The sequence below is a fragment of the Phocoena phocoena genome, chromosome 11 (genome assembly GCF_963924675.1).
Source record: "Phocoena phocoena chromosome 11, mPhoPho1.1, whole genome shotgun sequence".
NCBI classification, from domain to species: domain Eukaryota; kingdom Metazoa; phylum Chordata; class Mammalia; order Artiodactyla; family Phocoenidae; genus Phocoena; species Phocoena phocoena.
This window is the reverse complement of record NC_089229.1, coordinates 85,574,310-85,702,235: the sequence shown is the minus strand read 5'-3', so window position 1 is coordinate 85,702,235 and position 127,926 is coordinate 85,574,310. Positions and strand designations below refer to the sequence as shown.

The 127,926-nt window shown below is 37.4% G+C and overlaps 1 protein-coding gene and 2 pseudogenes across 3 annotated transcripts; 2 read left to right on the top strand and 1 right to left on the bottom strand.

The window, feature by feature from the left end:
* Positions 1 to 14,952: 14,952 nt before the first annotated feature.
* SLCO1A2 (solute carrier organic anion transporter family member 1A2) lies at positions 14,953 to 119,152 on the bottom strand. Of its 3 annotated transcripts, XM_065887742.1 has the most exons (15): positions 118,977 to 119,152; positions 61,873 to 61,989; positions 56,899 to 57,040; positions 54,774 to 54,906; positions 50,473 to 50,579; positions 47,391 to 47,537; positions 44,662 to 44,760; positions 43,877 to 44,095; positions 41,204 to 41,368; positions 39,473 to 39,668; positions 35,069 to 35,234; positions 27,586 to 27,758; positions 21,885 to 21,949; positions 21,217 to 21,334; positions 14,953 to 15,235 (listed from the first exon to the last, which is right to left on the bottom strand). In XM_065887742.1, the coding sequence occupies exons 2-15, from the start codon at positions 61,930 to 61,932 to the stop codon at positions 15,019 to 15,021; spliced, it is 2,007 nt and encodes a 668-aa protein (XP_065743814.1). In that variant the 5' UTR covers positions 61,933 to 61,989; positions 118,977 to 119,152; the 3' UTR covers positions 14,953 to 15,018. The 3 variants fall into 3 exon arrangements, with proteins under 3 accessions (XP_065743814.1, XP_065743815.1, XP_065743816.1); XM_065887743.1 differs by lacking the exons at positions 21,217 to 21,334; positions 21,885 to 21,949; positions 61,873 to 61,989; positions 118,977 to 119,152; XM_065887744.1 differs by lacking the exons at positions 50,473 to 50,579; positions 54,774 to 54,906; positions 61,873 to 61,989; positions 118,977 to 119,152.
* Positions 94,199 to 94,415, top strand: LOC136131298 (SNRPN upstream reading frame protein-like; annotated as a pseudogene).
* On the top strand, positions 94,625 to 102,274 carry LOC136131439 (small nuclear ribonucleoprotein-associated protein N pseudogene; annotated as a pseudogene).
* Positions 119,153 to 127,926: the final 8,774 nt, after the last annotated feature.

The following is a 127,926-nucleotide window of genomic DNA, read 5'->3' as shown; positions in this document are numbered from 1 at the left end:
TGTGCGGGAATCTCTCCGCTTTGCCCTCCGCACCCCTGTTGCTGTGCTCTCCTCCGCGGCCCCGAAGCTTCCCCCTCCACTACCCACAGTCTCCGCCCGCGAAGGGGCTTCCTAGTGTGTAGAAACCGTTCCTCCTTCACAGCTCCCTCCCACTGGTGCAGGTACCGTCCCTATCCTTTTGTCTCTGTTTATTCTTTTTTCTTTTGCCCTACCCAGGTACGTGGGGGGGTTTCTTACCTTATGGGAGGTCTGAGGTCATCTGCCAGCGTTCAGTAGGTGTTCTGTAGGAGTTGTTCCACATGTAGATGTATTTCTGATGTATTTGTGGAGAGGAAGGTGAGCTCAGCGTCTTACTTTTCCGCCATCTTGAAGCTCCTCCCCGTTTGTAGATTTTTCGATGATGGCCGTTCTGACCGGTGTGAGATGATATTTCATTGTAGTTTTGATTTGCATTTCTCTAATGATTAATGATGTTCAGCATTCTTTCATGTGTTTGTTGGCAATCTGTATGTGTTCTTTGGAGAAATGTCTATTTAGGTCTTATGCCGATTTTTGATTTGGGTTGTTTCTTTGGTATTGAGCTGCATAAGCTGCTTGTATATTTTGGAGATTAATCCTTTGTCAGTTGCTTCATTTGCAAATATTTTCTCCCATTCTGAGGGTTGTCTTTTTTCTTGTGTATGGTTTCCTTTGCTGTGCTAAAGCTTGTAAGTTTCATTATGTCCCATTTGTTTATTTTTGGTTTTATTTCCATTCCTCTAGGAGGTGGGTCAAAAAGGATCTTGCTGTGATTTATGTCATAGAGTGTTCTGCCTATGTTTTCCTCTAAGAATTTGATAGTGTCTGGCCTTATATTTAGGTCTTTAATCCATTTTGAGTTTATTCTTGTGTATGGTGTTAGGGAGTGTTCTAATTTCATTCTTTTACATGTACCTGTCCAGTTATCCCAGCACCACTTACTGAAGAGGCTTTTCTCCACTGTATATTCTTGCCTCCTTTATCAAAGATAAGGTGACCATATGTGTGTGGGTTTATCATCTCTGGGCTTTCTATCCTGTTCCATTGATCTATATTTCTGTTTTTGTGCCAGTACCATACTCTCTTGATTACTGTAGCTTTGTAGTATAGTCTGAAGTGAGGGAGCCTGATTCCTCCAGCTCCCTTTTTCTTTCTCACAATTGCTTTGGCTATTCGGGGCCTTTTGTGTTTCCATACAAATTGTGAAATTTTTTGTTCTAGTTCTGTGAAAAATGCCAGTGGTAGTTTGATAGGGATTGCATTGAATCTGGAGATTGCTTTGGGTAGTATAGTCATTTTCACAATGTTGATTCTTCCAATCCAAGAACATGGTATATCTCTCCATCTATTTGTATCATCTTTAATTTCTTTCCCCAGTGTCTTATAATTCTCTGCATACAGGTCTCTTGTCTCCTTAGGTAGGTTTATTCCCAGATACTTTTTCTTTTCATTGCAATGGTAAATGGGAGTGTTTTCTTAATTTCACTTTCAGATTTTTCATCATTAGTGTATAGGAATGCAAGAGATTTCTGTGCATTAATTTTGTATCCTGCTACTGTACCAAATTCATTGATTAGCTCTAGTAGTTTTCTGGTAGCATGTTTAAGATTCTCTACGTATAGTATCATGTCATCTGCAAACAGTGACAGCTTTACTTCTCCTTTTCTGGTTTGGATTCCTTTTATTTCTTTTTCTTCTCTGGTTGCTGTGGCTAAAACTTCCAAAGCTATGTTGAATAACAGTGGTGAGAGTGGCAACCTTGTCTTGTTCTTGATCTTAGTGGAAATGGTTTCAGTTTTTCACAATTGAGGACGATGTTGGCTGTGGGTTTGTCATATATGGCCTTTATTATGTTGAGGAAAGTTCCCTCTATGCCTACTTTCTGGAGGGTTTTTATCATAAATGGGTGTTGACTTTTGTTGAAAGCTTTCTCTGTATCGATTGAGATGATCATATGGTTTTTCTCCTTCAGTTTGTTAATATGGTGTATCACATTGATTGATTTGCATATATTGAAGAATCCTTGCATTCCTGGGATAAACCCCACTTGGTCATGGTATGTGATCCTTTTAATGTGCTGTTGGATTCTGTTTGCTAGTATTTTGTTGAGGATTTTTGCATCTATGTTCATCAGTGATATTGGCCTGTAGTTTTCTTTCTTTGTGACATCTTTGTCTGGTTTTGGTATCAGGGTGATGGTGGCCTCGTAGAATGAGTTTGGGAGTGTTCCTCCCTCTGCTATGTTTTGGAAGAGTTTGAGAAGGATAGGTGTTAACTCTTCTCTAAATGTTTGATAGAATTTGCCTGTGAAGCCATCTGGTCCTGGGCTTTTGTTTGTTGGAAGAATTTTAATCACAGTTTCAATTTCAGTGCTTGTGATTGGTCTGTTCATATTTCCAGTTCTTCGTGGTTCAGTCTCGGAAGGTTGTGCATTTCTAAGAATTTGTCCATTTCTTCCAGGTTGTCTATTTTATTGGCATAGAGTTGCTTGTAGTAATCTCTCATGATCCTTTGTATCTGCAGTGTCAGTTGTTATTTCTCCTTTTTCGTTTCTAATTCTATTGATTTGAGTCTTCTCCCTTTTTTTTTCTTGATGAGCTTACACTTTAAAGGGGAAGAAGAACATTAAGAAGATTAAAGAATAAAATGTTATAAAGTTCTATAAATTAAAAGAATAAATTTATATTTATATGTGATATGTGCAGTGAAGGAAAGGAACATTAACACATATACAGTAGATTATTTGATCTACTTCAGAACCCAGGAATCCAAAATAAATATTAATATTTAATTCAATGGCATTTATTAAACATGAATACAGATCCTAGGGGAAAAAATTCAACAGAGGTAAGAATATGATAAGTAAAATTTTCAAGGAAGCAAAATAATGCAAGATGTAGTTAAAATATGCATTGGATAAAATTGAAAGAAGACAATGGCCAAAACCCCACATCCATGATAAAGAAGATACATTTGAAAAATCTGTGAAAATATGGAAGAAAAAGGTAAAGAAACAATTTGTAAAAGAAAGGTAGGTGACTTAGAGGACAAACTAAAGCACCAACCTAAGAAATCTATTTTTGAGGAAGAAATCAGAGTTGGAAAAGAAGCATTAATCAGAGATGTAGTGGAAGAATGCCTTCCTTCTCTGAAGAAAGACTTGAGTATCCAGACTGAGGTCTCCTTATTTACACCATGTCTTCACACTCCCTTCCATTTTCATGCAATGGGGTCTTTGATCATGACATTTCTCTCTCCTGAAATACTCTTTTTTACCATGTAACTGCTTCTCAGAATTCAGATCTAAGCTTAATCACCATTCCTTCAATGTCTCAGAATTCTTAATTGGTGAGAAATTTTCCAGTATATTTGTAGTAATGCAGCACTTATCAAAATGGTAATTTTACATTTATTATGATTATTTAATACCTGTCTGTCTCCCCCACTAGTCATCAGCTCTAGGAAATTAGGAAGTGAACTCATTTTACCTACTTATTTTATTCCCAAGATCTAGCTTGGTGCCAGACAAATAGGTGCTTTATCAATTATTTTTGAAAGAATGAATGAGTAAATGAACTCCAAAAATGCCAGTCACATGAATGTTATAAATAAGAACTAAAAATGTGCAAAAATAAAAATAGTTGTATTAAGTCATTGGATAGGGAGTGATGATTTCTGATGTTTTGAAGATTTTCTTTAATATCTTTCAACAAAAAAAATTTTTTTTAATGTCAAAAAAGTGGTTTTTGACTGCCATCTACATGCTAAGCATGAGATAAAAACATTTATGAAATAGAATCTTGGCCCTTTGGGAGCCCACAAATGAGGTGGAGAATAGGCATATAAATGTAGGATAATATACACTGTAATCAATACTATAATAGAATAAAAAAGTGTTCATGTGTCTCATTCATAGGGACCATACTAGTCTCTCTGTTGCAATTTCAACATATATATTTCTGGAGATTTTACCCCCTCCAAAAAAAGTATTGAGAGTTTATCACAACAAATTTGGCAGTGGCCATTGTCACTCTCCTCTTGCATGCCTTCTACCCTTCCTAAGTAGACTTGCTCACCACCTGGAAACCAAGAAGATGATTAGACAAGCAGTGTGATTTCCCCAACACCAACTCCAAACCTGACTGTCATAGTTTATAAGACTAAAACGTTTTGTAAAGGGAGTGTTGGTAGAAGTAGTTGAAAGGTAGAAATTTAAAAATTATCACTAAAAAACAACAACAAAAACCCACAGACACACCTCTGACTCCCAACCAGTCTCCATTGTTAAACTCGAGGCTGTTTCAAGTTCTATCCTTAGAAGCTTATACCTTTGAATTGAGACTTTGTTTAGATTGGAAGAGATCATATATTTATCAGGTACTTCACAGTAGAAGTGAGATTCTAATCATTTTAAAGCAATAGGTTTTTAAAAGGAGTGGAAATGGAAAACAATGAAGATATTCAGAAAGCAAGAGCAAAGGTAACAGAAAAGTGAGATGATTAGCACCAAAAATCTTTTGTCTATTCCCCATTTTGTTTAAGACTGATCTTACCAATAATGATTCTATACATTTAAACCCTCTGTAAAAATGTTCCTTTGAGTCACATTCATCTTTAAAAACCCTTCATTTGTTTAATGATTCTAATAATATGTCTGTACTCTGTTTTATATCTGAGTTTGGTTTGGATGATTGCTTTGCCTATTCAGACTGTGTTTTTTATTACCTTTTTATGTCATAATTTTTTGTTGAAGGTCATAAATGTAGTATAGGACAGTTGATACAGAGGTAAATATTTTTCCTACTTGGAGATGAGCACATCTTTCCTTCTACTAGGCCTGTAGCATGGGGTTTCTATCAGGAGTGGGGCTGGGTTTGAAGTCTGTTGTTGCTATGGTTACCCTCAGTGCATCAAGGGCTTCAAATTCCTCTAGGGAAACCTTGTATTTAGGGTCTACTCCCCATGTGGATTTGGTTCTCCCTTTGCCCTGTTACCCACAAACAATCTGTCTCTTGCTGCTGTCCCCAATATATCCCACTTTTATTTTTACTGTATGCTTGGGTTTATATATATATATATATATATAATTTATTTATTTAGTTTTGGCTGTGTTGGGTCTTCGTTGCTGCTCGCGGGCTTTCTCTAGTCGTGTGCTACTCTTCATTGCGGTGCGCCGGCTTCTCACTGCGGTGCTTCTCGTTGCAGAGCAGGGTTCCAGGCGCGTGGGCTTCAGTAGTTGCTGTGCGTGGGCTCAGTAGTTGTGGCGCACAGGCTTAGTTGCTCCGCGGCATGTGGGACCTTCCCGGACCAGGGCTCAAACCCGTGTCCCCTGCATTGGCAGGCGGATTCTTAACCACTGTGCCACCAGGGAAGTCTCTGTATGCTTGTTACCATGGGTGGACATGGATATGGAGGAGGGAGACAGGCAGACTGGGTAAACCAGCGTTTGCGGGTGATGTGCCCCTCTCCCAGGAGTGGAGCTTTTCTTCCTGCTTTCCTTCCCAGCTGCAGGAGTTTTCACCAGCACCCTCAAGCTACAGTTTTTGTTGACCATCCCCACTGAAGAGAAAAGCTTCCATTCCTTAGAGGAGAAAAGGGAGACTGGTCTGAGCAGAATGGGAAAAGGAGCTGCTGTTCTGCCCCAGCTGGCACCCCTGGTGTCCTCTCTAACCTCCCCCGAATGGCTGGTGGAGGTTCTGAGGAATCAGCTGCAAGAGGTGTGAACCCCCTTCTGTTGGCCACCTTCAGGGGCTTCACTTTCTCATGCCAACCCACACTTGGTCTTTAGCAACTCATTAAAAATTTCCATCTGAATCTTGTACTGACTTACTTGGTATTAAGTGGTTTCTGCCCCAAGTCAGTAAATGTTCAAATCCTGCTTCTCCCTGCGGGATCCTGACTCTAGCTATCCAGTTAGCTGTTTATCCACTAACCTCAGCTCACTGATGGGTTCAAGAAAAGTTGTAATTTACATTTTTTCCAGCTTTTTCTTATTATAAGAGTATGGATGCAATACTGTTTCCTGCTCTCTGAATGTCTGAGCTGAAACCAGAAGTCTCACTTTTATTCCCTTGATGTAAAGGAAAGTGTGTTTCAGTTAACTTTAGGAATTTTCAAGACCTATTTGAATTATATGAGAGTACCTCTCTTCCTTTCCCTCACCTGATGCTAGTCAATATATTCTCCAATAACTAGGAAATTATCTATTTGGTAAACAATTCTAAGTACAGCTATCATTCTGAAATAGACCTTTCCTAAACTCACTCATTCCACAGGGCCAAGTCATCAGGCAAGAAGGCTTTTATTTTGTTTCTATTGAGTTCCTTCTATCTTCTCAGTTGAATTTGTTTAAGACTGACTGGAAATTTTTTTAAAACAGTGAGTCTGGTTTTGTTATGCTGGATTTTTTAACCCAAAGATTTATCCCTAGTACCTGTGCATAAAGAGTTCTAGTGATGTTCACCCAGCAATATCTCCCATATTCTTATGATCTGTTCATTAATATAAAGTCTCTAGACAACTGATAAGAAAATAAAAAATAATGCCATTAAGAATAAAGGTGGAAGAAAAGGTGTAATCTTGCAAATACATCTGATGTTTGGGATGACTACAAGAATATTTCCGATGTGGCGAAGTTGCTAGACGTTATTAGGTGTGTACTATGCTGGGTCTGCAAGGGATTTTTCTCCCAGGTCTTAAGGAAACATGCAGAGCTATGAAAAGAATGAGGTTTTCCACACATATTAAAGCCACTTAAATATGTCTTCCCCCATACTAACCATTCTAAGAAACTCAGCATAGTATATCTTTACTTTGGGAAGAATCTCTCTCTCTCTTCCCCTCCCTTCATAATTTCTATTGCCATCATTTCATTTAGTTATCAAAAATGATACTGGTGAAGGATGTATATTTTTGTTGAAGTATAGTTGACTTACAATATTATATTACTTTCACGTGAACAACATAGTGATTTGATATTTTTATAGATTACATACCATACAAAGTTATTATAAAATATTTATTATATTCCCTGTGCTCTACATCCCCGTGACCTATTTATTTTATAACTGACAGTTTGTATCTCTTAATCCCCTTCCTCTATTTTCCTCCTCCCCCCGCCTCTCTCTCCTGTGGTAACCACCAGTTTGTTCTCTGTATCTGTGAGGCTGTTTCTGTTTTGTTATATTCATTCACTTGTTTTATTCTTAGATTCCTCACATAAGGAAAAACATACAATATTTATCTCTCTCTAACTGATTTATTTCACTAAGCATAATATACCTTCCAGGCCCATCCATGTTGTCACAAATGGCAAGATTTCATTCTCTTTTTATGGTCGAAAAATATTCCCTTGTCTATATGTGTGTGTGTGTGTGTATCTATATATACCAACTCTTCTTTATTCATTCATTCATAAACACTTAGGTTGTTTCCATATTCTGGCTATTGTGAATAATGCTGCTCTGGATGTTGGGGTGCATGTATCTTTCTGAATTCGTGAAGGATGTCTTTTGAATCTATCAAGCTTGATATTTCATTAGGATATGTTATTATTTTATTTAGAAATTGACTTCAACAGTGTTGGAGGATGGAAGGAATGAAAAATGCCCACTGAACTGAGAAGCCATCTTGAAACCGAGAAACAAGGCAGGCAGCTCGATATAATTAATGGATCAGTTTATTATAGGGTAACATTCACACGATAGGACTGGGCAGACAACGATCCAGAAGGGTTCACAGCTGCACTCACACTGCCAAGGGGCCACTGGGACGATTTTAGTTGACCTAGGGAAAGGGGTAGTTGCTTGGAAAGAGGACGGGCATTCCTAACTCAAGATTTATGAATGGGTAACTAGTCTTGTGGATGCTGAGAATACGTCAGGGAAGGTTTTCATCACTGGGGACTAAAGGCTACCTGTTCCTAGTGATTAGTAAACAGTATCTATTAACCATGAATCCCCTCATGACAGAGAAGTGATTTACTGTACAGTACAGTCCTGTGTAGAGTCAGCAGAAGGACAGGAGAAACTGTTAGTGCTCAAGATGGTATCAGTTATGCTAATAGCCATACACATAGGAATTACAGACATCTGAGGGCTTGAAGAGTCTTGTGATTTCCTTTTTATTTCATTCCATTTTATTTTAAAGTAACATTTGCTTGAATTTTTCTTAGGGCTGATTGCAAGAAAAGTTTCATATTTTGTTTTTATCACACACCAGGCTTTACTTCAGTAGCTTTATTTATAATAAAGCTCTGAGTACTACTTGGGCCATTTCTATAATTTGTGCCCTGTATGAGTCACATATATAAGTCATATACATATATAACAGGCTATAAATTTGAGAACAGTTAAAAGGAAAGTAAGTGCCTTGTTTAAAAACATGAAAATAATCTCAGGCAGTTGTTTGTTGGATCCACAAATCTCTCGAGTAATAAATTTAAAAATTAGATACATGGTTCATAAATTTTAAAAAATCACTTCCAAGATTTCTTATGCCTACTATGTGGTTGAATAAATGTTAAAGCATTTTAAATATACAATCAATAAAAGAAGCTCTTTGTTTCTATTCATCCTAGAGCAGGAGGCAATAGGAAATCAACATAAATTTCAAGGCTACAATGTTGTGTAATAGCACTTATTAATCTCGACCTAGACATAAGTGAACTTAGTGTAAAATACACTTAGCAATATGCATCTACTCTCTGGATACATAACATCCAACATAATATTCACTTTCTAAAATTTATCAAATATTCAATTGTTTTCTTCCCCTCCTTCCTTTCCTGGTCTTCTCTTTTCTTTCCCTTTCTTTGTCTTGTCCTTTTCCTTCCAGAATAATTCAATCCTGAGCCATTAGATGGGGCCAAGAAAGTAGGTATGTAGGTAGGTGCAGGTGGAGGAAAGCTGTTTAAGGGGAACTACAGGAACCTGAGTGGGTGTAAAAGCCCAGGAGTCCAAGCAGTGTTAGGAGAGTGTCCATAAGAGGGATAGTCTAGCATAGGTGTCAGAATCCAAGGAAGGGTCTATTAGTCGGGTTTTCCAGAGAAACAAAACCAAGAGGAGATAGATGATAGATAGATAGATAGATAGATAGATAGATAGATAGATAGATAGATATAGATAGATAGATAGATATAGATAGATAGATAGATATAGATAGATAGATAGATAGATAGATAGGTAGTAGGGGGGTAGCCTAGAGACCCAGGGAAGGGTTGGTGTTGCAGTTTTAGTCCAGAGGCAGTCTGCTGGGAGAATTTCTTCTTCCTTAGGGGAAGCCCATCTTTTTTTATTAAGGCTTTTGACTGATTGGGTGAGGCCCACCCACACTACGGAAGGTAATCTGCTTTACTCAAAGTCTACTGATTTAAATGTTAATTTCATCTAAAAAAGTCCTTCACAGAAATATCTAGAATAATGTTTGACCAAATATCTGGATATTATGTCCCAGCCAAGTTGACACATAGCACCAACCATCACAGGAGTATAAGGGGGACATCACACATGGGGCACCCTGCCATGGGTGTCAGACCTGAATACGGTGAAGAAGACATCACTGTTGGGGAGAGCGGAGTGAAGGCCGGATGTGAGGTGTTGGAACCTGAAAAGGGTAAGAAGGGTTTCCGGGTAGGAAAAGAGCAGCCCAGCACCACATGGTGTTGGACTCTGCATGGGGTGAAGAAGGTCTCTGCAAGGAAGAGAGTGGCACCAGGGATGGGAGACTATTGTCAATATCACACTGGCTTAATTCCTTTAGCTTTATAGGTCTTAATATCTGGTTGTGGGCTTCTCCAACTTTACCCTTCAAGATTGCTTTGGTTTCTTCTTGGCCCTTTACATTTCCATGTAAAGGCCAAATTAATCTTGTCAATATCCACATTTCAAAAACTACTGGGATTTTGTTTGAGATTTCACTGAACTTATAGATAAAATTTGGGAGAACCGACATCCTTAAAATATTAAATCTTTCAAGAAATGAACATGATGTAGGTCTTAATTTCTCTGAATACTGCTTTGCAGTATTGGGGGATAGAGGTCTTAGACACCTGTTATAAGATTTATTGCTAGGATTTCAATGTAGTTTTATTTTTTGTTTTTTGTGTTTTTTTGATGCTACACTAAATAATATGCTTTACTAATATCATTTCCTAATTGCTATTGATATATGAACAGCTGCATTTGATTTTGTGGATTGCCCTCGTAACCAGTGAACTTTGTTAAAATTCACTTAATCATGTTGATAGCTCATCTATAGTAACTTGTGGATTTTCTGCAATACAAACATGTCACTGATAGTTTTATTTTTTGTTTCTTTTCTTATCCTTACAAATTTTAATTCTTTTTCTTCCCATTTCTGTGGCTAGGACATAATGTTGAATAGAAATGGCAATAGTAGCAGGAAAGCTTTATTAAAATTAAATATCCCATTTAACTCTAATGTTTGCAGTAGTGCTTTTTTAAAAAAAGAAATCATGATCATGTCTGAAAGCATATCACATGGAACTTGTGAATTTTTTTTCTCATTCTAAGTAAATTACCACTTTTAATTTTATTTTGTATTCATCATTTTGAAATTTTTTATAGGCCTTCCTCTCACATTTGGTAAACTTAAAAGCCCACAAAACTCAGCCCTGCCACTGCTGGTGGCCGGGCTCTCCCTGTCTTCCTGCTACACCGTGTTTCATCATCTTTCATCCCTATGCTTTTGCCTCTTGGTGGCAAGATGGCTTCTTGCTCCTCCTTGAGGCCTAATATCTTCACTTCCAGAAGGAAGAAGGAAAAAGGGCAAGGTGTCTTCCTAGAAAGCTTTGTCTTCTTCTTTTGGAAAGAAATCCCTTACCAATTAGCATGCTTCCGCAATGTTTCCCAAAAACAGAATGGGAAGTTTTTGCAAAAAACTCTGATTACTTAGTGACTCACCATATGTCCACAGGGTTTGAAGTTACCGTGTGCTGTTATTTGTCGTTCTGTCATTGTCTTCTGTGTATGTTTATTCATCCTAATAAAATGACACCCGCTTGAATTTTACAGCCTACAACTTAGTTCATCACCACTTTCCTTACATATACACACCAAGACACATATCCTCTAGAACCAAGGACAGAAACGAGAAAAAAATTGCTCAATAAACATCCATTGGACGAAGTGAGAGAGTGACATGGACATATATACACTACCAAATGTAAAATAGATAGCTAGTGGGAAGCAGCCGCATAGCACAGGGAGATCAGCTCTGTGCTTTGTGACCATATAGAGGGGTGGGATAGGGAGGGCGGGAGGGAGACTCAAGAGGGAGGAGATATGGGGATATATGTATATGTATAGCTGATTCACTTTGTGATACAGCAGCAACTGACACAATATTGTAAAGCAATTATACTCCAATAAAGATGTTAAAAAATAATAAACTAAAAATATAAGTAAATAAATACGCACCCATTGGAGAACCTTTGAAAATCTCACAACTGGAGGACTCAGTTCTTCCCTTTCTGTAAAATGCCCTATTTTATTTCTTTTATTATTATTGTTTTTGCTGATGTGTATTCTTTATGAAATTTTTTTTCATTTTATTTTACATGCACAAGAGAAAAGAAATCAGAGTACAAAAGGGACAAAAATGAAAGGCAAATGCATTGTTCTTTGCTTTTCTTCCTGCTTCCAGTGCTACAGAGACAATCACTTCTCAGCAATTCTGATAAGATGTGTTTGCTAATTTTATCTGAATTTATTAAGCTTAAAATATATTTTAACTCCATGCTATAAAATATGAAGCATTCCTCTCCTTCCCTTTATGTTTTTTCCCAATTTTTGTGGTTTTTCTATGTACTTATTTTTAAAGTTCCCATAAATATCAGTTATATTGAGAATTATAAATAATATATTAAACCGTTTCTAATTCCATAAACTTAGACTCCTCACAGTATTAAATAAGACAATGAACGATCCTAGACTTCCCACTACCAGTTTTCCTGCTGTTTCTCTCCTCTACTTCCGTCTGCTGTGCCTTTACTTCTACCCTATCCTGAGGGAGGACAAATGCTCAGAATAATAACTGACTTCCCCCGGCCTCATGGACTTGAACAACAGAGGTCAGGAGAGGTCAGAGAGCACTCCAATACTCACTTTCCTCTGATTTTCTTTCCTCCACCAAGAAGTGTCAAAAGAGAACTCTAGAGTAAAATGCCATCATTCCCAGCAGGGGATAAAAGTGAGCCCAAGACACTGGGTCCAAAATCATGTCTCTCTGGGCCTACCCTGCTCCATTGAGGGTATTCAAGTGGGTGAACTGTGCACAGAGTTAAGACTCAGCTTTCTCTGATCAACTTAAACCCATCAATAGAAGTCAAGAAAGAGCCACAGGTACTCAATTAAGATTTTGATTCTCCAGTTTGCCTCCATGACAAGGGGTCATGAGGAAGCCCAGTCATGACCCCTCCTAATTTTGACACTCACAGTGTCGCCAACACTATCTGCCTTGAAATCTATCAGGACTAACCTCATTATGTCAGTTACCTAAAAAGTCCCAGAATTCCAGATGGCTCTCATTCCCCTTCTTCTAATTTTCATTCTCTAATTTCCATATACCTCTAATTATCAACTTTTTCTCTCAGACTCCAATTTTGAAATCTGCCCCCTTTCAGTTTGTCCCCTGGAACTCAGAGTCCCTCATCTCCAAAACTGTCCATATTCTCAAACTCATAAACCAGCATTCTCTTCACGGCTGCAGCCTCACCAAAATCTGGGTTTGTCCTGAGGACAATGCTTCCCCCAAAAGCAACTCATGTGGTAACTGTTGACTTTTTCTCACAACTCTCTGGATATAGGGTGAGTCCTTGCTCCTCTTTTAGCTTCCAGAGCATTCTCCCCATTTCCTCCCTTCCCAAATAAAGCAGCTCCAAGTTTCATGTCATCTGACCCTAACACACAACTGTCCCTCATCTGCCACACGTCCCCTGAGTTGGAACTCCTCACTTCCAATGGTTTTAGCTCCTCTCTCCAGTGTCAACACTGTTCCTGTCTTGAATCACAGTCTTGATGAAGTCTCAGACTTCGTGAGCAGAGAACTGAACTCTTAAATCTTCCCCTCAAACCTGTCCTACCCAGTCCTCTCTGTTGCTTTCTCCTTAAATGATGCATCCAATTCTCAAGAAATCATAATGGTCTGCAAAGTATACGTAGACAGTCCTTCAGTTAACTGGCCTATTTCCTGTCTAGCTTGTGGTCTATTTTCTGTCTAACTTGTATTCTTTGAACTTTCAATTCAGAGGTTCCTACCTACATTCCAGGCTCCTTCTAAGTGCATCCTGAATGACAGCTCCTGCCACCCTGTTCTATCCCTGGAGACACTCCCATTCCCTTTATATGACACATAAATAATCAGAGTATATTGATCACCCACTTCTCCAATCCTCCCTCTCCACATCTTCCTCACCCTTAAGGGAGTTGTATCATTGCATCTATATTGACTGTCCTTTCAGTGGGAGGGAGAATAAGAAGTAGATAAACATGGCTGTTCATTCTACTCTCTTGAACCAGAAACTCCATATCATCCATAAGTCCTCCTGTGTCTCTAAAATCCTTTCATACTTTTATTGTATCCCTAAGCCACAAAATAATAATAAGGCTAGATTTAGTTTTAAATGTACATCTTGAATTTTATTAACCTCAGTTCCATAACAGAAGCTACTTTTTAAACACTTCATTCTCTAAGAGGACGTAAAGAAAACTCGTGTTTGTGTTCTAACTTAGGACACCTTGGGTGACATAAACATTAGACTAAGGAGGCCTCCTGAATCTGGGAAACTGATTTTTTGGATAACATCTGGCAATACAAACAGCCTTTAAGGACTAGTGTCTTTCGGGACTTCCCTGGTGGCACAGTGGTTAAGAATCTGCCTGCCAATGCAAGGGATACGGGTTCGAGCCCTGATCTGGGAAGATCTCACATGCCACGGAGCAACTAAGCCCATGCACCACAATTACTGAGCCTGCACTTTAGAGCCCGTCAGCCATAGCTACTGAGCCCACGTGCCACTATTACTGAAGCCCACGCACCTAGAGCCCATGCTCTGCAGCAAGAGAAGCCACCGCAATGAGAAGCCGGCGCACCGCAACCAAGAGTAGCCCTTGCTCCACACAACTAGACAAATCCCATGCACGGCAACGAAGGCCCAACACAACCAAAAATAAATAAATTAATTAAAAAATACTGAAAAAAAAAGGACTAGTGTTTTTCTAATATTGACCTTTCACACTTTGACTTAGACATTTGTTTTTAAGAGAGAGTTCAGTTGCCAGGTTTGAATTGCTGAAAAAAAAATCCAACAATCTTTGCTACATGATTTTTAATTACCTGATTAAGTTTGTCTGAACAAAATGAGCAAATATATGACATGAGTCAAAAAGCAGGGAATGAATTGAAATCAAGTGATGGCATATTAGTGAGTAATCTATTTTAAAAGAATCATGTCTGGAATGAATAGGAAGAGGTAAAGAACAATTCCAAAATAGATTTAAAAGATTTACTCCTCTTTCACATGAAGTGATAAATTTGAATAAAATACTTAAATATTCACATAAGAAGATAAGAATTTCAGTCTCGAAATAATCCTGATATCAAAGCAGAAATTCAATGGAATTAAATAGATTTTCATAATGGGAAATTTTTAGAATCACTTGGAAAAGATGTGGGAAATATGCCCTTATTTTGCATGAGTGAAAAGAGAAATTGCTGTTTTAACAATTTAACATAAAAATAAAGCTGGTTCTAATATCCTACTTTGAAGGTTGTTTATAAATGTCCCTCTGAGGAAAATCTCAAATGCCATTGTTCCTTCAGAAATACCATCAGTGAACATTTTTTTACCTTGAGTAAAGAAAAATGTTGAGGTTCTTAAAGACAAGGAAATATTACCTGCAGTAAGTACCTCTATTGATTTTAAAAACAATTAAGTTGTAGTGTGTTCTCCAATTCTGCGAAGCATGATATAAAAGAGCATTATAGTTTAGTTTTCAATTCATCATCATTCAAAACTTTGGAATTTTGGTCCGTCTCTTTGCCCTCATTTTCCTTCCCCGTAAACTTGGCCTCAAGCATAGTTTCTGAAGAGGCATTTTCCTCTGGTAGACGATGCTTCCTCAAAATAATGAGGATTAAAAAGGCTGGAATATAGCTTGATCCTCTTAGCGCTGCTGGCAATCCAAGGTAGATGTATCTATCAAAAAAAGTTAAAACATATTAACACTTATAAAGATAGTTTTGCATATTGTTAATTATTAATATTTTACTCTCATAAGGAGAGCAGCAGCTAATTGTTTTGCACGTCAACCTTATGAATTAACCTCATGAACTCACTTATGAATTCTAATGTTTGTTAAAATGAGTTTTGGGATTTTTTATCCAGACGATCGAAATTTATTTCTCTCTTTGCTAATCTTTTGTTACTGTTTTTATTTTATCTTTTTACATTGAATAGACTCCTCAACTTAAATTTAATACTGACAGGGATAGCAGTTTTATTCAATATTTAATAAGAATGCTTCCAAAAATCACCACTAATTATAATATTTACTCCTGTGTTTTCTTAGATGATCTTAATCAGGTTAAGGAAGTTTCTTTCTCCTCTTTTGAGTTTGCTCAGAGTTTTAGCTGTGAATTTGTAAAATATCACTAAATCATTTTTCTGTACGTAATTAGCAGAATATCCAAGATTATTATTATAATTCTATAACAAACTCTATTTGTTAGTTTTTATATCTTATTGGATTCAATTTGATAATTTTTTGCATGTATATTTACAAGTAAAATCAGCTTATGCTTTTTTCCTTATACTGAACTTGTCTAATGTCAATATCAAGGTTGCACTAGCGTTGTAAAATGAATTGGGAAATTTTCCCTCTTTTTCCGTTTCTAGGAATAACTTGTATAATGCAGGAATCATCAGTTCATTGAAGGTTTGTAATACTTGCCTTAAAAGCTTCTGGACTTGATGTCTTTGGAAGATGAGAATTTTTGACTAATTCAAAATTTTTAAATGGCTATGAAAATATTCATGTTTTCTATATATTTATAGTAAAATTTGATAATACATATTAATCTAGAAAACTATTTAACATGTTTCCAAATTATTATGTATAAAATTCCTAAGTATCTGTACTTACATTTCCTTTTTAGTTCCTAATAGTGTTTATTTATGCCTCTTCTCTTTCTTTATTTGCCTTTCCAGATTATTGTTATTATTATATTTCAATCTTTTAGAAAACACAGGTTTTTTGGGGTTACCTCTATGGTGTGTAGTCTATTTATTAATTTCTGCTTCTTATATTCATGTTCTACTTCTAAAATTTTCTTTTATTAGGAAACATTTCAAGAATGCAGGAAAAAAAGAGTTAAGCATACTTGTACTCACCTTCCAGGTTTTTTAAATGATTACATTTTGCCATTTTGGTTTCAGACCAGGTTAAAAGAAAATATTTAATTCCTGTGATCCTACTACATTCTAACCCATCCCAGGTGTAACACTATGTTGAATTTTATGGATTTTGTTCCTAGTTTATTTTTATAGCTTTACAAAGTATGCATCTATCCATTCGTAATTTATACAATTACTGTATATATTTTTACATTTTAAATAATTGGCATAATCCTACATTTTTATTTTGAAAGTTCTTCTATCGGCCCACCATTTTAAAACTAGGCCCATACATGTAGTTCTACATCATTTATTTTTAACTGTTGAACAACATTGTGATGTATGAACATGAAAGCAACTCTTCTGCCCTTTTCCTGTTTACCCATTTCTGTCGCCCCTAACTTTAAAACCCTAATTATAGGAATGAAATCACTAAACAATTGAAACTAACTCCTGACTTAAGGCTTTCTTTAACGCACACCATGCTGTGCCTAGCCTGTTGATTCTTTTCCTAGTTAAAAAGAAGTAAGAGTGAAGAATTAAATAGATAAAGAATGGTTAGCTCTCTGCTCCCAACAGCTCGCTTAGCAATCCTGCAGGCAGATCATTCAGGCAAGATAACATCCGAACACAGAGTCAGCCAGTCTGCACTCGGTGGGAATGATGCAGAACAATCTCCTGCCTCCATGATTCACTGAGATTCTTCCCACCCTCCCACCCCACCCCCACCAACACTTTTTCCTTTAAAAACTGTCATGGCTAAGCAGAATCTTCGGAGTTGGTCTCTGGACACGAGTCCACCTTCTCCCCAGATTGGCAGCTTTTCTGACTAAAGCACCTTTCCTTTCTACTGACACTGCCTCTCAGTGTATTGGCTTTTGAGTGGCTAGCAGCTGAACCTGAGTTCGGTAGCAAACACACCACGGCTTATTATCCATTTTCCTGTGGGACGCTTTTGTTCAAATGTTTTTAAATATCAACAAAACTGCAACAAACCTTTGTTGCCAAGTCTCCTTGTGCATGTGAGGAAGAGTTTCTCGAAAATATGTGTAAGCATCTTAGAGGATGCGGCTTAGTAAATATTGCCCAAAGGTTCTTTTCAATAGTTTTTATTCACCGCCAGCAGTGTATGAGAGTTCCAGATGCTTCCAGTTTGTGTTCTAACATTCTTCACTGTCTATGGTGTTTTCTGTTGCAAACATTTAAAAAAATTTTATATGTAGTCACATTTGATAATTTCTTGCTCTCTGGTTTGTGTTTTTGTTTCAACCCAAACCCAAAGCAATAAGGATCATAAAGATATTAGGATCTATGGTTGTTGACGACCTATCTGCTATTGGTCTAATTGTTATTTCTTTATAAGCCACATGTTTATTTCTCTGGGTAGTGTTTATGTTTTTTCTTTATCTTGAGCATTTGTAATTTCACTCTGATATGTCTATTTAATTTATTCCATTAGGCATTTGAAGTGCACTTTTGATCTGAAAATGTATGACTCTATTACATTCTAACGAATTCTAAGCCATTAGTTCTTTATCTCTGCCATTTCCTCTATTCTCTGTTCTAGAAAATTTCTGAGATATATCCGTTAATTGCTAATTGGTCTTTAACATTACTTATGTAGTTCATTTTTGTTGAATCAGTTCAAATCATTGATTTACATTCTAGATAAATTCTTTTGTACTCTCTTCCATTTCACCAATTCTTATGTTGACTCGAAATTTATTATGTATTTAGGATTCTTTTTATTTCACTGCTATCCATTTAATCTCTAATATTTCCAAGAGTTCTTTTTGATATTCTTATTTCTGCTAGAATTTTTTCATAATTTCTTATTAATTTTTTAATGGGTATTATGCCATCAATTTATTATTTTTAAACCTATCGAGCTGGTTAAACATACTTATTTTGAAGTCTTTGTCAGATTCTTATCTTAGATTAAATTTAATCTGGAATCAAGTCATGTTTCAATTGGTAGTTTATGTGCTTGTCTTTCTTACTGTTGGATTTATTCATGTATTTTAACATTTCAGTTTACAAGCTCTTCTTGAGTATTTTGTTGTTGTTCTTTGTTTATTTTGGTTTTCTTTGCTGTTCTATTTCTCTGTATTTACTCCTCCAAATTTGATCATTCTCCCTTTGCTTTTCCCTGTCCCCCAGGTTCTTAGGCCTTTCCTAGTTCTTTTCATAGTGATACTGGGAATAATCACAGAGGGAGTAGATCACTCGGTCTAGTTCTTGGGTGTATCTGTATCTTATTCCCTCCTTAGAATCACAGCAATAACGTGCAAAAGGGTTTCTTTTTAAATCTCTTTTACAATGAGGTTTGCATTGTTTTCCCATGATTGCTGTTAGTTGGGTTAAAAAAAATCACGATAGGGCTTCCCTGGTGGCGCAGTGGTTGAGAGTCCACCTGCTGATGCAGGAGACACGGGTTCGTGCCCCGATCCGGGAAGATCCCACATGCCGTGGAGCGGCTGGGCCCGTGAGCCATGGCCGCTGAGCCGGCGCGTCCGGAGCCTGTGCTCCGCAGCGGGAGAGGCCACAACAGTGAGAGGCCCACGTACCACAAAAAAAAAAAAAAAAAAAAAAAAAAAAATCACGATATATCTACCAATAGATAATTTTTGCGCGATTGGATGGTTCAATCTTCTATATTCTCACTAATTTTTCATCTGTATTTTATATTCACTTGTTGTAGAAGTGTGTTGAAATTTTCCTAATTGTAGATTTCTTCTTGTAATTTTGTGAATTTTTGTTTTATATATTTGAGTTTATGTTGACAGATTTATATGGATTCATGATTGCTATATATTTTTGGTGAAGTGCTTTTTTTATTATTAAGTAATACCCTTCTTTAATTCTATTAATTCTTTTCACTTTAAATTCTACTTTGTCTTACAGTCATTAATATAACCACAGAAGCTTGATTTAATATTTGTCTGGTATACATTTTCTGACCTTTATCTTCAACCTTTCTTTGCATTATATTTTTAGGCTCTCTCTTGTAAACAACATGTAGCTGGAATTTGGAAAACTTCAATATGAAAGGCATTATCTTTTAAGAAGCGAGTTCAATTGGTTTACACTTATTGTGAAACCTGGTATATTTAGGCTTTATTTTCAATTATTTTGTGTGTTTTTATTTTCCTATGCCTTACTTCCATCAAATTTTCCTTAATCCTTTCCCCACTTTTCATTAGATAGTAATAAATGTAAGTGATCATCCTTACATTTTTGGCCAATTTTTAAGTTAATCAGTATTTTGTTCTCAAGAATTGTAAAAGAGTCCTAGATCTTACCTGGATTTTAAGCTAACAAGTTAGCCTGCCATAGCTGCATGGAAACTGGCAGAAGATACAAGTCTCCTTGGTCAGAGACAAAGGACTTTTTTACAGTAATCAGCACAAGCTTCATGTTCAGGTTAGTTTTCATTCCCCAAGTCCCGAAGTGGTGGATGTTGTGCACACACTGTGTTCGGGTCACAGCTAAGCAATCCTGAGTTTAGGAAATCCCTATCATTTAAATGGGTTGCAAGCAAATCTGCCAACATTTGCCCCAGAGGGGGATGTTACCTTTATCATCCTGGACAGAAAACTCTGCTCCAGAGGAAAAGACCATTTTTATCTTCCAAGGTCACTTACTGTTCAAACATCTTTGAAAAGATAGTTCAGAACAAAAGCTTCTGCTGACAAGATATGCCAAAATTCAAGGAACCCATGAAGAATTGTCCATCAACATGTAACTCTTGTTTCTACATTGTATTAGTTTCTGATGAATTTTCTCATGAGTACACTTCATTGGTCACTCTAATTCACCTGACTGACAGAGGATGGTACCAAATATAATAATTTTGTCTGAAATATCATTTAACCAAAGCTACTATAAACAGGAATCAAAGCAGCAGGATGAGGCCAACCTACACTAGGGATCCTTGGCTTTCCTCAATTGTGATGCAAACCCATTGCATGCACAGTATGTATCTGTGCCCACCTCCATATTACCCCTGTGGAACTTTAGGGGAAAGGGGAACTGATGAAAACATGAATCACATTCTGTCTGCTCTCTTCACAGTTCTTGACATATATCCTTTTACTGATCAAGAGAAGACCTTAGACTATTTTAAATAATGCTAAATCATTTTTAGAAAATGAGTTTTCTTACTGCCCCATAAGGAGAAATTAATATAAATTTAAACAAAATCCAGGTCTCCAAATGGAAAAGAATGTGAAAATAAAAAGAGAAAATTGGAAGAGTTTTGTTAAAAAACAGGTTAATATTATCATATGAGGTTTGTTCAAAATCAGGTCTGTTATTAAAAAAATAATAAAGCTTTAAGAGACATGAAGAATATTGTGTCAGTGAAATTTAATAAGGGAGAAAAAATACCATTTTAGAGATCAGAAATGGATAGTGAAAGGAAGTAAGGATTTAACCTAGTAAGATGTTGAAATAATGTAGGATTAAATGGGGATACTTGCGAGTAATATAATTTAGATAGGTAGCTTTTGTACAGCCATGACCTTCAACAATATATTGATTGCAACCAATTTAAGGAACAAGCTTTTGAAAGCCACCCATGCTTATATTTATCAAGTACTTTGAAAATATTGAGGAAATAAAATTCTAGTATATAAATGAGAATTGGAGATACAGTACCACTATCTATTCTGGAAACAAAGGCAAAAGTAATCTAGTCCCTTGACAAAGAAAATGTTAGATATGAATGGTACCGTTTTACACACTGCCTATGCTTAGAAAGCAATTTAAAAAATTATCTTTACCTGAAGTTGGTGGAATCATATATCCTACATGCCCCTGACTCACCACATTTCAAAGTACCCCAATGCAAACATGTGGAGTCCACTAAAGCTCCAAAATATATAGGTGCGGGAATTCCAGCTACAATTAAAAGGGAGAAAGAATCCATTAGCAAGGTAAGAAGATATATTTTGTTTGGAAACATTTTAACTTTATTTGTAGAACAAATAAAGTTTAACAAAATATACATCTATTGCTTTAAATTTTACTTTTAGAAACTGGAAGTTACTTTTACTGTAAAGTTTTTAGATTATAAAAAATAAGTAATCTGAAGGATAAATGCAAAATAAAAATCATCAGTAGAGAAAAACACAGAATTAATGATTCTTTACATTTTTTTCTGCAATGTTTTGGGCCAATCACATGCACATTATACTTTAACAAAGCATTTCCTGTTCCTTTGCTTTTCAAATTGCATTGATGAAAAGTAGAATTAAGGTCAGACAGGTCTTTTTCAAATAAAAAAGAGAAGTTCTCTATTTCTTTTTGTTCTTCATTCTCACACTAATTACAAAGTGCTGTTTACAAGCAGAAGGGATATTTGCTAGACTGCTACTCCGAGGGAGTGATTTCATCTACTTAGTATTTAATAGTGATCTGATGTGATGTTGGGAAAAATAACTATTTTTACCTAATACCCTTGTGCAAAATGCATGTAATCCCACACCAAGAGACTTCTCTTCAGGCTTGATACACCTAAAAAATAAATGAATTCATAAATTTAAAAAGTAGACATTTAAAATCTACCACAGTTTCTTAAAAGAACTCTTTGTGTGCTAGTAACACACTGAGCCTTAGAAAATTTTCCTGCCTGCTCAGGTCTTGGTTATTCAAGGCCTGATTATCCAGTTCATAACCTTCACAGGAGCCCCACCTCTGGTCCTTGGCATTTTATCCATCACTTTTTGCTCATTCATTTCTATCATAAAGTTATCAAGGAAGAAAATGTTTCATATCAGTTGATTTCTACCCCAGTATCCTCTTCTTGAATAGTATTTCCTGATTCTGATGGTTAAAACTTTAGCCTAAAACAAGAACAGTACAACCCTAGGTGTATTTAAATTATTTCTATTAACAAAATACAGAAAAGCCAAGAATTTAAAAACATAAATGTAAGGAGAAAAGAAAGCCAGAATAAAAATTTTCAAAGGAAAGTGATGAAAACAATCCAAAGCAAACATATTTTAAGTGACTTGGTATCTTTTCAAGAGTGGCACAGATTCCTCCATTCTCTCCAGAAATTCCCTGATGTTTTCACTGTTGCCTGAAATTCCTATGAGTAGAAATGAAGACTGTAATTCCCCAATGGCACTTTTTGTGCTCCACTCACTTCATCAGCAGCATGGCTACCTGCTCCAAGAATTCACTTTGAGAGTTCCTCTGTATTCCCTTCCCTTCTTTGATTAACTCAAAGCTGAGAAAATGAAAGCAGCTTTCTTCACAAAAGGACGTAGTACATTTTTAGCAAAAACATCATATTATTGGCATTTTCTTGGCATAAGTATTTTACCAATTCAAATAACTCTTCAGCTGAGATACAGTTGATCTGGTCATTATCTATCTAACATGTAGGTTATTTAGACAGCATCAAGGATTTTACTGAGAAGGAAGTAAGAAAGGCCAGGAGACCTAGCATGACCCTCTTGCTCCCATAGTTACCATTTAATACAGAAAATAGGGCATTTAAATTTCACTGAAGAATTTTTCTTTCTCCTCTATTTCTAATATACCACCTTATAATCTCACAAAAGTATGAAATCCTTATAGCTAAGAAATTGTAAACAGTTTAAACTGTTCTCCAAATGCTGTCACTAGTTGACATTGATAACAACATTAATTCTAGAATCCAGAAATAAGAAAGAAAAATTAAAATGCAAATTATGGGAAAATGCTGAGAGAAATTAAAATAGTTCTTAAAAACTGGCAGAGTAGCATAGATGTTGCATCCCTCTACCATCATGGTAGGAGATCCATGAAGATTCCACAAAAATAGAGAAAAGCATAAGTATATCCATAAAAATTCAGGGGTTAAATCCAACAATGTGATCTTGGCAAGAGCTGGAGGAAGAGAGTAAAGATATGAAGAGATATGAGAGCATGATTAAGTATTCATCTTAATAGAAAGTAGATATTATTACTGAAAAGTTTTGAAATTGATAAGTAAAACAGAAATGTAGCTAAGAATTTCAATAATCAGGCTAGCCATTGGAAAGATATGACTTTTAAAGCAGCAGAAGAAAATCCAATAAATACAATGGAAAGCAAAAACAGAAGCAAAAAGTCAAATAAATAGAATATATGAAATAAAGTGGCAAAAGAGCCCTATCACATTAATTACAATAAATATAAGTGGGTTAAACTCACCAATCTGAAATTACAAAATCAGATCCAGCATATTGTCTATAAAGTGAAATAGAAGATTGAAGATTGAAAAGAAAGGGAAGGAAAAAGGTGTAACAGGAAGCAGTGAACCAAAAGAAAGCCAGTACTGCAATTTTAATAAGAGACAAAATAGAATTGCCTGAAAGAAATGACTAAAAGATAAAGAAGAAAATTAAGTGCTGCTAATAATAGAAGTATAATGATAAAAACACATTTACATCCTACAATATAGCCTCCAAATATATAAATTAAAAAACTGACAGAATTATAGGAAGAAATACATCAGCAATTTTAAAAGATTTTAACATCCATCTTCAAAAAACTGTTGAATTAAGCAGACCAAAAACAAGCATAGATCTACAAAATTTAGATAACACAGTGATTAACTTCAATCAAAGAAATATTGAAACTGTATATCCAAAATGCAGAAGTTACACTTTCTTTTCAGAAACACATGAAACACTCAAAAATTGAACATGCATTATGCCCCAAAGAAAGCCTCAATATTTCCCCCCAAACCCCACATCTGTCAGATTATATTCTCTGAACGTGAAAATGAAATAACAATAATAAAGGATACCTATAGAAATTTCTCATAGATATGGAAATTATATAACACATAAATAAATTTTTGTGTGGTGGAGCAAACATAAAAGATATTACAAAAGAGTTAGAAGTAAACTTCATGGAAAATACTAGTTCAGATATAACTAAAGCAATACTTGCAAGGAAATGTATGATTTTATTTACATTAATCAAAATGAGCAAATTATCTAAGTGTTAAACTCAAATAGTTGAATAAAGAAAAACAGAGCAAGCCCAAAAGGAAAAAAAATTTTAAATAAATAAAGAGCAGAAATAGATGAAATAAAGATTATCAAAGCCAAAAACTGGTTCTTTAAAAAAGAAATATATATATATATATATTCTCTGATATATATATATATATCAGAGAATATCAGAATGATAAAAGAATATTATAAACACCATACACTAACAAGTATACAACTGGTGTAAGCAGATATGGAAAATGTGAATAGACACTAACATTAAATAAATGAAAATAATAACCAAGTATCACTGACCAAATAAGCCCAAAGTACAAACAGTTTTACAAGTGAATTCATAAAACTTTCAACAAACAGATATTTAATGCAAGTTGTTCCAGAAGTTTAAAAACAGAAAATTTATTAATTTATTTTGTGGGCCTAGAAAGATTCCAAAAAAAAAACCAAAAAAGAATAGAAAATAAAAGGTACGTTTTACTTATCAACATAGATATAATAATTTTAAATAAATTATTATTTAAATCAAATCATATATAAAAATATATTGTGATTAAGTATGGTTTTTCTTAGATATGCAAGCAGTTCAATGTAGAAAAAAACTATCACTTTTTTCCACTACACTAAAAGTACTGAGTTGGAAGATTATATGTAAATTTTTTCCTAGATGAAGAAAAATATATTGATAGTTGAATACTGATTCTATTATTAAAAACTCAGAAACTAGATGAAAACTCATACTAAAAATCTATAGCAAGCATCATATTTAATGGAAAAATTTTACATGGTTTCCATTAAAATTAGAAAAGAATAAGAATACTCACTATCACCAAATAGTTTAACACAGTTTTGGAGGTCCAAGCTGATGCTGTAAGAAAATTTTTAAAACCTAAGATGTGTAAGGTTTGGAAGTGAAGAGATAAAACTCTCCATATGTGCACATATTTCTACATAGAAAACCTAACAAAATCAACAAGTTATTAGAAAAATAAGAAAAGTTGCTGGATAAAAAGTAAACTTTAAAAAATCAACAGCATTCCTCTAAACCAACAATAACCAACTAGAAAATATAAAAGAAAATAACACCATGTTAAATTACAAATAAGTACATGTCCATATAGGTATGTTTGGATATATATGGGTACATATATATTTGCAATTGTACATGGTAACATTTTGTGTGTGTATATACATACTATATGTGTGTGTGTGTGTGTGTAGTATCTATAAAGGAAATTTTAAATAAATGGAAAAATTTTCCATGTTCACAAATATTTGATGTCAGAGTTTCTCCAATTAATATATAGAATCCGTACAATCAAATTCATATGTGAGTATAAAGATCCATATATTGATAGCTAAATCAATTTAGGAAGAAAAGAATAAGGAAGAGTGAAGGTGAAAGTGTTGGGTGGGTGAGGAAGAGCTACTGTATGAGACATTAACATATGCAATGTCACTGGTATGAGAACAAATAAACCGTGGAACAGAATAAGAATGAAAATGGCCCATGTTATATAAAAACTTTAAATACGATAAAGATGGCACCACAAATCAATGGAATAAAGACCTCTCATTTGTGCTATGATGCTGGGAAAGCTTCTTTATTTTTTGGAGAAAAATAACACTGAATATCTCTCTCTCTTGAGCCACACATAAAGATAGACTTGTGATGACTTAAAGAACTGGGTAAAGCTGTATAGCTGGTAGGATAAAATTTAGAGGAATACTTTTATAAATTAGGGATATGGGAACCCTTTTGAAATGTGACTCCCCAATACACAAACCCTAAGGCAAGAAAATTGTTAGATTTCACTACAACAAAATTTAGGATTTAATTTCATAAAAAATACTATGAAAAACTTCAAAGGAAAGATGAGAGACCAGGAAAAGATAATTGTAGCAAGTAAACAATATTACATTAATGTCTATAATTCACCAAGAAAAGTATAGGAATTATAATGAAAATGGGCAAAAATAATGAATAAGCATCTTGAAGCAGAAGCATTAATAACTAGAAAAAAGTTTGAAGAAATTCTTAAACTCATTGAATTAGGAAATCACATATTAAAACATCAGTGAGCTACCATTTTACACCCATTGGAAGAGTCAAAGTCAGAAAGTTCAATAATTCTAAGTGTTGGTGAGGCTATAAGGAAGTAGAAATTCCCATGCATTGATGGTACGAGAATAACTCATAAGTACTAGCAGTACTTGGTGAATTTATGTATCCATGTACCTTTTGAACCAAAACAAATTTATGGCACAACACTAGTTGTGTGAATATAAAACACAATACACAAAAAACTTAATATTTTACAAAGGAAAATATGTATTTAAGAACATATGTCTATCATATTAATATAGATGTCGGTGGTAATAGGAAGTGGGGAATGGAATGAAAAAAATTAAAATAAAGTGAAATAAAACAAGAGGGAAACCTTACCTCACCTAGGATAAACTATGAACTGAGAATTATGATCAACTTAACTCTGCTTCAAGATGAAGAAAAGAGAAAACAATGCACTTTGCTTACTAGGCATGTTTAGAATTGTTTACAAGGCATGAAGCTGCTGTAATTGGAAAAATACATGTAATAAACCTAAGTCTGAATCCTAGCTCTGCAATTTCCTATTTTCAGTAAGCCCTTCAATGTTTGTGTCTCACAGTAGCCTTATAAGACAGAAGATTTTTTAATTAAAGATAAAAGGAGTTCACAAAGATCAATTAACCTGCCTTTTGCCCTGTGGGTAGTAATTGGTGAAACTGAGACTTCCGACAGCTTTAAACTCTGCTGTCCTATAGGTTGAACTATAAGAAATGACAGCTAGGCAACCACTCTGTACCTAGGAAAATGATCATTTCATATGGTTTACCCTAAAATATAAATGTGTCTCTTCTTGTGTTAAACAATGAGAGGTTCACTAATTTAACTCTAAGAAATAAGGTAGGAAAGATAGGGAGGGAAATACCAACAGATAAACATTTTTATTGCTAACTTTAAAATTTGGTAAAATTCAACAATGCTTAACGGGAAAATCTTAATAACTGGTATATATAGAGCACCAGGTTCTTAGATACTGTGGACTTAAGTGGATTTCTTAGAAAAAGCTCCCTTATTAAATAACCAGAAATAAATCTAAATAAAGAAAACAATTCTTGTACCTCAGGAGAACCATATATCCAGGGATGGCAGATAAAGAATAGATGAAACTGCTGACCACCGACAAGATTAAAAAGTACTGGAGCATCATGGAACAGTCCTGTCCCTTGTCACATAGCCCAAGAACTGCAGATGAATTTCCTGGTGTTTGAATGCAGCTACAATTTTGGAACACCTGTCAAAAATAATATATTATCCTATTTAAGGAACGAAAGTTTTGAATACAAATCTCAAATATTTTCTGCATGCCCAATTAGGTCAAGATAGACAGTTTATTCCCTTTATTCTCATATCCTTTATTGTGTCTCAGGATTATCTCGTGAAACAAAACATAGAAGGTGGTTTCCGAAAAACAGTATTTCTTTCTAAATCTGAGTACATTTGCAATAGCTCTGTTGCCTAAAAGTCATGCTTTTTAGAAAAACATGCTGTTTTGCCACATGCTAAATATGACAAATAAAATTTGTTTCAGAATGCTCAGTTGAAATGTTTACTTACCAATAAACAAAATTTTATTTCAAAAAATATAGTTTATTTCACAAACAGAACAAAGTCAACCGTTTTTGAATTCTTATGTTCCCAGGTTTCAGTAAGAATCAAATTTGGAAGGTGGAGCTTCAAGATGGCAGAAGAGTAAGAAGTGGAGATCACCTTCCTCCCCATAAATACATCAGAAATACATCTACATGTGGAACAGCTCCTACAGAACACCTACTGAACGCCGGCAGAAGACCTCAGACCTCCCAAAAGGCAAGTAACTCCCCCACATAGCTGGGTAGGGCAAAAGCAAAAACAGAGACAAAAGAATAGGGATGGGACCTGCACCAGTGGGAGAGAGCTGTGAAGGAGGAAAGGTTTCCACACACTAGAAGCCCCTTCGCGGGCAGAGACTGCAGGTGACAGAGGGGGAAAGCTTCAGAGCCGCGGAGAAGAGCACAGCAACAGGGGTGCGGAGGGCAAAGTGGAGAGGTTCCGGCACAGAGGATCGGTGCCGACCGGCACTCACCAGCCCAAGAGGCTTGTCTGCTCACCCGCCGGGGCGGGCGGGGCTGGGAGCTGAGGCTCGGGCTGCAGAGGCCGGATCCCAGGGAGAGGACTGGGGTTGGCCGTGTGAACACAGCCTGAAGGGGGTTAGTGCAACACGGCTAGCCGGGAGGGAGTCTGGGAAAAGTCTGGACCTGCCGAAGAGACAAGAGACTTTTTCTTCGCTCTTTGTTTCCTGGTGCGCGAGGAGAGGGGATTAAGAGCGCTGCTCAAAGGAGCTCCATAGACGGGCGCGAACCGCAGCTAAAAGCGCGGACCCCAGAGACGGGCGTGAGACACTAAGGCTGCTGCTGCCGCCAGCAAGAAGCCTGTGTGCAAGCACAGGTCACTCTCCACACCTCCCCTTCTGAAAGCCTATGCAGCTCGCCACTGCCAGGGTCCCGGGATCCAGGGACAACTTCCCCGGGAGAACGCACGGTGCGCCTCAGGCTGTTTCAACGTCACACCGGCCTCTGCCGCCTCAGGCATCCGTACCCCGCCCTCCCACCGGCCTGAGTGAGCCAGAGCCCCCGAGTCAGCGGCTCCTTTAACCCCGTCCTGTCTGAGCAAAGAACAGACGCCCTCAGGCGACCTACACGCAAACGTGGGGCCAAATCCAAAGCTGAGCTCCGGAGCTGTGTGAACAAAGAAGAGAAAGGGAAATCTCTCCCAGCAGCCTCAGATACAGCGGATTAAAGCTCCACAATCAACTTGATGTACCCTGCATCTGTGGAATACATGAATAGACAACGAATCATCCCAAATTGAGGAGGTGGACTTTGGGAGCAACGATATATATATATATATATAATTATATTACGATATATATCGTTATATATATATAATAATAATATATTATATATATAACATATATAATATATATTACAACATTGTAATATATATATATATTACAACGATAAATATATATATATATTTAACACTTTTTTCTTTTGTGAGTGTGTATGTGTATGCTTCTGTGTGTGATTTTGTCTCTATAGCTTTGATTTTACCATTTGTCCTATGGTTCTGTCTGTCCGTTTTTTGTTTTTTTTTTTTAAGTATGGTTTTTAGCACTTGTTATCATTGGTGTATTTGGTTTTTGGTTTGGTTGCTCTCTTCTTTCTTTCTTTTTTTTTTTTTTACTTTTTATGACTTAAAAACTTTTTTTTAATAAGTATTTTTTATTTAAATAACTTTATTTTATTTTATGTTACTTTATTTTTTTTTATCTTCTACTTTCTTTCTTTCTATTTTTTTCTCCCATTTATTCTGAGCTGTGTTGATGACAGGATCCTGGTGCTCCAGCCAGGTGTCAGGGCTGTGCCTCTGAGGTAGGAGTGCCAAATTCAGGACACTGGTCCACAAGAGAGCTCCCAGCTCTAAGAAATATCAAACGGTGAAAATCTCCAGGAGATCTCCATGTCAATGCCAAGACCCAGCTTCACTGAACGACCAGCAAGCTACGGTGCTGTACACCCTATGCCAAACAACTAGCAGGATAGGAACACAACCCCATCCATTAGCAGAGAGGCTGCCTAAAATCATAATAAGGCCACAGACACCCCAAAACACACCACCAGACGTGGACCTGCCCATCAGAAAGAAAAGATCCAGCCTCATCCACCAGAACACAGGCACTATTCCCCTCCACCAGGAACCCTACGCAACCCACTGAACAAACCTTAGCCGCTGGCGACAGGCACAAAAGACCTACAATAACAAACCCAAAACAATTAAGAAAATGGGAATAGGAACATATATATCGATAATTAACTTAAATGTAAATGGATTAAATGCTCCAACCAAAGACACGGACTGGCTGAATGGATACAAAAACAAGACCTGTATATATGCTGTCTACGAGAGACCTACTTCAGACTTAGGGACACATACAGACTGAAAGTAAGGGGATGGAAAAAGATATTCCATGCAAATGGAAATCAAAAGAAAGCTGGAGTAGCAATTCTCATATCAGACAAAATAGACGTTAAAATAAACACTATTACAAGAGACAAAGAAGGACACTACATAATGATCAAGGGATCGATCCAAGAAGAAGATATAACAATTGTAAATATTTATGCACCCAACATAGGAGCACCTCAATACGTAAGGCAAATGCTAACAGCCATAAAAGGGGAAATTGACAGTAACACAATCATAGTAGGGGACTTTAACACCCCATTTGCACCAATGGACAGATCATATAAAATGAAAATGAATAAGGAAACACAAGGTTTAAATGATACATTAAGCAAGATGGAGATAATTGATATTTATAGGAAATTCCATCCAAAAACAGCAGAATACACTCTCTTCTCAAGTGTGCACAGAACATTCTCCAGGATAGATCATATCTTGGGTCACAAATCAAGCCTTGGTAAATTTAAGACAATTGAAATCGTATCAAGTATCTTTTCTGACCACAACACTATGAGACTAGATAGCAATTACAGGAAAAAAATCTGTAAAAAATACAAACACATGGAGGCTAAACAATACACTACTTAATAATCAAGAGATCACTGAAGAAATCAACAAGGAAATCAAAAAATACCGAGAAACAAATGACAATGAAAACACAATGACCCAAAACCTATGGGATGCAGCAAAAGCAGTTCTAAGAGGGAAGTTTATAGCAATACAATCCTACCTTAAGAAACATCTCAAATAAACAACCTAACCTTACACCTAAAGCAATTAGAGAAAGAAGAACAAAAAATACCCAAAGTTAGAAGAAGGAAAGAAATCATAAAGATCAGATCAGAAATAAATGAAAAAGAAATGAAGGAATTGATAGCAAAGATCAATAAAACTAAAAGCTGGTTCTTTGAGAAGATAAACAAAATTGATAAAGCATTAGCGAGACTCATCATGAAAAAAAAGAAGACTCAATAGAATTAGAAATGAAAGAGAAGTAACAACTGACACTGCAGAAATGCAAAGGATCATGAGAGATTACTACAAGCAACTATATGCCAATAAAATGGATAACCTGGAAGAAATGGACTAATTCTTAGAAATGAACAACCTTCCGAGACTGAACCAGGAAGAAATAGAAAATATGAACAGACCAATCACAAGTACTGAAATTGAAACTGTGATTAAAAATCTTCCAACAAACAAAAGCCCAGGACCAGATGGCTTCACAGATGAATTCTATCAAACATTTAGAGAAGAGCTAACACCTATCCTTCTCAAACTCTTCCAAAATATAGCAGAGGGAGGAACACTCCCAAACTCATTCTACGAGGCCACCATCACCCTGATACCAAAACCAGACAAAGATGTCACAAAGAAAGAAAACTACAGGCCAATATCACTGGTGAACATAGATGCAAAAATCCTCAGCAAAATACTAGCAAACAGAATCCAGCAGCACATTAAAAGGATCACACACCATGACCAAGTGGGGTTTATCCCAGGAATGTAAGGATTCTTCAATATATGAAAACCAATCAATGTGATACACCACATTAACAAACTGAAGGAGAAAAACCATATGATCATCTCAATCGATGCAGAGAAAGCTTTCAACAAAAGTCAACACCCATTTATGATAAAAACCCTCCAGAAAGTAAGCATAGAGGGAACTTTCCTCAACATAATAAAGGCCATATATGACAAACCCACAGCCAACATCGTCCTCAATGGTGAAAAACTGAAACCATTTCCACTAAGATCAGGAACAAGACAAGGTTGCCACTCTCACCACTATTATTCAACAAAGTTTTGGAAGTTTTAGCCACAGCAATCAGAGAAGAGAAAGAAATAAAAGGAATCCAAATCAGAAAAGGAGAAGCAAAGCTGTCACTGTTTGCAGATGACATGATACTATTCATAGAGATTCCTAAAGATGCTACCAGCATCTTTGGTAAAGTAGCAGGACACAAAATTAATGCACAGAAATCTCTTGCATTCCTATACACTAATGATGAAAAATATGAAAGTGAAATTAAGAAAACACTCCCATTTACCATTGCAACGAAAAGAATAAAATATCTAGGAATAAACCTACCTAAGGAGACAAAAGACCTGTATGAAGAAAATTATAAGACACTGATGAAAGAAATTAAAGATGATACAAATAGATGGAGCAATATACCATGTTCTTGGATTGGAAGAATCAACATTGTGAAAATGACTATACTACCCAAAGCAATCTCCAGATTCAATGCAATCCCTATGAAACTACCACTGGCATTTTTCACAGAACAAAACATTTCACAATTTGTTTGGAAACACAAAAATCTCCGAATAAACAAAGCAATCTTGAGAAAGAAAAAAGGAGCTGGAGGAATCAGGCTCCCTGACTTCAGACTATACTACAAAGCTACAATAATCAAGACAATATTGTAGTGGCACAAAAACAGAAATATAGATCAGTGGAACAGGATAGAAAGCCCAAAGATAAACCCACGCACATATGGTCACCTTATCTTTGATAAAGGAGGCAAGAATATACAGTGGAGAAAATACAGCCTCTTCAATAAGTGGTGCTGGGATAACTGGACAGCTACATGTAAAAGAATGGAATTAGAACACTCCCTAACACCATACACAATAATAAACTCAAAATGGATTAAAGACCTAAATATAAGGCCAGACATTATCAAATCTTAGAGGAAAGCATAGGCAGAACACTCTATGACATAAATCACAGCAAGATCCTTTTTGACCCACCTCATAGAGAAATGGAAATAAAAACAAAAATAAACAAATGGGACATAATGAAACTTACAAGCTTTAGCACAGCAAAGGAAACCATACACAAGACGAAAAGACAACCCTCAGAATGGGAGAAAATATTTGCAAATGAAGCAACTGACAAAGGATTAATCTCCAAAATATACAAGCAGCTCACACAGCTCAATATCAAAGAAACAAACAACCCAAATCAAAAATCGGCAGAAGATCTAAATAGACATTTCTCCAAAGAAGATATACAGATTGCCACAAAGACATGAAAGAATGCTGAACATCATTAATCATTAGAGAAATGCAAATCAAAACTACAATGAGATATCATCTCACACCAGTCAGAATGGCCATCATCAAAAAATCTACAAACAATAAATGATGGAGAGGGTGTGGAGGAAATGGAACCCTCTTGCACTGTTGGTGGGAATGTAAATTGATACAGCCACCATGGAGTACAGTATGGAGGTTCCTTAAAAGACTAAAAATACAACTACCATTCGACCCAGCAATCCCACTACTGGGCATATACCCTGAGAAAACCATAATTCAAAAAGAGTCATGTACCACAATGTTCATTGCAGCTCTATTTACAATAGCCATGACATGGAAGCAACCTAAGTTTCCATCAACAGATGAATGGATAAAGAAGATGTGGCACATATATACAATGGAATATTACTCAGCCATAAAAAGAAACGAAATTGAGTTATCTGTAGTGAGGTGGATGGACTTACAGTCTGCCATACAGAGTGAAGTAAGTCAGAAAGAGAAAAACAAATACCGTATGCTAACACATATATATGGAATAAAGAAAAAAAATGGTCCTGAAGAACCTATGGGCAAGACGGGAATAAAGACACAGACCTACTAGAGAATGGTCTTGAGGATATGGGGAGGGGGAAGGGGAAGCTGGGACAAAGTGAGAGAGTTGCATGGACATACATAGACTACCAAATGTAAAATAGATAGCTAGTGAGAAGCAGCCGCATAGCACAGGGAGATCAGCTTGGTGCTTTGTGACCACCTAGAGGGGTGGGATAGGGAGGGTGGGAGGGAGGGAGATGCAAGAGGGAAGAGATATGGGGACATATGTATATATATAACTGATTCACTTTGTTATAAAGCAGAAACTAACACACCATTGTAAAGCAATTATACTCCAATAAAGATGTTTTAAATAAATGAATAAATAACCATTATAAACGTTAGAATTTTGTATATGTTTTGACCCAGCAATAAAATAAATAAATCAAAATTTGTATTTTATTTTGATCACCAACCAACATTATAAGTGACATTTTTTAGGCAAGAAAACATGCCCAATTCTATCTTCTTAAAAAGCTGTCACGATGTAAAAACACAGAAAGTACATGTGTACATATACACAGGAAAAAAGAAAAAAAAACCAGCAAAGAGATTGACTGGATAATTGAGAGCAAAACTGCCTACTTTATCTCAGTCTAGAGTATTTTTTTTCAGTCTAGAGTATTTTTAAATGACACTAAGTAATAATGTCAACTGTTATGAAATTAAAGATCAGAGCTCAGAGATGCAGAAGAATTCAAATAAGATCTAGGAAGTAAAAGATAAATTAAGTGAGCACATAAAAATTAACTTATTTTTTCCACAAAAAAATTATAATTTTGTTTTGAAAGACTTTAATTTTACTTTTGTCAAATATGGACCCAGTTCATAGTTGGAATGTGCCAATGCAGTGCATAAAACAAAAGTTCTGTATAAAAGGCCAATAAGATATGTTACCATGTTTATTCCTGTTCCAGAGGATGTCTCACAACCTGCAAGACAAGCTGACATGTATGACAAACCATCGTTTCCACATACAGGGTCCCATATTTTAGCTGGACAGTTACAATCCATGTTGCAGTCAGCAAGGATGACATTTTCCACATGTAAATCTTGTGGCACTCTGAAATGATTTAAAATAATGCCATGGATATTGAAAGAATATTAGAGCATTTTCTTTTTCTTTTCAGCTCAGTTCCCAATTATATTTCTTCTACTTCCCAAAATAGAAGCAGAAATCTTCCAACTGTCAATGTATGGCTTGGATACTATAACTCTGCAAGAAAATACACCTTACTTTGGTGACCACAGACAGTTTTTCAATGATTTCTTTCAGGTAAACAAAAGCCAATAAACAAGCATTACCTGAACACCTACTGCACAGAAAGTATTTTTCCAGGTATTAATTAGAACTCAAAAATGAAGATGAACAAATCCCAGTATTGGTCCACATGGTGGAAAATAACAAGAGAGATCATATTTTATAAAAACAATCTCAAGGGCTCAAAATCTGTAAGAGCAAAGTCTGTAAGTGCAATTTATAATGTATATAATACACTTAGCTCCAGAAACAACTACTTGAGTAAACAAATATATTCTTCTAGTATAAAAAGTGTTCAGTGATCATCAAGAAGACCAATTAGCAGCTATCCATAAACAAGACACCACTGTGAAAATCCCAGAACACAGTTGTGAGGTTGAAGCACCTCCTGAGCCACAGAGACTGAGAAGGATGACCTTAGAAGGATAACAGGAGCAATAACACTCTGAGCAGATTGCCCCTCCCCCTGGCTAGCACAACACCACATCAAGACAGTCCCCCTAAGCCTATGGTTTCTCCAGTGGGAAAAGAAAGCCCAGTGCCCCCAGATTGTTGAATGCTTTCCAGGAGGCCCACTCAGATCTTTCCACAAGGGGATCACTGGGAGAATCTGGGGGGTTTGACCACTGGAGAAGGAGAGGGGGGAAGGACTTACAGCAACCAGCAGTCAGATCTTGGTAAACTGAATTCCTGCTTGCAGCAGTGCCCAAGCAGGGATCCCAGCTAGTGCCTCTCCCCATCTGCAGAGCTGAGTGGTGACCCCATCTGGCCAGAGAGCTCGGTTGGCAGTTCTGCCTGGTTTGGGTTCCCAGTCAATGTGCCACCCTGGCCATGGAGCTCCACCCAACTGCTAAGTATAGCCTCCAGTCCTACCCATCCAGAATGCCTGGCCTGAGAGCCTGGACAGCCACAGAGCCCATCCTACAGCCACAAAGACCCTGAATAGTCAAAGGAATCTTGAGAAAGAAGAATAAAGGTGTAAATATCACACTTCCTCATTTCAAACCGTATTACAAAGCTATTGTAATTAAAAGAGTATGGTATTGGCATAAAAACAGTCACATAGATCAATGGAACAGAATAGAAAGCCCAGAAAAAAACCTATGCATGTATGTCAATTAATTTACAACAAAGGAGCTAGGAATATATACAATAGGGTTGGGAAAGTCTCTTCATAAATGGTGGTGGGAAAACCAGACAGCCACATGCAGAAGAATGAAACTGGATCCTTATCTTACACCATACACAAAAATCAACTCAAATTGATTAAGATTTAAATTTAAGACCAGAAACCATGAAACTCCTAGAAGAAAACATAAAGGGTAAGCTCCTTGACTCCAGTATTGGCAATGAGTTTTTTGGATTTGACAACAAAAGCACAAGTAACAAAAGGAAAAATAAATGCGTGGGATGACATCAAACTAAAAAGCTGCTGCACAGAAAGTGAAACCATCAGCGAAATGAAAAGGCAACCTATGAAATAGGAGAAAATAGTTGCAAATCATATATCTGATAAGAGGTTAATTTCCAAAATATAAAGAACTTATACAACTCAATAACAAAAACCAAATGATCTAATTTAGAAATGGGCAGAGGACCTGAATAGACATTTTTTCCAAAGAGGACATACAAACAGCCAAACAGGTAAATGAAAAGGTGCTCAACATCACTAATTATCAGGGAAATGCAGATCAAAACCACAATGAGATATCACCTTACACCTATTAGGATGTTTAAGGGGATGTCTGTTATCAAAAGGAAAGAGATAACAAATGCTGGCAAGAATGTAGAGAAAAGGGAAACCTTGTGCACTTTTGGTGGGAATGTAAATTGATAGAGCCACTGTGGAAAACAGTATGGAGTGTCCTCAAGAAATTAAAAACAGAACTACCATATGATCCAGCAATTCCACTTCTAGGTATTTATCCAAAGGAATGAAAATAGACGATTGAAGAGATATCTCTATTCCTGTGTTCATTGAAGCATTATTCACAATGATAACCAAGACATGGAAATAACCTATGTGTGCATTGACAGATGAATGGATAAAGAAAATGTGGTATATGTATATACACACACACACACACACAAAATGGAATATCACCCACCGTAGAAAAAGAAGGAAATCCTGCCATTTGCAACAATATGGATGAGGCTTGAGTGCTTTATGCAAAGTGAAGTAAGTCAGAAAGAGAAAGAAAAATGCTATATGATCTCACTTATTTGTGGAATCTAAAAAAACTGAACTCATGGAAACAGTAGATTGGTGGTTGCTGCGAGGTAGGAAAAGGAATGGGGAAAGGTGGTCAAAGGGACAAGCTTGCAGAGATGAGGTGAATAAGTTCTGGGGATACGATGTACATCCTAGTGACTATGGTTAACAATACTGTATGTTTTAAAGTTCCCAAGAGAGTAGATCTTAAAAGTTACCATACACACACACAAAACTGTAAATATGTGAGGTGATGGATGTGTTAACTAACCTTATTGTGATAATCATATTGCAATATATAATGTATCAAATCATCAGATTATACACCTTAAACCTACATGATGTTTTTTGTCGATTATATCTCAGTAAAACCAGGGAAAAAGAGTTTTTTAAAAAGGGTCTAACACAGAGAAAGACAAATATCACATGATATCACTTAGGTGGAATCTAAACAAAATGATACAAATGAACTTATTTACAAAACAGAAACAGACTCACAGACGAAGAAAACAAATTTATGGTTACCAAAGTGGAAAGAAGGGAGAGGTAAATTAGGAGTTTGAGATTAACAGATATACACTATAAAAAAATAAATAGAATTGTATAAAAAATGAATAGTTTATATAAAATAAACAACAAGAACTACTGTATAGCACAGGGAATTATATTCAATATCTTGTAATAACCTATAATGGAAAAGAATCTGAAAAAGAAACATATATATATATTTATATTTGTGTGTGTAACTGAATCACTTTGCTGTACACCTGAAACTAACACATTGTAAATCAACTATACTTCGATTTAAAAACAGATCTAAAGGTCTAACAAGATTACTTTTCTTATGTTCAATGTAATATGATGAAAAGAACGCTAGCATGGGAGTCTAGAAACTGAATTAAAGTCCCAACTCATGATTAGATTATGCCTTTTTACATATTTGCTCTGGGAATCAGGATAATTGGAGATGGAGATAATCTTTAAGATTTTACCAATTTTAAATTCTATTTTTATACATTGATGGAGTTGAAGAGGTTTTCCATGACCTCCCTTTGTCATTTAATCTCTCTGAATCTCAATTCTTCATCTGTAAAATGGAAATAACAACAGCTATCTTAAATGGAATTTGCAAGACTCAAATAAGATAATATATAAAATTACTTTTATGATTATATATTTAATATTATTCCAATTGTATAGTCCTTGGTAATTTTAAAGGGATCATTTCAGAATGCTCTTCATTTCAGCTAATCACTCCATTATCTAGATATGTCCTACAAATGACTTTTAAAAATTCATATCACTATGCAAAACCTTCCTGTGAACCCAGGTAACCCTCAAAATGCAAATCTAAAACCATTCAACGATATAGATATACCTATACAAATAAAATATATAAATTTATATAAGCATCGATATATCATGTATTAGGATTCAGTTACATTAAATTTAAGCCCATCGTGGAACCATATAAAGGTGATTGAGACTGTATAGTCAACTCTTAATTTTACCTATTTATGGTTGTATAAAATGTATGAATAACACATCCTAATACAACCTAAAACCATAACTAGTTTCTGTGATATTCATTTTACTATCTACTACGATATCACAAAGACAAACACACACACACACACACACACACACACACGCAATCATAAGCTCACTAACTCTGTGATATATTCCCAACCTCTTTAATAAGATGGAGAAAGACCACAAATTCCTGCCATTAACTCCAATTAGCAAATAATCTGGTCATGAGTAATCACTGTAGAAAATATGTTATTAACTTTTGATAGAGTATGACATTCATTAGAAAACAACATACCTTTCATAAGAGGTGGTTATGCCAGCAACTGAAGAATTATCACAGATCATGAGAAAACACAAAAAATAGAGAAGGTACTCAATTAAAGATAACCAACATCCTATGTGGGCAGCTTGTATGACAGTAATCTTGAACTTCTTCATAATTAAACCACCAACTATATATCCAATGCATATTGGAGGTAAGTTATAGATACCTATAAATGCAAGTAAAATATTATGTACAAAGTGACTTGGCAAAGGAAAAAATATGATAACACATTTATCTAATATGTCTCACATAAAAAACCATTTAGGTCCAACTCATAGTGAAGAAGGCTAATTTAAATTTATCCCCACTAAGTTATGTATTACATACAGAGAGATTTTTAAATGCCCCACAACATCGAAATATATTTTGGAAGACTGTTATCATTGTCATTCATTTAATTAATAGCAGTAAGTTGTAAATTTCTTGTATGCAGGGATCAAGGTCTATATTTCTTTTCTTAGGATCTAGGTGGAAGTGACAAGTCAAAGTTGACCAGTCATTTATTGCTTTCCATTCTTTTGGGTGGGATTATATATATAATGATTTGTATATAACATATTCAGTATTATATAATCATACATAGAATGATTTGTATGATTCTGCAGCTTTTTATTCCCACTCTGATTGTTAAGAATTTAACTCAGCTCAAGGTATTTTAGAGGCACTTTGCTGAGCCTGTGATGTCAAGTATCTTTACATTTCATGTCTTGCTGCTACTGACTAGCACTCTCCCTCCCCCAATTCTCCCCCCAAAAAAAGGGAAAAGACAGCCCTAGGTTTCATCCTTACAGTGCCAGGGTCTGTTCACTGAATCACACTCTTGGGAGAGTTTGTTTAATATCCATTCTCAAGTCCCATTCCAGAGAGTCTAATTTAGTATATTTGAGATGGGTCGCAGGTATCTGAACTTTTAACAAACTCTCTAGGTGGGGCTTCCCTGGTGGCGCAGTGGTTGAGATGTCCGCCTGCCGATGCAGGGGACACGGGTTCGTGCCCCGGTCTGGGAAGATCCCACATGCCGCGGAGCGGCTGGGCCCGTGAGCCATGGCCACAGAGCCTGCGCGTCTGGAGCCTGTGCTCCGCAACGGGAGAGGCCACAGCAGTGAGAGGCCCGCGTACCGCAAAAAAAACACTCTAGGTGATGTGGGTACATGTAATCTGGAAATTCTCTTTTCAAAACAGTAAAAAAGATCCCAGGAGAAACTCAGGGTGGAGTAGAACCACCGAGGTTAGTGTGGTTGCAGGAAAATCAGAATGTATGGGCTGCAGAGACATCTCAAAACACCGGGGAGCCAGGGAACTAAATTAGAAACCACGGAATTCATGAATTGGAGCCAAAAAAGTAAAACCTGGATGTGAAACAAAATTCCTGATGAGTTAATTCTGTCTTCTTTTTTACATAAATGAATTACCAATCTGAAAATTGTATCTAACTTGTACATTCCCTAAACTTTCCACAAATATTTCAGATTTGCATTCTGACTACAAAAAGAGCCAAAGAAAGAAGAAAACCAGGATTTTCTGGCTTCTTTTCTTCCTTACCCTCTCTTGATTTCCCTGGAGAGCAGACGGGGGGATATTACCAGGGGCAAAAATATCCTAACAGATTTCAATTGAGGAGTTTCCTAGACCCATCATCACACTGTTCACCATTTCATGGGAAAAAAGGTGGGCTACAATTGCAGAGAAGAACAAACATACCAATGAGAAAGATTGCATCTGAAGCTGATTTTCCATAGTGCTGTTCCAGATATTTAGGCATGAAGGAGATCATATTGACAAATGCATTGAATTGCAGCACACTTATTAGTATGAAAAGCATGTAAACTGGGTTGCACAAAAGACTTTTCATGAATGGTAAAAAATCTGAAAGGAAAGGATGACAACAGTGTCATACAAACTTGGCTTTGCATTTTATGATTGACTTTTTCTGAAACATCAACCTCCCCTCTAAAGTATGTTTTCCTGTTTTATAATGCACTTGTGTTTCTTGATTCTTTTTGCCCCTTGAAAGCTAAAGTTGTATCTTGTTTTGGTAGCTTCTGCAAGACAGTGAGGCAGCTGAGTGGGAAGGGATCAGAACACAGTCGTTTTGCCTTCACTAAGTTACTAACATGTCTTAAGGAAAAAGTATAACTATTACATGACAAAAACATTGTCCGAGTTCACACCATTTCTTTCTTATCTTCTCCCGTTGCAGAGCACAGGCTCCGGACGCACAGGCTCAGTGGCCATGGCTCACGGGCCCAGCCGCTCCGTGGCACGTGGGATCTTCCCAGACCGGGGCACGAACCCGTGTCCCCTGCATCGGCAGGCAGACTCTCAACCACTGCGCCACCAGGGAAGCCCTATCCTTCTCTTTTACTTGTACTAATATCCTCTCTTCTCTAGAGATCATCTAGAATGAAAGATGCTTGTTCTCCTGTTCTGTCCTCTAAAGCCAGGAAGGAAAACAATTTGATAAAGAAGTTCACACTCACATATTGATTAATCATTCCTGAACATTTAAAATGTAGTTAGATGTGGAAATTCATGACATATAAATTTTCTCAAGTACTAGGCATTTCTTTGCTTCCTGAGGTCTCGCTCCCTGAGATCCTGATTCATTTGCTATATATTAAAGACCATGTGAATGAGTTAACCGAATGTTTTCCTGTTTGTGTGGACAGACAAAGCTCAGAGCCAAATTTGTGGCCAGCTCTAGCAAATGTTCTAGATCACACTGTCTCCATTTTGGGTCAAAGTCTCACTTATAGTTTCTTTTCACTTTTCCTATCTTCATGTTGTCTGCCTTGATTTCCTTACTTATTGTGTATTATCCTGGTTTGCTTAATAAACAGCCTAAAATCCAATCTAGCAAAGTATCAATCAGTAAACAACCTGGAAGAGGAGGAAGCATAGTTTAATGCAAAGAAATGAATTCTAGTTGCAGAATTCATATTTATGAATAAAGTACATGGCAGAGAAGTGACTTGTGTTCACAGCTCTTTGGAGCTTTTGAAGTCACACATGTTTGTTGACATACTGTCCTAATAGATGAGTCTCAGTAGTTTCAATTTCTTTTCTAGATGTCATATACTAAGTTAAGCCCTTTCCTAGTTTATCTTGCAGACTATAAATGATATTCTGTGTTAAAATTCCCTACCAGTCCATACCGGCCCTTTGACAAGTGTTGTGAATATAATCGTAAGGACTCTGAGAATTTGTAAGATTCTGAATTGGCTCCTAATGATATGAGAAGTATTAAATTATGTTCAATTGTGGTTTAAGTGAATTTGTAACTGCTAAAAATTCTGTGCAAATTGATATTATAATTTACGGGTGACGGTAGAAGTGGCAACATCAACAATAATAATACTAGTAAGCAGTAATAATAGTAATATGCGTCAGAACTCCTTTTACCTTCACCCAACAACTTTATAATAATAAATAGTATTTTATCCCTATCTTTGAGGTAAGGAAACTAAGCCCCCCACCACCTTCCAAATGGACACTCTTTAAGAATTCCAAGGCCCAGGCCATACCTTATACTAATTAAATCAGACCTCTGGGTAATACTACAAAATTTCCATGCATCAGTAATTTTAAAAATTCCCTAGGTGATTCCAATATGTGGCCAAGTTTGAGAACCAGTATTCCTGAATACTATACATAGATTATCTTACTTAGTTTCCCATAGATACACCTTCTGTAAATTATACTTTGAGTTTTATTGAGGATCTATACCAAAAAAAAGAAACCTGTTACATGAAATATGGTCCTGAATTTGCTGGAAAACAACTACGTGACTCAATATCACCTGTATTGCACATCATATAATTTTTTCTTTTTTTTACAACTTGTTACTTGGGCAACAATTTCTCTTTAAGAATTGTTATCCTTTCCACTCTCAAATATAGATAATTATATGACCTATAATTGAGGTGCCTTTTTTCTTTTCTGCCTTAACTTCCAAGAAGCTCACAGCTCAGCTAATACTTTTGGTTTCAGACCTATATGGTGCTTATTTGGATCAGCATATATTTTTTCCTCCTTTTGTTCTTGGTTTGAGTTTCATTTTTAATTAGACCTATGCTCTCTGTAAAATAGATTTTTTAAGGCAGATGGGACCTAATTTATTTATTTATTGAGTACCCAGATGGACATAAAATTTCATATAAATGCTGATCTAAGTCAGGTTCTAAACTATATCATTCACTCCCATGTGGTAGCATGGGAAAACATTATTGTAGTAGCAGAGCTAGACATTATTGACTGTTGACTGTCAGTGACAAATTGTTTTAACTCAGCCTAGCATATTGTGATAGACTAAGATACAGACATGACTATAGAAAATAAAAAGTAAATTGTAAAATATAAAATGTTTATATTTGCCTTTAGTGATTCCAACACTTTTCTTCCTGACTTCGCTTTGTTTCTCTTCTTTGTCATTTTTAACGGCCTCAGCAATATCCTCTAGTCCTTCCTTTGGAAGCGTTTTGGGCAAAACGAAAAAAGGAATGGCAGTAAGCACATTCACTCCTGCACAAACCAAAAAGCCAAACCACCATGCACCAACCCAACGAGTATCAGTGGGAGTTATGGTCAGATCATCTGTAAAGAGATACACACAATTTTTATTAGCTTGAGTCATTATTTCCTTTATGAACTACAGAAAATTATTACAATTATAATTGTCAGGTTCTATCCAAGTACAGAATTTGCATATAATTCAGGCACTGATAAAACTTGTCTGAAAATATGTGGTGTTACAATACTGTCTAGCAATAAGCTCGTTTGACTATCTGTCCTATCATGTAAGGAATTTATAAATAGGCACATATTAAAGAGCTACAAGTTCTATTTCACTATCCTCAAATGATTGCTTGATTTAAAAAGAATTCAAACCTATGTGCTTAAATCTTTTGAAAACAAGAAATATGATTAGTGCAGTAGAAAGAGCACTGGATTTTGAGTCAGAAGATCAGCACTGTATCTTGCTCTCCTCACTGGTTTGAAATATTGAAAATTATTTAAACTCCTCAACTTCAATTTGGTCACCTGGAAAGTGGAGATTCTATCTAACTGAGGGTCAGATAAAGTAACAATTAAATGTGATAACATACCTGATGATGCTTTGTGTACTTTAGACACTGTATAAATAGATTTTATGGAGTTACCTGTGTTCACCGATCCAGTGTCAACATAAACATTTGCACAGAATGACGCTAACGAAAGTCCAATCAAAGGACCAATGATAGCTCCTGTTTCTATAAACCCTAAAAATAAAGGAAGATATAAAGTTATACACACACATAAAGAGTTCTAATCCCATGAAGAATCTGAAGATTGAATTGTTTTTACCTTAGATATTTTTGCCTTATGTGTTCAATCTATAGGAAAATTAAACTTGGTATATGTATAAGTAACAAGGATGTTTGTTTAAATGTTGAAACAGGAGCCTCCTAATTTGAAGTCACTTTCTCTAAGCCTCCAAATTCTCTTTCACACTCGGTTACAGGTAAAGATCTGCAGTTAGAAGCAACTGGCTGCAGCAGGGTGACCATATTGTGTGCAAACGCCCTCCTTGAAGATGAAAATATTCCTTTTCTCTTATGAAAGACTAACTTACTTAAATTATCAGTGTGTATGTATGACTTCATTCCTTAATAATAATTTTGAAATAAAACTAAGGAAATGGGAAGCTTTAAATTCTATGGGGCTTCCCTGGTGGCGCAGTGGTTGAGAGTCCGCCTGCCGATGCAGGGGACACGGGTTCGTGCCCCGGTCCGGGAAGATCCCACATGCCGTGGAGCGGCTGGGCCCGTGAGCCATGGTCGCTGAGCCTGCGCGTCCGGAGCCTGTGCTCCGCAACGGGAGAGGCCACAACAGTGAGAGGCCCGCGTACCGCAAAAAAAAAAAAAAAAAAAGATGAGATTAGTGGGACTGTCCCTATTACGATTCAAAGCCATTTTCTCTTGTGGTACTAGAGACTGGTTAAAGTGATGGCCTTTTTCGGTGAGTTTTGTTGTGTCTTGTGAGTAAACTATTACTGTGTCAGGTATTGGAATAGAATTATCACTACTGTATCATGGGTGGATATTTTGATTCTGTGGTTCCTTCAGTATTACAGCTGGGATCTTACTATTAAGAAAGTCACAGTATAGAGCAAAATTCTTTTGTTGCCTTCCACAGTCATATTTTTGGAGGATTTTTAAAGAAATGCTATGTTATGATAAATATCTTGTGGCATATTCCTCAGGAAAGCTTCACTCCCAAATCTACCACTTGATACAAAACTATACATTCATTTATTGTCTTAGTCTTGTACCTTATGACTACCCCTTCTTTGAGTTTTCTTCCTCTTACTCTATTCACTTAAGTAGAAGTATTCCCTAGTATTTTATCCTAGGGCTCCTCACTATGTAGCATCTGACCTCCTATGGCAACCTCATTTCTCCCTCTTGATTTTATTTTTTGTCTCTGTATAGATGATTCTTAAATTTCATGTCCAGCTTTTATGTTCTCTCCTAAACTCCAGAGCCATACATGGAATTGTTTTCTTGATGTATAGTTAATTGACTTATAATTATTTAATTATACACGGATTATTAATAATTATTACTTCGATTTTCAAATTTAACTATACACATTTATCAGATTTTATTGATATATAATTATGTAGTTATTTATATACTAAACTTTATATGGACAATGTCTTATTCATCTTAATACATGTAGAGATTATCCATTGTTTCTACCCTAATATTTGTTGAAAAAAGAAACACATATTTTAACAAGGTGTTTGCTAATTTATTGCAGGTGAGCATTCTGTAATCTTTCAATATAAGTATGTGAATGGATTTCAAAGACTGAATAGAAAAACACTGAAAAAGGTTATTGCAAAATCAGTGAGTCATCAAAATCACCCAAAATTGCTTGGGATAATCATTCCTAAATATTTTAATCTCCTCATTACATGTAGCTCTGTTACTATCTTCTCTCACCCACTTTGACTTTTCTGGTTTTAAAAAGATATTTCTACTTTAACAGAAAAATGTCCCTGTACTCAAAGTTATGATTTTATAACCAACAACAGATGGAGTAACTAAGGAATATAAGCAAGTTATGCATAATAAATTAAGAATATTCAGGAGATTGTAAGACAACATACAAGGTGGATCTTAAGTTGCCTATTGTGGGAGATACTGATAGATTTTAGAAAATGAATTTTCAGGAAACATTACCAAAATTATGAAGACAGATATTTGTGAAAAATATGAAACAGCCTGGCTATTCTAAAGAAATTGTGATAAAGAGAAATTATATAGGAAACTAAATAGATAAACTGAGTGTAGAGCTAGTAATAAGTAAAGAGCTCATATTTAATAGACAGAGTCAGTAAGTTTCATCAACATTAAAGAGAAGATATTTAAAATAGTTAAGAAAAATTATACTGCAAGAATTTTTATAAGAAATTGATTATAAATACTACAGATAAAATGACCAATATAGAAATTATAATAACATATACATGAAGTGATGAAGACCTGAACAAAAACAGAAGTAATGAAAATAGTGAGAAAGGTTTTGAATATGAGACATTTTGGAGAAAACATTGCTAAATCTCTTAACAGATTGGGTATAGAGTGGTGCCCAGCAAATGGAGGAGTCAAATAGAACTCCAGGGACACTAGATTAATGGCATTTTCAATAGTGAAAAGCAGGTTTAGCAAAGTGGCTTATTTGGAGTCAGCCCATAATTGCTCCATTCAACAAACTTTAAATGAGGGCCAGTTGTGCCAAAGCACTCTTCTGTTCATCACTAAGCATCCAAATAAATAACTAATATCCATGCTCAAGGAGCTTACTGTCCTGAAAAGAGGCTAAGGCAGATTTTCCAACTCACCAATATATAAAGGAGAGTTTTCAGATTTGGCAAAATCCTCTATGTAGGAAATACCCAAAGGCATGATGGGAGTCTCACCAATTCCACGTATAATATTTCCAACTAGTACATACACCCACATTAATGATTTAACTTCCTTCACACATTCTGCATTAAAAGAAAAAAAGACATTACATTAGTGTTTTGGTAGTGAAATATTAGCAATACTTAATTCTAAGTCTTTGGTAGGTAAGCATTTCACAGTTCTTATGTGACCATGGCACCTTGCCAACAATTTACTATGCCAGCAATGACTCACTGGGCCACCCCTTTTGCACTTTCTGACAGAGTACTTACGTATGGCCAACAATAAGTGGTACGCTGGAGCCAGTTCCTACTGGCTGGGGAGAGATGAGTATATACATCTCTTCCCAATTCAGTATTTAGTGATAACATGCTGGTAGTTTGATGAGAGTATTTATACCACAGAAACTGACAAACACTAAAAACCAAGGCTTTTTTTTCCCTCCAGAGAGTTAGTTTACCAGCAACTACTAAACTTAGTTAGCTGTTATAAGTGCTACCCAATATATATACTAACTTTGGGGAGAGGAAAAAACACAAATATCTCTCCCTAGAATTGAGACTATATTTATAAGATTTATGTAAGAGGCTCACTGAGTTTTGAATTCTCTACAGTTCTAATTACTTTATAGAAATAAAAAATATTTAACTGAGTAGTAATCACATTTTCTCTATAGAGCCCACTGTATACTGTGATCACCAAATAACTTTTTAAAATTGAAGTACAGTGACTAACAATACTATATTAGTTTCATGTGTACAACATAATAATTTGATATTTTTATAGATTATACTCCATACAAAGTTATTATAAAACATTGGCAACATTCCCTGTGTTGTACATTACATCCTTTTATTTATTTTATACCTAGTAGTTTGTACCTCTTAATCCCCTCCTCCTGTTTTCCCCCCCTCCTCCCACCCTTCTCCCCACTGGTAATCACTAGTTTGTTCTCTGCACGTATGAGTCTGTTTCTGTTCTCTTATATTATTCGTTTCATTTTTTAGATTCAACATGTAAGTCAAAACATACAGTATTTCTCTTTTTCTCACTTATTTCACTAAACACAATACCCTCCCGGTCCATCCATGTTGTTGCAAATGGCAAAATTTCATTCTTTTCTGCGGCTGAGTAATATATTCCACTGTGTATGTATTCACCACGTCTTCTTTATCCATTTATCTGTTGATGCACACTTAGGTTGCTTCCATATCTTGGCTATTGTAGATAATGCTACTATGAACATTGGGGTGCATGTATCTTTTTGAATTAGTGTTTTTGGTTTTTTCATATATGTATATATATATCCAGGAGTAGAATTGCTAGATCCTGTGGTAGTTCTATTTTTAATCTTTTGAGGAGCCTCCATACTGTTTTTCATACTGGCTGCACCAATTTAGATTCCCATCAGCAGCGTACAAGTGTTCCCTTTTCTCTACATCCTCACCAATATTTGTTATTTGTTACCTTTATAAGGACAGCCATTCTGGCAGGTGTAAGATAATATCTCATTGTGGTTTTTGATTTGCATTTTCCCGATGATTAGTAAACTGTGCCACCCACAGATGTGAGGGTCCTGAACACAGCTGAGTCTCAAACTTTCTTGTGAGGCTATCTCTCAGTCATTCCCAGTCCAGAAAATCATAGTCTCCGTTGCTGGGTATTCATATTTTTATCTATGATGAGCACAATGTTTATGTCTATAGATCATAGGCAAACTCCAGGTTTCCTCTAGGGCAAAACTGAAAATACCAGGTGATTAAGGAGTCAACACATTTCCCTGGAGATACACCCACTGGGAAGGTTTTGTTTATCTACTACAATGCACATTAGGAAAAATAGGAAACAGGACCTGAGTCATTCTTTGGCAAAAGCCAACTCAAGGAGAGAACGCGGGCTATTGCTGATGTCACTGTTTTCTTTTGCTTCCCCAGGGGGTTCCTTTGATTTAGAGTTTCTGAGACAGCTATTCTTATACTCATTTGAACTATTTTGATTCCCTCTTATCCCATGCTGGTGGTGAAATTCCCAGCCTAAGGAACCACCGTAACTTCCACTAATATGAATCCAGCCTGAAAATGTGCCCATCACAGGAAAAGAAGTTCTGGTCTGAGGTAAATTAACAGGGTCACCTATAGACTAAGTATCACCAGATTATACAGGTCCTTTAGCACATGAAGGGGCAGAGGCAGGTATGCTGGTGCCTGGGACTGCAAGAACCTGGAAGAAACACCATTATTGTACACTATCGTGCTGGATTAGGAAGTAGTCTCTGGTAAAGAGGGACAACTGGGCAAAAAAGACAAGTTCCTAGTTCAGTAGAAAGAGACTAGAGTATTCAGAACTATAGCATATTTGCCTGCTTTCTCTGCTATAGAATATCAATAATATAACACAAATCTTTTGAACTTTGTTTCTACCTCTGTTTCCTATTTAGATAATTGTATAGACCAAATCATCAGTATAAACCCATCCTTCTAAGATGTTTTCCTCTAAGGAATTAATTTTACAGTGGCCCTTGGGTGGATGTCTTTGACTGATTTTTAAATAACCATTTTAAAGAACAGACAAGGCGGGATTCCCTGGTGGCGCAGTGGTTGAGAGTCCGCCTGCCCATGCAGGGGACACGGGTTCGTGCCCCGGTCCGTGAAGATCCCACATGCCACGAAGCGGCAGGGCCCGTGAGCCATGGCCACTGAGCCTGCGCGTCCGGAGCCTGTGCTCCGCAACGGGAGAGGCCACAACAGTGAGAGGCCCGCGTACCACAAAAAAAAAAAAAAAAAAAAGACAAGGCAGTCTTAATAGGTATATTCAAATATAAGAGGCATTACGTTTTCTATTATTAGCCATTCCTCTTCCTTATTCTCCTCCATGATCCCCTCTAAAATCCTTTAGAGGGGAAAAAATATCTTTTTGTTCCTCTACCTTACTTAACCAAACCCAGTAACGCATTCAAAGACCCTCCACAGAAAGTGTTCAGTTACAAATTAACTAAAGTAATAAAATGAAGCAGACAACCTGATGGATCTTCTGTTGGTTTGAAACTCTGGGTTCTGTTTTCCATACACAAGAAACTGTTTGAGGACAAATTACCAGAAACTGAAACTGTAGATTCATATTCATATCTGTATGAACACAGGGAAAACACATTTGTGTTAAGGAGCCAATGAGGACAATGTGAGCATTGTGAAGATGCTCCTGCTTCACTTAAGATACAACATCCAAACCCAGGAAAGCAGATGTCTTTTCAGCTTTGCCACCCAGTCATCATAGATTGCTATCATCAAAAAGAACTTGCCACTCACGAAAACGTGCCATTCGTTGACAGCCAGCTTTCAATTATCTGCATATGTATGGTCTATCCTTTAGATTACCTAACATCAATGCTTTGTGGTTTTTAGGTGATCATTTCCTGGAAATAATTGCTGTGGATAAGGAACTAAAAGGAAGAAAAATAATAGACTCTACGAAGTATAATAAAGAAGATAAAGCTTTGGGAGGAAAAACAACGCAACAAACAAGCTTCCAACTTTGGATCCTCTGAGGTTTGCTCGTAAAAAATATACCCCACTTTCTGAGAATTCAAACAGTAATCCCTTCATGCATTCATCGATCCCCAAGAAAAACAAAATATTTGCCCATCATAATGAGAGACCTTTGGAGATTCAAACACTGTGACAGTGCAACGTAATGAGTTTTTCTCTTCTCATAAGGACAAAAGGGTTAATACACTGTGACCATATTATCTTAGGCAAATTACCACAAGATCCCATGCCCTTTCTCAGAAAGTATATTATAAGCTGCAATAATGGAAGAAAATATGTCCAGCTAAGTCTCTCTGTGGTAGAAATTATGCTGGACTGGTTTCTATATTTCTAGTAGATAAGAGAAATCCAAAAACAAAACAAAACAAAACACACACACATACACACACACACACACACACACACAGACAACCTTGCCCTTCTGAGTTCCAAATGAGCTAAAGAGTGCTATGCTTGTATGTCACTGATAGTTCTGATTTCTATGCTATAGAACATAATAAAAAGGGTCAAAATGCCTTCCCCTTTGAACAACTGTCCAGTCATGGTCACAGAGTGGCTGTGAACTGTGGACAAAGGCTTCTCTCTCCATACCCATGATCCCATGAGACTTGTCAGCTTCAGACAAAAAAAATAACACCTTTGGCAGAGAGTGGAAAGAAATGTAAATAATAGCTGAATATTACTTGATGTTGTCTTGGACAGGATAGGAACTAAAAGGACAGTAAAAACTCTTTGCCTGAACACTTCTGATCCCTTCAGAAATACCTGAGAAGATAACGTATCATTTTCATTTAACTTATCCACTAAACCCCAATAACTCATTCAACGTTCATTCATCCCCCAAACTTCAGCAAAATGACAGTTGATGGATTATAAAATAGTAAAGGAAAAGGCATAATGCCACAAGGATAAAGAAAATGGAAGATTTGACAAGGAGAAAGGGATTTTGAAAATTCGACAAGAAGATAAAGATTCTGAAAATGGGAAAGGAGATGAGTGGTCACTGAACTAGAAAATATGAGAAACACAAGCCTAAGTGCGTGCCTGCAGGGGAGGAACCAAACACGTGCCACATATCCCTGGAAGGTTTCAGGCAGGATACGAGATACTTCTAAAGGCGGGAGTGGGTATGATCCAAAAAATCAGAGGATTGGTTTAAAGTGTGTATAAGGAACAGTTAAACCCTTAGAATAGACACCCTCCACCATCCCAACGAACATGGCCTTAGACTGCAGAGAGTCAAAACAAGCACATTGAGGATAGGAGGCCATACCTGGGGATATTAAGTAAAAGAAAAATCTACATAGTGATAAAAGAGACTCCCACTCCCACCTGGCTGGTAGCCAAGCTGCCATGTCTCAGGCAACAGATTGGAGAATCCCTGCCTGAGTTAACTGACAGGTTATGGACAGTTCTGAGCCATCTCTAAAACACCCAGTCCCTGTGCTGGGAAGAAGCCCTCCAACAACCACGTCCTACACATGTACCACAGAACTTCTGGTTAGCTTGTTGTTGCTATTCCTCTCTCTCAAATATGAATAGCTAACCAAGGACCGCCAGATATATGAAGGAAGCCTATAATATAAAGACAAAGACAAAACAAATAAAAAACTGTACACTTCAAATGTAGATGGAAAAGACATTGCATTCTTAAAGTAAGAGCGAGATGTTCCCTAAAAAGATACATTCAAAGAACAAGAGTCCTTAAAACTTAAAAATATGATAGCAAAAGTTAGAAATCCATTCAAAGGTTTGGAAGATAAAGAAATCTCCCCCAGGGACTTTCCTAGCAGTCCAGCGGTTAAGACTTCGCCTTCCAATGCAGGGAGTGCGGGTTCCATCCCTGGCTGGGGAGCTAAGATCCCACGTGCCTCGCAGCCAAAAAACCCAGAAAACTAAAACAGAAGCAATATTGTAACAAATTCAATAAAAGACTTTAAAATAGTCCACATCAAAAACAAAAACAAAAAATCTTTAGAAATCTCCCCTAAAAGTAACAAGAAGGCAAAGAGATAGAAAGTTGGAGAGAAAAGATGAGAAAACTGTAAGCTCAACTCAGGATGTAACAATATTCAAGAACAAGTAGAAGCTCTAGAAAGAGAAAGTAGAGGGGTGGAAGAAGGGAGGATATTATCAAAGAAACAATACAAGTAATTTTTACAAATGTCCAGATTGAAGGCACCTAGCACGATAAAGGAAGATCATTTATACCAACATGATTACCATGCATTCAAATTCTGGAGTTTAAAGGAAAATCCCAACAGCTCCTAGAGAAAAGAAACTGGTCACAGGGGTTAGAATGGTATAGGCTTCTCAAGAGTAACACCGGAAACTAGAAAGTATTGGAAATGATGTCTTCAAAATCCCTAGGGAAGGGCTTCCCTGGTGGCGCAGTGGTTGGGAGTCCTCCTGCCGATGCAGGGGACACGGGTTCGTGCCCCGGTCCGGGAAGATCCCACATGCCGCGGAGCGGCTGGGCCCGTGAGCCATGGCCGCTGAGCCTGCGCGTCCGGAGCCTGTGCTCCGCGACAGGAGAGGCCACAACGGTGAGAGGCCCGCATACCCCCCAAAAAAAAAATCCCTAGGGAAAAAACTTCAAACCAGAATTTTATACCATCCAAACTGTCATCGGGTATGGGAGTAGAATAGGAATACTTCCCGATGTTTAAGGTCTTAAAATTATTACTTTCCTTGCACACTTTCTCAGAAACCTATTAGATGACATTTTCCACAAAAAGAGTAAGAATGAAAAGGAAAGGAGAAGATATTACTACCCAGGAAGTAAGTAACTGAATGGAAGAAAGAGGCAGAACAAATTCCCAAGGAGAATGGTGAGTGAAAATTTCAAAGGAGCAGCCATGCAGCAGGCCTGGAGAGTTCCCAGTTCAGATTGCAGATGGAAAATTGATGATGACAGGAGAGGCATCTCAAAGAGAAAAATGAAACCCTCTGATAGGTATGAATATATTGAGAAGACACTGTCCTACCGGTAAAGAATTTGGTGATGATTAGTGAGAAATAGAAAGAAAATGGATCAAATATAAAATGAGGCAATTATTAAATCCAGGGAAAATAAAAAGTGATATAAGAAAGGGAAAATAACAGCATGGTTCAGCTGAAATATGAGAAATAGTTACATAGTCACACACATGGAATAGTGAGTATGATTTTACAGTAGGAAGTCAATACGTCTATATAGAACACTAAAGTATCAAACACTAAAAGGATAAACATTTACTTAGAAATATGGAAGCAAACAGAAGAAGAAAGAGCTAGAGGAGTTGGGAGTAGTTGCCTCCGGAGAGGAGTAATATGAGCAATGTTGAAGGGGTGGGGGACAATGCTTTTTTCAATATAATTTTACCGTTCACAATTTTGCACACATATTACTTTGATAAAAATTTAAAATGAAAATCAACCTTCAGACTGGTCTACCCTTTGGTGACCCATAATTAAACAGAAACTCAACTGTAATTAGAAGTGTCTAAATAGTCCCTAGAAAGGAGTAATCCCAAACCTTGCCAGGTCCTAAGAATCTTTTCATCAGACTCAACTCCATAAAGGAGTTGTCCCAAATCTCTATTTCATAAATTGACGTGTAAGTGGAAGCCAGGTAGCTAAGAGCACAAAACAGGGGGTGGAACAGAATCTGAACCTTGCAGTTTCTATTACAGCGCTCTGTGTCTTTAGGAGCATTGTTCCTAGAAAGAAATCCAAGCTTATTTCCTGCAGAAAGTTGCACCTAAAGAAATCATCAGAGACTGCAGTACTTACCGGTCCATGAGGAAATGAGGTAGTGATTGTAAGAAACACCCAAGGCCCATAACCACACATCCAACACCAATCATTATAGGTCTATGCAGTTTAGTTCCAAAATAACTCACAAATATAATCAACAAAAGATTTCCTAGAAAAAATTGATGTGAAAAATTAATATATCAATTAGTATGAACAAAGTCTAAATTAACAGCCTCACCCAATCATTGACTATCCAGCATTTATTGTATAATAAATATCTGAAATACTGGGATTGGTGCTAGGGATGCATGAAATAATAAATGAATAGGACGCAACCCCTGCCCTGAGGGAGAGCTCTGTTTCACAATGACGTTTAACAGAGGTTCTTGACCTGCTATCTATAAACCCCAAAGGAGTCCATGGATAGAAATCAGGTCCTCCATGAACTTGAGTGAGAAAAAAAATTGCATCTTTATTTTCAGTAACTTAATATTAGTATTTCCTTTGACTGTGAAAGTAGACACAAACTACATTAGTATTAACAGTATGTATGATTTTGTCATCAATTATCACCAACAGAAGTTACAGGTATTTGCATACATTACAGTTGTTGCAGATACTTCAAAATATTATTGACACCGATGATTACTTCAAAATTAGTGTAGATATTGTTATTTAATGTGATGGTAAGAAGTACAATTATTATATAAGCTGCTTTTAATATTTTGATAATTTTATTTCAGTATAATTGACTTCCTTTGTACCCTTAGGGTTTTTATTTTACGCAATTACATTATTCTGAGATTATATGGCATCAGATTGCCAAAGAGGTCCTTGACACAGAAATGTTAATAACCTCTGCCCATCTCTTAGTGACTCTCCATTACCTAGAGGATAAAAGGTAAGTTCCATAGCACACACACACACGAAGCTCTCCAATAGTCCATTTCTCACCCCTGCCCATTTCTCCAGACCTATATTCTAGGAATTGCCACCTGAAGTGTGGCCAGTCCATAACACTGGGCTGAATGTTGCTTCCTACACAACCTACCAGGCTGTTTCAACATTACGCTTCTTCTTCTATTGGAATTCTCTTCACACTTATCTAACCCTGTTTCGTCACCCAGAAAACTTTTTACTTCAAGAGCCTATCTTCCTTAAGTGAGGTTGTGTCCCTCCTCTGTGTTCCTATAGGACATTGCATATACCTATGTCACCAAACTTACTGCATTCAGTTAAATTATTTGGCACCTATGCCCTCCATTAGACTGCGAGGTGAGTTTACACAGGGACTCTACAAGGAGTGACTTCTGACTCCATAGCCAGGATCTCCATAGCCAGCAAACGGGTGGCACAGAATGAGGTCTGAGAGAGCTGGGCACTAGTAGACAAGATCAAGCATCACCTGCTTCAGTTTTGCCTCTACCCCATCCTAATTTTTCTTTCAGATACTGATTAAAAATATTAAAGGCAACTTTCCTCTTGAAGGAAGTAAAAGCCATTACAAAACTGTAAAGGAGTGACATTTGTATTTCTCTGCGGGTTTGTTCACAGAAGAAATCTTTCCCTCCATTCTTTCTCTCTGTCCTCACATCCCAGTCGGCCACAAAAATCAGAGCCTAAGAAAAGGCTTTATTCTTCCCTAAAAGCTGTTTCTGAAATAAATTCAGCGAGATGTGAAAGCTGTTTCTTCCTCCCTCTGCACTTAGAAAGGAGAATTGTCAACCTCCCAGAAACAATAGGAGAAGAGAAATATTTGCTTTTTTTTTTGAAAACATATTCCTTTGTTTCCCATGATATCTTCTAAACATGAAAATAAAGCTGTAAGGGTTATCAAATAATAGATTAAATATTAGTACTCTAAACACTCTGCTACTCATGCTAGCTAACCAAAGGACTATTAGAATAAAAAAAAATTAACTATTAGAATAAAAAGTCCCATGATGGGATATGTGACGATGTTTAAGTGTTATTCAGGGATAATATTGAAATGAATTGTTTCTCAACATATTCGAAAGTGAGCTAGGCTATTTAAGTCATTTTAGAAAATACATTCAGTCAGTTAAACGGTACAAAGCGGAAAATAAGGAAAGTAAAATTCAGACTAGCTCCCTGGATAAAATAATGTATAAAAAGAAGTAATGGAAAAATAATTCATTACCAATCTCAAAGCTTCCATTAATAAATCCAACTAGAGATGTTGGGATGTTGAATTGTCTCTCTATTTGTGTGAGCATGGAATTCATATAAGATCCGGATAGTGTTTTGGATACATACGCACATGTTATTGCCAACAGAAACATCTAGGGAGAAAAAAAGTGCAAGAAAACATATGAAAAATTTATTTTTAAATTATACATTTGTCACCCGTTGGCAAAATATCTTCTATCAAAAGACTGATTGTCTCCAGCTCAAGTAACTCTTGTATTTGGAAGAAGCTTTTAAAGTGATCTCTTCTTCTGGTCTTCCATACTATGTTCTCTCTTTGAAAATCCAAAGTGGGACTAATTGATTAGTGATATTGAATTGTGTAGGTCATTTGTAGCCTCATTATTTTATGGGCACGTCTTATACATACACAGAAGCAAGTAATCATTCTAAATAACATGTAGCAAACGATTTAAACTGACTTCAGCATTGCAACACTATCTGTAGTACAAAAGAATACGTGTATGTTAATTGTTAAAAAGGAATGTGACGTTACACAAAGACATTATTTCTGAAAGTAGCAAATCTGCTTAAGTTCTCTCAAAGTAATATGCAATTTATACAACATTCTATTGCTACTCATTGACAGTTAATTTATTTAAAGCAATATTTTAATTATAAACCATACAAAAACGTTTCTAAACTGAACAGGTACTTGCTATGATAAATGAATATGAATACAGTACAATAAATTTCTGCATATTGAATCACACGTCCTAGATATTGATATAATTCCAGACAGCAGTCAGGCTGACACCATCTGTAACAAAAAAATCAAGGACAACTTAACAGATAGAACCATTGTGATCAGCAGAAAGTATGGTTTTACTAAAAAGTTAAAATTTTGATAGTTTTATTAAATTGGAAGTGAAAAGATTTCGGTCTTAGTAAGGGATTTGAAAAAGGAGCATTGTATACTGGGTAATCATAAGTTAGGTAGATTAATTACTGCTTCAAAATCAACAAATTATAGATAAATATATTTATGTCAGCCTGAATGGTAGTCTCCAATCCTATGCCATAGGGCTTTTCCATTTCCTGATGACACTTCCATCCTGAGAGACCATTCGATTTACTCTCCAGCCAGTACACTCATATCCATAAAATCCTCACCCCTCCATCTTCCAATTTCTCAATCTTGAACCAACCCCACAATTTATACTGCACTTTGTACACTCCCTTCAAGATTATTCACAATCTTTTCTTTTTGTCAGTCTCCAATTCAGCCCCGTGCTCTTCTTGACCAGCAAATGATCTCAGCAACTTCACCTTCAAATTTACCCTCCCTACCCCTCCAATTTCCCTCCCATCTTAAAAGGATGTATCCCTCCTTCTGTATAAGAAACTCCCTCCAGCCATGCTCTGGAATACATTCTTCCCATTGCTGAGATCCTGATTCATCAATTGTTGACCCCCTCCTCTATTTTCATCCTCATACTCTTTACTGCCTCTCTCCCCACTAACTTACAAATATATCCAAGACATTTCTGTCCTAAAAATCTTCCCTCATCCCTGATGGTAGCTCCAGCTACCATCAAACTGTTTGGAAGAATAGTCTAGATTCATTGCCTACACGAACCTTCCACTCACCCTTCAGTCTACTACAGTCTAGCCTCTCTTGAAGCTACTCTATAAAAGGTCATAAACAACTTCCTGATTTCCAAATCCAATAGGTACTTCTCAGTCCTCAGCTAACTTGATATCTCGGAGTCATTTAAGATCATTAATCATTCTTTTCTTCCTGAAATTCCCTCCCCTCCCCCCATGCATACCTATATCTCCACCTATCTCTAGATTCTTTGTACCCAGTCTTCTCTTCTCAGGCTTTTGTCTCATACCCTCCACTTTTTGCTATATACGCTCTCCCTAGGAAATCTCACTTATTCTCATGGCTTTAACTACCACCCAGATGCTGAAGTCTCTCAAATGTATACACTGTTTATCTTAGACAACTGCAATCATTTTTTAGTCTCCTCTAGTCTTTCCCACCTCCAATCTCCCTTCCACCTCCTGCCACCACTAATTTGGAGCTTAATAAATGTCTGTCAAACAAATGAATAAAATGCATATTTAGCATGTGACTCCACTTCTTGAAACTTTTTAGTGGCTTCCCATAAACAAAAATCCCTACTTCTTAGATGGCAAATAAAACCTCGTATATACCTTGTTATGATCTCTTGCCGCTTGTCCCTAAACATAACGTTCTATTTATAGTTCTTTTAATTCACCAAGCCACTTTACATCTCTTTTACAGGTGGTCCTCCACTTGCAATGTTTTTCTTCACCTTGTGCATCTGATAAATATATGCTCAATATTTAAAACTCAACTCTATCATTATTTCTACTGTGGTGTCTTTCTACTTCACAGGTAGCCTTGACCACTCACTCCCTATCTCCCCACCCTGCTGTGTGCCTGCCTCTATTACAGCCCTCAGCACAGTGCACTTTCTTTTTTTTTTAAGGACTTTATTTATTTATCTGTTTGGCTATTTGTTTATCTGTTTGGCCGTGCCATGTGACATGCAGGATCTTAGTTCCCTGACCAGGGATTGAACCCTTGCCCCTGAAGTAGAAGCCCAGAGTCCTAACCACTGGACTGCCAGGGAATTCCCCACAGTGCACATTATTTATGTGTTTGGATGCCTATAACCTTCTCCCTCACTATATTGTGAACAACTCGATGATAGGGCCCATATATTATTTACCTTCGTATCTTCGGGGTCTAGTGAATGCCTCACAAACAGTAGGCATCCAGTACAAGTTTACTGAATGAATGACAGAATCAGTATTCAAAAACGTCTTGTAGAAGTAGTCACTGCTGAAAATAAGCTGTATATAAGATGAAATTCAATAGGATTAAATACACCTAAACCAAAAGTTATCTGTACCAATTAGTTTGGGGAAATCTGAATAGAAATGTATGTGGAAAAGACCTGGGAAATTTAAATATCAAGCTCAATATGAGTCAAAATTCATATCGTGGGGCTTCCCTGGTGGCTCAGTGGTTGAGAGTCTGCCTGCTGATGCAGGGGACACGGGTTCGTGCCCCAGTCTGGGAAGATCCCACATGCCGCGGACCGGCTGAGCCCGTGAGCCATGGCCGCTGAGCCTGCGTGTCCGGAGCCTGTGCTCCGCAATGGGAGAGGCCACAACAGTGAGAGGACCACGTACCGCAAAAAAAAAAAAAAAAAAAAATTCATATCGTTATATAACTGCCAAGATAGTATAACTATATTTCTAGCTATTTATCCTTTTATATTAAATACCAGTTGTAGAAATTCTGTCTCTCATCACAACGTAAATCTTTTCAGAGCACATTGTTGAGAGTAAACAATTTTCACATGGTTTTATAATTCAGATTTTATATTTAAAAGCAAGCAAGGCCTATCAAATAAAGTACAAATCATGTTTGAGAGAATAATTTCTTTTATTTAACACTTTAAGAGAGGAAACTAGATAAATCATGATCCCAGTGCTTTTCCTGAAACATTTAGATGGGCTTCCTAACCAGTACGGTTTTCTTCATAGAGTGAAAGCAACCAGTGGCTATTGTGACTCATGTCTAGTGCTAGTCCTACCAGCTTTTAATAATGCCCCAGAGTTTGAAGCAAATTTGTTGAAGACAGTCCTTTGATACCTTCTAAAAATGTTGCTTAATGAGCATATGTCTAAGGTCAGAGAAACAGAGAAACCCGCCTAATTATGAAGCAATTGTCTCTTACTTTTACCTGATAAACTTGTGCTTGCAGTATTTTGCTATCTCATTTCAGATCAATACCTAGTCCTGCCAAACTCCAGTCATAAAAAATGAAGGACCAATTGTTTATAAATAATACTTGACCTTTATCCACAGATGCTATTATTAATAATAGCTAATATTTATTGAATGTTTACAATATTCCAGTCATTGTTTGAAGGATGTAAAAAGAAAAACATTCTATGGATGAGTACTGTTGTTACCCCTTTCAGATGAGAAAACTGAGCCACAAGGAGGTTAAGCGACCTCTCCAAGGTCACACAGCAAGTCAGTAGTTGAACTCGACATAAACCAAGCCTGGGCCTCAGTCCTTATTTTTAACCCCTCAATGTTAGGAGATGGACATGAGAATTAGGAATAATTTAAGGGGATTTTTAAAATATATAATTAACAGAGCATTTCAGGCAAAAGTAATTTTCTAGCTCTATATCATGATTCTCCCCTTTCCAGTACATGTGTAGATCTTTCCTACACATGTACAAAGAGAAAACAAACTTTTGATAGGAAGGAAACTGGTGGCAGTGTCATAGTTTGGAAACCACTTGCAGGCACTAGCTGTGGAATCAAGACAATTATCCAGATTCCTTGGTAATTTTGTTTGAAGGCAAAACAGCTCTGAAGCTATGCAAAAAGAATTTGCTCTGAAATAGTCAAGAATACCAGAAACCGCTCACAAAATGGGCATTTTTCTTATAAAGAATGATTGGTATGTTGCCAGAGCTTGAAGTAAACATTTGTTTTAGTGGGTCATTGTGAAGGCATCACTGAATACAGATCAACAAAGCATTTCTGTCCAGTGAACCATTTTCCAGGAGAGACCTCCATACGCCTCTGACTTAGAAGCCCCAGAAGGGTGAACGTTAAATTGGCCTTTGATCCAGGATATTAAATCCTACTGTAATATAATGTGTACTTGAAAGTGTTTAAGATCCTGTCTTCCATTTAAATCCCTCAAAACTATGTCTGATGAAATTGCCTGAATCAATAATCCTATTTAGACACACCCTCAGTTACAAACCACCTTCATTAAAGCAAGAACTTATCAATATATCAGGTAGAATGACATTATTATTAGATTAATACATGAAGATATAAGCAACTTTACAAGGTCTCGGTTTAAAAATATATATATGGTACATATACATATATCCATGCAAAGCAAGTCCGTACCTTCAACTTGGAAAGACATCTTATTCTATGAGTTTCAATTCTTTTCTCAGTTTCTCCCATGTTGCTCTTCTGAGTGTTCCAAGGTATTTATGCTTTAAATCTTGATATTTCTTAGTTCTATTCTTTAAAGAAGACAAAAATCTATTAAATTGCTGGCAAAGTCATAAAGCGTCATTCTTTTGAAGAAAACACTGAATCTGAATAACAGAATCAGAATCCATTGTGTTACAAAAATACCTAGGAAGCTTCTGATTCATATCTAGAAAACAATGACGTTAGAAAAGATTTAGTTGTTAATTTTCCATTGAAAAAGTTACATCAAATCACTGTAGTAACTCTTTAGTGAAATTAAAGATTAGAACAATTTGTTATGATCCCCTTGCAAAATAGTGCCCACGTGGTTAAAACAAAGCTTTTCATTTCTTTAGCCAAAGCAAATAAAACTAAAGTGAGTTCCTTGGACTTACATGAAAATGCTGCTTTTAGGAACACACAGACTTTGATTTTGTTTGTACTAATAATCTGCTTTAGCAAGGCTACAAAGGCTCAAAAATCTCTATTTGGCCAGGCTCCCTCTTCAAGTTCTTTGTGTTCCAAGACTTCCCTGGAGTCTCAGGAAGGGAAACGCTTTCTGGGGCACTGCTGATTCACGGGAACCTGGGGAGACATGGAATTTTAATCATGGAAATCGCCTAAGTAAAAATAACAAATAATTCTATGATCTGGAAAAGAATCCTGCAAGTTAAGAAGTGAGGTTTCAGAGAAGATCAAACATAGAAGTGGAAACCTATATGTATACATATATAATAAATACAGATATATGTGTGTCTATGTGTATATATAATATATAGGTACACATTTTTATATGTAAAATGTGTTATGTCTAAAACAAAAAGATGATTTAAACTCTATTAAATTCTACTAACCCTTTGTCAAAGATTTTGTCTATTTCGTTTATTGAAATTAGGGCAATATTTTGTACTAACACCAAAGTATTTCACTCTGACTATATTTAATCTAGTAAATCTACTTCAAGTTGCCAGATGCTATCTTAACAGTATCCCCAGGGTTAATTGATTAAAATCCTCTGAACAATATCCATTTAACAATATCCCAAATGGCACTAATTTTTAAAACCTGAATCCCACTCCCCTATACACATTAAGGAAATAGCCACTGAACAATTATGTATGAGCTTAATTCTCTTTACTCATTCTTTTATGAAGACAACAAATATCTATCCGAAGTCTACAATATGCCAGTCATTGAGCTAAGCACAGGATTTCAGCAGTGAATAAGACAGACAAGTTGTCCTACAGACAATATAAACTAGGTAGAGAAGTATAAGGCTCTGTGAAAGGTACTTGGACCCAGATCCCAAGGAAATCATACTTTTATTGGCAAAGGTAAAACGTTTCAATAAACACATTGGAATAGAACTGGACAGTGTATGATCAAATACAAATTGTTTGGTATGTAAGTGGTGAAAAAAATCCATAGGTCATAAGTGAAAATTATGAGAGACCACTCTTGGCAATTCTGAATGACAATACAAATGAACTCAGGCGGAAATCCCTCCCATAAAATTCCAAGTCACCTTAGGTATAGTGCCAGTACATAACACTAGTTTTAGAAAAACCCATAGAATAGGATAATTTTTCAAAAGAGTGGAAACTGCTATGTTTTGGTCTTCATCTCTAAGACCTCTGGTTTTATCATAAACCTCTCAACTGCTCTCAGTTTTTCCTTCTTGTACAGTTAGAACTCAATCTCTCTCCCTTATGTTTTTTTTCCTCCGCTCCCGCCTGCTTATATTTCAATATATTAGAGCTCAATATAGCTACCCAGTCAAATGATAAGAGAGGGAGATAACATATTCCTCTTGGTATAAAAGTTGTCTTCACTCATCTTAGTGGCTAAAAACATCCCTATTCACCTAAGTGTCCATCATCGGATGAATGGATAAAGAAGATGTGGCACATATATGCAATGGAATATTACTCAGCCATAAAAAGAAACGAAATTGAGCTATTTGTAGTGAGGTGGATAGACCTAGAGTCTGTCATACAGAGTGAAGTACGTCAGAAAGAGAGAGACAAATACCGTATGCTAACACATATATATGGAATTTAAGAAAAAAAAATGTCATGAAGAACCTAGGGGTAAGACAGGAATAAAGACACAGACCTACTAGAGAATGGACTTGAGGATATGGGGAGGGGGAAGGGTAAGCTGTGACAAAGTGAGAGAGTGGCATGGACATATATACACTACCAAACGTAAAACAGATAGCTAGTGGGGAGCATCCGCATAGCACAGGGAGATCAGCTCGGTGCTTTGTGACCACCTAGAGGGGTGGGTTAGGGAGGGTGGGAGACGCAAGAGGGAAGAGATATGGGAGCGTACATATATATATATATAACTGATTCACTTTGTTATGAAGCAGAAACTAACACACCATTGTAAAGCAATTATACTCCAATAAAGATGTAAAAAAAAAAAAAATCCCTATTCTAAATGCCTATTTTTCCTATATACCTGAGGAGGCATAGAAGTTGGAGTTGGTAACACAGAAAATCACCACATCAGGGAATTCTGTTTTTCCTTCTATGCATTGTGATATTGTGCAGGTTTTATCATCATGTCTCAAAGGTTTGTTTCAAAATGTGTTTCCAGCCCTTAAAGAAGTTTTTAAACAGTTGTCTTTTCACTGTAGTGTTTAAAGCTAGCACTTGGAAAGAATTAAATGCGATTCAATTAACACTAAACCTTCCTTAATTTGCCAACTTATACAGTGAAAACATTTTAGCTTTTCAGATACTTTTGAAAAATTTTAGTGGAGGAAAATAAATAAATGAATGAATAAGATCTATTCTTTTTACTTAAAATTTGTAAATTCCAATAGTTAATGTCACAATCATTACTGAGCACTTTGGCCCCAAATCAGCGAATGCACACGTTGTTTCTTCATATTCTCAACGCCGCGCTAGTGTCAGCTTTGTGAACAGTCCCCTTTTGTCAGCACAGCTTTGTTTACACGGTGACTTCTGCTCCTGGGATCACAGCATCATCAACAATCTCCATCAGTCATCACTGCTAATGAAAACGACTTGCTGCAGTTTTATGAAGCAGAGAATCAGTTTATTTCTCTAACTCCTTCTCGACATTCAAATGGGAGCAGATAATTCTTCAGCACAAATGTAGTTGGGTTTCTTCCATGTCTACTGGTCACGACTCTGCTTTCTGTGTTTGTTTTTATTTTTGTTTTAATTGTAGTAAAAGCACATTACAGAATTGTTCACTCCCTGCACACTTTTGGTTAGTGGATTTCTAGAACTTTTTCATCTTGCATGACTGAAACTCTACACCCATGCAACAGCAACACTCTGGGGTTTTTGACACCCCTTGGTTTCCAGTCCTTAATGATGTGTCTCAACGACAAGAGAATACAATTTTTTATCAAACAAATAAACGGTCTTATTGTGTTATTTCCCCAGTATTAAATACATAGACATAGCTTTTATGATTATAAATCACCTGGGAAAATGCCTACATTTAATTTTATATTAATCTCTCCTATTGAATTAACAAAATAAAGGCTTTACTTTATCATGGCAAAACTAGTAGTACATACATGAAGAAGATTTAGGAGAACATCCTTTCCCTGGGATAAAAGACAGGGTCACGCCAGCAAAGATCTTATGAAAATTGTTTATTTCCAGAATCTTCAAATGGCTCCTAGCTCTGCAAGAAGAGAACAGCCTCTTGGTGGTATCCAGCTGAAATAATTTCAACCAATACCAAACCAAGCAAGTATGTGCCAAAGAAGCACATGGAGAATTAACAATGACTCTTTGTATGACGCCTACCAAATTATTTTGCTTTTCATCAGAAATCAAAGAATAAGACATGGATTCTGCAAATCAGCCTTACAAATATAGGTATTATTTTAAGTCCAAGCTCAGAGGAGTTACTAGAAATGCATCACTCTGGTAAAACTAAGGGAGAAACTTAACTGGGCCATAGACTCATGCATATGATTTTACCATGCAAAGCAAAGTATGGAACACAGAGAAACACAAGTGAAAACCATCATCAGCAATCCAGCAATAAAAATACCTACCCAGGTACTTTGGAAAATTACTGGCTCGTGCTGGATAATAAACCAAGACATGGAAAAGTAAAGCTAAAATCTGACTTCTAAGTCTTTAGGAGAGCTAGTTGTGAATATCACCAGGGTTACATCTCATGCCAAGTAACTCTAGAGAATGATTAGGTAATTATGGGAATAGCCAATGTTTTCCACACTGGCAATTTAAACCATTCCATATTTCAGATTATTATCCCAATTTCTCTTCCTTTTGCCTGAATAGGCATAGTTTGAGATACAAAAACTTGTTTCTTCATTTAATTATGGCAAGAAAATACAGAACTCCTCTTTTTTCTCATAGAGATAAGACTTCACCTGTTTATGAAGTTCCTCTAATAACTGGAAATCCAATAAGATGTTAGATTTTTTTCCAACCCAATTATTTATATATTTGTTCCTTCATACTAATGGAAGCAGCTAGATGTAGACAAAAGGTCAGACTTTAAAGCCCAGTTAGCTTGGGTTTAATTCTAGTTTAGTTGTGAATTGTTTAAACTCTGACCCTATTTCCCCTTACCTATGATGTTGGAATATTTATGCCTACCTTGCAAGATTGTTATGAAGACTGAGTTATGAATTTTACATAAGACCCCTAGTATGCTTGCTGGAATGAAATAGTCGCTCTGGAAATGACAGTGATTATTATTCATTCATTCCACAAATATTTATTAAGGCTCTACTACATTCCAAGCACAGTAGTTGGTGCTAAGACTACAAAGATGAATAACATATGTGCTTGCTCTCAAGCAGTCTCACAAGCTAATGGGAGAGATAGACAATTAAAGGATAATAATAGCTGCTTCGTGCCATCACGCAGACAATTTGAACTAAGTAATAAAAATAAGCAATTCATGAAAAGTATTTATTTGGACATTCACTTGGAATATCATTTCGATACAGCATAGTAGTTTAAGGACTTGGGCTTCGTAAGGAGGCACTACTGGTTTGAAAGCCTGTTTTTTTTTTTTTTTTCCCGTGGTACACGGGCCTCTCACTGTTGTGGCTTCTCCCGTTGCGGAGCACAGGCTCCGGACGCGCAGGCCCGGCAGCCATGGCTCACGGGCCTAGCCGCTCTGCGGCATGTGGGATCTTCCCGGACCGGGGCACGAACCTGTGTCCCCTGCATCGGCAGGCGGACTCTCAACCACTGCACCACCAGGGAAGCCCTGAAAGCCTGTTTTTAAACTAGTTGTGTGATTCTGTACAAGTCACTTAATCTACCCGTACAATGAATATAATCTCTATCTTCACATAAATCAAGGTTCAGACAAGAAAACAGAACCCATGACAGGTAGTTCAATAGAGGATTTAATTACGGGAAACTAGTTCTAAAGGCATCGGAAGAGTTAAAAAGCCAAACTGGGCAGACGGTGGGCAACCCAGAGATTTATGTCAGTGGCAAGTCTCTCTCACTCCTGAGAATGTATCAGAGAGGGAAAAGGGCTGGGTTGCAGGAGCTCGAGCCACTGCCAGAGGCACCACTTAAAAGCATGGAGCTGGAGAAATGGCTTTTCCCCTCTACAATCCCAGTTTCACACCAGTACCTCCCACTGACAACCTAACTGGAAATCAGATGCAAGGGAACCTGGAAACTTTAATTTTCTGAAGTCAGTCCCATGGAGGACAGAAAGGATCAGAGGGCCCAATACAAGTGACCACGACAACAACAATCAGTTGCAATAAAATTAAATAAGATAATACATAAGAAGTGTGTAATATGATGCTAGCACACAATCAACATTCAGTGAAGTGTACCTATCGATGTTATTGATATTATACCTTCAATCCTTAATGCTCTTTTTATTCTCAGTAATAGAAGATTCAGGAGATTTAACTAGTGTGCATAACTGGCCAGCTCTTGACATTACATATGCAGTCCCTGCAATCTCTATGTGATACCAAATGAGATTTTGTCATCAAATTAACTGATTTTTAACTGGTCAGATATATTAACCAACTGCTTTTGCATCAGGTAAAACACAGCCATTGTCACCAAATCTTCACTTACCAAGGTATATCTAGCTCTCTTATTTAAGTTATATGTGGGGAAAATGTCCAAAGAAATTCGAGATACATAGTCTCAATTACCACTAAGTGCTTTGTTAAAATGCTTCAACAAGCAGAGTAAAAACAGTACATTAAAGTCAGAAGGAAAACTTTTCCATGGTGGGAGGAGAAAAAGGGAAAAGGATAATATTATTATTCCTCATTCTTATTATTTCCTTCTATATAGATGGAATTCCATGAGCATGACATGTCCTTCCTTTCCATACCCTCACTCACTCCATGTGGAGAAGGCTGACGTGGGGAGGTTGATCTATTTGGAGGTTAACCGTAAGAAAGCCTGCTTGCCAGCAGAAATAAGGCACATTCCCTCACATCAGCTTGTCAGTGCTAGAAGTGATGTTTTGGAATCTGTGTCATACGTGTCTCTTATTTTTCAATTGATTCACAGTTAGGATGGGGGGGGCACTGGTACTTATTGGTATTTATTGATTGGACACTCTCAAAGACTCCAACATACAAGAAAAGCATGTAGAAGCAGATTGTCCTAAAGGGCTATGACCAGATTAGAAAAACACAAACCCTAATATATTACATAAAATGTGACACCATTTTTGTAAAACTATATATAACTGGAGCTAATACAACATATACACATTATATACTACTTGCTATAGTCCAGACACAGTTTTAGAAGCTTTAGAGTTGCCAATTCATTTAGTTATCATAAAACCTTATGACAACATTTCTCCAAAGAAGATATACAGATTGCCAACAAACACATGAAAGAATGCTCAACATCATTAATCATTAGAGAAATACAAATCAAAACTACAATAAGGGCTTCCGGGAAAATGGCGGAAGAGTAAGACACGGAGATCACCTTCCTCCCCACAGATACACCAGAAATACATCTATATGAGGAACAACTCCTATACAACACCTACTGAACGCTGGCAGAAGACCTCAAACCTCCCAAAAGGCAAGAAACACCCCAAGTACCTGGGTAGGGCAAAAGAAAAAACAGAGACAAAAGGATAGGGACGGGACCTGCACCAGTGGGAGGGAGCCGAGAAGGAGGAAAGATTTCCACACACTAGGAAGCCCCTTTGCGGGCGGAGACTGCGGGTGGCGGAGGGGGAAGCTTCGGGGCCGCGGAGGAGAGCACAGCCACAGGGGTGCGGAGGGCAAAGCGGAGAGATTCCCGCACAGAGGATCAGGGCCGACCGGCACTCACGAGCCCGAGAGGCTTGTCTGCTCACCCGCCGGGGCGGGCGGGGCTGGGAGCTGAGGCTCGGGCTTCGGTCGGAGCGCCGGGAGAGGACTGGGGTTGGCGCCGTGAACACAGCCTGCAGGGCGTTAGTGCGTCACAGCTAGCCGGGAGGGAGTCCGGGGAAAAGTCTGGACCTGCCGAAGAGGCAAGAGACTTTCTTCCCTCTTTGTTTCCTGGTGCGTGAAGAGAGGGGATTCAGAGCGCTGCTTAAAGGAGCTCCAGAGACGGGCACGAGCCGCGGATAAAAGCGCGGACCTCAGAGACGGGCATGAGACGCTAAGGCTGTTGCTGCCACCACCAAGAAGCCTGTGTGCGAGCACAGGTCACTATGCACACCCCGCTTCCGGGGAGCCGGTGCAGCCCGCCACTGCCAGGGTCCCGTGATCCAGGCACAACTTACGTGGGAGAACGCACGGCGCGCCTCAGGCTGGTGCAACGTCACACCGGCCTCTGCCGCCGCAGGCCCACCCCGCACTCCGTGCCCCTCCCCCCCCCCCCCCCCCCCAGCCTGAGTGAGCCAGAGCCCCCGACTCAGCTGCTCCTTTAACCCTGTCCTGTCTGAGTGAAGAACAGACGCCCTACGGAGACCTACACGCAGAGGCGGGGCCAAATCCAAAGCTGAGCCCCTGGGAGCTGTGAGAACAAAGAAGAGAAAGGGAAATCTCTCCCAGCAGCCTCAGAAGCAGCGGATTAAAGCTCCACAATTAAGTTGATGTACCTCCATCTGTGGAATACCTGAATAGACAACGAATCATCGCAAATTAAGGAGGTGGGCTTCGAGAGCAAGATCTATGATTTTTTCCCCTTTTCCTCTTTTTGTGAGTGTGTATATGTATGCTTATATGTGAAATTTTGTCTGTATAGCTTTGCTTCCACCATTTGTCCTAGGGCTCTATCCGTCCTTTTTTTTTTCTCTTAATAATTATTTTTTTATTTTAATAACTTTATTATAGTTTATCTTACTTTATTTTATCTTCTTTCTTTCTTTTTTTCCTTCCTTCCCTCCTTCCTTCCTCCGTCCCTCCCTCCCTCCTTTCTTTCTTTTTTTCTACTTCTACTAATTCTTTCTTTCTACTTTTTCTCCCTTTTATTCTGAGCCATGTGGATGAAAGGCTCTTGGTGCTGCAGCCAGGAGTCAGTGCTGTGCCTCTGAGGTGGGAGAGCCAACTTCAGGACACTGGTCCACAAGAGACCTCCCAGCTCCACATAATATCAAACGGCGAAAATCTCCCAGAGACCTCCAACTCAACACCAACACCCAGCTTCACTCAACGACCAGCAAGCTACAGTGCTGGACATCCCATGCCAAACAACTAGCAAGACAGGAACCCAACGCCACCCATTAGCAGAGAGGCTGCCTAAAATCATAGTAAGTCCACAGACACCCCAAAACACACCACCAGACGTGGACCTGCCCACCAGAAAGACAAGATCCAGCCTCATCCACCAGAACACAGGCACTAGTCCCCTCCACCAGGAAGCCTACACAACCCACTGAACCAACCTTAGCCACTGGGACAGACACCAAAAACAACGGGAGCTATGAACCTGCAGCCTGCAAAAAGGAGACCCCAAACACAGTAAGATAAGCAAAATGAGAAGACAGAAAAACACACAGCAGATGAAGGAGCAGGATAAAAACCCACCAGACCTAACAAATGAAGAGGAAATAGGCAGTTTACCTGAAAAAGAATTCAGAATAATGATAATAAAGATGATCCAAAATCTTGGAAATAGAATGGAGAAAATACAAGAAATGTTTAACAAGGACCTGGAAGAACTAAAGATGAAACAAAAAACGATGAACAACACAATAAATGAAATGAAAAATACTCTAGATGGGATCAATAGCAGAATAACTGAGGCAGAAGAACGGATAAGTGACCTGGAAGATAAAATAGTGGAAATAACTACTGCAGAGCAGAATAAAGAAAAAAGAATGAAAGGAACTGAGGACAGTCTCAGAGACCTCTGGGACAACATTAAACGCACCAACATTCGAATTATAGGGGTTCCAGAAGAAGAAGAGAAAAAGAAAGGGACTGAGAAAATATTTGAAGAGATTATAGTTGAAAACTTCCCTAATATGGGACAGGAAATGGTTAATCAAGTCCAGAAACCACAGAGAGTCCAATACAGGATAAATCCAAGGAGAAATATGCCAAAACACATGTTAATCAAACTGTCAAAAATTAAATACAAAGAAAACATATTAAAAGCAGCAAGGGAAAAATAACACACAAGGGAATCCCCATAAGGTTAACAGCTGATCTTTCAGCAGAAACTCTGCAAGCCAGAAGGGACTGGCAGGACATATTTAAAGTGATGAAGGAGAAAAACCTGCAACCAAGATTACTCTACCCAGCAAGGATCTCATTCAGATTTGATGGAGAAATTAAAACCTTTACAGACAAGCAAAAGCTGAGAGAGTTCAGCACCACCAAACCAGCTCTACAACAACTGCTAAAGGAACTTCTCTGGGCAAGAAACACAAGAGAAGGAAAAGACCTACAATAACGAACCCAAAACAATTAAGAAAATGGGAATAGGAACATACATATCGATAATTACCTTAAATGTAAATGGACTAAATGCTCCCACCAAAAGACACAGATTGGCTGAATGGATACAAAAACAAGACCCATATATTTGCTGTCTACAAGAGACCCACTTCAGACCTAGAGACACATACAGACTGAAAGTGAGGGGATGGAAAAAGATATTTCATGCAAATGGAAACCAAAAGAAAGCTGAAGTAGCAATTCTCATATCAGACAAAATAGACTTTAAAATAAACACTGTTACAAGAGACAAAGAAGGATACTACATAATGATCAAGGGATCGATCCAAGAAGAAGATATAACAATTGTAAATATTTATGCACTCAACATAGGAGCACCTCAATACATAAGGCAAATGCTAACAGCCATAAAAGGGGAAATTGACAGTAACACATAGTAGGGGACTTTAACACCCCACTTGCACCAATGGACAGATCATACAAAATGAAAATGAATAAGGAAACACAAGGTTTAAATGATACATTAAACAAGATGGAGATAATTGATATTTATAGGACATTCCATCCAAAAACAACAAAATACACATTCTTCTCAAGTGCTCATGGAACATTCTGCAGGACAGATCATATCTTGGGTCACAAATCAACCCTTGGTAAATTTAAGAAAATTGATATTGTATCAAGTATCTTTTCCGACCACAATGCTATGAGACTAGATATCAATTACAGGAAAAGATCTGTAAAAAATACAAACACATGGAGGCTAAACAATACACTACTTAATAACGAAGTGATCACTGATGAAATCAAAGAGGAAATTAAAAAATACCTAGAAACAAATGACAGTGGAGACATGATGACCCAAAATCTATGGGATGCAGCAAAAGCAGTTCTAAGAGGGAAGTTTATAGCAATACAATCCTACCTTAAGAAACAGGAATCATCTCGAATAAACAACCTAACCTTGCACCTAAAGCAATTAGAGAAAGATGAACAAAAAAAACCCCAAAGTTAGCAGAAGGAAAGAAATCATAAAAATCAGATCAGAAATAAATGAAAAAGAAATGAAGGAAAAGATAGCAAAGATCAATAAAACTAAAAGCTGGTTCTTTGAGAAGATAAACAAAATTGATAAACCATTAGCCAGACTCATCAAGAAAAAAAGGGAGAAGACTCAAATCAATAGACTTAGAAATGAAACAGGAGAAGTAACAACTGACACTGCAGAAATACAAAAGATCATGAGAGATTACTACAAGCAACTCTATGCCAATAAAATGGACAACCTGGAAGAAATGGACAAATTCTTAGAAATGCACAACCTGCCAAGACTGAATCAGGAAGAAAGAGAAAATATGAACAACTTTCTTAACTGTTTTTTTTTCCCTTGGTTCTCTAATTATTTTGCTTTCACTAAGAACCTTTGTCAGTCTCCTCTTCCTTTCCCTTCTCTTTGATTAGTTGGACTTTAATTTAGCAAAACAGCCTGAGGCATCTGTAACTTTCCTGACCAGAGCCACTGACTGTTAGACTGGATCCATGTGCTTCCAGCCATAAGGATATCAATTCTCATTTCTACTTTGGTATTAGTAAATAAAACACTTGTTTAAATTATATAAAGGGAACAGTTTGGAGCTCTGAATAAATATCAAGTGAGATGCTCAGGTCTAGTGTTAATCAGATGAGTGAGTGAAGGACTAGCCTCTCCTCCGTTTACCACTCAGCTGAGTACCATTTGTCAGCATGTTGGTTTCGAATATTAGACAATTTTAAACTATCTTTATTTGTGGTCATACACTGTTTTATTTATACCTCTAATAGACCATTGGATAAAGACAGAAAGCATGAAAAGCACTGATGTTAAAAATCTAACCTAATAAGGAGCATAAAGAAAATAATGTTATAAATGTCCCTCAAGAGTACGTTCATCTGATCAGTAAGTTTCATTCCTCTATTTAAAATTTTTTGGGCCCCATGGCATGTAGGATCTTAGTTCCCCAAACAGGGATCGAACCCATGACCCCTACATTGAGAGTGTGGAGTCTTAACCACTGGACTGCCAGGGAAGTCCCTAAAATCTGCCTGTGTAAGGCTGTTAGAATAACTGACACCATCTTGAGCCCTCAGAGTTTCTTCTCTCTTTCCACTGACCCTACCCAGGACTGTGCTGTGCAGTAAACCACTTTTCTGTCGTCAAGGGATTTGTAGTTTATAGATATTGTTTCATAATCATTAGGACCAGGTGGCCCCTATGCTCTGTTAGTCCCTCCAAAACGATGAAAACCTTCGCTGACGTATTCTCCAGCACCCGTGAAACTGGTTACCCATTCACAAATCTTCTTTTTTTTAAATAAATTTATTTATTTTTGTCTGCATTGGGTCTTCATAGCTGTGCGGGGGCTTTCTCTAGTTGCGGCGAGCGGGGGCTACTCTTCACTGCGGTGCACAGGCTTCTCATTGCAATGGCTTCTCTTGTTGTGGAACACGGGCTGTAGGCACATGGGCTTCATTAGTTGTGGTGCGTGGGCTCAGTAGTTGTGGCACATGGGTTCTAGAGCGCAGGCTCAGTAGTTATGGTGCACGGGCTTAGTTTGTTCACGGCATGTGGGATCTTCCTGGACCAGGTATTGAACCCGTGTCCCCTGCATTGGTAGGTGGATTCTTAACCACGGTGCCACCAGGGAAGTCCCCCATTCACAAATCTTGACTTAGGAATGTACACCCTTTTTCCAAGCACTCACTCCATTCCCTAGGTTAACTATAAAACTGCCCCAACGGCTCCTCAGTGGTGCAGAGTGCAGATGTGAATGCTTCGGGATTGTTGTCACCTGATCCCAATAGATCCTGCCTTGTAAGTTGCCCTATAATAAATGGATCCATTGATTATATGGAGCTGCCTGCTTTGTTTTTCAGTCTCAAGACGCCTTCTCAGTTCAGTGGGCACTGTTCGTCCCCTCCATCCTCCAATAGTATAGTACTTCATTTTATGTTTTCATTATATCAAAACCAATTCTTGGAAAGAAAGAATAAAATGAAGAATGGCATCTAAATGCTCTTTTTTCATCTAGTTAGAAATATCTGCAAATAATGACATAAAACCTATTATCTTATTTCTTCAGTTCTGAAGAAAATACAAACAGTATAATACTAAGTTTATTGATTTTTAAGATTTTTTAAAACTCCAAACATTTTTAAACTCCAAAGTGTAAAACTTCCAAACATTATATCAGCTTTTGTCTTATTTTAACACTTTAACACATATAATAATTAAACACCAATCTATATTTTATTGTGTGACTCTCTGAAGCCAAATACAACAGAATGTCACCTTTGAATTTATTTTTTAACAGGTCATGCTTTTTTCTCAATATTAATTTAAAATAAGGAGTTTATATCACATGATAAATAGCATGATATATATGACAAAAATTTGCCTTCCTACTTAATATTACCAAATATCATAAAGTTTATAATTTGTCTACAAACATATTGATCTAAAATAAAACATTTTAGGTAGAATCATCTTTTTTTTTTTTTTTTTTTTTTTTTTTTTTTTTTTTTGCGTTACGCGAGCCTCTCACTGCTGTGGCCTCTCCCGTTGCGGAGCACAGGCTCCGGACGCTCAGGCTCAGCGGCCATGGCTCACGGGCCCAGCCGCTCGGCGACATATGGGATCCTCCCGGACCGGGGCACGAACCCACGTCTCCTACGTCGGCAGGCAGACTCTCAACCACTGTGCCACCAGGGAAGCCCAGAATCATCTATTTTTAAATAAACGTTTTTTAATTTATAAAACTTTTCAAAAGAGATTAAGATAGCAGAGTAAGCGGACACTGGTCTCACCTCCCATCACAAGCACATCAAAACAACAACTACATACAGAGCAACTCTCACTGAAATCGACCTAGGGACTAACAGGACTGCTAAAACACCTATACACACTGTGAGAAACTCACATGCACGTGTGCACCCACGTGACCTACACCTGTCATCTCCAGAGAGTCAAATTGCCCTTGTCACCTTTTTTCTCCTTAATCAATATGAGAGATGACAGACTAAATCAAAGACTAACTTCTATGAAAACATATTTTTTAGCCCCCTTTTTCTCTTCTCCCTTTCCCCTAACTCTTCATATATGTTCCTTGACTGCCGCATTTTGCTACTTTCCAGTGTAACACCTGCTTACCTAAGACACCATTCTGATTAGGAAGTAGCTTATCTTTTTCCTCTTTCCCAGAGAGGGAAAAAATGCATATGTTTGTAAAATGCAGGAGGAAGATTTCACCTTGGTTATCTCATGCATTGGAGAAATGTCGATAATGGACATTTCCATTGGCAGGGACATGGGATAGAATAACAAAATTTTGCAATACCTTTCAAATCACATACATTACCTGGCCACTTACTCTGTCTACCCATAGGCAACTTCATACAGATAAGGTGAGAGAACTGACAGAAGGAAAAAAGCAAAGGGATAATATGGGTCAAAACATTTTTCTTTTGCCAGCTGGGTAAATCTGATAAAAGGACCGCTGAGCAGTGAAAACTGGCATTTCCGTAACTGAATTTATGTATCTTCAAAAATCAGATAAATCTCACTTACTGAGTGACTATTTGTATGTAGCATTAATGTTAGGGGTTAAACAGTTCCATGTGCTGCCTTTCAGAACTCCTAGAATGAGAGAGCTGCACCGTTTGAGCATTGTAGGAAGCCTGAGAGAAGATGTAATCCAAGGAATACCTCCCTCCCCTTACCCACCATACCATAAACCCACAGTGTACCCCATACTTGGCCTCACAGAGGTATGAATTGTAGTGCTTCACCTGACTCACTTCCCACAGTGTTTTATGTCTTGGTTCTACTCTTTTCTAGTTGCTATGAAACTAATCTAGTTAATACATTCATACTGATATATTACCACCGTTTAATTTTGAACTTAATATGCTCCTCCCAGGCAGATTCATATTTTAATAGGGGCCCTTTGTTAAGTTTTTTAATTAAAAGGACTAGCTCACATGTTAGGAATTTTAGTACAGAAGAAACCAAAGAGGCAAATACATTTGGTTTGGAAAATGTTTTAAGATCCTTCCTACTATACAGTAACTTATCTGAATGAATGTTGCAGAAAATTATATGCCTAAGAGGAAGACAAGAGAAAATGAACAGATTAGTTAAAGCCCTACTCAATGCAAAATTAACAATGCATTTTGACTCAAGTTATATACAAATCAGTATTTTCTTTTTTAAAGGAAAGGTAACAGTTTGAGCTTTTAGATTTAGAGTGAGTCTTCTTGAATATATATATTCAGATGTTAGTAAACCCTATTCCTTATTTCTTTAATAACTAACTGCAATACCACTTCCCCCTTTTCTTGGTAAAATCAGTGTTGAGGATAAAGATTCTTCAAAATCCCTAGCTCGTATGTGCAGAACAATTTTCCTAATCCATATTCATATAAACACAGAGTAATCACTCCACGGGAGACAGTGAGTAAATGAGCTAAATGGTACTTCTCATTACCCCAAAAAGTTATTGTAGAAACATTAACAGCACATTCAAAGAAGCAGGTTAATTTTTAAGCTTCAGTTATTTGAAGCTGTTTCGGTTTTGATCTGTTTTGGTTTTGTGTTTGGTCTTGTTAAGTACAACCATAGAATTTTCTGGGAACGTGACTTTTCATGGTCCAAATTCAATTCATCCTTCACCTAAATCTTAGAAAATCCAGGCTAAATGTCTGTTGAAAGTAGCATATTCATATGGGATCTACCTCCTCCTTGCAGTAGGAAAACTAAATTATTACAATTTGGTGGACCAATGCTTATGACGTAAACATAGTGGTCTAGAGACTGAGAACAGTCGAGCCTTTTCTAAAATTTTAGAACCAGAGAAGCAGTAACGTCTATTTGCAAGCAGGACCACGACGTCTTTTTTTCCGTTGAGCACAGACAACACAGGGCTCTGCTCATTCATTTTAGGTAAATAGCTAATCCTGAAAAATTCGGGATCGTTATCACTTGTGAGAATGGATTCATAGCATCCTGTTAAAAATTATAATTGATTTGAAATTAGTTTTCACTATATCGTCCTAGAAGCCAAGTAAGCAAGACTGAATGAACAATATAAAGCTAAGATGTATTTTTCTATTCCAAGTCATGAAAGATAATCACAAATTATGCTTTCTTAAGTAAATGAACTGATAAGGGAATTAAACCTGAGGTCCGTCACAATGTCAATTTACCAAACACCAAACTTGTCAAATTTACTAAAACTTTTTATAAGGAATATTGTTTTTAAATATACATATACTTTCATTAACTACATTTTAAGGAATGTTCAATTTGTCGAAAGCTGAGTCCTAGGCTTATTTGGTGATTTTATGACTATTTTCAAATAAATTTTCTAATAAATATTAATATAAATATATTAAGAATAAGTTCTAATAAGGTAGTATTTTTTAACATCTTTATTGGAGTATAATTGCTTACAATGGTGTGTTAGTTTCTGCTGCATAACAAAGTGAATCAGCTCTATGTATACATATATCCCCATATGCCCTCCTTCTTGTGTCTCCCTCCCACCCTAAGGTAGTATTAAAAGCATAATAAAGATGAATAAATTCACTGAAAATATTCTTAGTTGTGAAAAATATATTCATGAAGAATATAATTAGGGAGAATACATTTATGAAGAATATATTTATGTAAAATGTTTTTCATTGGGTATTTGAATGTATTCAAAAAGAAAATATTCATATTCACTTAATATAGTCAATAAATTATGTTTATAGGAAAGCATATACAGAACCATTTAATATGCTTATGCTGATTATTCCTTAAAACAATATATCTGGTAAACTAGTAAATTTAGAAATAAGCTATTCCACAAATGAACTTCACTACCTTGATCTTTGAAGAATTCACCTACTTCCACGAAATGATGGCAAGATGGGAGTATGTATTGAAGGGCCATGAAACACAGATACCTTTTTGCTGAGCACAGGATGTAGATCAAGGATGAATTATTATGTTTAAGAGAATTTGCATTGATAGTCTGTACGGTCAAATCAAATTGTAACTGCCAACTATGTGACTTTGTATTGAGAAGATATGACCTCCAAAGAAAACATATGTGGAACATATGTGACAATTTATTTAATTTATTTTACTGAAGTATAGTTGATTTAAAATGTATTAATTTCTGCTGTACAGAAAAGTGATTCAAATTTGGTAATTTGAATTGGAAAGAAGTTGATTGTTAAAAGGGAAACAACTTTGAAGAAAACTTGTGCATATATATTCTTTTTCATATTCTTTTCCTTTATGGTTTATTATAAGATATTGAATATAGTTCCCTGTGCTATAGAGTAGGACCTTGTTGTTTATCCATTCTATATAATGGTTTGCATCTGCTAACCCCAAAGTCCCAATCCATCCCTCCTCCACCACTCCCCTTCTTCTTGGCAACCACAAGTGTGTTCTCTATGTCTGTGAGTCTGTTTCTGTTTCATAGATAAGTTCATTTATGTCATATTTTAGATTCCACATATAAGTGATATCATATGGTATTTGCATATATGACCATTTTTTAACCCAGTTTCAGCAAAACCTTTGGTATAAACATCTTCCCAGCAGTGATAAATATCTAGTTATTTTAAAAAACAAGGCAAAAAACTAGTTATAGATTCCAAAGCAGTTTCCCTTTGCCTGGAATTTCGCCTGTTGTGTGACCCAAACTCCAATATCATCAGATACTGTATATTCTGAATCTGCAAAGATATAACCAAGGCTGTCTGCTCCACTCCACTGGAAAAGAAACACCCACATTTTCCAATACACTTCATTTGGAAACAAGATGAGCTAGCAAGCCATACACATGCCATTGTGACATTAATAGTAGGTTCATTGTATTTTATGGTAATTGCAATGTAAATCCACCTATGTAAGGTAGAGCATTTCCTTCACTCCTTGTGGGAAGCTCTTAGTAATATGACTGATCCCAAGTTCAGACTTATTTTGAACTACAGGGGGAAAAGGCACTCTTTATAGCCCATCTGCCAAGACTGTTTCATTTTGAAAGATGAAGAGTGTTTTAAGGTACAGAGGAATTGTCATTCTTCTGGTAATTTGAATTGGAAAAACGTTGATTGTTAAAAAGGAAACAACTTTGAAGAAAACTTGCTTAAAACTTCATTGTTGGTACATAAGTTAGCCCAAATTGATCTGTTTCCTCAAGAGCAATTTATTTGGTACAAAGGGTGCAAAGCAGTGGGTTGGGTATTGAAGTGAATCAGTAACCTCAGACCAGTTCATGAGCTTTTCTACCTGCATTTGCAATAATTGTCTGTACTTCACCGTTAGAATGTAAGTACCATTCTTACTCATCAGAAAGGTTTCTTGCTTCATGTGGGTATGTCTCAGGTGTTGCCCAGCCTATGGTTTTACCATATTTTTATACCCACAATTCCCAGTTGGTGCTAGGTTTGGAACGTGTACTACCTACCTACTACTAGGCAGTTCAAAAATGTGGATTCAAGGGCTTCCCTGGTGGCGCAGTGGTTGAGAGTCCGCCTGCCGATGCAGGGGACATGGGTTCGTGCCCCGGTCTGGGAAGATCCCACATGCCGCGGAGCGGCTGGGCCTGTGAGCCATGGCCGCTGAGCCTGCGCGTCCGGAGCCTGTGCTCCGCAACGGGAGAGGCCACGACAGTGAGAGGCCCGCGTACCGAAAAAAAAAAAAAATTAAAGTTTAGAGCAACAATCAGAAACAAAAAAATAAAGGCTATTAATAGCAAACAAGAATCTGGGAAAAACTGAAACACATATGACATCGCACTAAAATAACAAGGTGACTAAATGTGTCCAAGGCACTCTGCTAAGAGGCATTGGGTAATGAGAAGTTAGCAATCAGTAGCTCTCACTTTGAAGCATCTTAGAAGCCAATAGATAAGACATGTAGACAATTACGTGACACAGTGAACCGTGCTCCATCCATAACATGAGAGGTACAAGCCCGGAAGTCACAGAGTTCAGGGTGTGGTGACAATGAGAAGCAAGTTGTCTTGTTTCATTTGTGCAGTTTCTCAAAGTGTGGTCTCTAGTTCACCTACAACATATTCCTGGGCCTCAGACCTAAAGAAAACTCTCACCCAGCTCAGGAGAGTTCAAAGTGTCTCCACAAACAACACACATCTGGTGTCTTGCACTTCCTAAAATGCCTTACAATACTTATAAACATTACTGGAAAATGTTAAAAGTTTTGGAAGGAACGGTGAATCAAGGGACTATTTGAAGCACCAACACCAGGCTTTCTTATGTCCCCAAATAACTGAGATCAGACAAATGCCATGGAAGTCCACCAACATGCCCTTGGCCTTTGGGTCTTAGTTTGTACTGATTTGAACTTGGCCTTAGTAGGTTTTCTCCTGGGTTTCAAAGAAGTCTTGGCAGTCTGTGACTTAAAATCTTGGGACAAAATCTGTAGGACAGATTGAGAGGGATTCAAGATGCCCTCAGATCCCTATATTGTTACGGAAAATGTCAGGTCTCCAATTGCCATCAGCCTCTTAATCGCTTGCTGGGGTTTTTGTTTGATTTGGTTTTGTCTTGGTTTTAACAGTCCACCTTTTATTTTATTTTATTTCTGGTTTGCTTTGTTTTGTTTTTATTGTGGTAAGAACAATTGACATGAGATCTACCCTCTTAAATGTCTAAGGACACAATACAGTATTGTTAATATAAGCACAATGTTATACAACAGATCTCTAGAACTTATTCATCTTGTGTAACTGGAACCTTATACCTGTTGAACAGTAGCGCTCCATTTCCCCCTGCTCCCAGCCCCAGGAAACCACCATTCTGCTCTGTTTCTAAGAGTTAGACTATTTTAGGTGCCTCATATAAGTAGAATCACGTCTTATTTGTCCTTCTGTGACTGGCGGATTATTCCCTGTAGCATAACGTCCTCCACTGCATGCGGAGCTACCAGACTAAAGCTCCTTAGGGCTTTAATGACAAACCCCTTAGAATTTTGTCTAATTGGTATCATCCACCCCTCCTGGCCTTTCCTCCCTTTGCATTTCAGGATAGTCTTTAAAAGGAAGGTTTGCTGTTTTATTTCAAAGATTGACAGCTTATAATTGTACTTCACCAAGCGCTTCAGTCCAGACCTACATCGCCAAAACTGAATTTATCTCTGGAAATGCAAAGAGAGGAAAGATTAGGAGGGGTGCCTGGTAGCAACTAGATGCAATTCTAAGCCCTAAGGGGCTTTAGTCTGGTGGCTCCATTTCCGTGGTGTCAGTAAAATCCCAACTAATCCTATTCTATTTTCCCAGTAACTGGATCATTACCCTATATCTCTCCCTTCATCTGATTTCAGTTAGGTCATCTGACTGAGGGAATCTGTAAACTGAACATTTTGAGTCTTCCCATTAAGGGTGCTCTTATGGCTGAGTGTGTGTCCAAAAACATCACTCACTCTCAATGAGCGCTTCATGGCTGCCCACAGGTAAACACTCCTTTTTGTCTGTCATCTGCTGTTTACACATAACACTTTGTTGTGGTTGGGCCTCTGAAACTCACCGTATATTTCCAGAACACATAGATGTTGGCTTTTCCACCCACAGCCAAAAGTCTAGTGCAACAAATAGCTTCAATCCATTTATGCTGAGACACATTGAAATAAAAATACTCTTTCCCTGTTCCTCTACTGTTTGGTTGGCTCATTGGTTGTTTGACTGTTTCCATGGGAGTGGGGATGGGAGGGGTACGAGTGGATGTAGGTAAACATATCTTTGTCAACCAATCAATTTACACTTAGAGGGAAACCACTAATCTTTAAAGGGATTTTTGGCATAGGTTATTAAACTTTTTTAACAGTGAACATAAAATAGCTAGATTTCAACCTTAACCATATGCCACTTCTCTGAGCAGTGTTACAACTTAATCACAGGCTATCACTCTTAAATTATTATCAGATCTGCTTAAATAATCAAATCTAAACCAGAGTTCTTTTGACTATACACATTATCACTTAAAACTCATCTCCATAATTAAATCCAACCACAGTATTCACGACAGCAACAAAAAAATGACTATTTGGAACGAGTTAATTTCTATCACATATCAACTTAGCTTGGAAGTTACTTAGCTTTAGATCAAATTAAAATAAAACTCAAATACAAACAACAAACGTAATATTATTTGTGAAGTGTTCCTGAGTATAAAACAAAACAAAAAATGTAAATAAGGTTTCAAAGAGCTAATAATCTGCTGAACCAAGATAGACGGTAATATTGTACAGAGGGGAAAAAGTTAGTCCTAAGGCTTCTACAACATGGACAATTCCACAGCTTCTTTCTGTACTCACTGGGTGGTCTTAGGAAAAGACAAACTAACAACAAAAATAAAATCAAACCTGGGTGGCTTTGGTAAGAAATAATACATGCTTGCTCTGATGGATCTTTTATGTTCTTTTTGTTCTCCCTTTTCATTTAGCTCATATTTGAAAATCTCTTATGAACAACTTAGCTCTTTCCCAGAGGTTTGTGTCAATCCCAGCTTCCAATGCTGTCAGACCTGGAGGTGGGCAGGATGCAGGACCCAGGGGCTGCAGGACTGTGTGACATCCATCCAGACATCTAAGGGACAGCGCTGACGAGTCAGTAGAGAGGAGTAAGCCAGGCTACTGGTCATTCTCAGTGGATCATTCTGTCATTTTGTAAGCAGCCCTTTGCAGGAAGCAGCTCTTTGCAGGAGGCCCTTTTTGTTGCCACTTTAGCAAATCTGTATTTTAACTTAACCTTTATACCAGGTGCCTCCACGCTTCACCAATCCCCCACCCAAGCACACCTCTCAAATCTTTCGATCACACCATGCCTTGTCTAACCTGTTGATTTTTTTCTTAGATTGAAGAAGTAGGAATGAAGAATAAATAATTAATGGAGGACTAGATCTTTTCTCCAGCTTCCCCTTCAGTAACCCTGTGAGCTGACTACATGAACAAGATAGCATCTAAAGAAAGATCACAAGAAGTCAACAAGCCTGAACACTATGGAAGATGGTAAAGAATCTGACCCCCTACTTCAGTGATTAACTGAGATTTTTTTCCTCTTTTTTCTCTTTAAAAGCTTTCATGGCCAAGCAGAATCTTCGAAGCTGGTTCTGGGACACAAGTCCACCTTCTCCCCAGGTTGCTGGCCTTCTGAATAAAGCAAGCTTTCCTTTTCTCACCAACACTTGTCTCTCATTTATTGACTTTCAACCTGCAAACAGCTGAACCTGAGTTTGGTTACAGTTTGACAATGAAAATAGAGACTCCAATTTCCCCAATTTCCCTCCCCTCCAAGTCCAATCTTAGCAATAGTCATTAATTCCTTAATTTCTGTATAACTGTACCAGGTGTGGCAGTTTTGTTGTGTGACACATGGAGGTTAGACTCTTCTCCTTGCTACTTTCTAACATGAATTTGAAAAAGTTATGTAATCTCTCTAAACATTCAAGTGCTCATCTGTAAAAGCTAACATTTCCTACTTCACAGGGTTGTTTAAAGATTAAGTGAGGTATTGTACAAACATGTTCTAACACAATGCCTGACACAAAGCAGTTTCTGAAAAACACACATTTCTAATGTCTGCTTCCCTCATCCCCATAAGACTAACCTCTCTACTATATTCACGATCCCATTGCCTCCCAATTCTCTGGGGACACTATACCAACAATTATCTTTTCCCTCTCCTGTCTTACCAAACTCTCCTATCCTGCTGAAAAGTCAATGAACATTTATTGAATATGTAGTTAGTAAGTGCCAGGCCTTTTTTTTACCTGTTATCTTAACCTAACGCTAACCTTTCCTGAAGTTATTGGTTTGTCTTTCTTCTTGCCTTTATGATCAAAAGTCTGCCTTGAGGCTACAGTAGGGGAATCTATATAAAGGAGGTTGTCAGAGGGAATATGAATTTCTAGATATTGTGCTCAAAATTTAAATTGCTTGTTCAAATCCACATTTTCCAGAAAAACAGAGCTCATTTTCCCCATCAGAGTCTTAAAAGGATGCTTGATTCTCAATATGTTAAGATCCAGTGATCTATATCAGTAACATTTCAGGACCGTCATGCTATGCCATTATACTGTGTCTGCCCATACCAAGCACCGAATGCACCCCAGTTATAGTCAGCAGTGAACTTTACTGGTGACCTCAAACTTCTATTTTTAGTCTTCATCCTATGTTATTTATCTGCATAATGTGACATTCATACCAGGATTTTCCTTCTTGGACTTTCTCTTTCATTGATTTCTGACATCACTTTTTTCTCCCAGTAAGTCATATTTGAGCACTCCCATCTCTTCCTCTGGCCCCTATTCCTCAAAATGACTCATAAATTTTGATGTTTCCTAAGATATACTTTGTCTTAATTTATTCTTGCTGTACATGCTCTCCTTGGATTATATAATCCATGTCTAAGACTTTCTATATCCAGATCAGACCTATTCTGATATCCAAATCCATATGTCTAGGTGATTAAAAAGTAAATTGCATAAATGACCCAAAGAAACACTTAATTTTTTTAAACTTCACTAGTAATTTTTAAAAATTAAGTTAATATAATCTGAAAAAGAATAGATATATGTATATGTATAACTAAATCACTTTGCTATACACCTAAAACTAACACAACATTGTAAATCAACTATAATATAAAATTTAAAAAATTTTTATGTTAATATAAAGATACTACTTTCCTTTTTCTTGTGATTTATGGGTATTTTTTTCTAAATAATATCCTGTGTTAGCAAACTTAAGAATAAAGTGTATCCTAGTGCACTGCTAATGGAGTGTAAATTATCATAAGCTTTCTAGAGGGCAATTTGACTATATAGATTGGATGTCCTTAAAATATGCATACACACTTCTGCTTTTATAGTATGAAGTTATACTGAAGGGCCCTCCCACTAAAAGACAACTAGAACCTGGAAAAATTAAGACGAACATCTTTAAGGCATGGCTAAGCTCACAAGAAGGAAAGGAAATCTGAGTGTGATGGGGGAGGCAATGAAATGAAATCTGAGCAGAGAGCCGTGAGTAAACAGTAAGTGAAAGAAAGTCTCTCTGGGAACAAATAATAATAGGAGTTCTGAGATCCTGAAGTCCTAAGCTTTGGGTCTGTCTCAAGGTTGGAAACTAATGTGAGTCTCCTGTATTACCTTGACCCTCCTTGGAGCTTAAGTGATCTCAGATGTCAGCAAATTCTGGACAGTGGCAAATAAACCATATCCTCTCTAAGGGGACATCCCCAATGTGGGCCCTCAAGATTCCCACAGATTTAGTTGAAGAACATATGATCTTGGACTTCCCTGGTGGCGCAGTGGTTAAGAATCCACCTGCCAATGCAGGGGATATAGGTTTGAGCCCTGGTCCAGGAAGATCCCACAAGCTGTGGAGCAACTAAGCCCATGCACCACAACTACTGAGCCCATGTGCGGCAACTACTGAAGCCTGTGCACCTAGAGACCATGCTCCACAACAATGAGAAGCCCTTGCACCGCAACAAGAGTAGCTCCTGCTCACTGCAGCTAGAGAAAGCCTGTGTGCAGCAATGAAGACCCAATGCAGCCAAAAATAAATAAATTAATTTACAAAAAAGAATTTTAAAAAAAGAACATATGATCTTATAAACACAAATTAAGCCACTGCCACTGAGAGTCATCAGAAACAAAATACAGACCAAATTTCCAAGGAAAATACATTGAGATAATCAGATAAACAATATTGACTGACCATCTATGAAATGATTAAAAACAAAACAAATGCACTGTTTTAAATCAACTTAAAATGACTATTAAAAATGACCAAGAAGTATTTAAAACTAAAACAACTTAATCTTTGATATTAAAAACACACAGAATGGGTATCAACATATCAGATACAGATGAAAGAGATAATTTGTGTATTGAAAAATCAATCTTAGGAAATTAATTACCCAGAGTTAGCATAAAAAGTACAAAATAAAGAGGCTATATAATGCAGTCAATAAAAGACGAGATTCAGGAACAAGACTAAATTTGAATCCCAGCTCTACCACTAACTCCCTCTGTAGCCTTGGGTGTGTTACTATCCTCTCTGTACCTCAGTTTCATCATATATTTAAAAATGAGGATTTGTGTAAGGATTAAATAATATATATAAAATGCTTGGATCAAAGTCTGATAAATTAAGCACTATAGAATAAATGTCATTATTAATATGACAAAACTAAGACCAAACATATCTATTATATCAAGAAATACATGAACTTAACTTACTTATTAAAAGAAAGATTATTTTTCAGATAACTCACAAAACAAATCCCCACTTTATGCTGTGTATAAAAGACACACTAAGTACAAAGTTATTCAGAAAGACTAAAAGAATGGGCAATGATATCCAAAAAAGAAAAGAGAAAAAAAAAAGAAATAGCAGAAGTCGTGATCATAATATCTGACAAGGTAAAATTCAGAGCAACAGGCATTAAAATTCAGAGCAAAAAGCATGTTAAAGGTACTAAAAAGAACAATACACAGTGAAGATGTGTTATGTATTTCTATGCACCCAGTGGGAGTACGGCAATTTCATAAAGCAGGAAATTCAGGAGATGCAAAGATAGATAGGCAGAGACATTCAGGGAGAGAAATAAATAATAGCAACTTATTTCTCCCCCCAGTCCAAGGCATAGCAAAATGAAAAGCATAAGAAAGGATTCAGAAGACTTAAATGACTTAAATAATGTTTTCAGTAAAGGAGGTGATATGGATATATATTGAATTTTGTACCTGAATTAGAAAATACAGCTTTTTCCAAGTGCTTATGGAAGCTTTACTAAAATTAACCATATATTTGATCACAAAAAAAATTAATAAAGTCTAAAATATAAATAACACAGAAAATACCACAAAACAATAAAAGAAACTCCTCCACTGAGAAAGACTAAAAAAAGAAAGAAAGAAAACCATTGAGTTAGAGGAGAGAATTTAAAACAAACAAACAAACATTTTTGCAGAATTTCTAGAAAACAACTGTTATGGGTTGAATTATTTCCCCTCTCTCCAAATTTATAAGTTGAAGTTCTAATAGCACCTCAGAATGTAACCATATTTGGAAATGGGGTCACTGGAGTTGTAATTAGTTAAGACAAAGTCATACTGGAGTAGTTTGGTTCCCTAACCCAATATAACCGGTGTCTTAATAAAAAAAAGGAAATTTGGAAACAGAGACATGTACACACAGAAAATTCAAATGGAAATGAAGACTGTGATAAGAGTGACACTTCTACAAGCCAAGGAACACCAAAGATTTGCCAGCAAACTACGAGAAGGTGGGGAAAGATATAGCACAGCCCTCAGAAGGAACCAATCCTGTCAACATCTTGATCTCAGACTTCCAGCCTCCAGAACAATGAGACAATAAATTTCTGATGTTTAAGTCAGTTTGTGGTATTTTATCCAGCAGGTTGAAAACATCATTGCTAGTGTTTATTTAGTTGCCCAAATTCCAAACTAGACTATACTTAAGAGTTTAGTACCCAATAGATGCTCCAAATATTACTGAATGAATAATTCAAGCATCAAAGGAGAATAAATTAAATTCTCCTGACAGTGTCTTCTAACTCAGAGATTGTTGTTCATTTGCTTGTGTGCTTATTTTGTTTTCATTTTGGGGAAACATCAGGCCTTTCAAAAGCTGCTAAGCCATATGTCTGAATTAACAGGATCTTAGAAGTCCTTAAAAATGTATCATTTTTCAAACTATTAAAACAGGACAGAAAGTATGTCTTTTACACAGAGCATACAGTTGGGATTTCTTTTGTGGGTTATCCGAAATATCCGTCTTTTAGTAAGTAAGGTAAGCCCATGTATTTCTTAATATAATAGATATGTTTGGGATTAGTTCTGTTATATTAATAATAACATTTATTCTATACTGCTTAATATTACCAAAATTTGGTCCAAGCATTCATTAAGATAGTTTCTTGAGACACTTTTAAAATATAAAGTTGCAAGCCATTAAACACGGAACTCACCACAAAAGCATAAAAATAAAACAAAGCTCTGAGTGAGAAGGCATTGTTCATACTCCCCTAAACTTCAGCAGGAATGGGGTTAGCTCCTGTCTCTTTTCAAAATACTACTCATGAGGGGGCAAGATCAAGATGACAGAGTAGGAAGACCCTGAGCTCCTATCCCCCCATGAACATATTAAAGCTACAACTACTTACAGAGCAACTCTTGCTGAGAACCACCTGAAGAACAGCTCTTTTACAACCAAGGCTGTAAGGAATAAACCACATGGAGTTCGGTAGGAAGGGAAGAGAAGAGATTTGGTCAAGACCTCCACCCTCTTGAAGAGTGCATAACAAACTTGCTTGCTCTCAGCCCCAGCACAGAGACATCAGATTGAAAACTGCCAGGGGCTTTGGCCAGCCTGCCAGAATGGCCCCGTGTGTACTCCAGACTGCCCTGAACTCCTGCTCCGGCCTGTTCTGCTCCAGCACTTCTCCTATTAGGGCAAAGATCACCATTGCAAATGTGTGTGCACACACCAGGGAAGAAGCAAAGCCAGCTCGGGGCCAGCGCTGCCTATAGTCAGGGCAGAAGTGTGGCTCAAATTCCTTGGGCCCTGACCCTGCCTCTGAGCAAGGCAGAGACCCAGAGCCAGCTAAGAAGTGCAGCCTCAGTGCCTCAGGGTCCTGGACCCACCCACAATAGGGCAGTGACCAGCACTGAACCTAGGTGAAGCCCTGGCTTGCACCTGTCTTCAGCTCTAGCCCCTCTGACTCCAACATTACTTCCCACCAATGTGGTGGTTGTCAGCACAACTCAGGAGAAGTCACAGCCTGTGTTCACTTCAGATCCATCTCTCCCACCAAAGCCACTGGGCACAGATAAACTGCATAAGGACTCTCCCACACAAGGACACACCTTCAAGACCAGGATAGGTAACAGTTTCACCTAATTTCATAGAGACAGAGAAATATGAGAAGACAGAGGAATATGTTTCCAAGGAATGAACAAGAAAAAAAAATGGGAAAAAAAACCCCATATAACATGGAGATAAATAATTTACCTGATAAAGAGTTCAAAGCAATAATAATAATGTTAACTGAACTTGGGAAAAGAATAGAAGAACACAATGAGAACTTCAACAAAGAACTGGAAGATATAAAAAAAGAACCAGTCAGAGTTGAAGAATACAATAACTGAAATGAAAAATACGCTAGAAGAAATTACAGCAGACTAAGTGATACAGAAGAATGCGTAAGTGACCTGGCAGAGACAATAGTGGAAATCCAGTCAGAACAGTAAAAAGAAAAACAAAATTTTTAAAAAATGAGAATAGTTCAAGAGACCTCTGGAACATCAAGCATACTAACATTTGCACTAGAGGGGTCTTGGAAGTAGAAGAGAGAGAAAAGAGGGCAGAAAATGGGTTTGATGAAATTATGGCTGAAAACATCCTGAACCTGAAGAGGAAAACAGATACCCAGGTCTGGGAAGCAGAGTCCCAAACAAGATGAACCCAAAGAGACCCACACAAACATGTATTATAATTAAAATGGCAAAAGTCAAAGGTAAAGAGAATTTTAAAGGCAGTAAGAGATAAACAAAGAGTCACATACAAGGGAATCCCCAGAAGGACGTCAGCTGATTTTTCAGCAGAAACTTTGAAGGCCAGAAGGGAGTGGCATGATGTATTGAAAGTGCTGAAAAGAAAAAACCTACAACCTAAGATACTCTACCCATCAAGGTTACCATTCAGATTTGAAATTGAAAAAGAGATAGTTCTCCAGACAAGCTTTCTGCTAAAAGAGTTTATGACCACTAAATGGTTCTTACAAGAAATGGTAAAGGGTTTTCTTTAAGTGAAAAAGAAAATGTTATAACAAATAAGAAAATATAGGAAGAGAAAAATCTCACTGGTAACAGCAAAGGTATAGTAAGGGCAGTGGATCAACCACTTAAATGAGCTAGAACAGAGGTTAAAAGACAAAAATTGTAAACTCAACTATCACAACAACAAACAGTTAAGAGACAGACATAGAAGATGTAAAATACAGCATCAAAAACACAAAATGTGGGGGGAAGGGGAAGCAAAAAATATATCTTTTAGAATGTGTTTGAATTTAAATGACTATCAACTTAAAACAAGTTGTTAAATGTTGACATATATGAAATTCATGGTAACTGCAAATCAAAAACCTACAATAGAAATAAAAAGGGAGAGAGAAAGGAATCCAAACATAACTCTTAAGAAAATCATCAAACCACAAGGGAAGTGACTAAAAAAAGAAGAGAAGAGAGAAGAACTACAGAAACAACCAGAAAACAACTTACAAAAAGGCAATAAGTACATACATACCTATCAATAGTCACTTTAAATGTCAATGGAGTCAATGCTCCAATCAAAAGTCACAGGGTGGCTGATCGGATTAAGAAAACACGACCCATCTATATTCTGTCTACAAGAGACTTATTTCAGAACTAAAGACACACACAGAGTGAAAGTGAGGGGGATGGAAAGATATATTACAGGCAGATAGAAATCAGAAGAAAGCTGGGGTAGGAATACTTATATCAGACTACTTAGAGTTTAAAACAAAGTCTATTAAAAAAATAAAGCAGAGAAAGACATTATATAATGATAAAGGGGTCAATCCAAAAGAGGATATAACAGTCATAAACATATATACACCTAATATAGGAGCACCTAAATTTATAAAGTAAATATTAACAGAGAAATTGACAGTAATACAATAATAGTAAGGGACTTTAATACCCCACTTACATCAATGGATAGATCATCCAAACAGAAAATCAATAAGGAGACAGTACCCTTAAATGACACATTAGGCCAAATGGAATTAATAGATATTCATACAACTTTCCATCCAAAAACAGCAGAATTTGCATTCTTTTCAGGTGCACATGGAACATACCCTACTATAGTCTATAAAAATATCAAATCACTATGTTGTAAACCTGAAACTAACATAAAATTGTAAGTATACTTTGATAAAAATAAAAATTAAATAAATTAAACAAACAAATATACTATTCATGCCTTTTGAATCTGGTAGGACATGTGAAGGGAATATTGGAAAAGGCATTTTTCACTTTAGGGACTTAAAAATTCCTATGCTGCATTTTAAAGGATAGCAGGAAAGAATGACTACGTGTGGTGTGAAAACAATGGCAATTCTAAATTACTTTCCAGCAAAGTGATTCTGTGGTACAAAGAGGTGAGAGAGTGTGTGTCAGAAAATCACCCAGCTTGCTAATTTGCAGCTTTTTTTTTCTTTTTTTTGCGGTACGCGGCCCTCTTCACTGTTGTGGCCTCTCCCGTTGCGGAGCACAGGCTCTGGGCGTGCAGGCTCAGCGTCCATGGCTCACGGGCCCAGCCGCTCTGCAGCATGTGGGATCTTCCCGGACCGGGGCATGAACCCGTGTCCCCTGCATCGGCAGGCGGACTCTCAACCACTGCGCCACCAGGGAAGCCCCTAATTTGTAGCTTTTTGCGTAGAAAATAATCTTACTTATATCTTCATGGTGGAGTGGAATAATAGAAGAATTATTTGACACCATGTAACACGGATTTAAAACACATTTCTGAGAATGTTTAGAACACTGATACCATCTTCACAGTATGTTTGGCAATCCATTAACGATATAGTTTTAAAACTATGTAGCAACATAAAAAATGCTTAGAGAAAAATCAGTCATAACCTAGAACTTTAACATGAAGATTGTTACTGTGTTCTATTTTCATACGTAAATACCGTATATATTAACAATTTTGTATCTTTTGTTTTATTTGTCACTAGTTCATATCTTTCAATTTTTTATTCCTTTTAAAATTTTATAATCAAAAATTAATTGTTAAGTTTGAAGCCTATAAATAGGGAATGAACAATTTTTTTAATGCAAAAAATAAAAAGTAAAGCTTGTTAGGAAAGAATTCTAAATATCTCCCCAAGCCGCAGAATACTTCTTGAAGGAATCAACATGCAATGTTAGACTTCATTTAATCACGCCAACCTTAAAATGACAGCAAAGAGATAAAAAGAATATGAATCCACAAAGACAAAAAGAATGAGAGAGAAAAGTTACAGGCAGAAGACAGCTACACATCTATGCAAGATGGAAAAAAACTGAGGAGATATAATGACTTATGTTTCAGTCTCCATAAGGCTAAGAGAGCCATGTTAACAAGAAGCAATACTCCTCAGCAATAAACAGGAAAATTACTGATATAGAAGGCAGATAAATCTCAAATTCATTATGCTGAGTGGAAAAAAAAAAAAAAGCCAGGCAAAGAGTACATTCTGTACTATTTCATTCATAGAAAATTCTAGAAAATGCAAACAAATATACAAGAACAAAAAGCACATCAGTGGCTGCCCAGCGAGGGGGTAAAGGAATAGAGGAGAATGAACGAGTGGAACAAGGGATAAACTGCAAAAGTGCACAAGACAACTTTTTGGAAGATGGAAACACCTGTACATCTGGTTGTGGTGATGGTTTGCAGTGATGGTTTCAGGGGTGTATAAATTTGTGAAAACCAATCAAATTGTCCACTTTACATATGTGCAGTTTTTTATTTCTATAGTACCTAAATAAAGATGTAAAACAACAATATAAAAATAGATAAAGGGATAGCTAAGGATCATCAGATACTTAAAGAAAGCTCCAATAAGAAATACAGAGACCAAAACAAACATTCAACGGTAAGCAAAAAGGAACTGAAGGAAGTAGAGACCACAAAGGGACAAGAATTTTAAAAAGAGAGAGAGAGAGAGAGAGAGAGAGAGAGAGAGAAAGAAAGAAATAGTATCCTCGTAGATAAGAATAGATTTTACATCAATGAAACAAAACCGAGGTGCCATTCAAAAGGCAAGAGATCTTGAAAATTTTTTTAAAAATGGTTGTCAAAGTTGATTTTTTTTTTTTTTTTTTTTGCGGTACACGGGCCTCCCACTGCCGCAGCCTCTCCACCCACGGAGTACAGGCTCCAGACGTGCAGACCCAGTGGCCATGGCTCATGGGCCCAGCCGCTCCACGGCGTGTGGGATCTTCCCGGATCGAACCTGTGTCCCCAGCATTGGCAGGCGGACTCTCAACCACTGCACCACCAGGGAAGCCCCAAAGTTGATTTTTAAATGGAAAAGTTAGTCTATCAAGTTTAGGATATTTCTAAGACGTTCAAAAAACTAAAGATATGGAAAACCAGTGAGAAAAATATACATAAGATTAAGCTAATAAATCTAATCCTCAAAAGACTTTTGGAGGAGCAGAGTGGAGCAGCCAGTGTTGCCTAATGCTCTGTTTTGAAGAACAGCCAGCGGTGCAATGGAGCAGACCAGGGACTGCTCACACCTGAAACGGACCACAGAACAGGCACATACCAGAGGTGGAAGTTCAAGTCACACGTAGAAGGACAACCTCACCAAGCGATCAAGAGTGTCCACTGTGCCCGCAGAGATCTCAGCAGCAGCAAGTACCCATGGTAGATTTTAAGGCAAAATTGACGTGGACATTCTTAGCTGAGACACCAAGAGGTGGGTAAAGCTGTATTGAAATAGCCAGGTAGCTGATAGAAGCAAAAAAAAAACAACAATGCTTTATCTACTCTTTGAAGATTCTGCCCCAGCTTGCCTTGTTTGTAGGAGAACCTGCGTCATACCTCTAACTGTAGCCTTCCTTTAGGTCTCAAGGATCCTGAAACCTTCCAGGGGACATTAGATTTGGTGGAACAGCAACAATGACTGTGGAAAGAGCAACAAGATGCTGCAGTGCATTAACTGTAGATTGAGATGTGTCTTGCAAGATGGCCAAATCTTCATTGGCATCTTTAAGGCTTTTGACAAACATATGAACTTGATCCTCTGTGACAGGGATGAGATCAAGGAGATCAGGTTAAAGAATCCAAAGCAGCCAGAGCATGAAGAAAAGCAGATTTGAGGTCTGGGGTTGCCACATAGAGAACTTGGTTTCTGTGACTGTGGAGGGTACACCCCCAAATATACTGACATTGCTTGGGTACCACTTGCTGGAACTACAAGAGGCCCTGGGGTTGGCAAGGCAGCTGACTGAAGTGTACCAGTTAGTGTTCCAATTCCCCAGGCTCCTGCTGGATTAGCAGGTCCTGTCCGAGGGGTTGGGAGGCCATCCCACCAGGTAATGACTCCAGGGAAGAGGCACTGTAGCTGCTGCTGCAGTGGCTGCTACTGCCAGCACTGCTGGAGCCCCAGCTCAGGACTCACCAAGGCAGGGGACTCCACCCACACCTGTTGGTCCAGCAACCCCCGCTCCAGGCCTTATGGCTTCCAGGCCTTATGAGACCACCCGTGGGCCCACCAATTGGGCTTCCCCCTGCTCAAAATTCAGAGGTAGGCAGAGGACTGCTGTTTTGATTGTAATACCGTTTGGGTGTTTTAAATTGTGAAAACACACATTTGGTCAAACTAGAAATTATTTTTTTAAAGACATTTTAAAAATCTTTTACTTTTTAAAAATTTTATACATAGACCATTCATTCATATTATGTATTATATCCTCACCTGTATCCTTAATTCCCTCTCATTTATTCCCCATACCTAATCCTTTCCACATCATGTCATGACCGCAAATATGATTTGAACCCGTTTACTTCTCTAAGTCTTCTGAAGTCCAAGGCTTCATCATCTCTCATCTGGAATACTGCCTAGTCTCCCAACAGATGTCCTGTTTTCACTCTTGCCCCCTTCTGATCTATTCCACGCACAGCAGTCAGGCTGATGTTTTAAAGATGCTGAGTACAACAAGTCACACCCCCGCTCGGACCCCTTCAATAGCTCCGGATTGCCCTCTGAATAAATCCAAAGTCAGCTCAGCCTCTGAGCTCCTGCATCTTTGGGCTCCTTCTTCTGTCTCCAGCATCATCTTTCTACCACTTTCTTGTTCCTCCACTTGCATTTGCACATGCTGCTTCTCTGGCCTCGAACATTCCCCCAGCACTCTTTCCTTGGTTTTCTCTCATGCTTTAGGATTCAAGTTAATGCCGCCATTTTTTTCTTTTTCTCACCATGTCAATTCTCTCCACAGTACGTACCATTTGTAATTGCGTATTTACTTATTCACTTGCTTATCTTTGTTTCCTCCACAGGCTGTAAGCTGCATGAGACCATGAAATTTGCATTGTTCACTGTTGTATCTCTAGTACCTAGAATATCCCCTGTCATAGAGTAAGTCCTTAATCACTCCTGACTGAATCAATCAGTGAATGGAATATACAATAGGACAGTTTTTCCTCAAAAGTGTACATATAACCACTGAGGAGATCTGTTTTTATTTTAATTTAATTTAATTTTATTTTTTTTTAGGAAATCTGTTTTTAAATGCACATTCTGATTCAGAAGATGTGGGATGGGGCCTGAGATTCGGTGTTTCTGAAATGCTCCTGCGTGATGTCAAAGCTACCAGCACCTTATTCACACTTTTGACTAGCAAGGCTAGAGGGAATATAAAAATGAGCGATAGTGATGTTTGTCCTGTAGGGAGGAGCTTAGGATCTGATAATGGAGTTGCCTTATAAAGATGATCTAAATCACCACCACCATGATGACTTTCATTGCTATAGGAAGCAAGTAAGACCTAAAATTGTTTGAGATTGGGGTCGATGTTGACCTTACCCAAACGTTATACGAGACCAACATAAGGCCATGTCTAGCTATAACAAAATCATTCAAAGAGTTGTAATAAAATACAGAATTTACAAGAAGCAATTGGTAATTCAGTCTATAGGAATAGAGATCCTTTATAACAAAGCAATATATGTCGTGGGACAGACAGATGAGAATCTGAATTTCTCTTTGTCCTTGGGTAGCTGTGCAACCTTAAGCAAGTAATTTATATTCTCTGAATCTCAGTTTCATCATTTATCAATTGGGGCAAATGATACCCACCTTAGAGGTGTGCAGATGAAGTGAGGTCTCACATATCAGTTAAATAACTGTGCCTGGCATTTGGTACTCCTTAAAAATATCAGGTCCACCTGTCCCTTTCTTAGGTAGAAGATTATTTTCCTTATAACATTTATTTCCCAGGTGGTGAAAGAATTAATATTTGAATGTATGCTTGTCATCTTTAACATCTCAGAGGGAGAACAATTAGGAAAATAAATAAATATGTAGGTTAAAATCAGGCATTTTGGTCTAAATGAACACCAGACCATGGATCAGAAAACTGAGTTCTGGTCCAGGATCCAACTCAAACTAAACGTGTGACATAGGACATATTATTTCACATCTCTGGGTCTCTGTATTATTTCTGTATCATTATATACACTTTGTTAAATACCTTAATTATCTTCTTACGGGAAATCATTATTCTTCAAAAACATGTGATTTTATATTTCCCTTTGGAATATCAGTAATTTCCACAGAAATACTAAAATTTCAGAATCATTGTTAATTAAAACTAGGATTGGAAAACAGTTTCTTTCCTCCTAAAATCTCTACTAAACACCCTCAAACTATATTACTCAGTTTTAAAGAAATATATGAAGTCAGAAAACTTAAAATTTTACTTGGAGAACTTCCACCTTTTCTAGATTATACAGACATACACATTTTCACTGACAGTTGGAATTTGTTTTAGCTGCTATATATGATCTTAAGTTGTCATAACTTAGAATATTAACTTAAATCTGACTTAGAAATACAGGGGAAAAAGAACAATTTGGAAAAAATAAAAAATAAATTAAATCTTTTCCGTCAAAATAATTGTGATGTTTCTATGTAATAATAGAAAAAGTCAGTGAAAAAACTGCTTGGCTACAGTTGTGTCTCTATTTAAATGCTGACAAATGAATTTACAGGTTGAAAATTATTTTTATGCCTTTAACCCTCCTCTTCCCACTTCATTATAAATGGCTTTCAATTGTCTTCTGTATATATTTTTTAATGTACTTTGCCCTTATATCTCAATCTGCTACTGAATGTTCATGGATTTAAGCCCCTAGCATTATTTGAATTTAGGTAGACACTTCAATGTCCCTAGCTTCATTCTTTGCATATAAACATATTGTTGATATTCTTAATCACTTCTTTTTACCAATTCCTTACTACAAACGTCTCTTTAATCCATGAAAATCCACTCTGGTACTTTACAAAGATGGCAAATTCAAGTTTCTGCTGTGTGTGACACACCATTAATTCCACCAAGATACTCTGTATCTACTACGTTAACATTCACTGATGTGTTAATGTAATAATGACCCATCTGCTTCTGCTGTCTATGAGGTACTTTCTATCTATAGGGATCGAAATTAATGACAGAGTCTCTCTGAACTGCCTGATGTCAGAGCTGGGAAAGGTGTGAAGGGTATATAAGAGCTGGATTACTGGTTAGCAAGTCGGGCAGTAAATGCTCCAGTGGATGCAAGCCTGGTGTTTTTCATGAAGCTTCCTTGTTAACAAAGGTATTTTCTGATATTGCTGACACTGAGACATTAAAAGGTAAGGATTTTTTTGTTGCTGGGATAGTATTATTTATTTAGCATTAGAACAAATTTGGGATTAAATGGTTTATTTCAAAGAAGGGCTAAAGCGATAATATTCTATGATATTAATTTTCCAGATTGTTTCAAGAAGGAAATGGGGTAAGGGAAAACTTTGAAAATATTTGAAAATTGTTAAGGGGCTACATCAATAAAAGTTATACAGCAGAAACTAACACACCATTGTAAAGCGATTATACTCCAATAAAGATGTTAAAAAATTAGTTAATTATTTAAAAAAGTAAATGTAAAATAGAGAAAAAAAAGAATAGTACATTAAGCTGTTCAACTGTTCCTTAAATTCTGTGTTCTTTAAAGAATCATGTCAGTCTGAAAAATCTCTCTGATGAAACTTCTGACAGACAGGAACGGATAATTCCAGTTTTGTCAGAAATATGCTGTTGGAACTTAGAGGAGCAAAGCCAAAACATGAAGCAAGAAAACCCAAAAGGTAGTAACTTCTGCTCTACTAACCTGATTCTCAAACAAACTAGAGAAATTTAAGGCATATATGTTATATGAGGTGGAATTTTACTGTATGTTTATATACATATATTTTTTTCTCAGCTCTGGCAATATCCAAAACTTTTACATCTCTTTCTGAAAATTTAAATATATAGAAATAATAAAGAGGCAAATTAAACTTGCTAAGAAGTTAATAGGAGCTCTAGTTAAAAAGCCATTTGTTCTTAGGGGGATTCTTTCTATATTGTTGACTGTTCTGGTAATGAAACAGAATTATAATTAAAATATTATTTTTCATGAGACTACTTCCAAGATGCTCTAAATGTAAATTAATACCTCCGAAAATGTTTTCAATAGGTAGCATGTGCATCAGGATTTTTTCAAAAAGCTTATTTTGAAAGGTGTCATTTCATTTGAATGGTAACGTTAAGGAGGTCTAAAACCTATGTAGGGTGAAAACGTTTGCAGTATTTATAACTTTCAAATGAAAAACCTTTACAACTGTGATTCTCCATTTATTTAAAAGATCCTTAAGTTCAAATTCATGCATATGTCATAAATCATATAATGAGGATTCATTTGTGCCTAAATTGGTTTTGATTCCATATACTTTTGTAGAACTGAATTTATACTCTCTTAAAGACCAAGGAGAATAAGGTTACTTTTGAAAAGACTTTGCCTTAAGTTGTATTAGAACTCTTCTCATAGAATTATCTGCATCTTTTCTATTTTCCTTCCAGGTGTTTTTTTTGTTGAGATGGAGGTGTTTGGTGATATGGAAAGATTTCTAAAGCACCTAAGTATAATAAATAATAAGAATCATCAGAAGATTTTTTCTTTTCATTTCAGAGCTTATCTAGTTTACAGGATGTTCTTCTCAGAACTGACTGTAATTTTCAACTGGTTTTCTTCTGGATAAAAATAACTTTAAAACTGCCATGAAGTTTCTGGTATACTAGCAGAACAATTGAATGATGACAGGAAAATTAGCAATATTACCTAGTATTTCTGTCTATATCTTGATCTTCTCTTTCCTTAGATATACTCATTTGTTAAGTATTTTTACCCAGTATGTTTTTAAGGATATTCGTTTATTACGAGGTGAACTTTGCTCAGAAATAGAATAGTATGTAACATTATTTATTAACAAATTATATATTCATGCTAGTCGTACAATCTCTTACTTTAAATTATTATTAAAAATACTTATAGGGCTTCCCTGGTGGTGCAGTGGTTGAGAGTCCACCTGCCAATGCAGGGGACATGGGTTTGTGCCCCAGTCCGGGAAGATCCCACATGTCACGGAGCGGCTGGGCCCGTGAGCCATGGCTGCTGAGCCTGCGCGTCTGGAGCCTGTGCTCCACAACGGGAGAGGCCACAACAGTGAGAGGCCCGCGTACTGCAAAAAAAAAAAAAAAAAAAAAAAAAATACTTATAAACCATTCATCAATTTTTTTCAGGAAACTGAATTTGCTGGAATCAGTATGGTGTGGTCATTTTTTTTTTAAGGGGGAGGAAGAATTTTATATCTTGAGCTGTTCAACCATGTAATATTCTATAAAGCTCAAAAAAAGCTGAGAAAGCCTATGTAGGAAACATCTCAAATTTTAAACACCTTAAAAAAAAATAAAGCTGATGAAGATTTATTATTCAATGTCATTTTTTTCACAAAGTCAATCATCTCACTCGAGATCTTTTTCAACTTTTATACTCGTATGGTATGGGATTAAGAGGTAACAGACTTTACAAACCATATCAAAACACAGTTATGTTACTTTACACTCATGAGTGAGACAAAAGGATCCCACATTTGCCTACCAACTTTTTAAGACTCAGTAGCAACTATCTGCCTGGAGATAATCAGAGGGCCACCAAAAGTATAATTACATGGGTTTCATTCTGGAGTTACTGGGAGCTCCCTACAGGAACTCACACACCTCCACAGATAACTATTAAGACCTGGGATAAGGAATCCATTTAAAAACTCTTGAGGGAGTTCCCTGGTGGCCTACTGGTTAGGATTGCAGGCTTTCACTGCCATGGCCAGGTCTCAATCCCTGGTGGGGGAACTGAAATCCTGCAAGCCACGCAGTGCGGCCAAAAAAATAAAAACTCTTGACCCTGAGATGCTTTTAAAGAGAGACAATTTAAGAGTTAACGTTTGGCCTATAGTCAACATCACTGTTTAAACTCTCTTAAAGCCAAGAAGTTCCATGTGTGTGTGCGTGTGTGTAAGTGGTCAGTAGTTTTAAACTAGTATTTGTTACTAGCTGGTGGGTTGGCTGGCAGGCCGGGTCTGCCTTGTAGTCAATGAGGAAAAAACACATGAAAATAGGAGTATGGTGCTTTTCACTAACCATTTCAGCCAAGTTTTTCCATCTTAATGATAGTTTTGGATGGAATCTTATGTATCCTGACTACCATATTTACACGAAAAGTCCTGTTGGGGAAAGCAGGTTCACAATTATGAAGCCAACAAACATAAAAGCTCTTAGTTTTTCTTTACAGTAGAATGATGGCCCTCTTAGCTAACTCAAAGAAGGTAATATTTTATTTAGAATAATTTTAAATCCTATTACAGACTTTGAGACCAATTATCAGACGTATCAATTATCAGACATTTAACACATAGAGTAGTATTTCACACTTTGCTCCAGGCATTTGCCAAACATATCCTGGAACAGAAATCCCTTTTAAAAAAAATAGATTCTGGGCTTCCCTGGTGGCGCAGTGGTTGAGAGTCCGCCTGCCGATGCAGGGGACACGGGTTCGTGCCCCGGTCCGGGAAGATCCCACATGCCGCGGAGCGGCTGGGCCCGTGAGCCATGGCCGCTGAGCCTGCGCGTCTGGAGCCTGTGCTCCGCAGTGGGAGAGGCCACAACAGTGAGAGGCCCGCGTACCGCAAAAAAAAAAAAAAAAAAAAAAAAAAATAGATTCACTTTTTATATTTATTTATTTTTGGCTGCGTTGGTTCTTCATTGCTGCGCACGGTCTTTCTCTAGTTGCGGCGAGCCGGGGCTACTCTTCGTTGCAGTGGGCGGGCTTCTCATTGCAGTGGCCTCTCTTGTTGTGGAGCATGGGCTTAGGCACGCGGGTTTCAGTAGTTGCAGTGTGCGGGCTCAGTAGTTGCGGTGCATGGGCTTAGTTGCTCCGCGGCATGTGGGATCTTCCCTGACCAGGGCTTGAACCCGTGTCCCCTGAACTGGAAGGCAGATTCTTAACCACTGCACCACCAGGGAAGTCTCCAGAAATCCCTTTGAACCTTCTCAATTTGATCCATATTTCCTTTATTGCTTTAAATTTATCAGTTTGAAGTGTTTGGGTCAAATTCCAATTACTGCTGTTTTTCAGGAAAAGTTTACCATCTTTTAGAATTGAATGTTCAGTGTATGAGTTACTGGTTCAATCCTTTAAAGCATTAAATCATTCTTTGGACATGCACATTGGCCATGTGTACTATACACGCAAAAGAAATAATTAAAGAGGTAATATGAATAAGACTGATACACAAACCAGGTAATTCAGCCCCAGACTTGGTTTCCTTTGCCTGAATAATTGGTTTGTCAACATACACTCACATGCAACAGATACCAGTTCATTTAATGCTGAAAGAATAATTTTCTGTGTGGGAGAAGATCTGAGAGTAAAAACATAAAGTTTCACTTGCACTTTTAAAATATTTACTCTTAGGCTATCTCTATACAAACTATTAATGAAGTACTCTCCATACAAAATAAACACATTGAGATCAAAACCATTGCAATTTTGCCTCAAATTATGTATATCCACTGGCTTCTGGCTATTGAGTTTTTAGCCTCATACATGTATCTCTCTCCCGCTCTACACTTAACATAAGGTTAACCAATATTTTGGTTTCTGTGGAGCTGAGAACTAAAATATTTCCCTAGTGCTCCTAACAACCAGCAAAAAGCAACGTTAAAGTTGTGTCTATTTCCGGTACTGTTATGAGAACACATTAAAACAAAAGATGGTATAAAAATACAGAGGTGGGCTTCCCTGGTGGTGCAGTGGTTGAGAGTCCGCCTGCCAATGCAGGGGACGCAGTTTCGTGCCCCGGTCCGGGAAGATCCCACATGCCGCGGAGTGGCTGGGCCCGCGAGCCATGGCCGCTGAGCCTGCGCGTCTGGAGCCTGTGCTCCGCAACGGGAGAGGCCACAACAGTGAGAGGCCCACGTACCGCAAAAAAAAAAAAAAAAAAAAAATATATATATATATATATAGAGAGAGAGAGAGAGAGAGAGAGTTGATGTAAACTCTGCAACTAGAAAGAGTAGTTAAAATTCAAACAAATTATTTACAGTTATAATTTATGACTTATCCATAATATTATTATGCAGTTGTTCCAGGTGGCTGAAAGAATATGATGAATATTAATACCATTGACATAAAAAGCCTTTCTGTTTTAACATTTAAACCAATTCTATCATTAAAATTGTTGAATGCATAGGAATCTAGTAGGTAGCAGGAACATGGTAATCTCCATTTATTTAGGCTAATAGTAATAGAATTCCCACACTATAAAGGTCAAAGTGCCTGAACAGGTGATAAAATTGATTCCCTTGAGACTTTATAATAGCTGACATTTCTCTTAACACTACTAATTCAATGATCCCAGGAAACCCAACAAAAATTAACTAACACTACTTAATTCTTATTGGAAAGATGCAGGAAATGAATGTATATATATTTTAAGTCTACATATTCCAGGTTACATATATATTTTACTTTCTAAGTCCTTTTTTAAATTGGGAAATAGATTAGTCAGTATTTAAAAACATATAAGACAAAGACATTATTATTATTATCTTGAATGTATTCTGAATTTCCAAAGAAAGGATCACACTGGGAAATTCAATACTGACTATAATGGAGGGTTTGCTATATGATTTCCAAGCTGCATCTTCAGGTGGCCAAAAGCTCTGTCAATCATCCAGATATTTGCAAATCAAAATATTGAATTATTAATGTGAAGATGTCTTCTCTACGTTTCATCACATACATAATAGCTGTACCCAATCCTGACTCCAGGTCTCTAACCTTTCATATTTGTTCGATGTCACCAGTCATCAAATGGAAAAGCGGAAATGCTACACCGCCACTTGTGCAACTCAACGCCTGGAAAATTTTTTAGTTTGGTCCAGCAACAACCTTGGCGTCATTTTCTCACCTACCAAGGTGGGATCCAATACGTACGGCAAGAGGAATACAGTTGATATTTTAAAGAGAGAACCACTGAATTACTTACTCCCTTTAGAGGTCAGTGCACCTCACAGTTCTTAGTGTATAAATACTCGAGTGATTTGCTGTAGACTTTAACGGTGCTTCTTCATTTCTGGAGTGAATATATGAATGCCTGTGTCCCATGTTTGTTGCCAGGACATATAAATTGCCATGTTAAGAATTGTTTTAAATTTGATACAAATTAAGATCCCATAATAAAAAGACAGCCTTTAAAAATGAACTATTTTCGGGCTTCCCTGGTGGCGCAGTGGTTGAGGGTCCGCCTGCCGATGCGGGGGGCGCGGGTTCGTGCCCCGGTCTGGGAAGGTCCCGCATGCCGCGGAGCGGCTGGGCCCGTGAGCCGTGGCCGCTGAGCCTGCGCGTCCGGAGCCTGTCCTCCGCAACGGGAGAGGCCACGACAGTGAGAGGCCCGCGTAACGCATAAAAAAAAAAAAAAAAAAAAAAAAAAAAAAATGAACTATTTTGGCTGTACATTTTTATTTTTAAAACATTTTTAAAAGTCATTACTTTGGCCCGTATCTTTATGACCTGAGTTTGAGAACAAAGGAGAAAATGGTTCCTGGAAACTTGATAAATTGTAAACAAGTAATAGTAAAGTTCTGATTATAAACATTAGAAAACCAGCAATTGTAAGTACACTTGTTAAGCAATTCCTTTTTGCATTAGATTTCTGAAATGAGACAAAGTGCTGCTTAAAACAATAAATTAAAACCTTCTCCTGATTCAGTCAAAATACTTTTGTTTAATTCTGTTTTTTGTTGTACTTGCTGGTACTAAGATATAACTTAAAAATTTAAAAAGCAATGTCCCTGAGGGTTTCATTGGGAGTTATCATCAGTGAGATTTTATTAAATGTACGTGCCCTTTATTCTAAGCGGCTTTCAGCAAGTCTTAGTCATATTCTTATAGAGGGTACTGGAAAAGTAATTTATGTTCCTATTAACTATGTATTCATTTAAAAGACTATAAATTATACCCCAATAAAGATGTTTAAAAAAAAAAAAAAAGAATAAAGCAGGTTTACCAGCAAAAAAATAAAAAGTAAGACTATAGACTTCTGGAAATTATGTACTCCATGGCAACTTATTTTCATAGTTTAATTAACTGGACATTTCTGGCAGAGGGTCTGTGTTTGATGCCCTTTTTTTGGAAGGAAGCTGAAGTACTGAACACAAAGTGAAATGTTTTGCTTTAAGTCAGATTCTTAAGTGGTATCTGCTTTTCCCTGACTCTGAGTTTCATACTTTGGGAAGTAGCATTAACTCATATAAACTGCTATCATGCTGCATTATGCATTTCTAAAGGCACTCAGCTTTTATTTTAAAAAGAAAATAGAAAAAGGAAGCATCTCAATCTTAGTGAGAATCCGACTCATTGACTTGATTGCTACATTAAAATTTCCCCTTATGAAGCATGACTTAGATCACCAGATTATAGACTTTGTTGTTGTTTTGTTTGTTTGTTGGGGTTTTTTGGAGTGTATAGAGACAGAAGATGTTATTTAGAATGACTTTATGTCATGAATTGCATACTGAAATAAATGAGTACATAAATTCCTATTTGTGATGTTCAATTGTTAGCCTCTTTCAAAATGGATATGAGCACATTTTAAAGTGAGTAAGGTACAATTAAATTACAATCTCTTAAACTCACTTATTTAAAAATTTTCCCACAGTCGTCTACATTAAGTTACACCTTATTGCATCTCACATCTATATCAACTCCCCAATCTATCTTTCAAGCATTAATGAGATCTTAATGAGCGCATATGATATTCAAGGACATTGTATACAGCAGTGCACAATTCCCAGATATAAAACAAGAAGAATTAATGTATAGTAACCTAACGACCTCTAGTGCTAAGGAGCTGGATAGAGTTAGGGTTACTATGTCACTTATTCCAACCAGGAGACTTTTGAGAAGGAAAGAGGTTATTACATTGATACAATAGACATTAAGAGTAGATGTTATTCTAAAGTTTACTCATTACATTTATTATCAAGGTGAAACATTTGAACAAATTCAGCATTATTTCCTTAGTTGGTATTCGTAGGCCAGTAGGAGTCTAAATATATAAAGGTTGGGAATGCCTTATGTACCAAATACATCCCCTGGCTCCTCATAATTAAATAGCTTGTGAAAAGAATGATTCGTTTTTCTTTATTGATGTAACTGCAAATATAAACAGTAAGTTTTGGTGACTACGTTTATCCCAACTCTTCTCATTGTGCCTGGGGTGCACGAAATCATAAGTACTCTTGAGTAAACTTCCAAATACTTATGTCCATGCTACAAATTATATTTTATTGAAGATTTAGAAATAAAAATGCTTCTTATATCGATCATGTTGCAATGCAGAGTCAGAACAAAGAATTTATTTATTAATACTGCATTTAGTACTTCTAGAAATTCTCTTTAAGCATTGTGAGAGGACATTCTGCAATAAGCCTCTTACTTTTCTGAAGCCTGAATATCATTACCTGGTAATATTATGCTGAGATGAAATAACACCTTTTGGTTAACAGTAGAAAAGCCTGTGAGTCTAAAGCTCCTTTGGCTGAGTGCAAGGAGAGCTTTTTATATAATGCAGGAGAAAGTATTCTTTTTCTACCCATTATTTTCCCTTTCACATACACACTACTCAAAACCATGGAAAAATCCATCTTCCTTACACTCAGTGCATCTGTAGTAGACATTATTAGTGCTCAATGACATCCTCTCCTTCCCAAGCATACAAGGGAGTATAGTTCTCAGACCCTTGCATTCAGGTGGTGCTATGTGACTCATTCTGGCCAATGAAATATTAGCAGAAATGATGTGTGTCACATCTAGGTTGACAAATAGATTAAAAAACCTATGTGAAAGATTTCAATCCTTCTCTACTCTGCTGCAGCCGTTGCTGGTGAGGTTTCCCTCTGGCTGGGGCCCTGAGTGACTTCATGGAGAAGATCTCTCCTACTGACCTGTCTTGGACATGGAGTATGACCAAGAAATAAACTTTTGTGACTTTTTATCTACAGCGTACCAAAACAAAATAACCAAAGTCAAACTTTCATCCTACCTAATGAACCTACTTCTCCTCCTGACTCTATTATATCTAATAGCAGTGTAACCATTCTTCCACAGTAATTCAGCCTTGATATCTTGAAATTATCACCGATTGCTCAAATTCCTTGCTCCCCACATTCCAATTAGTTACCAGGACATGTGTACTCTACATCCTTGCTACTAGGATATGTCTCTTCTTTCTTCTCCCATTGCTAGTAACGTAGCTCCAGCTTTCTTTGTGCAAGCCAGGATCTCTGCAACAGGCTGCTGAAATAGTGTTCCACCTCCAATATTTACTGCCATTCTATACAACGATACCAGAATAAGTTTCCAAATGCACATTTCTTATTATATCAGTTGTTCTATGCAAAAATTTTCAAAGGCTTGTTATTATCTACAAAAATACGTCAATTTTTTTAGCCTATCATTCAAGTCCCTCCGTAAAGTAACCCCTATCCTCTTTTCCAGGGTTACCCCACATCATTTCATTCCTTATACATACACTCTGCCAAACTCTTTTTTTAGTTGTTTCTGTTTAACTGATATCATCACATTTTCTCTTGTTTTCCAAGCTCTGACTCTTCCCTCCATTTCCTCCAAATTGAAATAATGCCCCCCAGTGCAGCCTTTTGAAATCTTTCAATGACAAAGTCAAGAATCTTTCATCATTGCCCTACTGAATATGATTTCTCCACCCACTGAGCTCTAACCACACTTTGAAGATATCTTTTAGAGTCAAAAGAAATCTGATATTAAAGTATCATATTATTACTATTTTACTCATATTAAAATACTCTATTATAATGTTATATTATTGCTGTGTTATTTGTGTGACTGAACATTTCTCTTCAGCATTGCTAGATTCCTAACTAAGGGCGGAGACTGAAACTTAGTCATTCTCCATTTCACAAATTTCCTGCTTCACAATCAAGATTAAGCCTATCTACACATTCTGGAGAACGTTAGGCTACTTGGGCATTTTCCATCTTCTGTCCTTGATATTGTGCTAGCATAGAGCTTAACTGCTCTTATCTTCTGAAAATAACTTGATATTTATTTACCACCAGCATCTTTTGGTTGACAATGGATTCAGCCAGCCAACCCCAACTTTTTGGCACCAGGGACCGGTTTCGTGGAAGACAATTTTTCCAGGGAGTCGGTGGGTGGAATGGTTCAGGTGGTAATGTGAGTGATGCGGAGCAATGGGGAGCGGCAGATAAAGCTTTGCTCACTGGCCCGCCGCTCACTTTCTGCTGTGCGGCCCGGGTTGAGGGGTTTGGGGACCCCTGGATTACACAATTGTGCTTTCTAAACGTATCATACAGCTTATGGAAGAAGCAAGTACTATCATTTTATCCCAGGGGTGTTTTACCATGTAACTAAAAATAATTGATAAATTGCTATGGAATGTATCTTCATCATACCAGAACATATTAATTATGGTTTTCTTGATTTGATTTACTAAACCCTTTGGGAAATGAATTCCACCTCCAAATAAACTAAACATAGTATTACACAATTAAATATTAAATTCCATAAAATAATTATTAAAATAAAAATTCTAAATTTTCATAACAAGTAAGATTGGGTAAATTCCATTAAGATGGTTTTTCTGGTGGAGTGGGATAGGAGCAAATGTTTCTCAATTTATTGGAAGAAAAGTCCTCTTTCATTTGAAAAATTACATATGCTAGCATATGTTCCTTCCTCCTTATTATTTATTGATTTATAACATACATTTCATTCATGAACAAATTTCATAAACAAAATTCAAATCTCTACCTATTGCTAAAACTTTGGAAATTTTAAATTTTTGATCATTTTTGTGTAAACATAGTAGTATGCATTGGCCATTCATCTCCAAGCTGCTCTTTAACCTACATTATTTGGACAATATTTCCACCGACTGAAAAGTCTCTGCTTTGAAACATTTATTAATAGTGCACATTGAGATATCGAAGAACACAGTGAGTCAGAGTTCTGTGGAATTTCCAACAGAAGAAATAAAGACACAGAACACATTAGAAATTTATCTATGATGCTCAGACATGACAATCAAACTTGAGAGTTCCGGGCAGTCAGGAGAGAAATGGATTAAGTATTTGTGCTGAGTAGGTTTATCATTTTAGGAGCCAAACGGGAGCTTAGAGTTTACATATTAACAGCCAGATGTTTTTCTGTGAGGCTACATGTGAATAAGTTAAAATAGCTATATCATTTGGCTTGCAATTAGTATCCTTAAGGTTATAAAAATTGTCACACTTTATATTGTCTGGAATTAGGACAACTCTCAGTAATTTCTTAGAAAATTAAATTATGCTGTGACAGCTAGTTATATAGCATATAGCAGCTAATGTTTTTCTTGTTATACCTAGGGAGGAATCCTTTATAATACAGTGACTTTTTTTTTTTTTTTTTTTTTTTTTTTTTTTTTGGCTGCTAAAGGAATCACTGAGTAACAAAATCTGGTGGAAAATTTCATTGTGCTTCCAAGGCCCATTCTACTTCTGGGCATCTACTAATGACATGAAATATACCTGTGCTGGGTTGAAGTAAACAATGGTAGCTTCTTTAAAAATTGCAATCAAATTCTTCACCTCTTCTTCATTGTATAGGTGGTGTCAATAGCATCTCTGATAATTTCAATCCTCCTATTTATTCATGATGACAGTGTAGAAATGCTTATGAAGTGAAAAAAAATGAACAACAGTGTGGACCAGAGATTTGAGTTTTGATGTATTGTTATTGATCCAAAGTCTTTTTGATGTCTTAGCAAAGATAAGATATATACATTTCTCCTGGGACATGGGTAGAACATCCTTCTCTTTCTCAGAGGAGGGAACCACCCTTTTGCTGCTGTTCACCATGCAGCCAAAGATGGGAGATTTGCATTTGTTCCACAGCAAAGCCCCTCGGGGGAAGTATGGGACAGCTAATGAAGGTGTATCCTCATTAGTGTCATGTGGTAGGAGGACTGTGTAGCCCGGAGTCACATAGACTTGGGTGACTACTCTGAACCTCTGTCTCCTACATGAAAAGAATAATAAATAACTCAGAGACAGGCAGTGAGGATGAAATGAGATCGTGTCAGGGATGAAAACAGTTAAGACTTTGGCTGCAAATCTGCCCTGCAATAAACGCTGTTTCCTTCCTTTTTCCTTGTAGAGGAAGCTTCCACTTTCTCCCTCTGATGTGGCATTGGATCACACTTTGTAAGGGGGCAGTACCTGCCCACTGTAGAGGTCAGAAAGGTGCTTGAGGGAGCAGTTAATATGTTTTTTTAATAACAGAGACTCTACCCTACCTCTGAATGTCCCTATCTGTTTATCTATCTCAGCTTGTACTTGGTATGATTTAATTGGTACCCATTAATTGCTAAGCCCCACTGCCTCCCCATTTAGAGCTTCATTTATGGCAGGCTCACTATGTGTCAGATACTATTTTAAACTCATTCACATGTATTTACTCCTCATAAAACCCTGTGAAATGAATACTGTTATTTCCAATTATAAAGTAAGCCTTGGAGATGTAATTAACTATAGGTAATAATAATGTACTGTATATTTAAAAGTTGATAAGAGAGTAGACTTTAAAAGTTCTCATCACAAGTAAATAATTTGTAACCATGTATGGTGATGGATGTCAACTAGACTTATGGTGGTCATCTTTCTTAATATATACATGTATCGAATCATTATGTTGTGAAACTTGACACCAGTTTAATGTTATATGCCAAGTACAGCTCAATAAAAATACTATTATTATTCTCTATCTTACAGATGAAGAAACTGAGGCTGTTTGACCTTGGGCAAATCACTTCACGCTCTTCTGCCTCGGTTTGTAACAAATACAAACCAAGTCCCATGGTGAAGCCAAGATATTAACCCAATTATTCACCATTCCATATGTTTGCTTAGCACCTAATATATGGCAGACACTCTGTAAAGTGCTGGGGATGCCTCAGTAAACCAGACAGACAAAATCTCCCATCCTCATGGAGTTTACACGCTAATTTTGGGGGGGGGGTGGTACCAGAACTCTTAGCCACTATGTAATACCACTTCCCCCAATCCAAGGCATCTGTAAAACCTCTTATCTTCCTTTCACAACACTGTGAGGAAAACAAGAAATCAGGACAGAATTAGTGTGGGGGAAAAGTCATTATTTTCTAAGTATCATCTACATGCGCTTTATATATATTGTATTGTTCATCGTCACAAAACTCCATCAGGCAGGTATCGTTATACAATTTGCTGATAGAAACTAAGGACTAAAAAATGGGCTGATACAAAAATTTCATTCTGTAAGAATAGATAAGAATGACAGGGACTTTCCTGGTGGTCCAGTGGCTAAGACTCCATGCTCCCAATGCAGGGGGCCTGGGTTCGATCCCTGGTCAGGGAACTAGAGCCCACGTGCCAAAATGAAGATCCCGCATGCTGCAACGAAGATCCTGCATGCCGCAGTTAGGACCCAGCACAGCCAAATAAATAAATATTATAAATAGATATTTTTAAAAAAAAGAATGACAGGGATTTCTTTGCCTTCTCCTAACAAGCCATATCTGTCAAAATAAAGGATAGTATCTGTAAAAGAAAATGAGCTGACTTGTCTAAGATCACACAGTTAATAAGGGTCATTCCAAGACTGGAACCGAGGTTTATCAGACTCCAAAGCTCAGGCAATTTCTCTACTTCATGTCCAAACAAAAAACCATTTTTCCCTACTTCCACTGTGGCTAATTTTGTATAGTACTCTGCCAAAGCAGTTTGTCTGTGAACTTGACAAACAGGTCAGGCAAAAGAATAATGGTGCAAGAAATATGTGTTCAGAATATAAAGAACTTTTTGCTTTTGAGGATAACAGTCTTTACCCAGTATCAGATAGCTTTGTCTTACTTTATTGTGTATTTTGTTTCAAGTAAAAGAAAGTTTGAAAATCTAATACCCTTATTAAAATTTTCCAATACTGAAAGATCACTTGTAGCTTACCTTTATCCCCTATCCCAAATCCAGCTGAGATTTTCATATTGACTTTTCCTTTTTTTTTAATTGAACTATAGTTGATCTGTAATGTCGTGTTAGTTTCAGGTGTACAGCACAGTGATTCTTTTTTTTTTTTTTTTGGCTGCGTTGAGTCTTCTTTGCTGCGTGCAGGCTTTCTCTAGTTGCGGCGAGCAGGGGCTGCTCTTCGTTGTGGTGCACGGGCTTCTCATTTCTGCAGCTTCTGTTGTTGCAGAGCACGGGCTTTAGGCACACGGGTTTCAGTAGTTGTGGCACCCGGGCTCTAGAGCGCAGGCTCAGTAGTTGTCGCGCTCGGGCATTCAATTTTGTGTATATATATATATATATATATTCTTTTTCAGATTTTTTTCTCTTACAGGTTATTATAAAATATTGAGTAGAGTTCCCTGTGCTATACAGTAGGTCCTTGTTGGTTATCTGTTTTTTATATGGTAGTGTGTATCTGTTAATTCCAACCTCTTAACATATTGACTTTTCTATTGAGACTCATTTCTTTGCTCTATACACAACTAGGAAAATTTTCTTTTATGGTTAAATGAAAATTCTGCCAAGTGAATGAGACCAAATCCTGTAACCAGTCGATGAAGGTCCTTCCCACGGAACTCCAGATTACATTTCACACCTCACACTTGCCCACCTCCACACCCTTGCTCACAGAATTTGCTCACCTTTTGATATTCTCCCCTCACCCTCCGGGAGTCTACACCCAGGTTCTGTTCAAATGCCACAGTCTCCAAGGAGCCTCTCCTCTGAATTTACATAGACTTTTATCTGTATTACTCTGCTGATATCAGTTTATTGAAACATTCACTCAGTCACTCAACAAACGTCCATTGAGCTCACATTGGTATTCAATACTATTTTAGTGGCTGGGGGTTAGAGCATACCTTGAAGAAGTTTACAGATTTACCTTGTATTTTGGTTACGTATGCACAGGTATTATTTCCTCATCTAGCCTGAAATCTAGGACAAGGGTATGTGAGTTACTCCTGTAATCCCCACAATATTTAAATCCAGTCCTTGCACATAATACATACTCAATAAATACTGGTTGAATGAGTGTGTTCCTTGAATAATGAACAAGCAAATGAATGAGTAAACTTTAATATAAAGTTCTGATATCACACAGTGATGAAGTTGATAGAGTGTGACTTCTTACACTCCCTTTGTAAAACAAAGATGATAATTGTAGGGTTTTATTAAAGACTAGGAGTGAAATACGCAAAGTATGTGGCACAGTTTGGGGGTTCAGTCAGTGGTAACTATTATAGCCATGATAACTGCACACAAACAAAAGAATGATATGGTATCACAGTGGGTACTTTTGTTATTAATAGCAAACCAGAAGGATTTAAAAAGCGGGGGGAGGGAGATAAACGTGGGTAATTAAAGTGGGTGCAAAATGATGTAGGGAAAGGTTCAAAGAAACAAAACAGAAATAGGATAATGAGAATAATCTACCCAAATCCTAAATAGGATTTGTATCACCGGTTACCTTTCCTGCTCCAATGACCAATGACGCAAGACACTTGTTCTGCACAATTGCATCTAGAATTACGAAAATTTGACAGAACCATACAAGATGCAGGTTCTAGAAATCCATCCTCTTTCTTCCCTGTGGGAATATTCCTTGTTATTTAGAACAACAGTTATGATCAGTAAGAAGTGGCACACAAATCCTAAAAAGGAAATAGCAGACGATATAGAAACAGCACATCTGGTAGAATTTATCTGTGCTGCAAGTAGATTATGAGTGAGAGAAAATTCTAAAATTTCTAAAAGGATAGAATTTAAGTAGCTGGAAATGTTACCACCTATATAACAGACTCTATATTAATAAATTCAATATTTTTAAAATTGAAATCATGGACAGGCATTATAAAAAGGAAAATTAAGTTTATCAAAAAATTGTAGGGCTTCCCTGGTGGCGCAGTGGTTAAGAATCCGCCTGCCAATGCAGGGGACACGGTTTGAGCCCTGGTCCGGGAAGATCCCACATGCCGCGGAGCAACTAAGCCTGCAAGCCACGACTACTGAGCCTGCACGCCACAACTATTGAAGCCTGTGTGCCTAGAGCCCATGCTCTGCAACAAGAGAAGCCACCTCAATGAGAAGCCCGCGCACCATGACAAAGAGTAGCCCCCGCTCGCCGCAACTAGAGAAAGCCTGCATGCAGCAACGAAGACACAACGCAGCCAAAAATAAAAATAAATTAAATTAATTAATTTTAAAAAAATGTAGACTTAAATTTTTAAAAATCTCTTCTTAAGCACCAAGGATTTATGGTAGAGTACAGGGAAATATATTCAATATGTTGTAATCACCTATAATGGAAGATAATCTGAAAAAAATGTAAATGTAACTATATAATAAATATATATATAAAACTGAATCACTTTGCCATACACCTGAAACTAACACAATATTGTAAATCAACCATACTTGCATTAACAAAGAAAAAACTATCACGACTGTTTTAACTTAATTAAAATTTGGAGATTTTTAGATGAAGAAGACTCTTCTTCATCTTCATAGGCATAATGCCCTGATTTTCCTATAAACATGTGAACATGGGGTCTATGTAACTGAAATGATGAAATAATTAGTGTGAGCTTACATGAAGGCTAGGAGGCTGTGGTCCCAGCTACTACTGTAATAAAAGTGTATTCTGGTTTCACTTCCTTTATTCACTTCTTTTATTGAATACATACTTCCACTTTCAAAATACAAATTATTTGAACAAGGAACCAGTCTGGAGCAGAACTCCTATCCCAAATTAACCTCCCAAACTTTCTACAATTTGAAATTCATTCTTTTGCATTTTGAAAACTTTTTACTTCAAGAGTCCCTCACTAAAAGACAAATAAATCTCTCTTGACAGGGAAATCCTTATCACTATTACCCTAGAAGAAGTTACTTAACAGCTAGCTGAGAACAAAGGCCTAGGAGAATGGGATAGGCAGCTGCAGACATGAAAAATGATGAGGGAAGAGGCAAGGTCAGCTGTAAGGAAAAGAAAAAAGAGAAGGAAGAAGGGCGGGAAAAGGCATAAAGGAGTCTTGATTAGCTTACAATTTCTGTGTTTGGGCTTTGGGACCTACATACCTTTGCAACCATTTGCCTGCAAACAGCTAGGCCTGAGTAGGACTTAAAGCACCAATTCTCCTTTGGTTATAAAAATCTTAACTGTTAACCTGGGTCGACAAGGTAGAGAATGCTAGCAGGACAAAACAGAGAAAAGAACAAGACAGTGGAAACCATTTGTTTCTCTGAAACATCCTCCGGCTTCCTCAGACAGTATTGGATCCTTAGGAACTCTCTTGTTCCAGAACCCCCGCTGCAGCAAAGGACACGGAAAATAAAAGAGGCTCTGAAACAGAACCAAATAATTTCTCCTTTGAGTTCCTAGAAATTCAAACTCAGTTTCTGGAGCTTTATTTGAATTTGAGTTTAGGATTATATCTGTCTGTACCAGGAGAGATTTTTTAAATGTGTTCAAATGTCATCATAATAGTAAAGTAAAATTAAGCTTTCAAAAAATTCCCTGTTGTGATGTTGAAGAGCAAAAAGTCAACAGGACACTGAAAACTACTATGGTAAGGCCACTGGTATAGTAGCAAGGGCAGGTTTTTTGGAATCAGGCTGACCGACCTTTGCTAGGATCACAGCTCTTTTTCGAAACACTGTATACATCTCTTAACTTCTTTTAGCCTCAATTCCCTCATTCTTGGCAGAGATATGAGGATAGATATAGTTCATGAAAAGCACCTAGAATATAATTATGCCTGTCTCTACCACATTTAGCAAATATTAGCTGTGATTATTATTAATTAAATTCTAGGGTATGGCATGACCAAAGCATGAGGCATTAAAAAAAATTATACTACTTCACATTTGGCCTCACCTTGATTCTAAGACTTCTGAGTAAAAGATAAGAAAAGAGTAAACCCAGGTCAAGACGTTTAGGAAAGTCTAATAGCTACAACTGTTAAAATCTGCAAGTGTACGATTGGTCTTCTAGAGTGTATTCACACGTAGAAGAGACCCTTTTGTACTTTATCATTGTAAACACCATAATACAACAATCGAACGTATGCTTATATGTGGTTATCTTAAGACATGAGGTGCTGAGGCTCTTTAAAATCTTTTAAATCTCATATATCTCTAGTATATGTTGTCCTTTTGCTATTTTTGAATTTAGGAGCTAAATCACCTGAAATGGATAATGCACTGCTTTACCACCAAAAATGAGCTTGGTCTCTGTGACCAGTAATCTGAGGTAAATTGTTTTCCCATCTATAATACAGGAAGGCATTCGGAGATAATGTTTACCTGTATAAAAAATAGTTATAATCAATAGTTATATTTTACTATACATTTTCATCTGGAAATTTGCCCCAGAAAAGCTTAGGTATTATTGCCACCTACACACATTTCCTTCTAGCCTTTTCTAGGAATATATATTTAAAACTTAATTTAACCTTAGAAAATCCACAAATGTGACCATAATTTCCAGATACAGTGAGACATTACCAGGCTAAGATCCAATCTAGCAAATCATCAGAGTCCCACCTGGAAAACAGACACTTCAAATAGAGCTTACCCTCTGCCCTCTTCCTTACATATATAAACAACTTATTCTGCCATGTAAATATGACAAAAGATAGAATAGCAGATTCAAAGATATACTCAAGTGTATATTTCTGACGTTTCTGAATTTACTTATTCTGAATAAATATCAGAATTCATATAGGTAGTCCTACCTACTGGCCTCATCTAGCATGGGTTTTTTGTTTGTTTGTTTGCGGTACGCGGGCCTCTCACTGTTGTGGCCTCTCCAGCTGCGGAGCACAGGCTCGGGACGCGCAGGCTCAGCGGCCATGGCTCACGGGCCCAGCCGCTCCGCGGCATGCGGGATCTTCCCTGACTGGGGCACAAACCCGTGTCCCCTGCATCGGCAGGCGGACTCTCAACCACTGCGCCACCAGGGAAGCCCTAGCATGGGTTTTAACAACAAGATTTATAGCATAAAGAACAGGAACTTATAAACCAGAAATGACATAACTGTCACTAGTCAATGAAGAAAATCAAAATCTCACCTACACAGAGATAAAAGGAAGAAAGTGGACTTTTTTCAAAACAAAGTGCCTCCTATGGGTTTTCATAGTCCTGTTTCATATGTTGTTTCTCCACTTTAGAATGCAAATAAAAATACACTGTCTCACTCAATCACTATATTATATTATCATAAAATAGATGAAACTACAGATTATTACTATCAAAAAATTTCTAGTTTGTAAGACAAAAATGTTGGTGAACCAAGCCAATGTAGAATCCAGTCTCCATTCTCCCATACTATTCCTGCACTGTCATTTACACTGTATATTTGGATGACAATTTGAAACACCCAAGCTGCTACTGCCACATCTGAATTAATTCTAGCATTAAAATCCAAGTGACCTAAATATCTCTGAAGCTTCAGAAACTGCCCGGGGACCATCTAGGTAAATCTCCTTAGGCTTCCTAGAACCAACTAAAGAGGAGATAATGTAAATCTCTCCCTGGGCCCTGAAAAGATTAGACTTCCACCTGGCATATAATAAACAATGAGATAATTGATGTAAAGTGCCAGTCTGAGAGCCTGACACATTGTAAGTTTCAGTAATTGGGAGCTCCTGCTTCCTCTGTTGCTTACAAAGCAACTGAACAACTCAAGTCCTCAAGCTTGAGTTTCATTTTGTCCTCATCCTGCCTCTAAGAATCTGTAGTAAGCAGTTCCTAAGACAGTTTCTACTCTCTTCATTTCAAATACGGGACACGTAATTCTATTTATTTCCCGATTTATAAGGGAAAAAATGGCCGTTTTGAAGATTTAAAATGCTATACACGTGTCTGAAATTATGATCATCCTCATTTTCAATAATAAATTCTACTAAAAAAATCTCCTGTTATAGAGTGGCCCAAATTTGACTCCTGTGCTTTGACTGTCCTTACCAATTTTCATCCTATGGAATTGATGACATGCCTCTAAAGCTAAATATGTTAGGTTAAAAGGCAAATACGAAGTATCTGTAGAAAATATTTAAGTAGAAAAGCTAGCAACAGTATCCTGGAGTCTTTCCAAGGAGAAGGCCCTCGTTTTCCCAAAAGGAGGTGTTATTGAAAAAAGACTTTAAAACTGAAATAAGCCACTGTTGTGCTCCCAAACAATATTTATATTAGAAACAGATTGCAACTGCAAGAGCCTTGAACACATGGGATTTACATGGTGATAGCAGAAAATAACCTTAGTCTTCTCCCCTCCACTGCCTATCAAATTTCATTTCACTGGGCCAGTTCTCTTCCTGACACTAAGTGGAATGAGACAGGTCATGCTACTTTCTGTTAACTTTCAAAAGAAAAAAAATTAAAGCCCTCTGGTCATGTTCATTCCCATAAAAAGTCTCAGTTCCGGATTACTATCCTGTTCACTTGGAACTTCACTTAAATTCAGGCTTCTTTCCTTCCACTATAACCTGTTCAAATGCTGCGGTTGGGAGAAAGGTCCAGGTTGTTTCTGTTTTCTATCCGCTTCTGCCGTCTTCTCCCCACGCCCACACACCCATCTCTTCCCCCACAGTAGAACAAGGCTGCTTCTGTCTCCTGCAGAGTTGAAACTTATATGGGAGGAGTTAATGAGACCGGAAATGTCATCCTTGCCTCCTTCGGCCAGGACGGATATTTAAAACTGACTCTCTCGGACACTATCGCAGGTCTTGGGGGATCCCACCCTCCATTCACCATCTCTCACCTGCAGTGTCCTTGGCAGGGTAAATGCACGTCCCCTGACTAGTCAGACACAACTTCTCCTTCAAATTTTGGTGTGCGGCCTACAAGTTTAGCCTCTTCCTACTGAGGTCTCTTCAACGCTCAGTCCAGATCTAAGCCAGCCGCAGACTAGCTCTGGTTGACCCACCATTGATTGGGTCCTTTTTCAACGTAGCCCTCTCTTCTTTCCACCTCCTGGCAGGCGGATCCGCTCACAGCCTTTTGCCTTTTAAACTTCTTAAGCAGGAGTCCGACACCGGTCCCCTGTGTCCTCCAAACTGCAGAGGACAAATATAAAGCACTCGGAGCAAACTTCTTAAAGCCATGCTCTCTAGGCTTGAGGTTGAGAGAAAGACGGCCCCCGCCCTGCCCTGAAATTGAAAAGGATGGTAGGCACCTGCTTCAGGAGATGCTAAAACCTTCTGTAACACTAGTCTGATTAAAGCAGTGCATCATGGGCCAAAAAAACAGGCAAACAGGTCACGGGTACAAAACTGAGTCCATTACTAGAGCCAGTAAAAATGAAAATGTAATATTTGATATATACTCTAATAATAGTTCTTGAAGAAAAATAGAGTTTATTTAACAAATGATATTGATATCATAATTTACTCTCTATTGGAAAAGAAAATAGAGTGCCAGCCCTGTCTAAATATCACGTTTAAAATTTTAAAAGCAATAGATCAAAGATTTTAATGTAAAAAAAAGTTTTTTTTTAAGTAGAAAAATGTTAGGATTGAGAAAAACTTCTACAAAAATACAAAAAAAAAAACCTAAGGAACTATAATGGAAAAAAATGGCAAAGTTGACTTCATCAAAATACAAATTACACAAAGGTACAAAGGCAAAAAAAATACCATAAATAAGGTTTAAAAGAGGGAGAGAGAGAGAGAGAAAGATGGAGGAAATGTTTGAAATATATATAAGAAGCAGGGGGTTATATCTTTGATGTAAAAAAAGAACTTCTACAGACTGATAAGAAAAGACAAACATGGGTATGAGCTGAGGTTCATAAAAGAAGAAATGCAAATAGACAAAAAAATTTATAGAAAGCTTTTGTAAAAGATGGTAAGTCTCACTAGTAGACAAGGAAATGCCTTTCAAAACAACACAATACCTTCATTTTTTTCATATAATAAATTTGCAAAATTTTAAAGATTTTAACATTCAATGGAATGGGGTAGAGAAATGGTAGGGTTGTGAATTGCAGTACATCTTGTTTCTGTGATTTCACTTTTGGAAATCTATTCTATAGAAATAGACATATTTCTAAGAAAAGATAGGCCAAGCATGATTGAGATACATGTGCTGACCCAGAGGAGTATCTAGAGTACCCAGTTTAAACGAATACAGCAACAAGTCAAGTTATGTGTATAATGGTGATCCTATTCATGTGAATAAGAGTAATGGGGAGCATATGTATATAAACACATACAATTATATACATTCTGTATATTTTTTACATGAGCATAGAAAGAAATGTAAAAGGATATGCACCAAGTTGATTTTGTCTTTTTACACTTCTGTGTTATTTGGCTTAAAAAAAAATAAATTTCTCATTTTTGAATTTTGAAAGAAAATGCCAATGAAGTGTGTGTGTGTGTGTGTGTGTGTGTGTGTGTGGTATAGACCTCTAATGCTCTAGGACTTCAGGGGAGGGAGAAAGGTATATGGAGAACATGCGGCTTGATCAAAACTTGAAGGATGGACTTGGAGGAACTGGATAAACAAAGGCGGAATTTGCAGACCTTGGAAAAAGCAGGAAGGAAACATTGTCTGGATCATTTAGACTCACTTCAAATATTCCAAACCACTGGTAACTACATATTAGAAAAAAATCAGAGTATATTTCCACATGCTTACCTGTGAACAAGCAATAGTGTTACTATTACACAGTCCTGCATTAAATAGAATTGTCACTATCAGGAAATTATAAACAAGGTAATTAGAAAACTCAAGGAGTCTTATATTTCCCAATATTAAGCCTACCTTATATTTTTTCCAAGCAGAAGTGACTGAATTGCAACCCACAACAACCCAAATAAATGAACTCCTTTTACCTTAGCATTCACCATCATCTTCATTCATTGCTGCCTCTATAGTGTAAGATCATCAGATTTCTAAAAATTACGTATTGAGTAACCAATATAAATAAAGCTCTGCACACATTTGAGCTGGAGCTTCTTGCTCGCCAGAGAATCAGAGTTGGAAATAAAAGGATCTCTGTTTTACATAAGTTTTAATCCTTCGGTAAAGTTTCTTTGGTCCTAAGGGTTGCATAAAACAGGTTAGAGAAAAGATTAGTCAGTTGGAACCAGAGGCTCCTCCTTACTCTCGTTTTCTTTTTTCTTAACAGTTAACCCTTATGTGGCCAGGGCTCTGACTAAAATATCATGTTCAGAGACTACAGGAGAACTCAGTTAATGAGTTCATGTCACTTAGCTAGCTGACCCTCAGTTTTCTCAGTTTTTGCTTTTGTGCTTTAGCAAGTCTTTTGTAAATCAAAGAATTACTTACTGGTTTACTCATTCAGTAAAGTAAGATGTTAATACATTGAGCATGAGTTTCAGCTTCCTGTATGACTGGAAGACATAAGAAAAGATGATATCAAAACAGGAATAAACTTGGAAGCACAGAATTGCTGCAGACAGGAACATTCATTTCTACAGGGTGCCACCAACATTTTTCAACAGTAGACTGATGTGAGAAAACCAACGTTTGCCAATGATTCTATCAGTAACTTGCTAGCTGAAATGGATGAGTGAAATATTAGGGACTGTGTCAGGTGCTGAGGTGGTCATATTCAGGTGGAATTTGAGATGCAGGGCAGAACATAGTTTGGATTGATATGTTAAAACAGGGAGACATAATACAAATGCTTTGGGATGCTTAAAAGCACCAGCTGGACCCAGCTCCAGCACCGATGAGTTGTGATCTTGGACAAGTTCATTAGCCTCAGTCTTTTCATCTATGCTATGGGATAACTATAGCACTGACCACAAAGAATTGCTGAGATTATAGTTCTTTCTTCCAACAAATATTTGCTGAGTGCCTATTCTAGGCTGAATACTATTCTAGGTACTAAGGATATAAAAATAAGCAAAGTCGTTTAAATTTCTACTTTGTTAGCCCTGATTAAAGGAAAGAAGAAAATAACCAAGTCAACATAATAAGATTAAGAGGAACTCTTCCCTTTACTAGGCCTATTTAATAAGTATATTTTTAAAAGTGTAAATTGTGTATAGTGTGTGTGTATGTGAATACTTAGCAACCAATTCAGTTAGAAAATGTTTTCCTACCCAAATAATATTTACTAATTCTCAGATATTACTTGTACTGCTCTTCAGCCTCCGAAGGTGAGATTTCTGTCCTTGTTTTCAAGTGTGTAAGGATCCTGAGGAAAGGATGGACACAAAAATATTTGCCCATCCTGCAGCTCTGTGGACAAAATCTGGGAACTGCTTCAAAAGTGGGAGGCAGTGGAGCAGGAAGTGCTCTGATCCCTCCGGCCATTCATCCACAGTGGAAATGGAAATTCCAACCTTTCATTTCTCTTAAGAAGCCCCAAGAGGCAGGGTTGTTTTCTACTGTCTGGTAATAATAATAGTTAACATTTACTTACTGTCCGTTATGTGCTACAGGCCATTCTCCGAAGTGTATTAACTCATTTAATCCTCTCAACAAATTCGTCAGGTCGCTGGGGCACAGGCAGGCTCTAATGTCCTCCAGATCAGATGGCTGGGAGACAGAAGAGCAGGGATTTAAACCCAGCAGCCAGGCTTCAGAACCCAGCACTCCACTGCCTCTCAAGAGGTGACATTAAGTTAGTAAACAGGTGGGAAAGAGCATTAAATAACGTTGCAGGGACTTCCCTGGTGGCGCAGTGGTTGAGAGTCCGCCTGCTGATGCGGGGGACATGGGTTCGTGCCCTGGTCCAGGAAGATCCCACATGCTGCGGAGCGGCTGGGCCCGTGAGCCATGGCCGCTGAGCCTGCGCGTCCCGAGCCTGTGCTCCGCAGCGGGAGAGGCCACAACAGTGAGAGGCCCGCGTACCGCAAAAAAAAAAAAAAAAGAAAAGAAATCACATTCAGTATTGGGAGCCGAGCCAGGGTGATGGCAACAGCGCCAAGGACTCTGTTTCACCACTGCTGAGGAGGGGTAATGACCTTGGGTAGATACTCAAAAAAGAGATGTTGTTTCTTAATTTAAAAAAAGGTGGGTTATAGAGACAAGCAAAAGAAGACTATGTTTATGACCAAGGGGCAATTATTAGTGTTTTGAAAACCCTTTCTCTATTGTTATTCAAGTCCATTTGTTGTACAATCACAGTTATTTTTGAGTATGTTGGGCAAGACCATCTAAGTTAGGGGAAAGTTACTTTGCTTAAAAACTTACCAGAATAGTTAAGGTCCTGGAGAAAATAATCCTGATAAATAAATAAATAAAGCCCTAGCTATTGGGTGTCCTTGACAGGGAGTTGTCACAGAATTTTCTAAACATTTCCCTACGACACCTCCATCAGGGAATCCTTCAGGTTGTCTCCCAAACATTCTGAATGTTTGGAATGTGTAGACCCCTCCATGGCTGCTATCAGCGCCCTTATCCAAGACATTGAAGGTCTCGGGCAGGTCTCGGGCCTGGACTGTCACAATAGCCGTCTGGCTCCTCTCTTGCACCCTGTGCCTAGCCCTTTCTCTAGGCTGTGGACAGATCGATCTTTTAGACACATAGATCTGATCGAGTCATTTCTCTGCTCACATCCTCCGATGGCTTCCCATTTCCGACAGGAGACAGTCCTATCTCCTGGCTGCGCAGACAGCACTGGATGAGGCCTGTCTCTGCTCAGTGCTCCGGCCCCCTCCCACCCACATCTCTCCTCCGTGGTCAGAGCTCACCCCGCTCCCACTACCTCGGTCTCCTTGCCAGTCTTCCAATGCACCCTGCTTGCTGTCTTCCACCCTAGGGCTTTTGTACTTGCTGTTCTGGAGTGCCTGGGGGGCTCTGTCTTACATCTTTACACAGTTGCTCATCTTAATCTCTGAATTTAAGCTCAAGCATTATTTCTTCAAGGGCTTTCCCAGACAATCCCTCCAAACAGAGGCCTCTGGACACTCTCAAAACCCCATCCCTCTGTTTGCTTCTCTTCATGGCTTTTATACCCTCCAGAAATTACCTTGGGAAACTGTTCCATAAAACCTTTAGATGATCCTGCCAGAAGATGGAGGAGTAGAGATGGCAGGTGGGCCGGGCGTGAGGGTAAGGGTGTGGTTCAGGCAGGGGAAAGGGGTGTCTTGGGACATTAGCAATGGGATTATGTTTTCTTTTGAGAAAAGTGAAGATACATAAACTCTTATTATTTTTTTCAGAAGTGTAGTTCTCCAAGGCTTTGAACACTCTAGGAGATAGTTTATACATATTGCAACAAAAGAAGGAAAAAGAACACGCAGTTCTCTGCAACGTTATTTATTTATTTATTTTCGGTACACGGGCCTCTCACTGTTGTGAGAGACAGAGCTGCATCACTGCAAAAAGTGAGCTTGTTATGCACTCTAAAAAATAGGATGAAAAGAAAAAATACGTCCAAAGAGCCTCAAAGATCCACAGAGCTATCCTAAAACAGTGTCTGGATGGCTGGTAGAAGATAGCTTACTTTTGTTTTCAAACAGCTTCAAATGTATAAATACACTGGCAAAGAATACGTATACAGAATTTGTAGATCACCCCCAGAAAGGCACCTTGGGTTCTGATAGCATTGATAAGTCCCACTCCCCAGAGAAAACTGAGAAGCCTCCTTTCAACTCTGAAAAGTAGAGCTTGCTTTCCCTCAAATCCTTATCCCAAATTTGCAACAATGGAGATAGTGTTATTTGATAATAAGTCCACTGTAAAGGTTTCTGTAGTGTGGACCACAGAGTTCTGTTTCTTCTCACATTGGAAGATGTGGCAACTGTTGGGAGATAACTCATTAAACCCTAAGGGCTGGCCTAAATACCATCTTACCATGCTGGTAAGCATGCTGTATGGATATCCCTCTACTATAAGATAAAGAGACTCATCATTGGATGGATAGTATAGAACAGGGGTTCAACAAACTACGCATGCCGGCCAAATGTGGCCTGCCACCTGTTTTTGTAATTTATTTTATTGGAACATAGCCGTACTCAATCATTTATTATCTATGGCTGCTTTCATAAGTACAACGGCAAGCCTGAATAGTTATAACCAGCAGAGCCTAAAATATTTACTATTTAGCCGTCTGCAGAAGAAAGTTTGCTGACCCCTGGTATAGGACAATGCTTCAGGTAGTAGTCATGCCAGTTTGGGGTAGCGTCAGTGGAAGTTCTGGTGAAAATTGGGACCTGCAACTAAACAGATAGCAGTGTGAAGTACTGGAATGGACTCATGTGTGGCTAGTGACCCACCACCATCCTTGCTGCTGAAAACAACCTTTGAGATCACAGTTATGTCTCTGAGTTGTACGGTACAGAAGCTTCCCTCAGATTCTGTACATTCAGTTTATGTCTCTCTGAACATCAAACACATTGTGTGTGTTCTTTTCACACCGTTGCACAAGTTCTTTCCTGGCCATGAACACTGATAAGTCAGGCATGGTCCCTCATAATTGTTTTCTGCTCTCTATTTTTAAAATGTGGAAAACGACACTTTTAGGAAATCCTTCATTTGGAAAAGAATTTGATTTTATGGACCTCTGAAACACAGAATTAGATTAATCATACTCCCTGCTTCACAACTTGGTCTCAACATTGTCCATGCATGGTAAGCTCTTATTTATGAAACCTAGAACCTTGAAATAAACTACATCTAACCATGTGGTTTCCCCCACCAGCCCACCTCCTGTCTCATCCAGTCCAAGGTAACCGTCCACCTGAGTCTTGTGCTCATTGTGAATCTTTTGCCGATCGTTACCTCCTTTCATTTGTGTATAGTTTTGCATTTATGTATAATTCTAAAGAGAGTGTGTGTGTGCTTTCATACATGCATGTAGGTGTTTAATTGTTTTAAACTTTGTAAAGAGAGATTCAGTCTGTAAGTTATTTGAGAAGACTCAGTGTTTTCACTTATTGCTATGATTCTTCCATTTTGTTGCATACTATGTCATCAAAGTTAATTTGTTTTTATTGCTACATAAAACTCCATTGGGTGAATGTACCACAGTCAAGTAATCATCTATTTTCCCTTTGATGAGCATGTAGGTTTTGCGAGACAATAAAAAAAATATACATTGGTCCTGCCCCTGGTTCATGGCACAGAGCTCCCAAAACCCTTGCAAATTCCTAAGTGTTAAGAACACCAGGAGCCTCTTTTGTTCTATTGAGGCAATGCTGAGAGGGTTCTTGGATGGCTCCTGGACAGGGACTGATTATGGGAAATACCAAGCCATGCTGAGAAGCTCAGAATTTTCAGCTCTACCTCTCATCCTCCAGAGTGGGGAGATGGGCTGGAAATGGACTTAATAATTGATCATGCCTACCTGAGGAGCCCTCCATAAAATCCCAAGAGCAGTGGTCCCAAGAGCTTCCAGGTTGGGGAACACACCACGCCAGAAGAGTGACACCCCAACTCCATGGGGACAGAAGCTCCTATACTTGGCAACCCTCGCAGACCTCACCCTATGCATCTCTTGTTCCGGCTGTTCATCTGTGGCTTTTATCATATCCTTTAATATACCAGTAAGAGTAAGGAAGTCCCTGAGTTCTATGACACATTCTAGAAAATTACTCAGTCCTCAGGAGAGGTTGTGGGAACCTCCGATTTGTAGCCAAATGGACAGAAGTTGTGGGTGACCTGGGGATCTACTATTTGTGATTGGCAGCTGAAGTAGGGAGGGAGAGTCTTGTGGGACTGAGCCCTGAGCCTGGGAGATCTGATGCTCTCTCCAGGCAAATAGTGTTAGATTTCAGTGAAATTGTAGGGCTCCCAGCTGATGTCACAGAGAGTTGCTGAGTGTGGGGAAAGAAATGCCACATATTTGGTGACCAGAAGTGTTAGAAGTGAGGTACTCTGTGTGAGTGTGGCAGAAGTGTGAAAGTAAAGGGGACACACAGGGGAGAAACACAGAAAGAAAGAACTAGGTTTTACCCTACATGTTCTTATTTTAGGGCCTTCCCATTTATTGCCTGCCACCTTGTCCCTGCCCCATTGTCTAGACGCTCTTCTCTCAGACACGCACCTAACTCTCTCACCTCCTTCATGTCTTAGCTCAAATATCATCTTTTCAGTGAAACCTACCTATGGACCTTAATTAACGTTGTAAACAGCACATATTATTGATCTCACTTTCCTTGTTCTAATTGTTTTCCATACAGTTAGTGCTTTTTAACATACAGCCCCATTTATTTATTTATTCATTTTTAAAATTTATTTTATTATCTGTCTTTTCCTGGTGGGGCAGAAATCTTTGTCTGTTTTATTCACTGATATATCCCAAGTGCCTGGAACAATGTCTGACACATAGCATGTGCTCAGTAAATATTTGCCGAATGAATAAATGTAACAATTAAAAACGCGAAAGACGCTAGAATGGCCATACTGATTTGCATTTGCATAACCTAAATGTACTTCTCTTAAGTCATTTGGTTATATTTTTCATTATAAAAGTAAAACATGCTTATCAAGCATATTTGACTAATTTTGGTCAATACAAATTTATGAAACTGGAGAAATATATTCAGATTTAGGAATTGACCATGTTAAATCATTAAATTGAATCCATGATAACTGGGAAGAAAACAAAGCCACTGTCTTGGAAACAGTTACATTTATATAGCTATTTGATATCCCAATCAGATCTAGGCATAAATAGAAATATGCAGGTATAGATCTAAGAGTAGACACACAGGTAATATATATCATCAGATGGCCATGAGCAGTGGTCTACTTCCTGCTCACTGCTAGTCAGCCTCAGTGTAGAA

Bases quoted from the DNA above. Each gene is read 5' to 3' on its own strand.
- SLCO1A2 (XM_065887742.1), bottom strand. From the start codon at position 61,932: ATGGGAGAAACTGAGAAAAGAATTGAAACTCATAGAATAAGATGTCTT. The intron at 27,759-35,068 runs GTAACATATCTT...TATTTTTGACAG, and splicing joins CTGGAACAGGAATAAACATG to GTGTTCCAAAATTGTAGCTG. The intron at 21,950-27,585 runs GTACAAGAATTG...TTTATTTTTTAG, and splicing joins GGATATATGGTTCTCCTGAG to GTGTATCAAGCCTGAAGAGA.